This window comes from Arachis ipaensis, chromosome B7 (genome assembly GCF_059453495.1).
Source record: "Arachis ipaensis isolate K30076 ecotype BB chromosome B7, ASM5945349v1, whole genome shotgun sequence".
Classification (NCBI taxonomy): domain Eukaryota; kingdom Viridiplantae; phylum Streptophyta; class Magnoliopsida; order Fabales; family Fabaceae; genus Arachis; species Arachis ipaensis.
Window position 1 is genome coordinate 92,768,490 of NC_142442.1, and position 144,179 is coordinate 92,912,668.

General features: G+C 37.0%; 2 protein-coding genes and 3 pseudogenes across 3 annotated transcripts; 3 read left to right on the plus strand and 2 right to left on the minus strand.

Moving 5' to 3' along the window:
- The first annotated feature begins 22,709 nt into the window (after positions 1–22,709).
- On the plus strand, positions 22,710–40,589 carry LOC148553375 (uncharacterized; annotated as a pseudogene).
- Positions 40,590–53,863: 13,274 nt separating this feature from the next.
- Positions 53,864–95,780, minus strand: LOC148553376 (uncharacterized; annotated as a pseudogene).
- Positions 77,249–79,976, plus strand: LOC148553377 (uncharacterized; annotated as a pseudogene).
- A 4,907-nt stretch (positions 95,781–100,687) lies between the features above and the next one.
- Positions 100,688–101,470, plus strand: LOC148553378 (uncharacterized). The gene is made up of 2 exons (XM_088494815.1): positions 100,688–101,067; positions 101,182–101,470. The coding sequence occupies exons 1-2, from the start codon at positions 100,688–100,690 to the stop codon at positions 101,468–101,470; spliced, it is 669 nt and encodes a 222-aa protein (XP_088350941.1).
- A 25,404-nt stretch (positions 101,471–126,874) lies between these two features.
- LOC107608005 (pathogenic type III effector avirulence factor Avr AvrRpt-cleavage: cleavage site protein) lies at positions 126,875–136,227 on the minus strand. Of its 2 annotated transcripts, XM_088492718.1 has the most exons (4): positions 136,090–136,227; positions 135,752–135,964; positions 131,873–132,037; positions 126,875–127,155 (listed from the first exon to the last, which is right to left on the minus strand). In XM_088492718.1, exons 1-4 carry the CDS (start codon positions 136,093–136,095, stop codon positions 127,102–127,104), a joined length of 438 nt encoding a protein of 145 aa, XP_088348844.1. In that variant the 5' UTR covers positions 136,096–136,227; the 3' UTR covers positions 126,875–127,101. The 2 variants fall into 2 exon arrangements, with proteins under 2 accessions (XP_088348844.1, XP_088348843.1); XM_088492717.1 differs by having other exon boundaries at positions 135,752–136,162.
- Positions 136,228–144,179: the final 7,952 nt, after the last annotated feature.

A 144,179-nucleotide genomic window follows, 5' to 3' on the forward strand; every position in this document is an offset into this window, starting at 1 on the left:
AGATTGGAAAATAAGTTGTTGAAAAAGATATGAATTGAATTAGTTTAACTCTTATTGAAATTAAAATAAGAGAAACTATGATTTGGAGATATGATTGATCACTCCCTTCTGTGCGTTTAACGCCAAGAATGGCCATTGAACGCCCCCTTGGGGACCATAAAATGGTCATAGGCTCCCCCTGTATGGGCATTGAATGCCCAAGGGGCTCCCCTTGTGGTGTTCAATGCCAGCCCTTTACACCCCAATGGGCGTTGGATGCCCAAGCTACCTCCTCTCTGACGTTCAACGCCAGCCTTTCTCTCCTACTTTGGTGTTGAACGCCCAGCTTCCTCTTTGTCTGGCATTCAATGCTAGCAAGAAGTCCTCTCCAGGGTGTTCTGATTTCAATTCTAAACATCTCTATCTGTAATCTAAGTGCTGCGCATGATCACAAATGTTAAAAAGTAAAGGAAACTGTGAAAATTAATAGGAAATGAACTAAAAATGAATTCAAAAGAACTAAAATAATAATATACTACTTATGGTTGGGTTGCCTCCCAACGAGCGCTTCTTTACCGTCATTAGCTTGAACTCACTGCTGTCATGTTAGCAGCAGTGCAAATTTTTCCTTTTAAAGATTATCCCCTAGGTAATACTTTACTCTCTGTCCATTAACTGTGAACCTTTTATCCGAATGCCAGCTTTGGAGCTCTATATGGCCATAAGGTGACACATTGGTGACCAAAAAAGGTCCCGTCCATCTTGACTTGAGCTTCCCAGGGAATAGGTTGAGTTTAGAATTGAAGAGCAGAACTTTCTGGCCAGGCTCGAAGACTCTGGATGATATCTTCTTATCATGCCGTTTTTTGGCCCTTTCCTTGTAGATTTTTGCATTTTCAAATGCAGCATGTCGGAATTTATGCAACTTATTTAACTGGAGTAACCTTTTTTCTCCTGCAGCCCTAGCATCAAAGTTGAGGAATCTGGTTGCCCAGTAGGCTCTGTGCTCCAGTTCCACTGGCAAATGACATGCTTTTCCATAGACCAGTTGGTAAGGTGACATCCCAATAGGGGTCCTGAGAGCTGTTCTATATGCCCATAGAGCGTCATCAAGCTTCCTTGCCCAATCCTTCCTAGAGGTGCTTACTGTCCTCTCCAAGATTCTTTTAAGCTCCCTATTGGAGACCTCGGCTTGTCCATTTGTCTGTGGATGATAGGGAGTTGCCACTTTATGGCGAACACCGTAACATTACAGAATTGAGTCAAGCTGTTTGTTATAGAAGTGACTCCCTCCAAAATTAATTAGTGTCCTTGGAATACCAAATATGCTGAAAATATATTTTTGGAAGAACTTCATCACTACTCGAGTGTCATTAGTGCGTGATGTGATTGCTTCAACCCATTTAGACACGTAATCTACTGCCATAAGGATGTATGTGTTCGAATATGAGGGTGAAAAAGGCCTCATGAAGTCTATGCCCCATACATCACACAGCTTAATTTCCAAGATTCCTTGTTATGGCATCTCGTGCTTATGAGGGAGGTTTCCAGCATGTTGACAACTGTTACAGTTACTGATAAACTTTCGGGAGTTGTTGAAGAGTGTTGGCCAATAGAAACTGCTCTGAAGAACCTTGGTTGTTATTCACTCACCTCCAAAATGACCTCCATAATGTGAGCCGTGGCAGTGCCATAGTATTTGTTGCGTTTTTTCCTAAAACACGAAATGGCAGATTTTACCGTCTAAGCACCTTTTGTAAAGGTATGGTTCGTCCCACAAGTAGTACTTAGCATCATGGATAAGTTTTTGAACTTGCTATCTACTGTACTCCTTGGGAATGAACCTCATAGCTTTGTAATTTGCAATGTCAGCAAACCAAGGTGCTTTGCGTATTGCAAAGAGTTGTTCATCCGGAAAGGTCTCGGATATCGCAGTAGTGGGAAGAGACGTCCCTCTATAGGTTTAATTCAGGACAATTGGTCAGCCACCTGATTTCTTGATCCTTTCCTGTCGTTGATCTATATGTCAAATTCTTGCAAGAGCAATACCCATCTTATGAGTCTTGGTTTAGAGTCTTGCTTGGAAAGAAGGTACTTGAGAGCAGCATGGTCAGTATAGATAACGACCTTAGAGCCTATTAAATAGGATCTAAACTTGTCAACAGCATAAACCAGTGTAAGTAACTCCTTCTCTATGGTAGTGTAGTTTCTTTGTGCGTCATTTAAGATACGACTGGCATAATAGATGATGTGTAAGAGCTTACCATGTTTCTATCTAAGGACAGCACTGACTGCATAATCACTAGCATCACACATCAGTTTGAACAATAGGCCCAGTTGGGTACAGAAATGATAGGTGCAGAGATAAGCTTTGCTTTCAGAGTTTCGAAAGCATGCGTGCACTCCTTGTCAAAGACAAAAGGGTGTCTGTTGCTAAAAGGTTGCACAGGGGCTTTGCAATTTTGGAGAAATCTATTATAAACCTCCTATAAAATCCTGCAAGCTCCAAGAAACTTCTAATCGCCTTAACATTAGTAGGTGGTGGTAATTGTTCGATTACTTCCACCTTAGCTTGATCAACCTCTATTCCTTTGTTTGAAATTCGATGTCCAAGAACAATACCTTCGGTAACTAAGAAATGACATATTTCCAAGTTTAAAACCAGGTTTGTTTCTTGACATCGTTTCAGAACCGAACCTAGATGGTTAAGGCATGAGTCAAATGAATCATCAAAGACAGAGAAGTCATCCATGAGTACCTCAAGGAATTTGTCAACCATATCAGAGAAAATGGAGAGCATGCATCTTTAAAATATAGCAGGCACATTACAGAGGCAGAATGGCATTCTTCTGCAAGCAAACATGTCGTATAGGCATGTGAATGCTGTCTTCTCCTGATCTTGAGGATCTACTACAACTTGATTGTAGCTTGAATAGCCATCCTGGAAGCAGTAGAATGCATGCTCAGCCAGTCTCTCCAGTATATGGTATATGAATGCCAGGGGGAAATGATCCTTGAATCAAGCGAGAAAATAATAAATGAATAAAAGGGATATTTTTAGTTATGAGTTTAGAGCCGTTGACTTAGGTTTTGAAAGGGGATGTGGCAGTCTCCCGCCTATGTTCGGATGTGAGGGCTGTGGTAGTCTCCCGCTCACGTGATACGAATTGCATTGGTAAGTCGCTTTGTGCCTCGGAAAAGGGCTGTGGCAGTCTTCCGCTTGTCGCGATAGCGGGGCTGGTGTAGGGCCCGAGGCAGTCTCTCACCTACATTGAGAAGTGAGGGCTGAGGTTGTATCCGGCTTGCATAACCTTCCCTGTTGTATGAGTGTACAGAGCCTATATCTCTGGCATAGCAGACTCCCTACTGCATGAGTGTGTGGGGCCTATATCCACGGTATGGTAGATTTTTCTACTGCATCAGTGTCCAGAGCCTATATCTCTGGGCGTGGCAGGAAGGCTACATCCGGAAGGATGTGTCGGGTTGGCATTTATAGACCGACAAGTGATATCACGAGCCAATTGGATAGGCATTTATCATATGCATCTTCTATATGCTTGTTTGCTATGCTTAACTTCAGTTATGCCTAAATGAATCACATGTCTACTTGCAATTTGTTTACTTGTTGTATATGTATATTACTTGTGCTTTACTTGTCTGCATTACCTGTGTTTTCTACTGGGATTGTGGAGGCTCGGTAGGCGGTGGCGATGGGATCGTATGGAGGTTAGGTTGGTGAAGGCTGTGGGATACAGCGGTGTGATTAGTACTAGTTAGAAATCCCCTAAATTTAAATAACCATGTTTATTGTTTATGGTTTATGTTATTTATTTATTCTAAGCTTGAATATCTATATAAGTTGTGAAGTTCTAGGATTGCCTTTGGCATCCCAGGACCTTACATCTTATATATTGGGCACTGTTACCATGCTGAGAACCTCTGGTTCTCATACCATATGTTGTTATTATTTTTCAGATGCAGATTGCAACCCACCACGGTGAGTTTGCAGACGTGGTGACAGGGCGGAGTATAATCTTCCTTAAGTTTTATTTCACTTTATTTTTGTTATAATATTCTCTCACCTTTTTTATATTTAACATTGTTGCCTTAGAGACTTTATTTCTAAAATCTTGAGAGATAGGTTGCTGTTTTAAACTTCAAAACTCTGTTGTATTCAGTTTGTTTAGTCGGCCTAAACTCTGCAGGTTGTGACTAGTCCTCTTTTTAGTATTTCACACACACACACACACACACACAGATATCTATATATATATATATATTATGTCTTGTTTAATTCGTACCCATGCGTTTATTTATTGTGTGTTAGCACTTCACATTTCGTAACTTCGCTTTATGCAATTTAAGCTTTTCATCGGTCTTCTAGTATTACTATTTCCTTCTCTATATATATATATACATAATATTATACGAGCCTTAGAACTGTCATGACACTTTGTTATCTTTCACTTTACGGCACGAGGTAAAGCTTAGGGTAACGAGGTGTTTCGATTTACGTGCTGAATGTTATGACTTTGAGACAGGATACCTTATGAGAGGCGCATAAAAGTGGATTCTCTATTCATCTGGGAAGTAATAAGATGTACCATGATCTGAAGGCAATATACTGGTGGACAAGACTGAAAGTTAAAATTGAACGTTAGTTGAGTTTGAGTACTGCGTATCACCCACAGACCGATGGTCAGTCAGAGAGAATGACCCAAACCCTAGAAGATATGTTGAGGACATGTGTTTTGGACAAGCCGGTGAATTGGGATCGGTATATGCCATTAGTGCAGTTTGCGTATAATAACAGCTACCATGCGAGCATCGGAATAGCTCTGTATGAGGCTCTGTATGGGAGAAAGTGTCAATCTTCTCTATGCTGGTATGAAGCTGGGGAGACAAGCTTGTTAGGGCCTGAAATGATAGCTGAAACCGCTAAACAAATAAAGAAAACCCGAAGCTGAATGCTTGTTGCTCAAAGCCATCAAAAAAGCTATGCCAATCAAAGGCAAAAGCCTTTAGAGTTTGAGGAAGGAGAATAGGTGTTCCTAAAGGTTACTACAACAACCGGAGTTGGTAGAGCAACCAAAACAAAGAAAATTAATACCCGTTATATCGGTCTGTTTTGGATTCTAAAAAGGATTAGACTAGTAGCCTACCGGATTGCCTTACCGTCACATCTTTCAAACTTGCACGACGTGTTTCATATGTCGCAGCTTCGGAAGTATACTCCCGATATAAGTCATGTTCTGGAACCTGAATTGGTTCAAGTAAGAGAAGGTTTGACACTTCAAGTAACCCCGTTTAGGATTGACGACACTAGCATCAAACAATTGCTCAGAAAAGAGGTTTTATTAGTGAAAGTCGCCTTGAGTCGAGCTGGAACCGAAGAACACACATGGGAACTTGAATCCGAAATGCGGAAGGACTACCCACACCTCATTTCAAATAACTAAATCTGAATTTTGAGGGAAAAATTCTTAAATTAGGTGCGTAGGATGTAAACCCCGTAAAATTAACGAATAATTATTCAATAAAATAATTTTTAATAAAATAAATTAGAAAAATGAATTTTATAGTTTAATGAGATAGAGCTAATTAAAATAATAATTTTGACACTAATTTTAAAGAATTTGGCCGAACCGGTCAAACTGGGTCCAAACTGGGCCCGTAGGCCCAACCAATTCACTTTACTATATGAGCTTCAGCTCATTCTCTCTCCCTCTTCACAAAAAACACGCTGAAGGTGCAGCAAAAAGAGGAAGAACATGTAAAATACATAAACCCTTAGATTTCATTCAATCCCATATAACTTTTCGCTCCGAGCTCCGATCGCCACACTGTTTGTAACCACACGTCCGCAGCAACAAGCTGTACAAAGCCCGGTACTTAATTTAGTAAGAAAGCCACATTTCCAATTTCAATTACCTCTTCTCCAATTAGAAAATTATATGTTTTGGGTGTTGATGTTTATGGTTAATTTGATATTTTAGGGTCAAATTAACTTGAAGAATTAGCGGGCTTTTGTTTGATTGAGGCACATGCAAGGTAAGGATCCTCAAACCCTAGTGAATCCCTTAATTAATTGTGATTGGGTATTGAGTATGTATGTATGGATATAATGATGTGAAATAGGTAGTGTATATATGTAATATGGAGCAATTGTTGAGTGGAAGCTTGATTGGGTGCTTCGATGCTGAATTTTAGTGGTGGAGCTTGTCAACTTTCTTTGTTTGGTTATCTTTAGGTTATATGAGGAAATCGGCCAAGAAATGTTTTTAGTTTTTCGTATACAATATATAATGTGTCGTGAAAACTTAGGCTTGACGACCTTGGATAAGTTGAATTATGAATTTTTGGAGCTTGATTGGTAGTTTATTTAATAATGAGTGTTTCATTGATGAAGCATGATAGATTAAATGATGTATGATATGAATGTAGTTGATTTGGTAAGAATGATTGATGAATAATGATTTTGATGGTGATAGACAACAATATTGTATTTAGGTATGTGAATGTTGATGATTGTGTTGTATAATTGAGAATTTTGGAATGAAACTACTTAAATTGAGGTATGATTGGTGGTGGTAGAATGTGGGGCTGTGTTGGCTGTGATATGGTATGCTTTGGTGCTGGGCAGGGCTTTGAAACTGTGGTTAATGAGTTATGAATTGGTGAAATAGAGGTTTAATAAATTTTGTGAAATACTTATTTTCGGTTGAACTTCTGCGAGCCGTAACTTGGCCTCCGGACATCAAAATCCTTTCAAACATTTTTCATATGAAAATTGGGTCTGTGATGTTTACACAGTTTGAAGAATGGTTGAAAAATGTTTTAAAACAAAAAAGTTATGCGTGTCAAAATTTTGGTGTGTAAAAGTGAAATTCTGCACGCATGCAGCCATTCCTTTCGGGTTTGGTGTCGCGCGTACGAGAGCTGGTGTATGCGTACGCGAGACGTGGAATTTTGAGGGGTTGCGTACGTAAATGTTGGTACATGATGCAGCCAATGCTTTCAGGTTGAGATCCCCGGGTACGCGAGACATGCCCACGTATGCGGAATCCTTATTTTTAGCGATGTGGATTTTATGTTTAAAACCTAATTTTGAACCTCTAAACCTCTATTTTTACTCTTTTAGTCCCTAAACCTTAGCTGTATGCTTTGTGATGAGGTGAAGTTAGAAAGGGGTGGTAACTTGGAGGAGAAGTAAGCTTGAAATATGATGTATATGTGATGGTATGGCCTTGAAATACAATGAATATGTATGAGAAGTGCAGCGATATGATGTATATATGATGGTATGGCCTTGAAATACGATGAATAATGTATGAGAAGTGAAGAGATATGATGTATATGTGATGTTATGGCTATAATGAATGATTATGAAATAATTATAAACGAATATGAATGACAATGAGGCTTATATGCACTTCTTTTATCTGAGATACAAGTTTTTCTGGGTAAAGAGCAGTGGCTTGCCACCACGTGCTCCAGGTTGAGACTCGATACTCTGTTGACCGTACATCGCAAAGGTGACCGGGCACTTATAAATCCATGGGAAGGTTCCCCCAATGAGCAGAATTTATTTTATGAATGAGAAAAAGCTATGCATAGACTCTTGGGGATGCACATCGAGGGACTGTCTAGGGTTTAGCAGCCGAACATGTAGGGTTGGCTTGATAACCGACAGATGAAACTCATCATCCATAGAATAGGGATACCTGAGCTCTCCAAAGTCGGGTTGGAAGGGATCAAGTAAACAGAAGGAGTAGGGATGAGGTCCTTCTGGGTAGTAGGACCAGAGTCTGTTTTCTTTGGAGAAGGACGGGAAAAAGCACCCCGGCCCCTCGACCATGAAGACTTCGAGCCACAACTGTCTTCTTGGTCTGGCACAGAAATTTCGTAGATGAAATCCTGGAAGCCATAGAATCTACAAAACCAGAATAAAAGATCGTTAGGAAAAACAATACACAACTAACAAAGTTGTGGAAGATAGAGGTCGGGAAACTACCTAGATCGGAGTGAAGTTGACCAGAGTCTGCTAGAAACCTTTTTGTGTCCAAGTGTGGAGCCCAACCCCAGCACTTTTGTAACACGTTCACAAAACTCTTCTCAATCTCATCTAATTTATCTACACCATACTTGGCTATTACGGGTTCCTCTTACCAATATAAAGGAAAGGAGAGCTCATCACTCTCATCCAGAAAGAAAGGCCAGACACCCTCTACGGCTCGGATTTTAAAGAATTAATTCTTAAAATTGTGAAAAAATTCATCAAAGATGGCAAAAACTTTCTTACCCTGGATAGCACACGAAAGGAGAACTAGGAGGCCTTACCTTTTGTCGTTCCAAGTTTGGTCAAAACAAACAAATGAAAAAATACCTTGGTGGAAGGTCAGACTCCCAGCTCCCAACATAGAAGCTAGAAATTTTTTAAGACGGCCCAAGAGTTCGGGTGAAGTTAGGAGTGGGCAACATTGCAAGCCCAAAGAATATTTGTCTCAAAATCGGTGAAAGGGAGTAAAACACCTAATTTGGTGAAAATGCAATCGTAGTCATAAAAGAAAGGCCGGTGCGACTTGTCTAAAAGAGGAAAGCAAATTATTTCTTCGGGATCGGATACTACTAATTCATAGTTCCTCTCATCCTCTCTGTTCTCATAGATCTTATGATGCCTACGGAATGTATCGCAATATTCCATATCAACTACAAGGGAACACAGGAAAGGACAGTGGTATCTACCCAATTTAAAAGGCTAGGGGGAACATTGGTCGTCATGTTCAAAACTACAACACGCGACACATAAGCTATACCTACAGATGCAAAATAAAGAAGTCGTTACTCCAACAACTCAGACATCGTCCACAAGAGGTCGGTCTAAAATAAGTAAAACCAACAAAAGCCATTTTTAACATTTTTCTACAAAAAGCACCAAAACGGTGTCCCTCCTATGGCTATCAGTAACAACATAGTAGCAAGATTATTATTAAGGGCAATATGACAGAAAATGACAAAACGGTTACAGTTACAATAGTTCCACAAAAACTCAGAAAAGCACCCAGATAACCAACAAACGATTTAATCAACAAAAAGCCGTTATGGTCCAATCAACAAGAATGGCTACAAAAGAGGCCTTCAAACTAAACGACGACAATCAACAAAAGTCTGAAAGAAAAATAAAAAAGTAAGACTACTGCCGAAATCCAAGAAGCAACACCCAAAGAAGCACATTGCTAGCATTTCTATTTGAAAGCCATTCAAAACAGCCACGCTATAAATAAAACATAAAGCTACTAATAACATAAACAGAAAGCACTGACCTTGATGAAAATTCAAAGAAGGAGGGGCACGTGAAAACCGCAAGTCACGAACATTCCTCTCCATAAAGCAAAAACTTTAAAAGATCCAAGACGAAGAAATCTTGGAATCAAAAGTGACTATAAGGCAAGAACAGAAGAAGAAAGATTTTTTGTGAAGAGAGAAGAAAATGAAAAAGCTCTCAATAGTTGGGAAAAGCGAAGAAGAAGAGCCAAAAATGCTTTTATAAGGGACAAAGGGGAATAATGACTCTTAATTCCTCTTTAAAACGTGCGCGGATCCGAAGGAAAACTGCCGCGCAATGTTCAGACCTCATTTAAAGAGGGAAATATTCAAATTTTCAAAACACATCGAGTACTTGACGTCTAAGCAAAAGCCACTAAATGCTCGAGCCCGACCTAGCATAAAGCTAAGACTCCAACAGGAGGATTGTTCATACCCTGGCCCAATAAATTAAAGCCAGGTCTGATAAGGATTATCAACCCAATCCAAGAAAGGGATCTCCTCCCTCACCCGACCTCTTTAAAGAGGTCAGACACTACAAAAGAGCCCAACTCTACCTACCCAAATAGGTAACTGCCTTTGAGAATTTCTCTTACAATCTCTATCTCCCCTAAAAGATATATCTCAACAACTCCCAAGATAAAGGGAATGGTCATCCACCAATAAAGGTGGAACTACTCCAGCAAAGGTGGTCAACACTCAACTATAAATACACTGACACCCAGATAGTAAGAATTTATACCGGTTCAGAATTTAGCAAAATAATTTCGTTATGAGCATAACCCAAACCGATAATCGATCCTCAAATAAAATTTTAATATGTTTGGTTGTCACAAGTACAAACCCGAATGAAAAGTAACCGAAGTATTTAAACCTCGGGTCGTCTCACAAGGAATTGCAATGAAGTGATCTATTATTGGCTATGAAGATGCAAGGGGGTTTGATTTGTTAATTGGCAAGAAAAATAAATAACAAGAAAGTAAATGACAAGAACTAATAAAGAAATGGAAAGAAATCTTGGCTAGGCATGGGAATTGAGATCACCATCCTTGTCTATAAACCATGTGTAGACAATTATGAGGGACCAACCCAATTAGTCTACTTTAATCCTTAAAGTACGTACAATATCTACTTCAAGCTTGAAGTACGTCAAAGGGGCTTGATCAACATCAATCCATACATCCTAACCTAGCTACTAATTGACTTAGTAGTAGGCTAGTGTCAATGGTTATCAAATTGACTACTAAGGGTTCTCAAATCACCAATTCAATGAGACCCAATGACTCAAGGTCACTCAATTCCCTTAGCCTAGGCCAAGAGTAAAGAAAACTACTCTAAAACTAGTGGATTTTTCAAACACCTAGTGTGCAATAAAAGTAAATATCACAATATGAAAGAATTAACAAAACCCAAAACTAACAAAAATAAGAAATCAACAATAGCAATGAAAATAAACATAAAAGGCAAGGAAACATAAAATTGCATTAAAAGGAAATTAAATCCAACAAGGGTCATAAACATAAAAGAGAGCAAATGAGAAATTAACAAGTAAAACTAAGAAGATTGAGACAATAGATCAATAAAATTTAAAGAGAATTGAAATCAAAACAAGAATTAAAAGTTGGATCTAAGGAAATTTAACCTAAACTACACTAAATTCTAGAGAGAAAGGGGAGCTTCTCTCTCTAGAATTCTAACCTACCACATGATGAAAAACTATCCTATGATTGCTCCCCCCTCATTCCCTTGCCATCCTTGGGTTCAAAAGCATCAGAAATAAATTGGATTTGGGCCTCATTGAGCTCAGAAATCACCCCAGCATTTTGCCTTTAGTGAAGTCACGTGCATGCAGACGCGTCGTATTACAAAATTCCTCTTCACGCGTGTGCATCGATGATGCGTCCGGGTCGCTGGCGAATCTGCTTCTCACACGTACGCGTGAGAGACACGTGCGTGTGGCCCTGAGTTCAGCAAATCCTCATTTCTTCATGAATTCTCCATTTTTGCATGCTTTTTCTTCATTCCTTCAACCCAATCTTTGCCTTCTAATCCTGAAATCACTTAACAAACATATCAAGGCATCGAATGGAATTAAAGTGAATTAAAATTAGCAATTTAAAGGCCTAAAAAACATTTTTTACTCTTAAGCACAAATTAGGAGAAATTCACAAAACCATGCTATTTCATTGAATAAATGTGAGAAAAGTTGATAAAATTCCCTAAATTCAACACAAGATAAACCACAAAATTGGGGTTTATCAAACCTTCCCAAGATTGTCAAACTCGCGAGTTTAGGTAAACTCGTGGAGCTGACCTAGACTCGAGTCGTAGACTCAACTCGTAGACTTATACGAGTTTACCTGTTAAACATTTTTTATAAAAAATATATATATCATGTATAATATATATATTTACTCAGATATAGGCATTCAAACTTAACAATTTCAACATCAAAACACATAATAAATTAACATAATACTACATTTACAAGTTACAACAAGTACTCTAGATCACACATTTAAATCCTTCACAAGTATGTATCTAGTTTAACATAAAACACACAATCACAAAATCAAAGCTTCATATAACACAACCAAAAAACAAAAGAAAACAACAAAACAACAATTAAATGTTCTAATAAAGTCTAAAACTGAAATCCTCCAATATCTTCATCTTCCATGGCATCAACATCATCATCTTCACCATCTTCATCAGAAATATCATTTCTTTCAGGGTCAGGTTCAACACGGCCAACAAAATCATCATCATCGTTCACATGTTCATCTTTTTCCTCTATTAAATTTTGTTGTGGATCCCCAATAAACTCATTCTCACCCCCCTCACCCATGTTGAATTCATTACTATTCATACTTGGAATAGCAAATTCATTACGATTTGGATCATCATTAGTATTGTCATTCGTTGGCAAGTGAGAATGCTCAACACTTTTAGCATGATTCTCATTAATATCTTCAGTTATCCACTCATCATCAAAATGTATTGTATCAAATTCAAGTTCTGGAGTTTTTCTAATTTGCTTGCCCTTTAACTTTAAATTATACATCACACAATACAATACTAATGGTCTATGGCCACGGTTTTTCCCGGTGACCAAAAAGGGTCTATGGTCACAGTTTTTCAAAAAAGGGTGACCTAAAGAGGTCTATGGTCACGGTTTTGGGGTTGACCTAAAGTGGTCTATGGTCACGATTTTGGTGGATGGCCTAAAAGGGTCTATGGTCATGGTTTTAGAAGTGACCTAAAGGGGTCTATGGTCACGGATTTTTACAGTGACCAAAAAGGGTCTATGGTCACGGTTTTGGAGAAAGACCTAAAGGTATCTATGGTCACGGTTTTGGAAGGTGACCTAAAAGAGTCTATGGTCACGGTTATTAGGGGTGGCCTAAGGTGGTCTATGGTCACGGTTTTTTTTTAAATTCATTTTTTATTTTTTTTAACTATCCCTCCACAAATGCTGTCATTTCCCCCCTCCCTCCTATCCCAAAATTCCCCCTCCCTCCGAGCAAAATCCCCATTCCCTCCTAATTAATGACTTATAACAAAAAAAGAACCCTAGCTCTCACCATTTTCCTTCGAGCCAGCCCCTACCATCACTGAGCTCCTTCCAACCTTCCTCCATCGTCATTTCCCTTCCTCCTAGCCCCTACCATCATCATTTACCTTCCTCCCAGCCCCTACTTTATTACAGCCCCCAAGATCGACGAAGGCAGAAACCCTAGCATCGATGAGCTCCTCTGTCGCACCACGAGCTTCCTGTCACCGCGAGCTTTCTGTCACCGCGAGGAAGAAGATGAGTCGTCGCGCTCCTCTGCTATTTAGCCGCTGTTGGGCTAGGTTCGCCGTCGCGCCTCACTATGCGTCACCATCGAAGTTCGAAGAGAGAGAGAGAGAAAGTGCATGAAAATGAGAGAGAGAGAGAGGATGAACTTGGTATTTTCTTTAAGGTTTGAGTTTGGGAGGATGAACTTTTTCTGCCTAATTGAACTCTCTTGAGCTGACGAAAAAAAAATTTGTTGTTGCCAATTTAGTTGTTGTTGCTGATGTATTTTCCATTTAGTTTGGATTCAGAAATTGGATTGAATTTGTAGTTTTTGTTTGGCCGATGTATATATTATAGGGCTGTTCATATCATAGGCTGACCAAAAGAGAGGACCCTAGTAAGCAGCTGCTACTGCGGTTGGAAGAAGAAGAATTCAAAAGGATAATTCTTTAGACATGCATATGCCATGGCTTCTGTTGACCATTCTAAATTAAATAAAAACAACACACCAACATGACCCATCATTCATCATCTTCATTATCATATATCTCTTTTAATTTATATCCAATTTACTTTTATTTAATTTCTGAACACATGCTTATATATTTGTCTCTAGGTGACTTATTCTAATGAATATCTTATACACACACATATGTTGTACATGTTAATGTTAATCCTTCAAGTTTAATGATTCTATATACTATATTGTCTAATTTGAATTTCGTACTTTTATAAAAATAAATAGGTTTTAATTTAATAATATTTTGGGTGGTATTAATGCTAATTTATGGTCCATTGAAGTGGTATATAGTATATACATCTTCTCCTTAGCCAACGGTGTTGAATTTAAATCTTGGGTAGGGCATTCCCAACTCTCAATCAAGATTACTTCGATAAGGGGATACCTATGGTTCCACTTCTACCAAATAAAGGAAACTCCATTCACTCTCTTGATAAAATATACCACTAACACTTTTCAGCTGGATTTCCATTTCCTCCTTGCTATTTTTTGAGACACAGTTAGTGGATATTTCTGATCATGTTATTTGGTCTTTTGAATAGGCTATGGAGAATATTTCTGGCAGATCTAGTCAATCAAATGCCTGGAGCAGATTATGCTAGACTCGTGCATGCAATTTATGCTTTTGCTCAGGTAATGTACCATTCTATCTTACATGTTAGTGTATTAACTTTGCTATATCCTGGGTTTATCTGCTTCCCCAAATTGATTTGATTTGCTAAATATGTTGTACTTATTTGCTGATTTATTACTTTCCTTTGCAAATTCACATTTCCCTTTGCTAATTTGGTAAATACATTAGAGGACTGATTTTCTATAGTCTGTGTGTGTATTCCATGGAGTCCCCATGCGGAACTGCAGAAGCTGGCTAACCATTTGATTTTCTTCTTGACATATACATAGGACACTACTAACACTTTTCCATGCTCTATCTTTTCATTACCTGATCAGCTGATCTGTTCATAACATGCTCTTTCCAATGTTAAAAAAATAAAATTAAAAAAAATATAGTTTTTCTTTTTCCAAATAAAATTTAGAGGTAGGGAAGGGAGGTTTAATAATTTAATTCTTCATATAGATTTACCTTCTCCTGAATTTTTTTATTTTGTTTTGTATACAGGATATTATTTTTGGACTGGTAAAGACAAAAGGAGTTAAGTATTTATTGTGGCACAGTGTATAACAACTTCAAATGGCATCTCAAAATGAAAGAACTAAGCAGTAAGTTTATATCATACTTGTTATATATTATAATTTGATCTTCTAGTTATTTAGGTAGTATGTATATGGTAGCTAGATTGTCACTATAACTGACCTATTAGACCATGTTTAGTAATTTCAGATATTTGCATTATTAGGTTTAATCATGTTTTACCAAAAGATTGGATGGATTCACCAAGATTTGAGAAGGAGTACATAGTTAGTGTAAATAGTTTTTTAAAGTTTACCTTCGTAAAGGGAAAACCGGTTGGAAAACAAATCCAATATCCGAGTGCAAAGTGTGGAAACACTTATTGGCGTGAACGAGATGCCGTATATGAGCATCTTATTTGCTATGGGTTTGTCGAAGGTTATAAACGATGGACTAATCATGGGGAATCAGTAATTCCAACAGTAGTAGATACTGACATGGATGATCGAGGCGGCCTTGATGATATTGACGGGTTACTGCATGACGCATTCGGAAATATGGCAAATCTTGAAGAGGGGAACAGTGGGTTGAATGAAGATGCAAAGAGATTTTATAAGCTAGTAGACGAAGCAGGTCTGGAATTATATCCGAATTGTATAACTGGATTTTCGAGGTTATCATTCATCATTCGTCTTTACCACTTGAAGTGTCTACATGGGTAGAGTAACACATCTTTTACCTCCCTCTTGGAGTTATTGAAAAAAGCTATACCTGATTTGAACATTCCCACTTCATTTAATAAAGCTAAGAATATGGTTAAAGAGTTGGGTCTTGACTATGAAAAGATTGATGCATGTCCTAATGACTGCATGCTGTATCGGAATGAGTACATAAATGACTCAGTTTGCCGTATATGTGGAGAGTCTCGATATAATCAGACTCCTACTACGGATGTCAACAAAGAGGACTTTCCGCTTCCGAATAAAGTTCATAAGCTACGAAAACCTTAAGATACTTTCCTTTAATACCAAGGCTTAAAAGGCTTTTTATGTGCCTAAACACAGCAGAGGCATTGAGGTGGCATGATGAGCAGCGTTTGAAAGACGGTTGCATAAGGCACGCTGCTGATGGCCAAGCATGGAAGAACTTGGACAGTCGGTACCCAAACTTTTCAAAAGAACTATGCAACTTGAGGCTTGGCAAGTGACAGTTTTAATCATTTTCGAACTATGAACGTGTCGCACAACACATGGCCAGTTGTCTTAATGGTGTACAACTTCCCCCTTGGATGTCCATGAAGTCAGAATATTGTATGCTCTCTTTAATCATACCTGGACCTTGTTCAGCAGGATATAATATTGATATTTTTTTGCAACCATTGATCAAGCTGAAGGAGCTATGGGTGTCAGGGATAGATACATATGATTCTTTTAAGAATGAAACTTTTCAAATGTATGCTGCACTTCTTTGGACAATCAATGATTTTCCAGCGTATGCGATGTTGTCCGGTTAGAGTACGAAAGGAAAGTTAGCTTGCTCTTTTTGTAACCATGATACTTCTTTTTGTTACTTGAAACATAGCCAAAAGACAGTTTACATGGACCATAGGAGATTTTTGCCAGTTGATCATGCATGGAGGTCTAACAAGTGATCTTTTAATGGAAAAACTACCGGAGCAGGGGAGAATGTAGGCCCATCACAACAGGCTCCCAATCCCCCTTAAGGTACAGGGGGGTCATGGTGCCGGTAAATTGGTGTATAGGCCATCTCGGTTCTTTTCAGCGCATTATTCGATTAACCCTTATTTTTTTGTAATATTTCCTTAACTTAAGGCTATGAGCACTTCAACCTAAAGGCTTTCATCAGCTACCAACCTCAAGGTAGCTTTGCTCTCCTCCATCGCTCAACCATTGCACATTTAACATCATTAAGCAGTTCATCCCCCCACACCCGCAATCTGACCTGGCTGAAGCAGCAGCTGTCGTAGGATTTGACTGTGACTTAGGTCCCTTGATCATATGAGCTACATCGAAAGTGGAAGGGGATCCCACCTACTACTAATATAGGTAGGCGTATAAGAAAAGCCCTTGAGCTCTTATCGGAAGAGCAAATGACTAGCACAATAGACCCGACCCCTTAGACTCTTAGGGTGAATAGAATACCTTCATTCTTGAATGGCATTCTGCTTCAATGTCGGCGAAGACGCTCTTTGCATTGAATAGGTTGTTCTGAGCCTTTTTTTTCGGCTCTAGAAAGTCAACTAGCCTATTAATATAATACATAATACAGAAAAAACTGCAAGTCTTAGTGCCACAAAAGGAGCTGCAGGCCAATCCGTGGGAGGGGACCTTAAAAGCAGGGAGCATCCAGCAGCGCCCACATGGATTCCTAAGGTCTTTCTAAAAAAAGCTCTTTGTCACAGGACTCCTATCAGTTAGTCTCTCTCTTAACCCTAAATTAATCAGAATTCAGGGGTCCACCACGAATGTTAACATGTGAAGAGGTTCTATATATGCTAAAGTCAGTAGATAATGCCTCTGGGAAGACGCAAAGCAAAAGTAAAGGCCAATGAAAAAAAATCAATCTTTTCTGAGTTACCATATTGGCAGCACTGTATGATCAAGCGCAACCTTGATGTAATGCATATCGAAAAAAACATAGTTGACAGTATAATTGGTACCTTAAGGAGATGGGCATTCGAAAGAATCTTCACCCAATAAATACTAAGGATGGCAAAAGAACTAAACTTGCTTGAGCATGCTTCTCCATGACCAAAGGTGAGAAATCCCTTTTTTGTGGTGTTTTGAAGAAAACAAAATTGCCTAATGGAAGTGCTTCAAACATTTCTCATTGTGTACAACAAGAAGAGAGAAAGCTTTACGGTTACAAGACTCATGATGCTCACTTTATGTTGCATTACCTGTTGCAAATACCAATCAAGAGCATTCTTCCAGATCACGTTGCTATTCCTCTAGTGCGCCTATGTTCCTTTTTTCATCGGCTATGTCAAAAGGAAATCTCGTTAGAAGAGATTAATGGTTTGGAGTCAGAGATTGTAGAGACTTTGTGCCAGTAGGAGAGAATTTTTCTGCCGACCTTTTTTGATATAATGGTTCATTTGCCTATTCATTTAGCTAATGAACTAAGGTTAAGTGGTCCCGTCCAGTTTCGATGGATGTATCCGATTGAGAGATACACGTGCACACTAAAAGGGTATATACGTAATAGAAGTCATCCAGAAGGATTAATTGCAGAGAGTTATGATGACAAGTCATCTTAGCCTAGTTTTACTAGTCTTTTTCTTTATTTTTTTAGGCTTTATGCACTTTCTTGCATTGTAAGTAAGTAATTTGGAATGGAATTGCATGGTTTCTTTGAATCAATCAACCACCAGTTAATTGATGCCAAATCATGAGGTTCAAGCTAAATTTAATTGATATTTAAATGATTTATAAACTTTGTGAATTTGGTGATACTTTGATTGGTTGTTTTGATTACTTGTAGGTGAAGAAAAGAAGAAAACAAGAAAGCGTGGCCTAAGAAGTGTGGCCCAAGGAAGAGAAGAGTGTGGCAAAGGAAACAATGAAGCATGGCACATGGAAAGAGGAAGCACAGCGCTCTATCCAAGAGCGGAGCACACTCTACGGGAGCACAACAATGAACCAAGGAAGCAAGACTTGGATGCTACGCTCTCCTTGAGAGCGGAGCACAATTTTGAACCAAGAAAGAAAGGGTAAAAGAATGATGCTCCGCTCTTGCCAAGAGCATTATCGGGCTCCATCCAAAATAATTACAAGGGAAAATATTTGCCAATGCTTGCCACAAGGTTCGAACTCTTGAGCAAGGGGGAGTGGGGGAGCGCTACTCACAAAGGAAATAAGCCAAAAATGGCTAAAATACTACCCCCAAGGATCGAACACAGCACCTTAAGGAAGCAAGGAGCAAGGTGCCACTTTGTGCAGAAAAGAAATTGGCCAGTGCATGCCTCCCCAAGGTTTCGAACTTGGGACCTCACCCAAGCAAAAGGAGTGCTACGCTCTTGCTGAGAGCAGAGCGCTACTCTCCTTAGTCCTTGCACGAGCTTGACACGGCCAAGGAGGCTTGACACGCACAACTTGACACGGTTAGGAGGAATTGGAGCACACAAAACACACCAAGGCAAGCCAATACTCCGCTCCCCACAAGAGCAGAGTGCTACCCTGAGGCACCCAACTTGGCACGCAACAAAGAGGCCAAAGACAAGCCTTGATGCTCTGCTCTCACTAGGAGTAGAGCACTCCACTGGGAGCAAACACTCATGGGCTGAAAATTCAATTAAAAATCCAATTAAATTCAATTCTTCACTAAATTAAAAAGCCCACCCAAATTCTAAAATCCAAAAATAGAAAGCGTATAGATAGAAGCTAGTTTGATATAGAGAGGACCTTTTTGCTTCTTTGAATTTTCATTTTTGTAATTTTGGGAGTTTTACTTTGAATTTGGATGTTGGAGAATTTGGAAGGAGAATTGATCTCTCTTCTTCCTTGTTCTTGCTTGAACACTCTTTACTTCTTGCCTTGGATCTTGGGTGAAGAATTGAAGAAATTCTGTTTCAATCTCACCTTGAGATCTCTTGTTAATCTTTCTGCATAATTTTAGAAACTTTGATTTACATTCCAAATTCTGTTTACTACTTTCATTCTTCTCTTTTCTTCTGAAATTTACTTTTCCATTTCTTTTGCAATTGTTCTTATTGGATCAAGGAAGGATTTGAGATCTAGACTTGTTTTCTAGTCTCTTCCACTCCTGAGATCTCCAACTTCATTTCAGTTACTGCAATTGAGTTGCATTTTATTTTCTGTTTGGTTTTCAAAGTAATTTTCCTTTCTTGTTCAGATCTGTTGCATCTCAATTTAATTTCTACTTTTCTGTTAATTGTCATTTACTTCTGCTTGTTTAATTTCTGCAATCCCATCTCCCTGAACCCATTTACAATTCAAGCAATTTATATTTCTTGCACTCTAAGATTCAGTTATTTATATTTCTTGCAATCTAAGTTTCTGCAATTTAATTTACTTGTTCTTTAAGATTCAGCACTTTTACTTTCTGTTCTCTTTAATTTACTGCAATTCTTCCTTCTCCCTTTACATTTCATGTAATTTAGCTTCTGTCAATTACAAACCACTCAAACCAATACTTGATTCGCTTGACTAAATCAACCACAAAACTAAAATTGCTCAATCCTTCAATCCCTGTGGAATCGACCTCACTCATGTGAGTTATTATTACTTGATGCGACCCGGTACACTTGCCGGTTAGATTTGTGTGCTTGGAATTCATTTTCCAAAAATACACATCAAGTTTTTGGCACCGTTGCCGGGGATTGATTAGATTGACAATGACTAAGTGAAGTGGAGGTCTAGATCAAGCACTTTTTCTTTTCTGTTTCTTTAATTCTTAACTAACACACTAATTATTTGAATTTTTGCTTAAGCTAACAAAAATTTCACTCTAGCAATGGATTGAAGTGTTACTGTTTTCCTGGTTTTGTGAGATTTTTATGTTTGGTTTGTATGTCAGGGACAAGGGGAGCTATACCTACCTTTTGTGAACAAGATGAAAGGACCCTCAGGAGATTAAGAAGAGCTGAAAGAGGGAAAGGCATTGTTGGAGAAGAGGATTCAGAAGAAGAGTTCCAAGATATGGAGGAATATTCAACAAACCCAACAAATCCACCAGGAGGAGCAACCAATAACAACAACAATCCACCACAGAGAAGAGTTTTGGCTTCCTACACATTTGCAAATCTTAGACATTATGGGAGTAGCATTCTTACCCCAAATGTTAATGCAAATAACTTTGAACTGAAGCCACAACTCATCACCTTGGTTCAAAATAATTTCTCTTATGGAGAAGGACCACTTGAAGATCCGAACCAACATTTGTCTACTTTCTTGAGGATTTGTGACACTGTCAAAACCAATGGTGAGCATCTTGACAGCTACAAGTTACTGTTATTTCCATTTTCTCTCAGAGATAAAGCTACTCAATGGTTGGAATCCTTTCCAAGAGATAGCATCAACAATTGGGACGATCTAGTGAGCAAGTTCCTTGCCAAATTTTACCCACCTCAAAGGATCATCAGGTTGAAAACTAAAGTACAAACATTCATACAAATGGACACTGAACCCATCTATGAGGCATGGGAGAGATACAAGGCTCTAATCAGGAAGTGCCCTCTTGAAATATTCAATGAATGGGACAGATTGCAGAATTTTTATGAAGGCTTGACATTGAAATCTCAGGAGGCATTGGATCACTCAGCTGGAGGCTCTTTGTAACTCATGAAAACTGCAGAGGAAGCCCAAAATCTCATTGATATGGTGGCTAACAACCAGTATTTCTTTGCTCACCAAAGGCAATGCCAACCATCACAAAGGAAAGGAGTGATGGAGTTGGAAGGAGTGGACTCAATCCTAGCTCAAAACAAAATGATGCAGTAGCAAATTCAACAACAATTTGAGCAAATGGCCAAAAGGATTGATAGCCTCCAAGTTGTAGCAGTCAACACAAGCCAGCCATCAACCACATGGGGGCAAAGTGAAGAAGCTTGTGAAGACCAATAGCAAGAACAAGTTCAGTATATGCACAACCAAAATTCTGGGCCAAATGAGGTTTATGGTGACACTTACAACCCCTCCTAGAAGAACCACCCCAACCTCAGATGGGGGGACAATCACAATCAAACTCAACAGCTATGGCAGAGGACTTTAAATCAAAATAGTTGGAAAAACACAAACCACAACAACCAGCAGAATAATAACCAAAACACATACAGAAAACCACAAAAAACTTACCCTAAATCCTCAACACCCGACAACCAACCAATCTCACAAGACTCTCAGAGAATCACCAACTTGGAGATCTTAATGGAGAAAATGATGAAGCACCAAGAGATGACAACAAAGAACCAGGAAGCTTCCATGAAGAATATGGAAAGGCAGATTGGACAGCTTTCCAAGAAAATTGCTATTAAGAGGCCTTTAAGCTCACTCCCAAGCGACACCATCCCTAATCCAAAGGAGGAATGCAAATCTATACAGCTAAGGAGTGGAAAGATCTTGGTGAAAAATGAAGAAGCAACCAAAAAGCCAAAGAAAAATGACAAGAATCAGGTTGAAAAAGAGGAAGCCAAGGATGCAACAACAAGCAAGCAAACTCAAAATCAAGCTCAAGAAAATGAAGACCAACCACACATTTCAAGAAAAAGGAAGGAAGCAATTGAAGAATCAACCAAGGATCACAGACAGGGGGTGAACTTCACACCTCCATTGCCATATCCCCAAAGGTTCAACAAGGAGACTAAGGACCAACACTTCCCAAAATTTCTTAAAATCTTCAAGAAATTGGATATCAACATACCCCTGGCTGAGGCACTTGAGAAAATGCCCCTATATGCCAAGTTTTTGAAGGAACTTATTAACAAGAAGAGAAGCTGGCAAGAAAAGGAAACCATTATGCTCACTGAAGAATGTAGCGCTGTGATCCAAAGGGATATCCCACCAAAGCTCAAAGATCCAGGGAGTTTTGTGGTTTCATGCACCATAGGCAAGATGACATTGGAAAACGCCCTATGCGATCTAGGTGCCAGCATCAACTTGATGCCCTTCTCAATGATGAGAAAGCTTGCTATAAAAGAAATCAAACCTACTAGGATGTCACTAGTGATGGCTGATAGATCAATCAAGACACCCAATGGAATTGTGGAAAATTTACTAGTGAAGGTTGGAGAGTTTATCTTCCCTACAGACATTGTGATCTTGGATACAGAAGGGGATAGAAACAACTCAATCATCTTGGGAAGACCATTTCTAGCTACAGCAAGAACCACTATTGATGTAGAGAAGGGAGAAATGACCTTCAGGGTGCATAATGAGCAAATGGTAATCAATGTTTTCAAATCAATGCAACACCCCTCTGAGCAAGAAAATTACATGAAGGTGGATGTGATAGAAAGCTTGGTAGAAGAAATGTTTGAAGACAACTATCAAGAGCAACAGGAGGAACAAGGAGAGGAAGTTGTAGAAATATCCATTGAAGACAAGGAAGAGGATAAGCCAAAACAGGAGTTGAAGCCTCTCCCTCCTCACCTTAAATACGTGTTTCTTGGGGAAGCAGAAGCCTTGCCAGTAATCATAAACTCCTCCTTGAACATGGAAGAGGAAACAAAGCTGATTGAAGTATTAAAGGCTCACAAGACAGCCTTGGGTTGGACAATTGAGGATATCAAAGGCATCAGCCCTGCCATCTGTATGCATAAAATCTTATTGGAGGAAGAGTCAAAACCTGTAGTTCAACCTCAGAGGAGACTCAACCCAACCATGAAAGAGGTGGTTCAAAAAGAAGTGATGAAGCTATGGAATGCTGGGATAATCTTTCTAATCTCGGATAGCTCATGGGTGAGTCCGGTTCAAGTTGTACCAAAAAAAGGAGGAATGACAGTCATCACCAATGAGAAGAATGAGTTGATCCCCACCAGGACAGTGACTGGGTGGAGAATGTGCATGGATTACAGGAGACTAAATGATGCTACAAGAAAAGATCACTTCCCTCTGCCCTTCGTTGATAAAATGTTGGAAAGATTGGCAGGCCATGCTTACTACTACTTCCTAGATGGATACTCTGGGTACAATCAAATAGTGGTGGATCCCAAGGATCAAGAGAAGACTTCCTTCACATGCCCATTTGGAGTTTTCGCCTATAGGAGGATGCCCTTTGGGCTATGCAATGCCCCAGCCACCTTTCAAAGGTGTATGCTTTCCATTTTTCTGATATGGTAGAAAAATTTTTAGAAGTCTTCATGGATGATTTTTCTGTCTTTGGCAATTCATTTAACACTTGCTTGCATCACTTAACTCTTGTTTTGAAAAGATGCCAAGAAACTAACCTGGTATTGAACTGGGAGAAATGCCATTTCATGGTTCCGGAAGGAATAGTTCTTGGGCATAAAGTGTCATGTAAAGGTATAGAAGTTGATAAAGCCAAAATAGAAATTATTGAAAAACTCCCTATACCTGTTAATGTGAAAGCAGTGAGGAGTTTTCTTGGGCATGCTGGCTTTTATAGGAGGTTCATCAAAGATTTTTCAAAAATGGCAAAACCAATGAGCAATTTACTAATGATTGATACCCCCTTTATCTTTGATGACAATGTAAACATGCCTTTGAAACTCTAGAGAGAAAACTCATTACAGCACCAATTATCACACCCCCTGATTGGAACTTACCTTTTGAACTTATGTGTGATGCAAGTAACCTTGCTATTGGTGCTGTACTGGGGCAAAAGAAAGACAAGTTGCACCATGTCATATATTATGCCTGCAAGGTGTTAAATGAAACACAGAAAAATTATACCACCACTGAAAAAGAACTTTTAGCAATTGTATATGCATTTGATAAGTTCAGGCAATACTTGATTAGTTCAAAGGTTATAGTGTATACTGACCATGCTGCTCTCAAGTATTTAATGTCTAAACAGGACTCAAAGCCAAGGCTTATTAGGTGGGTGCTGCTGCTACAAGAATTTGATATTGAAGTGAGAGATAGAAAGGGAAGTGAAAATCAAGTAGCAGATCATTTATCAATAGTGCCACAAGAAGCCAAGCAAGATAGACCACAGCAAGTAAATGAGAATTTTCCTGATGAGCACTTTTTCCAAGTTCAACAAACACCTTGGTTTGCTGACATAGCAAATTACAAAGTAGGAAGGAAAATACCTCAAGAATTTTCTAAGAAACAAGTGAAGAAGCTACTCAATGAAGCAAGGAAGTTCTTGTGGGACGAACCTTTTTTATTCAAGAGATGCTCTGATGGAATGATTAGGAGGTGTGTCCCTGAAAATGAAATGAAGGACATATTGTGGCATTATCATGGTTCAACATACGGTGGACACTTTGGACCAGAGAGAACAGCTACAAAGGTACTGCAAAGTGGCTTCTATTGGCCAACTATCTTCAAGGATGCCAGAGAGTTTGTTCACCAATGCAATGAATGCCAAAGAGCTGGAGGATTAACAAAAAGGAATGAGATGCCTCAAAATTTCATCCTGGAAGTGGAGCTATTTGACCTATGGGGCATTGATTTCACGGGACCCTTTTCCCCTTCCGACTCTTTCAGATACATCTTGGTGGCAGCGGAGTATGTCTCAAAGTGGGTGGAAGCCATAGCCACAACCACCTGTGATGTACAGATTGTCCTTCAATTCCTTAAGAAGCATATTTTCACTAGATATAGAGTGCCCAAGGGTCTTTTTAGCGATGGTGGTGGTCATTTCTGCAACAAACAGATGGAGAAATGCCTCCACAAATATGGAGTAATCCATAAAGTAGCCACACCATACCATCCTCAGACTAATGGCCAGGCTGAATTAGCAAATAGGGAATTGAAGAAGATCTTAGAAAAAACAGTGGGCAGCACTAGAAAAGATTGGGCTAGGAAGCTAGAAGATGCGCTCTGGGCATACAAGACAGCTTTCAAAACTCCCATTGGAAAGTCCCCCTTTCAGCTATTGTATGGAAAATCCTGCCACCTCCCTGTAGAGCTTGAACACAGAGCTTTTTGGGCTACTAAACTCCTCAACCTTGATTCTCAGGCAGCAGGGGAGAAAAGGTTACTACAACTAAATGAGTTGGATGAATTTAGGCTAGAAGCCTATGAAAATGCTAAGATATACAAAGAAAGAGCCAAGAGGTGGCATGACAGGAAGATTTTAAAGAAAGAGTTCAAACCAGGATAGCAAGTACTCCTGTACAATTCATGGCTCAAGATTTTCCCAGGCAAGCTCAAGTACAAATGGACTGGCCCATATTTAGTGACAAAGGTTTTTCCTTACGAAAATCTTAAGTTGCTAGATGAAGCTATACAGAGTCATTTCGCAGCAAATGGACACAGAGCAAAGCCTTACTTAGGAGGGCAATAGGACAAGGAAAAAGAGGTTCAGAACCTATGCTAAGCAAGAATGCAGGATGTTAAGCTAATGACAATAAAGAAGCGCTTGTTGGGAGGCAACCCAACCTGAGGTAGTTTTCTTTTCATAGCTATTTCAATAAAAAGGTCAAGTGGTTTTGTCTGTATTGCAAGGATCTAAGTTTGGTGTTGCACACCAAAACAATTTAAGGGAGAATGAAGGATTCTAAAGTTTGGTGTTTCACCAACATTTTATCTAAAAACCACACTCTCACCTCCTGCATAATGCTAGCTCCAAGAAATCAGACAAATCATGTAACTATTTAGTTGCTTTCAGATTTTAGCTCCATAACCTTTAGCAAGGCCAAGAGAATTCATAATTGGTTAACTAGTTGCATCAGAGGCAGTGGTGAGGAATTAAGTTTGGTGTTCCCACACCAAGATAAATCTAAAAGACACACTCAATTTATGCATACTGACCATTCACCTAAGGGCTTGAGAAGCAAGCAACTTTTGAGAATTATGCAGGAAACTAGCCAACATTTGAAGATAATCTACATTATGACTCAAAAGGGATACAACAGAAGGAAGAATGAAAAGCGGCAACCCAAAAGGTTATATCTACACTTAATCCTAGTTGTTGAAAAAGTACTTTAAATTGGGAATTCTTATATGTCTTACTAAAATATTCATTTAGTTACAAGTAGAAGTACATGCTAAAGAAAGCTATCTGCATACTTTTTGCTAGAAAAAGTTATCTGCATAATAATTGTCCTCCTTCATTAGCTTGAATATTTTGTTTTGTTCCCCTTGTTGTTTGAATAAAAGAGAGATGTTTGATTTAGAAAAGTAATTGTTCAATGTTGCAAAAGTTAGGATGAAAGTTAGTGGTGGTATGTGTTTGATTCAATTGTTAGCTCACAAAATAAATGCTACATAATGACATGTTACTTGAATCTTAAGCTAGTTGCTGCTATGATCCTTCAATTAATAAAAATCCCTTGAAAATGAATCAAAACAGAAAGAAAAAGAAATAGAAAAGCTAAAAAGTGGCAAAGAAACAAATAATAAGGCTAGACACTAATAGCTTGAACCCTAGGACACATGCCTGTGGTGTTTTTGTACTAGGATATGCTTAGACAAGTAAGTTCTAAGGAGATTTTCAAAACTTGGCCACTTAGATCAACTGATTTGGGATTGCCAACTGAAAGTCCACAATAAAGAGCAACCTAGCTACAAAACACTTAGTTATCCAAAGAGATGCTGGGCCATGTGTCTGTGGTGAAGAAATGTTGAGTATAATTAAGCCAAAGGCTGCTGCAACATTTGCCACCAAGCCTTCAATAAGTAATAAGCTCTCTAAGCAAAAGAAAGAAGGAAAAAGCTAACAAGGGAAGTAAGCAGAAAGCAAGGCATTGTAGCAGCAACCTTAGTGAACCCTTGAGGAAACATTGTTTATTTAACAGCAAGTAATAAATGAGCTACTATTGATCTGCATAAAACCCCATGAACCAAGTTCAAGTATCTGCTTAATAAGGACATGCACACTTCTCTATTTCATTCTATCTTCTCTTATCTTTAATGCTTGCTTGGGGAAAAGCAAGTTTTAAGTTTGGTGTTTGGTATGCGAAATTGTTACTCAGGTTGTGAATTATTGTTCGAAATTGATTCCCTGGCGATGGCACCAAAAACGGATGCACAGAACCATGGTCTAAACATATCTTCACAACTTCGCATAACTAACCAGCAAGTGCACTGGGTCGTCCAAGTAATACCTTACGTGAGTAAGGGTCAAATCCCACGGAGATTGTTGGTATGAAGCAAGCTATGGTCACCTTGTAAATCTCAGTCAGGCGGATATAAAATAGTTATGTAGTTTTCGAAATTTAGTAATAAAAGAAGGATAGAAATACTTATGTAAATCATTGGTGAGAATTTCAGATAAGCGTATGGAGATGCATTCGTTCCTCTGAACCTCCGCTTTCCTGCTGTCTTCATCCAATCAGTCTTACTCCTTTCTATGGCTGGCTTTGTGTAAGGATGTCACCGGTGCCAATGGCTACTTTCAATCCTCTCGGGAAAATTGTCCAAATGCTCTGTCACAGCACGGCTAATCGTCTGGAGGCATCACCCTTGTCGTTGGTTGCATCCTATTCCTCTCTGTGAAAATGGTCTGATGCGCTGTCACTGCATGGCTAATCATCTTGGAGGTTCTCGATCATACTGGAATAGAATTTACTATCCTTTTGCGTCTGTCACTACGCCGAGCACTCGCGAGTTTGGAGTTCGTCACAGTCATTCAATCCCAGAGTCCTACTCGGAATACCACGGACAAGGTTTAGACTTTCCGGACTCTCATGAATGCCGCCATCAATCTAGCTTATACCACGAAGATTCTGATTAAGAGATCTAAGAGATACTCATTCAATCTAATGTAGAACGGAAGTGGTTGTCAGGCACGCGTTCATAGGGAATGATGATGATTGTCACGTTCATCACATTCAGGTTGAAGTGCGGATGAATATCTTAGAAGCGAAATAAGATGAATTGAATAGAAAACAGTAGTACTTTGCATTAATCTTTGAGGAACAGCAGAGCTCCACACCTTAATCTATGGAGTGTAGAAACTCTACCGTTGAAAATACATAAGTGATAATGGAGTTCATTGGTCTCGGCCCCAGAGGGGAACCGGAGTAACCAAGACTACGAATAAAATGATAAAAAGTTCTATTTATAATAAACTAGTCACTAGGATTTACAGAAGTAAGTAATTGATGCATAAATCCACTTCCGGGGCCCACTTGGTATGTGCTTGGGCTGAGCTTGAAGTCTACAAGTGGAGAGGTCATTCTTGGAGTTGAACGCCAGCTTTTGTGCCAGTTTGGGCGTTGAACTCCACTTTGCAACCTGTTTCTGGCGCAGGACGCCAGAATTGGGCAGAGAGCTGGCGTTGAACGCCAGTTTGCGTCGTCTAAACTTCGGCAAAGTATGGACTATTATATATTGCTGGAAAGCCCTGGATGTCTACTTTCCAACGCAATTGAAAGCGCGCCATTTTTAATTCTGTAGCTCAAGAAAATCCACTTTGAGTATAGGGAGGTCAGAATCCAACAGCATCAGCAGTCCTTCTTCAACCTCTGAATTTGATTTTTGCTCAAGTCCCTCAATTTCAGCCAGAAAATACCTGAAATCACAGAAAAACACACAAACTCATAGTAAAGTCCAGAAATGTGAATTTAACATAAAAACTAATGAAAACATCCCTAAAAGTAACTAGATTCTACTAAAAACATACTAAAAACAATGCCAAAAAGCGTATAAATTATCCGCTCATCACAACACCAAACTTAAATTGTTGCTTGTCCCCAAGCAACTGAAAATCAAATAGGATAAAAAGAAGAGAATATACTATAAATTCCAAACTATCAATGAAACATAGCTCCAATTAAATGAGCGGGACTTATAGCTTTTTGCCTCTTGAATAGTTTTGGCATCTCACTTTATCCATTGAGGTTCAGAATGATTGGCATCTATAGGAGCTCAGAGTTCAGATAGTGTTATTGATTCTCCTAGTTCAGTATGATGATTCTTGAACACAGCTATTTTATGAGTCTTGGTCGTGGCCCTAAGCACTTTGTTTTCCAGTATTACCACCGGATACATAAATGCCACAGACACATAATTGGGTGAACCTTTTCAGATTGTGACTCAGCTTTGCTAAAGTCCCCAATTAGAGGTGTCCAGGGTTCTTAAGCACACTCTTTTTTTGCTTTAGACCTTGACTTTAACCACACAGTCTCAAGTTTTCACTTGACACCTTCACGCCACAAGCACATGGTTAGGGACAGCTTGGTTTAGCCGCTTAGACCAGGATTTTATTCCTTTAGGCCCTCCTATCCACTGATGCTCAAAGCCTTGGGATCCTTTTTATTTGCCCTTGCCTTTTGGTTTTAAGGGTTATTGGCCTTTTGCTCTTGCCTCTTGGTTTTAAGAGCTTTTGGCTTTTTCTGCTTGCTTTTTTTTTTCTTTCTATTTTTTTTCTCTTTTTTTTCGCCTTTTTTTTTTTTTGAATAAGCTTTGTTCTTTGCTGCTTTTTCTTGCTTCAAGAATCATTTTTATGATTTTTCAGATTATCAAATAACATGTTTCCTAGTCATCATTCTTTCAAGAGCCAACATATTTAACATTCTTAAACAACAACTTCAAAAGACATATGCACTGTTCAAGCATACATTCAGAAAACAAGAAGCATTGTCACCACATCAATGTAATTAAACTAAGTTCAAGGATAAATTCAAAACTCATGTACTTCTTGTTCTTTTGAATTAAAACATTTTTCATTTAAGAGAGGTGATGGATTCATAGGACATTCATAACTTTAAGACAAAGTTACTAACTACTAATGATCATGTAATGAAGACACAAACATAGATAAGCACTTAACATAGAGAAAATGAAAAACAGAGAAAGTAAGAACAAGGAATGAGTCCACCTTAGTGATGGTGGCGTTTCCTTCTTGAGGAACCAATGATGTCCTTGAGCTCTTCTATGTCTCTTCCTTGTCTTTGTTGCTCCTCCCTCATTGCTTTTTGATCTTCTCTTATTTCATGAAGGATGATGGAGTGCTCTTGATGTTCCACCCTTAGTTGTCCCATGTTGGAACTTAATTCTCCTAGGGAGGTATTGATTTGCTCCCAAAAGTTTGTGGAGGAAGGTGCATCCCTTGAGGTATCTCAGGGATTTCTTGATGATGAGCTTCTTCATGTGCCTGTTGAGATCCATGAAAGTGCTCTCTTGTTTGCTCCATCCTTTTCTTAGTGATGGGCTTGTGAGATGAATCTTTCCATCTCCCATGGCTTAGAGGTGGAAGCTTTTGTCTTCCCTTTCCTCTTTCTTGAGGTTTCTCTGGCCTTAGGTGCTATTAATGGTTATGGAAAAACAAAAAAGCTATGCTTTTACCACACCAAACTTAGAATGTTACTCGCCCTCGAGCAAGAAAATAAAGAATTAGATGAAGAAGAAGAAGAAAAGATGGAGAAGTGGGGGGAGGTGTGTTTTGGCCAAGAAGAGAAGACAGGGTTGTGTTGTGTGAAAATGAGGAAGAATGGAAGGCTTTATATAGGGAAGGGAGGGGGGGTTAAGGTTCGGCCATATGGGTGGGTTTGGGTGGGAAATTGAGTTGAATTTTGAAGGTAGGTGGAGTTTATTGGGTAGGTTTATGGGGAAGAGTGGGTGGATGTGAGTGGTGAAGGGTTAGTAGGGAAGAGAGATGGAGGTGATAGGTGAAGGGTTTTGGGGAAGAGTGTTTATTGGGAACAGAGGATGATTGAGAAGAGAGAAGAGAGTGAGTGGAGGTAGGTTGGGATCCTGTGGGGTCCACAGATCTTGAGATGATCCTGTGGGGTCCACAGATCCTGAGGTGTTTAAGGATTTACACCCTTGCACCAAATTAGGCATGTAAAATGCCCTTGCACACAACTCTGGGCGTTCAGCGCCAGGTTGGTGCCCATTTTGGGCGTTCAACGCCCATTTGTTGCCCATTTTTGGCGTTGAACGCCAGAACCATGCTTGTTCTGGGCGTTCAGCGCCAGCTCCTCTCCAGGGTGCAATTCTGGCGTTCACCGCCCAGATACTGCCCATTTTGGGCGTTCAGCGCCAGAACCAAGCTCTGTTCTGGCGTTGAATGCCAGACAGGTGCTTCCTCCAGGGTGTGATTTTTCTTCCGCTGTTTTTGATTCTGTTTCTAAATTTTTCGTTTATTTTGTGACTCCATATGATCATGAACCTAAGGAAACATGAAAAACAAAAATAAAATTAGATAAATAAACATTGGGTTGCCTCCCAACAAGCGCTTCTTTAATGTCAATAGCTTGACAATGGGCTCTCATGGAGCCTCACAGATGTGCAGAGCTTTGTTGAAACCTCCCAACACCAAACTTAGAGTTTGGATATGGGGGTTTGACACCAAACTTAGAGTTTGACTGTGGGGGCTTTGGTTGACTCTGCTTTGAGAGAAGCTTTTTCTGCTTCCTCTCCATGGATGCAGAGAGAGATCCTTGAATTGTAAACACAAGGTTGTCCTTATTTAATTGAAGGATCAATTCTCCTCTGTCCACATCAATCACAGCTCTTGCTGTGGCTAGGAAAGATCTTCCTAGGATGATGGATTCATCCTCTTCCTTTCCAGTATCCAGGACTATGAAATCAGCAGGGATGTAAAGGCCTTCAACCTTTACTAACACGTCCTCTACTTGTCCATAAGCCTGTTTTCTTGAATTGTCTGCCATCTCTAATGAGATTTTAGCAGCTTGCACCCCATAGATTCCCAGTTTTTCTATTACAGAGAGGGGCATGAGGTTTATTCCTGAACCAAGGTCACACAGAGCTTTAAAGATCATGGTGCCTATGGTACAAGGTATTATAAACTTTCTAGGATCCTGTCTCTTCTGAGGCAATCTCAGTTGATCCAGATCACTTAGTTCATTGGTGAACAAGGGAGGTTCATCTTCCCAAGTCTCAATGCCAAATAATTTGGCATTCAGCTTCATGATTGCACCAAAAACCTTGGCAGCTTGCTCTTCAGTAACATCCTCATTCTCTTCAGAAGAGGAATACTCATCAGAGCTCATGAATGGCATAAGGAGGTTCAATGGAATCTCTATGGTCTCTAAGTGAGCCTCAGATTCCTTTGGTTCCTCAAAGGGAAGCTCCTTATTGATCACTGGACATCCCAGGAGGTCTTCCCCCTTGGGATTCATGTCCTCTCTTTCCCTTACAGGTTCGGTCATTGTGATCAATTCAATAGCCTTGCACTCTCCTTTTGGATTCTCTTCTGTATTGCTTGGGAGAGTACTAGGAGGGATTTCAGTGATCCTTTTACTCAGCTGGCCCACTTGTGCTTCCAAATTTCTAATGGAAGACCTTGTTTCATTCATGAAACTTATAGTGGCCTTGGACAGATCAGAGACTAAGTTTGCTAAATTAGAGGTATTTTGTTCAGGGTTCTCTGTCTGTTGCTGAGTGGATGATGGAAAAGGCTTGCTGTTGCTAAACCTGTATCTTCTACCATTATTAAAGCCTTGTTGAGGCTTTTGCTGATCCTTCCATGAGAGATTTGGATGATTTCTCCATGATGGATTATAGGTGTTTCCATAAGGTTCACCTAAGTAATTTACCTCTGCTATTGCAGGGTTCTCAGGATCATAAGCTTCTTCTTCAGAAGATGCCTCTTGAGTACTGTTGGATACAGCTTGCATTCCATTCAGACTCTGAAAGATCATATTGACTTGCTGAGTCAATATTTTATTCTGAGCCAATATGGCATTCAGAGTATCAATTTCAAGAACTTCCTTCTTCATAGGCGTCCCATTACTCATAGGATTCCTCTCAGAAGTGTACATAAACTGGTTATTAACAACCATGTCAATGAGTTCTTGAGCTTCTGCAGGTGTTTCCTTTAGATGAATAGATCCACCTGCAGAAGTATCCAATGACATCTTTGATAGCTCAAATAAACCATCATAGAATATATCCAGGATGGTCCATTCTGAAAGCATGTCAGAAGGATACTTTTTGGTCAGCTGCTTGTATCTTTCCCAAGCTTCATAGAGGGATTCACCTTCTTTCTGTCTGAAGGTTTGAACATCAGCTCTAAGCTTGCTCAGCTTTTGAGGAGGAAAGAACTTGGCTAAGAAAGCCGTGACCAGCTTATCCCAAGAGTTCAGGCTGTCTTTGGGTTGAGAGTCCAACCATATTCTAGCTCTGTCTCTTACAGCAAAAGGGAAAAGCATGAGCCTGTAGACTTCAGGATCTACTCCATTAGTCTTAACAGTATCACAGATCTGCAAGAATTCAGTTAAGAACTGAAAAAGATCTTCAGATGGAAGTCCATGAAACTTGCAGTTCAGCTGCATCAGAGAAACTAGCTGAGGTTTCAGCTCAAAATTGTTTGCTCCATTGGTAGGAATGGAGATGCTTCTTCCATGTAAATTGGAATTAGGTGCAGTAAAGTCACCAAGCATTCTCCTTGCATTATTGTTGTTGGGTTCGGCTGCCATCTCCTTTACTTGTTCGAAATTTTCAATAAGGTTATCTCTGGATTATTGTAATTTAGCTTCTCTTAGTTTTCTCTTCAGAGTCCTTTCAGGTTCTGGATCAGCTTCAACAAGAATGCTTCTTTCTTTGTCCCTGCTCATAAGAAAGAGGAGAGAACAAGAAAAGAAGAGGAATCCTCTATGTCACAGTAAAGAGGTTCCTTAATGTTAGTAGAAAAAGAAAAGGAATAGGGGTGAAGAAGAATGAAGAATCCAAACACAAGGGTAAGGATAGGAGCAATGAATTGAGATGAGGAGATGTTAGTAGATAAATAAATAAATAGAATAAGATGGGAGAGGGAGAATTTTCGAAAATAATTTTTGAAAAAGAGTTAGTGACTTTCGAAAATAGTTTTTTTTTTTTTGAAAAAGGTTAGTAATTTTCGAAAATTAAAAATAAAAAATAAAATAATTAGTCTAATTAAAAAGAAATTTTGAAAATGAGGGAAGATTTTTTTCGAAGATTAGAGAGAGAGTTAGTTAGGTAGTTTTGAAAAAGGTAGGAAATAAACAAAAATTTAGTTAGTTAGTTGAAACAAACTTTGAAAAGATAAGGAGTTAGGAAGTTAGAAAAGATATTTTGCAATCATTTTTTTGAAAAAGATAAGATAAGAAGATATTTTTGAAAAGATATGATAGAAATTAGTTTTTGAAAAAGATTTGATTTTTAAAATCTCAATTAATGACTTGATTCACAAGAAATCACAAGATATGATTCTAGAACTTAAAGTTTGAATCTTTCTTAACAAGTAAGTAACAAACTTGAAATTTTTGAATCAAAACATTAATTGATGATGTTATTTTCGAAAATATGATGTAAAATTAAGAAAAAGATTTTTGAAAAATATTTTTGAAATTTTCAAAAATAACTAAAAAAAATTGAAAAAAAATTTGATTTTTGAAAAAGATTTTGAAAAGGATAAGATATTTTTTTTTAAATTGAAAATTTGATTTGACTCATAAAAACAACTAGATTTTAAAAATTTTTTAAAAAGTCAAATCTATTTTTCGAAATTTTAAGAGAGAAAAAGGGAAAGATATTTTTTTGATTTTTGAATTTTTATGATGAGAGAGAAAAACAAGAAAAATGATGCAATGCATGAAAGTTATGGATCAAAACAATGAATGCATGCAAGAATGCTATGAATGTCAAGATGAACACCAAGAACACTATGAAGATCATGATGAACATCAAGAACACATTTTTGAAAAATTTTTAATGCAAAGAAAACATGCAAGACACCAAACTTAGAATTCTTTAATGCTTAGACATAAAGAATTCAGGAATGCATATGAAAAACAAGAAAAGACACAAAACATGCAAATGCAAAGATCAAACAAGAAGACTTACCAAGAACAACTTGAAGATCATGAAGAACACTATGAATGCATGAATTTTTTCGAAATATGCTAGATGAATATGCAATTGACACCAAACTTAAAATCTGACTCAAAACTCAAAAAAGAAACACAAAGTATTTTTTTGATTTTTATGATTTTATGATTTTTTTGTATTTTCTTTTAATTTTTTCGAAAATCATTTTAAAAAAGAAAAATAAGGATTCCAAAATTTTTAATATGAATTCCAGGAATCTTGCCATGTTAGTCTAAAGCTCCAATCTGAGGGTTAGACATGGCTTAATAGCCAGTCAAGCTTTAGCAGAACTTTACATTCAGTAGCCAATTTGCTAAGAAAGATAAAGAAGCTCTTCTCTTGAGTCCAAAAGAATTGAGACATGGCTTTACAGCCAGCCAGGCTTCAACATACTTCATGAAACACTAGAATTCATTCTTAAAAATTCTGAAGAAAAATATATTTTTGAAAACATTTTTTTTTGAAAACAAAGGAAAAATTTTTTTTGAAAGATTTTTTTGAAAGATTTTTGAAAACTTTTTGAAAAGAAAACGAAAGAAAGATACCCAATCTGAGCAACAAGATGAACCGTCAGTTGTCCAAACTCGAACAATCCCCGGCAACGGCGCCAAAAATTTGGTATGCGAAATTGTTACTCAGGTTGTGAATTATTGTTCGAAATTGATTCCCTGGCGATGGCACCAAAAACGGATGCACAGAACCATGGTCTAAACATATCTTCACAACTTCGCATAACTAACCAGCAAGTGCTCTGGGTCGTCCAAGTAATACCTTACGTGAGTAAGGGTCGAATCCCACGGAGATTGTTGGTATGAAGCAAGCTATGGTCACCTTGTAAATCTCAGTCAGGCGGATATAAAATAGTTATGTAGTTTTTGAAATTTAGTAATAAAAGAAGGATAGAAATACTTATGTAAAACGTTGGTGAGAATTTCAGATAAGCGTATGGAGATGCATTCGTTCCTCTGAACCTCCGCTTTCCTGCTGTCTTCATCCAATCAGTCTTACTCCTTTCTATGGCTGGCTTTGTGTAAGGATGTCACCGGTGCCAATGGCTACTTTTAATCCTCTCGGGAAAATGGTCCAAATGCTCTGTCACAGCACGGCTAATCGTCTGGAGGCATCACCCTTGTCGTTGGTTGCATCCTATTCCTCTCTGTGAAAATGGTCCGATGCGCTGTCACTGCATGGCTAATCATCTTGGAGGTTCTCGATCATACTGGAATAGAATTTACTATCCTTTTGCGTCTGTCACTATGCCCAGCACTCACGATTTTGGAATTCGTCACAGTCATTCAATCCCAGAGTCCTACTCGGAATACCACGGACAAGGTTTAGACTTTCCGGACTCTCATGAATGCCGCCATCAATCTAGCTTATACCACGAAGATTCTGATTAAGAGATCTAAGAGATACTCATTCAATATAATGTAGAACGGAAGTGGCTGTCAGGCACGCGTTCATAGGGAATGATGATGATTGTCACGTTCATCACATTCAGGTTGAAGTGCGGATGAATATCTTAGAAGCGAAATAAGATGAATTGAATAGAAAATAGTAGTACTTTGCATTAATCTTTGAGGAACAGCAGAGCTCCACACCTTAATCTATGGAGTGTAGAAACTCTACCGTTGAAAATACATAAGTGATAATGGAGTTCATTGGTCTCGGCCCCAGAGGGGAACCAGAGTAACCAAGACTACGAATACAATGATAAAAAGTTCTATTTATAATAAACTAGTCACTAGGGTTTACAGAAGTAAGTAATTGATGCATAAATCCACTTCCGGGCCCCACTTGGTGTGTGCTTGGGCTGAGCTTGAAGTCTACACGTGGAGAGGTCATTCTTGGAGTTGAACGCCAGCTTTTGTGCCAGTTTGGGCGTTGAACTCCACTTTGCAACCTGTTTCTGGCGCTGGACGCCAGAATTGGGCAGAGAGCTGGCGTTGAACGCCAGTTTGCGTCGTCTAAACTTGGGCAAAGTATAGACTATTATATATTGCTGGAAAGCCCTGGATGTCTACTTTCCAACGCAATTGAAATCGCGCCATTTTGAGTTCTGTAGCTCAAGAAAATCTACTTTGAGTGCAGGGAGGTCAGAATCCAACAGCATCAGCAGTCCTTCTTCAACCTCTGAATCTGATTTTTGCTCAAGTCCCTCAATTTCAGCCAGAAAATACCTGAAATCACAGAAAAACACACAAACTCATAGTAAAGTCCAGAAATGTGAATTTAACATAAAAACTAATGAAAACATCCCTTAAAGTAACTAGATACTACTAAAAACATACTAAAAACAATGCCAAAAAGCGTATAAATTATCCGCTCATCAGTGTTGTCATGACAAGTCATCTAAGCCTAGTTTTACTAGTCTTTTTCTTTGTTTTTATTAGTCTTTATGCATTTTCTTGCATTGTAAGTAAGTAATTTGGAATGGAATTGCATGGTTTCTTTGAATCAATCAACCACCAGTTAATTGATGCCAAATCATGAGGTTCAAGCTAAATTTAATTGATATTTAAATGATTTATAAACCTTGTGAATTTGGTGATACTTTAATTGGTTGTTTTGATTACTTGTAGGTGAAGAAAACAAGAAAACAAGAAAGCGTGGCCTAAGAAGTGTGGCCCAAGGAAGAGAAGAATGTGGCAAAGGAAACAAGGAAGCATGGCACATGGAAGGAGGAAGCACAGCGTTCTATCCAAGAGCGGAGCACTCTCTAAGGGAGCACAACAATGAACCAAGGAAGCAAGACTTGGATGCTACACTCTCCTTGAGAGCGGAGCACAATTTTGAACCAAGAAAGAAAGGGGAAAAGAATGATGCTCCGCTCTTGCCAAGAGCATTATCGGGCTCCATCCAAAATAATTACAAGGGAAAATATTTGCCAATGCTTGCCACAAAGTTCGAACTCATGAGCAAGAGGGAGTGGGGGAGCGCTACTCACAAAGGAAATAAGCCAAAAATGGCTAAAATGCTACCCCCAAGGATCGAACACAGCACCTTAAGGAAGCAAGGAGCAAGGTGCCACTTTGTGCACAAAAGAAACTGGCCAGCGCATGCCTCCCCAAGGTTTCAAACTTGGGACCTCACCCAAGCAAAAGGAGTGCTACGCTCTTGCTGAGAGCAGAGCGCTACTCTCCTTAGTCCTTGCACGAGCTTGACACGGCCAAGGAGGCTTGACACGCACAACTTAACACGGCCAGGAGGAATTGGAGCACACAAAACACACCAAGGCAAGCCAATGCTCCGCTCCCCACAAGAGCAGAGTGCTACCCTGGGCACCCAACTTGGCACGCAACAAAGAGGCCAAAGACAAGCCTTGATGCTCCGCTCTCACTAGGAGTAGAGCACTCCACTGGGAGCAAACACTCATGGGCTGAAAATTCAATTAAAAATCCAATTAAATTCAATTCTTCACCAAATTAAAAAACCCACCCAAATTCTAAAATTCAAAAATAGAAAGTGTATAAATAGAAGCTAGTTTGATTTAGAGAGGACCTTTTTGCTTCTTTGAATTTTCATTTTTGTAATTTTGGGAGTTTTACTTTGAATTTGGATCTTGGAGAATTTGGAAGGAGAATTGATCTTTCTTCTTCCTTGTTCTTGCTTGAACACTCTTTACTTCTTGCCTTGGATCTTGGGTGAAGAATTGAAGAAATTCTGTTTCAATCTTACCTTGAGATCTCTTGTTAATCTTTCTGCATAATTTTAGAAACCTTGATTTACATTACAAATTCTATTTACTACTTTCATTCTTCTCTTTTCTTCTGAAATTCACTTTTCCATTTCTTTTGCAATTGTTCTTGTTGGATCAAGGAAGGATTTGAGATCTAGACTTGTTTTCTAGTCTCTTCCACTCCTGAGATCTCCAACTTCAATTCAGTTACTGCAATTGAGTTGCATTTTATTTTCTGTTTGGTTTTCAAAGTAATTTTCCTTTCTTGTTCAGATCTGTTGCATCTCAATTTAATTTCTACTTCTCTGTTAATTGTCATTTACTTCTGCTTGTTTAATTTCTGCAATCCCAGCTCCCTGAACCCGTTTACAATTCAAGCAATTTATATTTCTTGCACTCTAAGATTCAGTTATTTACATTTCTTGCAATCTAAGTTTCTGCAATTTAATTTACTTGTTCTTTAAGATTCAGCACTTTTACTTTCTGTTCTCTTTAATTTACTATAATTTTTCCCTCTCCCTTTATATTTCATGCAATTTAGCTTCTGTCAATTACAAACCACTGAAACCAACACTTGATTCACTTGACTAAATCAACCACTAAACTAAAATTGCTCAATCCTTCAATCCCTGTGGGATCGACCTCACTCATGTGAGTTATTATTACTTGAGGCGATCCGGTACACTTGCCGGTTAGATTTGTGTGCTTGGAATTTGTTTTCCAAAAATACCCATCAAGTTATTTGGCTGAATAGTGTTTAACTTTTTGTTCAAGATATTTGCATGAGGGAGTGAAAACAAGATTCAACAGAGTATCTCAGAATAATGATGCAGGCACTTCAACCAAAGATCCTGATTCAAATTTGTTCACAAACAAGGGAAGTCCATTGGGTGGAGAAAAAGGGCAACTAATTATTTTGAGGAGAAGTCACTCCTTCAAGCTAATGCATATGTATTGAACAAATGCGATAACGTGGAGCCTTACATGAGGTAAATTGGCACTTTTCTTTAGTTCTTAGACTAATTTTGGTATTATTACATAATAATATACATTCCTTGTAGAGAATGTTGTGAGCAACAAAAGCAAGACAAGCAGAAGCGGAAGTTGAACATCGTTAAAGATCAGAATGAAGACTTTATGAGTGGTTTACGAGACGTGCCATGAAGGATGATGTTCTCGGTTGGATACGACAGCTGTCTAAGGGTCCAAATAAAGTTGCAAAATCTTTTTATGCTTATGTTGTCAACGGGTACAGATTTCATACTAAGCGGCGAGAAGTGATGCGGAAAACACAAAATAGTGGTGTCACTATGGTGGCTGAAACAACAAGCTTCGCGAGTGTTAAAGACAAAAAACCAATCAAGGCCAATATAAGATATTATGGTAGAATCATGGATATTATCGGGTTAGACTATTATAGCCAATTTAAATTTGTGTTATTTAAGTGTGAGTGGTTTATGGCTGAGGAAGATGATTATGGTTTGACATATGTTCATTTCAATAAAAGATGTTACCAAGACGAACCATTTATGTTGGCAAGCCAAGCACACCAGTGCTTTTATGTGAAACATCCATATATTCTCCAAAAGCATTATGTGATGAAAACGGTTCCCAAAGACTTGTTTAACATTGATGTCCAATTATAGTTTGACCCTAACATAAGAGAGCCACATGAATGGGTGAATAGTCCGATACCCTTAAGTGATATTAGTGAGGTAGACTTTGTTAGACAGGGAATGCGACCTACTATTGTTAATGTGTGATAAACCCCATTTTTAGGGTTTACCTTGTGCTTAATTTAGGTGGATTTCATCCACTTTTCTTACATTTATTCAATGAAATAGCATGGTTTCATGATTATCTCCTAATTTGTGCTTAATTGTGAAAATATGCTTTTTAAGCCATAATTAGCTAAATATAATTCACCTTTGATTCCACTAGATGCCTTGATGTGTTTGTTGAGTGATTTCAGGTTGAAAAGACTAGGAATGGGTCAAAGGAATGAAGAGAAAAGCATGAAAGAGGAGAAATCATGAAGAAACAAGGATTTGGGATGCTGATACCCACGCACAAGTCCATCAGACATGCACGCGTGGATTGTGGAGTCGCATGTCGATGCGAACGCGTACATGGCACATACGGGTGAATGGAAAACTGTAAACCAACGCGTACGCGTCGATGTTCGCACGTGACCCACTTAAAGTGAATCTGCTGGGGGCAAATTATGGGCTTCCCAGGCCCAAATCCAACTCACTTCTGATGCTATTTAACCTAAGGAATGAAGAGGAATCAATCATCTAGTCTTAGTTAAGCTTAGTTTTAAGTTTTGGAGGAAAAATTAGTTTCTAGAGAGAGAAGCTCTCACTTCTCTCTAGAATTAGGATTAGGATTAGATTTTAGTTCTCTTCTTCTAGATCTAGATCTTCTTCTCTTGCTTCAATTTTCCTTTAGTTTTATAAATTCTTATGTAGATCTCTATTTCTCTTTCAATGCAATTTATGATTTCCATGCTTTTTCATGTTTGCTTTGATTTTCTATTATGGATCTATTGCCTTTGTAGTTAGATCTCTCTTTAATTCTTGCAATTCATGTTGTTTACTTTCATTGCCTTTTATGTGTTTGATGAAATGCTTCTTTTAGCTATGAATTATATTTTGCTCCTCTTGGCCTAGATAGAGTAATTGGTGACTCTTGAGTTATCTAATTTCTTTGATTGATTGATAATTAGAAGTTGCTAATTGACTTGAATGCCACTAAAGCTAGTCTTTCCCTTAGGATTTGGCTAGGATTTGTGGAATCATGTTAATCCATCCACTTGACTTTTCTCCATGGTTAGAGGTTAATTAAGTGGAAGCAATGGACAATTGTGGTCACAATTGAGGAGGATAACTAGGATAGGACTTATAGTTCTCATACCTTGCCAAGAGCTTTGTTAACTGTTAGTTTATTTCTTTTGCCATTTATATTCCTTGTCTATTATCTCAAAAAACCCCAAAACATACTTCATAGCCAATGACAAGAACACTGTATTGCAATTCCTAGAGAGAACGACCCGAGGTTTGAATACTTCGGTTATTAATTTTAGGGGTTTGTTACTTGTGACAAACAAATTTTTTTTTTGAAGGGATTATTGTTGGTTTAGAAACTATACTTGCAACAAGATTTCATTTATGAAATTCTAGACCACAAAAATTCATTCATCAAAATGGCGCCGTTGCCGAGGAATTGCAATGGTGTTATGTTATTGGTTATTGTATATATGTGAATATTGTGAATAGCTTGATTTTTGGATTGCCTGTTAGTTTTTGCTTGCTTTAGGACATTGTTTCATTATTTCTTGTTAGCTTTTGTTTCTATTTTCTCTTGCTACTATGAATTCTCACTTTGCCTATGAGCTTGGTTCTAACTATGTTGTAGGAAATGAAAGCTTCAATGAGGATGTGTATCAAGGTTGGGACAATCAAAGGTGGGAGGAGCCATATGCATATGATCAATCCTATTGGCAACAACCCTCACCAATGCACTATGAGCAAGAGCCATTCTATGATGCATATCAATCTAATGGTTATGGTGAGTCTCCTTGTGACTTTCAAAAACCACCACCATGTGCCTATGAGCCAAATCCTCAATATAGCCATCCATCATACTCACAAACCCCTTTCCACCAAACACCTTCATATGATCCCAACCCATATCTACTATCCCAACAAACATATGAGCGATATGAACCACATATAGAGCCACCACCATCTCAACATCACCACTTCCAAGAACCACCTCTCCCATACTATTACCAAGATGAACTACCCCAATGTATGAAAATTTCCAACCACAAGACGAATTCTACTTTCCACCATAACCTCCCATGGAAGAATATTCATACCCATCGATCCAAGAGCCATATGATCTAATCATGATATCCAAGCAGAACAAGAGTCAAGGGATCGTCTTAAGGAAGCATTGGATCAACTTCAAGCAACCATGGAGTGTGTTGTGCAACAAGTGGAAAAAGTGGGAAGTATTGAACCACCACACCCCTACCAAGAAGAACCGCCTTCCTACTATGAGTCATCCCTCCAAAATGATGAACCCCTTCATCCACCCCAATCTCCAATAGATGACATCCTCGATGTTCTTATTCAAGGACAAGAGGAGATGAAAAGGGATGTGTAACAATTCACGGCTACCTTGGATGAGGTGGTAAACCGGTTAGCATCCCAATGCTTGAATACTCAAGGAACTCCCATGGCTACATGTGGAGAATCAATTGAAGAGCATAGCATGAAGGATAGATTGGAAACTCTGGTGGCAAATGATGGGAAACATTGCTTTGTGTTAGAACAATGGGAGAAAGCTAGGATTGTTGAAAAAAAGGAAGAAGTGGTTGAAGACTTAGGAGATGCGGAGCCTCCATGGGAACATAGAGTTAAAGAAAACCCCTCCAAGAAGATTGAATTTGATGCTAAGGAGGGATGTGCACAACCTCCAAAGCATATTCCATATGAAGACTTGGATGGGATTGAGCGAGAATTGAGTTCCCTTGGTGATGAAGATCAAACATCAAGTCTTAGTGGTGAAGAATCCTTTGAGCATGAAGAACCTTTCCCCGGTGGATTTGAAAGCGTTGTAGAGGTAAATTTTTCTCACCCTCCCAATTATGATTTGAGTAAGGGAAAAGGCTTAGATAAAATTATTGAACAAAGGATTACATTTGAGAAAACTTGTGAAGAGGTGAGAGTCCTTAGGAAGAGAAGGACGGGAGTTGGATACGATTTGTCACGACCCTTAGAAGCGTCTTTGCCTAGGTTACCATCTACTCCTTCATTTGAGTGGTTGAAATTCATTTCTATTGGCTTTATTATCCCACCTGAATATGGCTTGCTTGAAACAGATGGCCAACTTAGGGAACTTTGTGGGGGTGAAGCGTAAGTGAAAAATGTTTTGTGGTTGGTGTTGCAAATCAAGGCTCATTAGAGTTGACACATCAAACATGAAATATAAAGGTTGGAGTAGTGCTCAACTAGATGGGTCTAGGAGGATTGTTGGTCACTTTATTGAGAATTAACCTTACTTGTCGCCCAGATGGACTAATAATGATCAACTTGGTGGGAGTTCTAAGAAGAATTCAAGCACAAGCCACCTTGAGAGGAGCTCCCCATAAGTCCAACTTAAGGACAATAACAAAATTGCTGGGTGGGAGACACCCCACCATGGTAAAATCTTTTCATTTTCTCTTTTGTAAATATTGGCAAAAGTAGTTTAATTTCATGTTTTTATTGATTTGTTGAGTTTATTTGGTAGTTTGGTATGTTAAATAAGGTTTTATGGTGTTTGGGTAGCTGTTTGCAGGTTTGAAAGGCTTGGTTTGGTGCAAAAACATAGAAAAATTTTTGAAAAATAGAGCACCATCCACGCGTACGCGTGCCCCACGCGTACGCGTGACCCAAGCATTTTCAACCATCTACGCGCACGTGCCACCCACGTGTACGTGTGGATTGTAAATTTTCACCTCCAAGCCAAATTCCAGAGAGTTGTGCCTACACTGCGCTAACATTGTGCCTTTTACGCAAACCAACACACGCGTTCTATAAGGTCCCACATCAGTTGGGAAGGGAAACGAAGCATGCCTTATAAGGGTGTGGATACCTCTCCCTAGCATGACGCGTTTTGACGAGTGAGTATGGGGGGTTTCGACTAGCATCCCTATCGTCAAAGGCAAAACCGTGAGGCCTTGTGTGCTAAAGCGGACAATATCGGGCTAGCTGGTGGTCTGGGCTGTTACAGATGGTATCAGAGCCGGAACCCGGATCGATGTGCCAGCGAGGGCACTGGACTCCCTTAGGGGGGTAGATTGTAAGGTCCCACATCGGTTGGGGAGGGGAACGAAGCATGCCTTATAAGGGTGTGGATACTTCTCCCTAGCATGACGCATTTTGACGATTGAGTGTGGGAGGGCTTCGACTAGCATGCCTATCGTCAAAGGCAAAACCGTGAGGCCTTGTGTACCTAAGCGGACAATATCGTGCTAGCAGGTGGTCTGGGCTGTTACACGTACGCACACATGACGCGTACGCGTCGCTCTCTAAATAACCCATCGACGCGCACGCGTGAGACACGCGTACGCGTCATTTCCATTTCACCACTCCCACACGCATGCGTCGATGCATGCATACGCGTGGATTGCCTTTCTTTCATCCATCTTCTTTTCTCATCTTCTTTCCATTTCTTCTCTTCTCCCTCCTTCTTCCCTTCTCCTATACTTCATCCAACACTACCATACACCATCAACCATTAGTTAGTTTCGTTAGTTAGCTACTTTGTTGTTTAAAAAAGAGTTTTTTTCTCATTTTCTATTTTCTTTTGTTTATTGCATTTGCATACCCTTATTCATTGCATTTTAATTTTGCTTTTATGGCTTATTCTTATTTTCTTTTTTCAATTTCTTATTTTAATAATTGTATTACATTTTCCTACTCAATTGTTGAGAACTTCTTGCATTATTTTGGTGCCTCTTGACTTGTTTGATATTGTTGGGTGATGAAACTTTTAAATCAATGCTTCATTTTGTATGACTCTTGTGTCTTTGTGAATTGATATGACCTCATATTGTCTTTCATGCCCCACCCTTTCTTGTTCAAACTTGATGCTTTTGAGTGCTCCTCATGCATTGATTTTCCTCTTGCATCAAGTATTAGTTGATATTCCTTTTGCCTATGTTACTTTCTCACTTACATGCGTAGCTAACATGTAGTGAGAACCCTACTTTTATTTGGCATTAGCCCCCGCCTATGTTCTATTTACTTTGATATCTTTGTTATAGGCTTAATTTTCTTTCTTTTTCTCTCCTTTTAGGTTGGCCACCAAGAAGGAGAAAAGGAAGAACTTCTAAATGGGGCAACGAACAAGTCATCCGCACAACCTTTCGAAGAAGCTCATCAGTTGTTTTAACCCATCCACCTTGCTCATCTTTGGATGCACCGAGGACGGTGCAATCTTCAAGTGTGAGGAGGTCGTCTGACCGATCTCCATGGGTAACAATTTTCTTTTTCAACATCAATTTTTAATTTTCTTTGTTAGTTAGTGGTTACATTGCATGATAGGTTACATGTTAGTTAGAATTTGTACATATTTTTACCACTTCTTTCTTATTAGGACTACTTGGTTAGGGTGATGATTTCTTTTCCAAGAAACTGTTTTAGGGCACCCTACCAATTTGAAAATTTTGGTTTGAACTTGCTTGAAAGAATTTATTTTGGAACATGGTTTTTGAGCTAAGAACACAAGCTTGTGAGTTTTGAGCGTAATTGTGTGGTTACATCTTATAACCACTTATTTTCCTTGTGTGCATTACTCTCTTTCTATGATTGTAATCTTCGATTTGTTTAATTCTTTATGTCTATTATTTTGTGTAGACATGCATTTGTATGATTGAGGCCATTGTTTCATTAGCTCACTAACCCAAATAGCCTACCTTCTATCTTCCATTGTTAGCCCACTTTGAGCCTACGATTAACCCACTTTGTTCTTAATTTTAGCACATTACAAGCCTTAAAGCGAAAAACAATAAATGTCCTTATTTGGATCTTTGAATAGCTTAGGCTAGTGCGTGTGTGTCATTCAAGTACGGAAAAACTTGGGACATTGGTTGAGTAAAATGGTAGTTTTGTATTTTTGTTGAAAATATTAGGAATTGGATACATACTCATGTATTGATTAAATGTATAGACCTTATGCATTGATGTTCTTGTATATAGTTTGAAAGAAAGAAAAATGAGAAAAATAAAAGTAAAATGAAAAAGAAAAAAAAAGGTATAGAAAAACAAAAGAAAAAGAAAGGATAGAAAGAAAAAAAAAAAGAAGAAAAAGAAAGAATTAAAAAGGGGACAAAATGCCCCAAAGTAAAGTTCAATAAAGATCAATGCATATGTGTTGTGAAGTGAAAAGAAAATGCATGAGTATGTGAAAAAGTGAAGAATGGGTAGTTAGGTTAGAACTTAATTGTATAGGTTTCTAGATATGTTAGATGGGAAGTCTAAGCCTATCAAGGATTCAAATCTCAAGTCCACTTGACCAAATATGCATCCTACCTTGACCCTAGCCCCATTACAACCTATAAAAAGACCTCATGATACTTGTATGCATGCGTGAAAAAAGTGTTGATTGTTAGATGAAAAACAAATCTTGGAAAGCATGATTAGGGGAGAATTGAGTGAATCAACCCTAAACACTTGAGCGACTAGAGTACAAACACATCTGGTGAGGGTTCGATTGCTCAATTACATGTTTTCACCTATGATCATCTCTTCTTGCAAGTTTATAAAAATATTTAATAACTCAATTCACTTGTGGATTAGATTTGCTATTGCCTTAGCCCTTGTACCTATATATGTCTCTTGGGAATTGATTTATTTTGACCAAGCAATTGCATTCAATTAGATAGTTGCATATAGGTAGAATGCATTTAGTTAGTTTTCATTGAATAAATGTTGATACCCTTAGTTTTCTTTTTTATTTTAGCATGAGGACATGCTATGGTTTAAGTGTAGGGAGGTTGATAAACCCCATTTTTAGGGTTTACCTTGGGCTTAATTTAGGTGGATTTCATCCACTTTTCACACATTTATTCAATGAAATAGCATGGTTCATGATTATCTCCTAATTTGTGCTTAAGTGTGAAAACATGCTTTTTAAGCCTTAATTAGCTAAATATAATTCACCTTTGATTCCACTAGATGCCTTGATGTGTTTGTTGAGTAATTTTAGGTTGAAAAGGCTAGGAATGAGTTAAAGGAATGAAGAGAAAAGCATGCAAAGTGGAGAAATCATGAAGAAACAAGGATTTGGGATACTGATACCCATGGGCATGCGCATCAGACGCGCACGCGTGGATTGTGGAGTCGCATTCGACGCGTACGAGTGACGTGCCCGTATGCGTCGATATTCGCACGTGACCTACTTAAAGTGAATCCGTTCGGGGCAAATTCTGGGCTTCCTAGGCCCAAATCCAACTCACCTCTGATACTATTTAACCCAAAGAATGAAGAGGAATCAATCATCTAGTCTTAGTTTAGTTTAGTTTTAAGTTTTGGAGGGAAACTTAGTTTCTAGAGAGAGAAGCTCTCACTTCTCTCTATAATTAGGATTAGGATTAGGTTTTAGTTCTCTTCTTCTAGATCTAGATCTTCTTCTTCTCTTGCTTCAATTTTCCTTTAGTTTTATTAATTCTTTTGTAGATCTTTATTTCTCTTTCAATACAATTCATGATTTCCATGCTTTTTCATGTTTGCTTTGATTTTCTATTATGGATCTATTGCCTTTGTAGTTAGATCTCTCTTTAATTCTTGCAATTCATGTTATTTACTCTCATTACCTTTTATGTGTTTGATGAAATGCTTCTTTTAGCTATGAATTAGATTTTGCTCCTCTTGGCCTAGATAGAGTAATTGGTGACTCTTGAGTTATCTAATTCCTTTGATTGATTGATAATTAGAAGTTGCTAATTGACTTGAATGCCACTAAAGCTAGTCTTTCCCTTAGGATTTGGCTAGGATTTGTGGAATCAAGTTAATCTATCCACTTGACTTTCTTCCATGGCTAGAGGTTAACTAAGTGGGAGCAATGGACAATTGTGGTCACAATTGAGGAGGATAACTAGGATAGGACTTCTAGTTCTCATACCTTGCCAAGAACTTTGTTAATTGTTAGTTTATTTCTTTTTCCATTTATATTTCTTGTCTATTATCTCAAAAAATCCCAAAACATACTTCATAGCCAATGACAAGAACACTTTATTGCAATTCTTAGGGAGAACGATCCGAGGTTTGAATACTTCGGTTATTAATTTTAGGGGTTTGTTACTTGTGACAAACAAATTTTTGTATGAAGGGATTATTGTTGGTTTAGAAACTATACTTGCAACGAGATTTTATTTGTGAAATTCTAGACCACACAAAAATTCATTCATCAATGTGACACCGAACAAGATCAAACCTAAAGACAAAGAAATAGTGTCTGATCCTATTTTTATTTATTCTGAAGCATTTAGGTGCATGCATTTATTTTTATTTATTCTGAAGCATTTGGGTGCATGCATTTATTTTGATCCTATTTTTGTGTAATAGGAACATCTTCAAAATTTGAAAGAAGCAGGATACAATGATGATGAAGCAGTTCAAACAGCTTTCGGAAAGGAGAGACATGGAAGAGTTTGTTTCTATGGTCGATCAGTCACAAAATCCTCTCTTAAAAAGGAGAAGGAAATTCGACAAATGCAACAACAACATAATGAAGTGGTTTCAACTATGGAGAAAACTCAAAATAACTTAACTTCCAAGTTGGATGGTTTAACAAACTTGATTAAAACGTTGTTGTAACAAGTCAATCCTGGTATGAGTGCAGAACAAGTGCAAGTAATGATAGAAGCCACCCAACAATCTCTGCCTGACACGAGTAGTGCACCAAATGATGCGCGGCGAAGCATTCCTCCTTCACTTGGATCGAACCATGTACCAAATGATATGGAAGTAAGTACTGTTCAAAACTTCTAGTTAAATTAATAGTATGCTTTTGGTAAATAATATATCATGAATTTGAGTTAAAGTTAAGGTTTTAGGATCGTGAATCATTTATAATTATGCATGGATATTGGCTGTATATATGTTGCTCTCTATTCTATGTTAATGAAAGAATATGTTAAGAAAAACAAAGTTCATATTATGTTTTATCTTTGCTTTTTACTCATGATGTCTCAGTTGCTTGTCACTTGGTATTTTTTTTAGAACTTAATTGTCGGTTATTATAACAACTGTCTATATATGAATATTTGCCAAGGTTTACTTGCTGGTGATTTGTAACATTATTTAAAAATGAATTCCACCTTTTATGTGCCAACTAATTATTAAATTAATAGTATTTAGTGAATAATGGTTGTGAATAATTCTTGAGTGTTGCTGTGGATGAATGTTTCCCTTCTTTTGCTACATATGTACTGCTAACATGTTTATTTCTTTTGCGTACAGGAAGACATGATGTGATGAAGAAAATATGTTCCATACAAATATCACATGGGATGGGTCTTACAATGACCTTAGTTATGTAAATGTAATATTTTCATGTGTTATGTACTTTTTGAGGTATTACATGTAATTGGAAAAATTACACTATTTTGATTTGTGTTGTTTAGACAAAAAATTAAACATATCTATCTTATAATGAAACTTTTATGATTTAGATTTTTTGAATTTCTTATTTTTAGATTTAATTTGTGATTATTATCATTTTGGGATGTGATTATAATTTAAAAAAATTGAATCTCATAAACAACAATAGGCTATAGTCACCGTTTTAAAAAAGCGTGACCATAGAGGCTATGACCACGGTGAAAAATCGTGACCATAGATGAGGCTATGGTCATGATTTTAAAGAGGGTGACCATAGAAGCTATGGTCACGGTTTTAAGGAGGGGTGACCATAGAGGCTACGGCCATGGTGAAAAATCGTGACCATAAATAAAGCTATGGTCAAGGTTTTAAGGAGGGTGACCATAGAGGCTATGGCCACGGAAAAAACCGTGACCATAGATAGGGCTTTGGTCACGGTTTTAAGGAGGGGTGACCATAGAGGCTATGGCCACGGTGAAAATCGCGACCCTAGATAGGTCTATGGTCACGGTTTTAGGTAGGGTGACCATAGAGTCTATGGTCACGGTGAAAATCGTGACCATAGATAGGGCTATGGTCACGGTTTTAAGAAAGGGTGACTATAGAGGCTATGGCCACGGTGAAAATCGTGACCATAGCCTTATCTATGGTCACAGTTTTAACGAGGGGTTACCATAGAGGCTATGGTCAAGGTGAAAACCGTGACCATAGATTAACCTATGGTCACGGTAAAAAAATGTGGCCTAAAGTGTCAGATTTTGAAAATTGAAACCGTGACCATAGATAAAAAAAACGTGACCATAGACCTATGGCCATAAGAGAATAGGCCACGGTAAAAAACCGTGACCATAGGTCCAAAACCGTGACCATAGATCTATGGTCACCCTTTTTACTAGCTATGGTCACGGTTTTTTACCATGACCATAAGCCTTTTTTTGTAGTGACATACACTAAATCATTCATTTTCTTTTGATGCAACCGATTTCTTCTCTTTGTATTAACCTAGAAACATATAGTACCAATAGTTAATAAATATACAAAAATTAAAATTAAGATAAATAAAGAATAGTTCTAAGGATTAAGGAATCACCATTTCAAATGCACTCCAATTACACTCACAACTAGATGAACCACAAGTTAAGCTTAGAACTCGGATAGTAAACTTCTTTAGTTTTGGACAACTATCTCCATAGAAGTCCCACCACTCAGCAGGTAGCATGGTCTTCCTACTACTCTTTGTAGGTTCATTACCAAAGAGGCATCTAGCATAATGAAAGTCAAGAAGTTGTAGACCAATCTTTTTCCTTTCTTCCTGGTTAGGAACCAGTTTTTCAAAAACTATATAGACCAATCTTAATGTCAGCATCATCAACCATGAAATTAGGTTCATAGTGATAATGAGGATTAAGATAATACGCAGCAGCATGCAATGGTCTATGCAGTTGGCTTTCCCACCTTCCATCAATAATTTCCCATATAAGTTCATAATTAAAAATAACAATGCAAATGAATAAAAATAAGAAAATTAAATAAATAACTGAATATAATAAGAAAACATGGTAACATGATACATTGATAATCAAATATTAAAGCTTTCAATTAGTCAAGACTCAAGATTACCTCTTTTTAACACAACCGTAGTTAGCCTTGATTGTTTCTTTAGCTTTTTTCATGCCTTCAAAGATGAAACCCATGTCTGGTTTTCATCTGAATCTACCAAGCAATGAACTGTAATAAGAAGAGTAGCAGCCTTGAGGAATATGGCAATATTATTCCATAGCCTACTATCCAAGGCCATGTTTTGGACTCTTATTCCTTCAGGCGTTGATGCAACCTTAGTTGTCTTCCAAGCATCAGAAGTAAACATAGTCATCAACAGTCCTTTATTATCATGAAGACAAGTGAGAGTCAAATAGGCAGTGGCAAATCTTGTGACACCTGGCCGAACCAAGTCCTTTCCCTTTGTAAAATTCCTCAACATGCTAATGAATATACTCCGGGAGTAGATAAAAGTGGTGATTTTTTTCCCTTTTTTATGGTTGTTTCATGCACCTTTAACTTCTTTTCAAAATCCTCTAATATCAAATCAATGCAGTGTGTAGCACATGATGTCCATACCAAATTCACTCATGAATCCATACCAAACATTTCTCGACCATATCAACTATTCAATCAACCGATACCATTTAGTACCCACCTCAACTAATGATAAATTCAACCTAATATTCACATCAAAACTTCTAAATTCGATCATTATTTCACTATACCACATCCAACATTTAATATCTCAATTTATCAACTCTTTCAACACTCATCAATCCAAACATCAATTTATCATCATTCTAACTTCATAACCCACATCATTTATGAACAATCTCAACACTCACCTTCGAATTACCAACAACATCAATATTCATCATCAATCATCAATCATATCGACAAACCCTCATCAACAATCATAAATCTCACATTCATCATCAACCTTCATAATTGTAAGAACCGCAATTAATCAACCGATTAATTAAGTAATTAATATTGCCCAAATTAGATTCCAAAAAGTTAGAGAGAGAATTTGAGGATTTAAGGGTGATTTTTGGACTCAATAGGATTTTCTGAGTCAGAAAATGTGCTTTCTGTGAAAAACCATAAAAAACTGTGAATCGATAGTTGAACTGGTTGAACCGGTTCAAGTCTGCCTGGTACAGCACGAGAAAAAGTGAAAACAGTCAAAAACCTTAGAAAAATATTAGAAATAGAAAACCGGGTGTTAATTTTAAAGGTTTGGCCCAAAGTTGGGCCAAACGGGCTAAAAATGCTAACGGGTTGGACCGGACCCAAGTTGGGCCCAAGCCCAACATATAAAAGGCTCTTTAAGTGAACCAAACCAGCCACAACTCCACTAAACACACACACACTTCAGAAATAGAAAGGGGGAGGAGGGGAAGAAGAAACACTATTCACCCTCTTCTTCTCTAGCTCATATCTTGAGCTACGGAGCTCCGATCGCCACACCATTTGCGACTAGGCGTTCCTCGTGAAGAGCTCTACAAAACCCATGTAAGAAAATGGTAAGGAAAGCTCGAAATCCCTTTAGTTCTTCTCCTCTAAATTTTGGGTTTCTAGGGTTTTGGATTAAGTGAGTTTTTGTGATTTTGGATGTTTAGGTTTGCTCTAATCCTTGTTTAGCATTGGATTTTAGCTATCAAATCTATTGGAAAAGGTAAGAGCCATTAAACCCATGTGAATTTATGTTTAATTGGAACCCTAGGTTGATTTGAGGTGATTTATATGCATATAATTTGATTGTTGTGGCTTTGGGAGCTTCTGGAACTTAATTTGGTTGAAAGCTCTTTGGTGCTCAATTTTAAGTTTTAGACATATAGGGGATCAACCAAGGTATGGTTTGGGTTTCTCTATGTAGTATATAATATTCATGGACACTTAGGCTAGTGACCCATAGGATAGGTTTGAATTTAAATGGTTGTTGAGTTCAAGGTTGTAAAACTCGCGAGTCTAGGTAAACTCGTGGAGCTGACCTAGACTCGACTCGTAGACTCGACTCGTAGACTCGACTCGTAGACTCGTACGAGTTTACCTGTTAAACATTTTTTTATAAAAAATATATATCATGTATAATATATATATTTACTCAGATATAGGCATTCAAACTTAACAATTTCAACATCAAAACACATAATAAATTAACATAATACTACAATTACAAGTTACAACATGTACTCTAGATCACACATTTAAATCCTTCACAAGTATGTATCTAGTTCAACATAAAACACACAATCACACAATCAAAGCTTCATATAACACAACCAAAAAATAAAAGAAAACAACAAAGTAACAATTAAATGTTCTAATAAAGTCTAAAACTGAAATCCTCCAATATCTTCATATTCCATGGCATCAACATCATCATCTTCACCATCTTCATCAGAAATATCATTTCTTTCAGGGTCAGGTTCAACACGGCCAACAAAAACATCATCATCATTCACATGTTCATCTTGTTCCTTTATTAAATTTTGTTATGGATCCCCATAAACTCATTCTCACCTCCTTCACCCATGTTGAATTCATTACTATTCATACTTGGAATAGCAAATTCATTAATATTTAGATCATCATTAGTATTGTCATTTGTTGGCAAGTGAGAATGCTAAACACTTTCCGCATGATTCTCATTAACATCTCCAGTTATCCACTCATCATCAGAATGTACTGCATCAAATTCAAGTTCTGGAGTTTTTTTAATTTGCTTGCCCTTTAACTTCAAATTATACATCATACACTACAACATTTTGGGTCTATGGTCATGTTCGTTTTGGTCACGAAAAAAAACTGTGACCATAGACCCTCTATGGTAACCGTTTTTTACCGTAACAAAAAAAAGCTATGGTCACGGTTTTCTAAAAAAGGGTGGCCTAAAAGGGTTTATGGTCACGGTTTTAGGGGGTGACTAAAAGGGGTCTATGGTCACGGTTTTTTACAGTGACCAAAAAGGGTGGTCACAGTTTTTCAAAAAAGGGTGACCTAAAAGGGTCTATGGTCCCGATTTTAGGGGGAGACCTAAAGTGGTCTATGGTCACGGTTTTGGGGGGTGGCCTAAAAAGGTCTATGGTCACAGTTTTAGGGGTGACCTAAAGGGGTCTATAGCCACGGTTATTTACGGTGACCAAAAAGGGCCTATGGTCACGGTTTTTCAAAAAAGGGTGACCTAAAGGGGTCTTTGGTCACGGTTTTAGGAGTGACCTAAAGGGGTCTATGGTCACGGTTTTTTACAGTGACCAAAAAGGGTCTATGGTCACGATTTTTCGAATGGGTGACCTAAAAGGGTCTATGGTCACGGTTTTGGAAAGTGACCTAAAGGTATCTATGGTCACGGTTTTGGGAGGTAACCTAAAAGAGTCTATGGTCACGGTTATCAGGGGTGGCCTAAGGTGGTCTATGGTCACGGTTTTTCTTTTTAAATTCATTTTTTGATTTTTTTAACTATCCCTCCCAAAACGCCGTCATTCCCCCCCTCCCATCCCAAAATTCCCCCCTCCCTCCTAGCAAAATCCCCATTCCCTCCTAATTAATAACTTATAACAAAAAAAGAACCCTAGCTCTCACCGTTTTCCTTCGAGCTAGCCCCCACCATCGCCGAGCTCCTCCTAACCCCCTCCATCGTCGTTTCCCTTTGTCCCAGCCCCTACTTTGTCATAGCCACCAAGATCGACGAAGGCAAAAACCCTAGCATCGCCGAGCTTCTCTATCTCACCGCGAGCTCCCTGTCACCGTGAGCTTTCTGTCACTGCGAGGAAGAAAAGAAGTCGTTGCGCTCCTCTGCTATCCAGCCGCCATCGAGCTAGGTTCGCCATCGCGCCTCACTATGCGTTACCATCGAAGTTCGAAGAGAGAGAGAAAGCGCATGAAGATGAGAGAGAGAGGGGTCTAAAGCTAAGATGGTTTCTGTCACCGCCTCCACTGCCTTCACCGCCGCTGTTGAAGCTCTGATGCGGCTGCTACTGCCATCCGAGCCGCCGCCAGGGGAAGCCGCTGCCGCCGTTACCACGGGTGGAGTTCGCCGTTGAGCTGTGCGCCATTCAGTTTCACCATGAGCTTCCTGTCACCGTGAGCTCACCAGCAGAAGCGTTGTATTCAAAGAGCAAGTTTGATTATGTGAGCAAGTTTTATTCGAAGCAAAATCCTCTGGGTAACATTCAATCACACACACTCCTTGATTGATTCTATCGATCAATTTTATATATACTTGTTTAAAAATTTTCATTCATAATCATAGTATAGTGCCGTTTGATCTTGGACTTTGATGATGCTTCTGCTTGTGCTTTGGAAACTTGGAAAAAATGGAGCTGAAATGGGAAAAAGGGAAAAATGAAGAATGAAGAAAAAGATTTTTTATTTTATTTTTTAAGTTAATTTTTCAAGTCATGAAATTTATTAAAGTTGAGTGATGAAATTAGTTTTTTCTGGGGGTTTAAAAGAAGATATTTTGGTATTTGCTTTAATGTTTGAGTTTGGAAGGATGAACTTTTTCCGCCTAATTGAAACCCTGTTGAGCTGACGAAAAAAATTGTTGTTGCCAATTTAGTTGTTGTTGCTGATGTATTTTCCGTTTAGTTTGGATTCAGAAATTAGATTGAAGAGTGTTGGTTTAGTAATTTGTAATTGAATTGAATTCAATTGCCTCCTGTAATATGTAATATGAATTGCCTTTTGATCTTGGACTTTGATGATGCTTCTGCTTGTGCTGTGGAAACTTGCAAAAAATGGAGTTGATTTGGAAAAAAGGAAAAATAAAGAATGAAAAAAAAGATATTTTTTTAAGTTAATTTTTCAAGTGATGAAATTTATTAAAGTTAAGTGGAATTAGTCTTTTCTGGGGGTTTAAAAGTAGATATTTTGGTATTTGCTTTAAGGTTTGAGTTTGGGAGGATGAACTTTTTCTGCCTAATTGAACTCTCTTGAGCTGACGAAAAAAAAATTGTTGTTTCCAATTTAGTTGTTGTTGCTGATGTATTTTCCATTTAGTTTGGATTCAGAAATTGGATTGAATTTGTAGTTTTAGTTTGGCCGATGTATACCGTTCATATCATAGGCTGACCAAAAGAGAGGACCCTAGTAAGCAGCTGCTGCTGCGGTGAGAAGAAGAAGAATTCAAAAGGATAATTCTTTAGACATACATATGCCATTGCTTCTGTGGACCATTATAAATTAAATAAAAATAACACACCAACATGGCCCATCATTCATCATCTTCATTATCATATTGATGATTTGATTTTTGACGGTTTAGAATTCACAAATGAATTCTCGTTGCAAGTATAGTTTCTATACTAACAATAATCCTTTCATACAAAAATTTGTTTGTCACTAAAACAAACCCCTAAAATTATAAACCGAAGTATTGGAACCTCGGGTCGTTCTCCCTAGGAATTGTGATAAAGTGTCTTGTTATTGGTTATGAGGTATGTTTTGGGATTTTTGGGATAAGAGACATGAAATATAAATGGCAATGAAAATAAACTAACAACTAACAAAGCTCTTCACAAGGTATGAGAACTAGAATTCCTATCCTAGCTATCCTCCTCAATTGTGACCACAATTGTCCCTTGATTCCACTTAGTTAACCTCTAACCATGGAGGAAAGTCAAGTGGATGAATTAACTTGAGTCCACAAGTCCTAGCCTAATCTAGGTGAAAGACTAGCTTTAGTGGCATTCAAATCAATTAGCAACTACTAATTATCAATCAACAAAAGCATTAGATAACTCAAGAGTCACTAATTACTCTACCAAAGCCAAGAGGGGAAAAATCTATACTAAAATCCAACTAAGCATTTTATCAAACACATGGAAGGCATAAAAGAAAAGTAAAATGAATTAAGCAATTCAACAACAAAGGAACATGAATCATAAATTGCTTTAAAATGAAAATAGAAGAAACAAAAGTGCATCAACATAAAAGTAGAGGATTACATGAATCAAATGCAAAACTAGAGAGAGGAAAGGTAGAAGAAGAGGAATTACAAAAGGAAAAGTAAATCAAAGCATGAAATTAACCTAGATCTAAGAAATTCTAATCTAGATCTAACCTAATCCTAATCCTAGAGAGAAGTGAGAGCTTCTCTCTCTAAAACTAACTTTCCCTCCAAAACTAATATAAACTAAACTAATGATCTACAGTATGTTGATTCCTCTTCATTCCTTGGGTTATATAGCATCAGAAGCGAGTTGGATTTGGGCCTAGGAAGCCCAGAATTCACCCCCAGTGGATTCACTTTAAGTGGGTCACGTGCGGACATCGACGCGTTCGCGTACATCACGCGTGTGCGTCGCTTGACAAATTTTCATCCACATGTACGCGTCATGTGCACGTACGCGTCGCCTTGCGACCTTTTCATTTCACGCGTGTGCATCTGCTGCGCGTGCGCGTGGAGTGAATTTCTCCAAATCCTTGATTTTCCATGATTGCTACACTTTGCATGCTTTTCTCTCCATTCCTTTGATCCATTCCTAGCCTTTTCAACCTGAAATCACTTAACAAACAAATCAAGGCATCTAGTGGAATCAAAGGTGAACTAAATTTAGCTAATTAAGGGCCTAAAAAGCATGTTTTTACACTTAAGCACAAATTGGGAGACAATCATGAAACCATGCTATTTCATTAAATAAATGTGGGTAAAAGGTCATAAAATCACCTAAATTAAGCACAAGATAAACCCTATAAATGGGGTTTATCAACCTCCCCACACTTAAACCAAGCATGTCCTCATGCTTAAACCAAGGGAGGACAAAGAGTATCAACATTTATTCAACGTAAACTAACTAAATGCAATCTACCTATATGCAACTATCTACATGAATGCAATTGCTTGGCCAAAATAAATTATTTCCCAAGAAACATATATGCACAAGGGCTAAGGGTATTAACAACCATGCCAAACCACAATTGAATGGAGCTATTAAATATTTTTACAAACTTGCATGAAGAGTGATGATCATAGGTGGAGACATGTAGTTGAGCATCAAACCCTCACCAGAAGTGTTTGCACTCTATTCGCTCAAGTGTTTGGGGTTGATTCACTCAATTCTCTCCTAATCATGCTTTCCAAGATTTGTTTTTCATCTAACAATCAACAAATATTTCATGCATGCATACAAGTATCATGAGGTCTTATTCATAGGTTGTATGGGGCTAGGGTCAAGGTGGGATATATATTTGGTCAAGTGAGCTTGAAATTTGAATCTTTGATAAGTTTAAACTTCCCACCTAACCTGTGACAACCTATATAATTCAAAACTAACCTAACTACCCATTCTTCTCACTTTTTCACATACTCATGCATTTCCTTTTCATTTCAACTCATATGCATTGATCTTTATTGAACTTTACTTTGGGGCATTTTGTCCCCTTTTTATTTCTTTTCTTTTTCTTTTTATTTCTTTTTCTATTTGTTTTTTTTCGATATATATATTTTTCCTTCTTTTTTTTTCTCATTTTTTTTATTTTTTAATAAGGTATCTATAAGAGCATCAATACATAAGGTTTCCCATTCATTACACATGAGCATGTACCCAATTCCCAATATTTACAACAAAAATACAAAACTACCCTTTTATTCAACCAACGTCCCAAGTTTTCCCACACTTGAATGACACACTCACACTAGCCTAAGCTAATCAAATATCTAAATAAAGACATTTATTATTTTTCGCTTCAAGGCTTGTAATGTGCTAAATTAAGAACAAAGTGGGTTAATCGTAGGCTTAAATTAGCTAACAATGGAAGATAAAAGGTAAGGCTATTTGGGTAAGTGAGCTAAATGAAATGATGGCCTCAATCATATAAATGCATGGATACACAAAATAATGGACATAAAGAATCAAACAAATCAAAGATTACAATCATAGAAAGAGAATAATTGCACACAAGAAGGAAAATAAGTGGTTATAAGATGTAACCACACCATTAGACTCAAAACTCACATGCTTGTGTTCTTAGCTCAAAATTCATGTTCCACAAGATATATAATTCAAGCAAGTTCTATGAAAAGTTTTTACTCAAATCAATTGGTGCCCTATAGATAGAAATCTTGAAGAATTTTGTTATTTTGACTAAGCTTATTGTGTATGTATATATATATATACAAAATTAAGAAAATACAAGTAAAAGTCCTGAAAACCTAGAATGAAATGCAAAAGTGTTAAGATTAGAAACTTGTCACCCAAAATTGCCGATTGGTCAGACGACCTCTCCACACTTAAAAGTTTGCACCGTCCTCGGTGCACTCAAAGATGAGCAAGGGGGTACGGCGACTCTCTGGGTTGCTATGTGTTCTTTCTTCTGCTTCCATTTTCGCTTGTGGTGCATCGTTCATGAAAAGTATAAAATAACACCATAAGATGAGAAAACAAGGAAGCATAATTGTTGGAATGAGGAAAATCACTAGGATTTAGTGAGTGAATTAGTGTGATTTTGACGAAAAATAAGTGTGTGAATTCTAAATTAGGCGCCTTTTAGAACACACATTAGCATAAAAGGTGATGTCACAAAAGAAGTATGCACTTCACGTATCCTAGTGTGCTTGAGATGCTTTAAGTAAACTTGTAAGGTAAAACAAGCATTAAAGAAGCATGAGAGCATTCAAGCTAAAAGCATATGGATGCATATGATCATGAAACACAATGCATTAAGATAAATACACAACATCATCCATCAAGAAATTTCCTAATCGAAGCATAGGATTCAAATTACATGTCGGCCAAATCATGCAATTCAAGAAGAGTTACAAGCTCGAAGGCAATTCTCATCACTTGGTATTCTCAAAAGGCAAGCATGAAGATCTTAAAACAAAGTAGCAAAATATAGCCTCAACAATAGAATCCAACAAAGATTATAAACATAATGATGTTGAGATAACATCTCGTTTAGTACTCAGCAACAATTAATGGTAAACAAGATTAACAATCCAACACTTACAATGAGAAATAGAAATTTAAATGAAAATTAAACTAACTATCTAACTACCTAGGTTGTTATAGATGGTGTTTGGAAGTGTTGGATGAGCGGTAGAAGAAGGAAGAAGAAAGGAGAAGGAAAGAAATGGAAAGAGGAAGAGAAAAGAAGTGTAGTGAAGGAAGGGCATCCACGTGTACGCGTGCATGGCGCGCGCGCGTGGATAAAGGTACAATGGACACGACGCGTACGCGCAGGTCACGCCTACACGTGCATGGTAAACCAGAGAAGGGATGCGTACGCGTCCATCACGTGTATGCGTGGATTGAGGTTTGTGCCCCAGGCTCAATGTTCGCATAGTGCACGCGCAACTCTCGGGTTTTTGGTTTGGTGGTGGAATTTTTCAATCCACGCGTATGTGTGCATGGCGCGTGCGCGTGGTTAGGCGAAAATGCTTGATGCACGCGTACACGTGAGGTGCGCGTACGCGTGGATGGTGCTCCGTTTTTCAAAATTTTCTATGTTTTTGCACCAAACCAAGCATTCCCAACCTCCAAGCAGCTACCAAAACACCATAAAACCTTATTCAATCATGCTAGACTACCAATTAAACTCAACTATCTAAACAAAACATGAGTTAAAACTAATTTTATCAATATGTACAAAAGAGAAAAATGAAAAGATTTTACCATGGTGGGGTGTCTCCCACCTAGCACTTTTGTTTATTGTCCTTAAGTTGGACTTATGGGGAGCTCCTCTTAAGGTGGCTTGTGCTTAAATTCTTCTTGGAACTCCCGCCAATGCTTGGTCCTCCATTGTGCCCCAGGATTCCTTATTTGTTGCACCAAGTATTGATGGAGTTCTTCACAAGCTTGGGGCTCCCAAATTTGATCCTCTTTTCGTAATCTGGGATCCCATACTTTGTTTTCACACCCATCTTGAAGTTGACTATCATTGATCCATGTGGGTGGCATGACTTTAGAATTCTCATGTAAGCGACCAAACATCCCCCTATACCCAAGCAATCTAGCGCTATACCAACCCTTACAATGCCAACCACTAACCATCTCCCTCTTGCTCTAAAAGCCACATATATTTTTAAGTTGACCATCCGTCTTAAGCAAACCATATTCAAGAGGAATAATAAATCTTAAGTAGAAGGAATTTACCCACTCGAATGAAGGAATGGATGGTGTTGGCTTGGGGAGAGGTATCTCCAATATCCTTACAAGCTCTACTCTCTCATGGTCTTCCTTGTCAACCTCCACCTCTTCATGAACTACTTCCATTTCAATCTTTTGTTCAACAATTTCGTCTGATTCATCTCCATCACTCAAATCATAAATGGGAGGTTGAGAGAAATCTACCTCCACATTGCTTTTCATCTCATTGGGAGAAGGTTCTTCAAATTCAAAAGATTCACCACCAAGAAATTTGGATGCATGATCTTCATCTCCAAGGGAACTCAATTTTTGCTCCATTCCTTCCAAGTCTTCATTCAAAAATTGTTTTGGAGGTTGTGCACTCTCCTCCTCAACATCCAATTCAATCGCCTTCGAGAGGTTCTCTTCGACTATAGGTTCCCAAGGAGGTTCCGCATCTCCTAAGTCTTCAACCACTTCTTCCTCTTCTTCAATAATCATAGGCTCCTCCAATTGCTCTAATACAAAATAACATCCCTCATTTTCCACCGGAGTTTCCAATCTCTCCTTACGCTTTTCAATTAATTTTCCACATGTGACCATGGGAGTGCTTTGAGTACTCAAGTATTGGGAGGCTAAAGTGCTTACCACCTTGGTCAAGGTAGCCACAAATTCTAGTGTCTCCCTTTGTATTTCTTCTTGCCGTTGAGGTATAAGGCCAAGGATTTCATCCATTGGGGATTGGAGTGGATAAGAGGGTTCATTGTCTTGGAGGAAGGGTTTATAATTGGAAGGTGGTTCTTCCTGGTAAGGGTATGGTGGTGTGTATTGAGGTGGTTCTTGGGAGTATTGATATTGGAATGATGGTTCCATCTATGGCTCATATGGTTCAAAAGGTGGTTGGTAGGATGGATATGGATTAGGGTCATATGGAGGTGCTTGGTGGTCGGGGGCTTGTGAGAATGGTTGAGGTTCATGTTGAGGATATGGCTCGTAGGCATATGGTGGTGGTTCTTGAAAGTCACAAGGAGATTCACCATAGCCATTGGATTGATATGCATCAAAGAATGGCTCTTATTCATAGTCTATTGGTGGAGGTTGTTGCCATGAAGATTGATCATATGCATATGGCTCCTCCCACCTTTGATTGTTCCATCCTTGATACACATCCTCATTGTATCTCTTATTTCCTACAACATAGTTAGAACCAAACTCATAGCCAAAGTGAGAATTCATTGTAGAAAGAGAAAAGGAAAATAAAATCAAATAAGAAGCAAAGAAAACCAAATCCTAAAACTAGCAAGAGCTAACAAAAGCAAACATATTCACACTATTCACATATATACAATAACCAATAACACAACACCATTGCAATCCCCGGCAACGGCGCCATTTTGATGATTGGATTTTTGACGGTTTAGAATTCACAAATGAATTCTCATTGCAAGTATAGTTTCTAAACCAACAATAATCCTTTCATACAAAAATTTGTTTGTCACTAAAACAAACCCCTAAAATTATAAACCGAAGTATTGGAACCTCGGATCGTTCTCCCTAGGAATTATGATAAAGTGTTTTGTTATTGGTTATGAGGTATGTTTTCAGATTTTTGGGATAAGAGACATGAAATATAAATGGCAATGAAAATAAACTAACAACTAACAAAGCTCTTGACAAGGTATGAGAACTAGAAGTCTGGTGCACGAAATTGTGATCTCAACGGCGCCAAAAACTTGGTACGCACGTTTATAATCTCAACTCCTTTTCACAACTCCCTACAACTAACCAGCAAGTGCACTGGGTCGTCCAAGTAATAAACCTTACGTGAGTAAGGGTCGATCCCACGAAGATTGTCGGCTTGAAGCAAGCTATGGTCATCCTTGTAAATCTCAGTCAGGCAGATTCAAATGGTTATGAGGTTTTGATAATTAAAATATAAATAAAATATAAAATAAGATAGAAATACTTTTGTAATACATTGGTGAGAATTTCAGATAAGCGTATGGAGGTGCTTTGCTCCTTCTGAATCTCTGCTTTCCTACTGTCTTCATTCAACCATTCATACTCTTTTCCATGGCAATCTTTATGTTGGGGGATCACCGTTGTCAATGGCTACCGTCCGTCCTCTCAGTGAAAATGGTAAAAATGCGCTATCACCGCACAGCTAATCATCTGTCGGTTCTCAATCATGTTGGAATAGGATCTATTGATCCTTTTGCGTCTGTCACTATGCCCAATACTCGCGAGTTTAAAGCTCGTCACAATCATCCCATCCCAGATCCTACTCGGAATACCACAGACAAGGTTTAGACTTTCCGGATCTCAGGAATGGCCGCCAATAATTCTAGCCTATACCACGAAGACTCTAATCGTGAACCAGGAGGCTAAGAGATACACACTCAAGCTATTGCAGATAGAACGGAAGTGGTTGTCAGGCACGCGTTCATAGGTGAGAATGATGATGAGTGTCACGGATAATCACATTCATCAAGTTGAAGTGCGAGTGAATATCTTAGAATAAGAATAAGCTTGAATCGAATAGAAAAACAATAGTACTTTGCATTAATTCATGAGGAACAGCAGAGCTCCACACCTTAATCTATGGGGTGTAGAAACTCCACCGTTGAAAATACATAAGTGATGAAGGTCCAGGCATGGCCGTGAGGCCAGCTCTAAAATGTGTACAATGGTCTCAGTTTCAAAATATGAAAACTGGATACAAAATAAATCTCTAAAAGTAGTTTTTATACTAAACAAGTAACTAGGGTTTACAGAAAATGAGCAACTAAGTGCAGATAGTGCAGAAATCTATTTCCGAGGCCCACTTGGTGTGTGTTTGGGCTGAGTATTGAAGCTTTCATGTGTAGAGACTCTTCTTGGAGTTAAACGCCAGGTTATAGCTTGTTTGTGGCGTTTAACTCTGGTTTGTAACCTGTTTCTGGCGTTTAACTTCAGAATGGGGCAGGAAGTTGGCGTTTGAACGCTAGTTTGCATCGTCAAAACTTGGGCAAAGTATGGACTATTATATATTTCTAGAAAGCCCAGGATGTCTACTTTCCAACGAAATTGAGAGCGCACCAATTAGGTTTCTGTAGCTCCAGAAAATCCATTTCGAGTTCAGGGAGGTCAGAATCCAACAGCATCTGCAGTCCTTTTTCAGCCTCTGAATCAGATTTTTGCTCAGGTCCCTCAATTTCAGCCAAAAAATACCTGAAATCACAGAAAAACACACAAACTCATAGTAAAGTCCAGAAATTTGAATTTTGCATAAAAACTAATAAAAACATAGTAAAAACTAACTAAATTATACTAAAAACTACCTAAAAACAATGCCAAAAAGCGTATAAATTATCCGCTCATCACAACACCAAACTTAAATTGTTGCTTGTCCCCAAGAAAATGAAAATCAAATAGGATAAAAAGAAGAGAATATACTATAAATTCCAAAATATCAATAAAACTTAGCTCCAATTAAATGCGCGGGACTAGTAGCTTTTTGCGTCTGAACAGTTTTAGCATCTCACTTTATCCTTTGATGTTCAGAATGATTGGCATCTATAGGAACTCAGAATTTAGATAGTGTTATTGATTTTCCTAGTTCAGTATGTTGATTCTTGAACACAGCTACTTTATGAGTCTTGGCCGTGGCCCTAAGCACTTTGTTTTCCGGTATTACCACCGGATACATAAATGCCACAAACACATAACTGGGTGAATCTTTTCAGATTGTGACTCCGCTTTGCTAGAGTCCCCAATTAGAGGTGTCCATGGTTCTTAAGCACACTCTTTTTGCTTTGGATCACGACTTTAACCGCTCAGTCTCAAGCTTTTGGCTTGACACCTTCACGCCACAAGCACATGGTTAGGGACAGCTTGGTTTAGCCGCTTAGGCCAGGATTTTATTCCTTTGAGCCCTCCTATCCATTAATGCTCAAAGCCTTGGATCCTTTTTATTTTACCCTTGCCTTTTGGTTTAAAGGGTTACTGGCTTTTTGCTCTTGCCTTTTGGTTTTAAGAGCTCTTGGCTTTTTCTGCTTGTTTTTTCTTTTTCCCCCTTTTTTTCTTTTATTTCATTTTTTTTTTGCAAGCCTTATTTTTCACTGCTTTTTCTTGATTCAAGAATCAATTTTATGATTTTTCAGATTATCAATAACATTTTTCCTTTTTCATTATTCTTTCAAGAGCCAACTATTTTAATATTCATAAACAAAAAATTCAAAAGACATATGCACTGTTCAAGCATTCATTCAGAAAACAAAAAGTATTGTCACCACATCAAAATAATTAAACTAATTTCAAGGATGAATTCGAAATCATGTACTTCTTGTTCTTTTGTGGTTAAAACATTTTTTATTTAAGAAAGGTGATGGATTTATAGGACATTCATAGCTTTAAAGAATAGACACTAGACACTAATGATCATGTAATAAAGACACAAACATAAATAAACATAAAGCATAGAGAATGAAAACAGAAAAATATATATATATATATAAATAGACAAGGAGATTAAGGAATGGGTCCACCTTGGTAAGGGAGGTGTCTTCCTCCTCTTGAAGAACCAATGGTGCTCTTGAGCTCCTCTATGTCTCTTCCTTGCCTTTGTTGCTCCTCTCTCATAGCTCTTTGATATTTTCTAATCTCATGGAGAATGATGGAGTGCTCTTGGTGCTCCACCCTTAGTTTTCCCATGTTGGAACTTAATTCTCCTAGTGAGGTGTTAATTTGCTCCCAATAGTTTTGTAGAGGAAACTGCATCCCTTGAGGCATCTCAGGAATTTCATGATGAGGAATTTCCTCATGCTCTTGTTGAGGTCCATGAGTGGGCTCTCTTATTTGCTCCATCTTCTTTTTAGTGATGGGCTTGTCCTCTTCAATGAAGATGTCTCCCTCTATGACAATCCCAGCCGAATTGCAGAGGTGACAAATGAGGTGAGGAAAGTCTAACCTTGCCAAAGTGGAGGACTTGTCAGCCATCTTGTAGAGTTCTTGAGGTATAATCTCATGAACTTCTACTTCCTCCCCAATCATGATACTATGGATCATGATGGCCCGATCCACAGTTACTTCGGATCGGTTGCTAGTAGGAATGATAGAGCGTTGGATGAACTCCAACCATCCTCTAGCTACAGACTTAAGGTCATGCCTTCTCAATTGAACCGGCTTGCCTCTTGAGTCAATTTTCCATTGAGCTCCTTTCACACATATGTCCATGAGGACTTGGTCCAACCTTTGATCAAAGTTGACCCTTCTAGTGTAAAGGCGTGCATTTTCTTGCATCATTGGCAAGTTGAACGTCAACCTTACATTTTTCAGAATGAAATCTAAGTATTTCTCCCAAACTATTGTAAGCCAATTCTTTGGGTTTGGGTTTGGGTTCATACTTTGATTATGGTTCCTAGTGATCCATGCGTTTGCATAGAACTCTTGAACCATTAAGATTCTGACTTGTTGAATAGGATTGGATAGAACTTCCTATCCTCTTCTTCTAATCTCTTGTCGGATCTCCGGATATTCACCCTTTTTGAGCTTAAAAAGGACCTCAGGGATCACCTTCTTCTTGGCCACAACTTCATAGAAGTGGTCTTGATGGACCTTTAAGATGAATCTTTCTATCTCCCATGACTCAGAGGTGGAAGCAATTGCCTTCCCTTTCCTCTTTCTTGAGGTTTCTCTGGCCTTAGGTGCCATTAATGGTTATGAAAAAACAAAAAGCAATACTTTTACCACACCAAACTTAAAAGGTTTACTCGTCCTCAAGCAAAAGAAGAAAGAAAGTAGTAGAAGAAGAAGAAAATGGAGGAGATGGAGGGAGATATGTGGTTCGGCCAAGGGGTAGAAGTAGTGGTTTTAATGTGTGAAAATGAAGGAGTGGTGACGGATTTATATAGGGGTGGGGGGAGGGTTAGGCTTCGTGTATTAGGGTTGGGTTTGGGAGGGAAAGGATTTTGAATTTGGAGGTAGGTGGGATTTTTGGGAAAGAGTGGATGGATGTGATTGCTGAAGAGGTGATGGGTAAGGGTGATGGAGGTGATTGGTGAAGGGTATTTGGGAAAGAGTGTTATGAAAAGGTGGAAGAGAGAGAGAGAAAGAGAGAGAGAGAGAGAGAGGTGGGGTAGGTGGGGATCCTGTGGGGTCCACAGATCCTGAGGGGTCAAGGACTTATCATCTCTGCTCCATTTAGGCGTGTAAATGCCCTTAGAGTGCAATCCTGGCGTTTAACGCAAGACTGCTGCTTATTTCTGGCGTTAAACGCCAAGCTGTAGCCTGTTTCTGGCGTTTAACACCAGACTGTAGCCTGTTTCTAGCGTTTAACGCCAGCTTGATGCTTCTTTCTGGCGTTAAATGCTAGTCTGATGCTTCTTATTGGCGTTTAAACGACAGTAAGCTCTTCCTCCAGAGTGAGCTATTTTTAATGCTGTTTTTCATTCTGTTTTTGATTTTTCAGTTGTTTTTGTGACTTCACATGATCATCAACCTACAGAAAACATAAAATAACAATGGAAAATAAATAGATATAATTAAATAACATTGGGTTGCCTCCCAATAAATGATTCTTTAATGTCAATAGCTTGACAGTGAGCTCTCATGGAGCCTCACAGATAATCAGAGCAGGGTTGGGGGCATCTCAACACCAAACTTAGAGTTTGAATGTGGGGGTTTTGTTTGACTCTGTATTGAGAGAAGCTTTTCATGCTTCCTCTCCATGATTACAGAAGGAGAACCTTGAGTCTTGAATACAAGATAGTCCTCATTCAACTTAAGGACCAACTCTCCTCTGTTAACATCAGTCACAGCTTTTGCTGTGGCTAGGAAGGGTCTGCAAAGGATGATGGATTCATCCTCATCCTTCCCAGTGTCTAGGATTATAAAATCAGCAGGGATGTAAAGGCCTTCAACCTTAACTAGCACATCCTCTACTAGTCCATAAGCCTTTTTCATTGATTTGTCTGCCATCTCTAGTGAGATTCTTGCAGCTTGTACCTCAAAGATTTCCAGTTTTTCCATTACAAAAAGTGGCATGAGGTTTATCTCTGACCTCAGGTCACACAGAGCCTTCTCAAAGGTCATGGTGCCTCTGGTGCAAGCTATGAAGAATTTTTTGGGATCCAGTTTCTTTTGAGGTAATGTCTGCCTCATTAATGCATTCAGTTCATTGGTGAACAAGGGGGTTCATCCTCCCAAGTCTCATTACCAAACAACTTAGAATTCAGCTTCATGATTGCTCCTAGATATTTAGCAACTTGCTCTTCAGTGATGTCTTCATCCTCTTCAGAGGAAGAATATTCATCAGAGCTCATGAATGGTAGAAGAAAGTTCAATGGAACCTCTATGGTCTCTGTATGAGCCTCAGATTCCTTTGGTTCCTCAAAGGAAAACTCCTTTCTGTCCAGAGGACGTCCCATTAGGCTTTTCTCACTGGGACTCACGTCCTCCTCACTCTCTCCAGGTTCGGCCATGTTGGTCATGGTTATGGCCTTGCACTCTATCTTGGAATTTTCTTCTGTATTACTTGGGAGAGTACTGGGAGGAGTTTCAATAATCTTCTTACTCAGCTGACCCACCTGTGCCTCCAAATTTCTAATGGAAGACCTTGTTTCATTAATGAAACTTAGTGTGGTCTTGGATAGATCAGAGACTATGGTTGCCAGGCCAGAATGTCTTTGTTCAGAATTCTCTATCTGTTGCTGAGAAGATGATGGAAAAGGCTTGCTATTGCTAAACCTATTTCTTCCACTATTATTATTGAAGCCTTGTTGAGGCTTCTGTTGGGCCTTCCATGAGAAATTTAGATGATTTCTCCATGAAGCATTATAGGTGTTTTCATAGGGTTCTCCCATGTAATTCACCTCTGCCATTGCAGGATTCTCAGGATCATAAGTTTCTTCTTTAGAAGATGCTTCTTTAGTACTGTTGGATGCAGCTTGCAATCCATTCAAACTCTGAGAAATCATATTGACTTACTGAGTCAATATTTTGTTCTGAGCCAATATGGCATTCAGAGTATCAATTTCAAGAACTCCCTTCTTCTGAGGCATCCCATTGTTCACAGGATTCCTCTCAGAGGTGTATATGAACTGGTTATTTGCAACCATTTCAATAAGTTCCTGAGCTTCTGCAGGGGTTTTCAGATGAAGAGATCCTCCTGCAGAATGGTCCAATGACATTTTTGACGACTCAGACAGACCATCATAGAATATACATATGATGCTCCATTCTGGAAGCATGTTAGTAGGACACCTTTTGATCAATTGCTTACATCTTTCCTAAGCTTCATAGAGGGACACACCTTCCTTCTGTCTGAAGGTTTGGATTTCCACTCTAAACTTGCTCATCTTTTGAGGTGGAAAGAATTTGGCCAGGAAAGCACTGATCAGCTTTTCCCAAGAGTTAATGCTTTTCTTAGGTTGTGAATCCAACCATGTTCTAGCTCTATCTCTTACAGCAAAAGGGAAAAGCATAAGCCTGTAGACCTCGGGATCAACTCCATTGGTCTTGACAGTGTCACAGATTTGTAAGAATTTAGCTAAGAACTAATGAGGATCTTCCAATGGAAGTCCATAAAACTTACAATTCTGTTGCATTAGAGAAACTAATTGAGGCTTAAACTCAAAGTTATTTCCTCCAATGGCAGGAATTGAGATGCTTCTTCCCTAGAAGTCAGAAGAGGGTGCAATGAAGTCACCAAGCATCTTCCTTGCATTGTTGGCATTGTTATTGGGTTTGGCCATGTCTCCTTCTTTTTTGAAAATTTTTGTCAGGTCCTCTCCAGAGGGTTGTGCTTTAGCTTCTCTTAGTTTCCCCTTAAGAGTCCTTTCAGGTTCAGGATCAGCTTCAATAAGAATGTCTTTATCTTTGCTCCTGCTCATATGAAAAAGAAGAGAATAGAAAAGAATAGGAATCCTCTATGTCACAGTATAGAGATTCCTTTATGTGAGTAGAAAAAGAGAAGAATAGAAGAAGGAGAAGAGAAAAATTTGAATACAGAGAAGAAGAGGGGGTTCGAATTATAAGAAGAGAAGAGTGTTAGTAAATAAATAAATAAATAGAAAGAGATGAGAGAGAGAAAAGAATTTGAATTTAAATTAAAATAAGAGGAAAAATATTTTTATTTTTATTTTAATTAATAGTTAGTATTCGAAAATTAAAAAGAGAAATAAAAATAAATTAAAATTTAAAATAATTAGTTAATTAAAAGAAATTTTGAAAAAGTGGGTAGGAGTTTTCGAAAATTAGAGAGAGAAAATTAGTTAGGTGGTTTTGAAAAAGATATGATTGAAATAGAAAACTTTTAAAATCAAACTGAAAAGTTAAGTAGTTAATTGAAAAAGATTTGAAAATCAAATTTTGAAAAGATGAGAAGTTAGAAAAGATTTTGAAAAATATATGATTGAAATTTATTTTGAAAAAGATTTGAAAAAAAAATTTAAAAAGATTTGTTTTTGAAATTAAAGTTGATTACTTGACTAACAAGAAACTAAAAGATATGATTTTAAAATTTAAAGATTGATCCTTTCTTAATAGGCAAGTAACAACTTGAAATTTTTTTGAATTAAAATATTAAATTTTAGTGAGATTTTCGAAAAATATGAAGTAAGAATAAGAAAAAGATTTTGAAAATCAATTTAAAAAAATTTCGAAAATATGTAAAAATAAATGAAAAATATTTGATTTTTGAAAAAGTTTTGAAAAGATAAGATTTTTAAATTGAAAATTTGACTTGACTTATAAGAAATAACTAGATTTTTAAAAATGTTTGACTAAGTCAATCCAAATTTTCGAATTTTATGAGAAGAATAAGGGAAAGATATTTTTTTATTTTTGAATTTTTAATGAAGAGAGAGAAAAATACTAAAATGATGCAAAACATGAAAATTCAAGATCAAAACTAATAATGCTTGCAAGAATACTTTGAATGTTAAGATGAACACCAAGAACACTTTGAAGATCATGATGAACAACAAGAACATAATTTTGAAAAATTTTTAAGAAAAGAAAGACATGCAAGACAACAAACTTAAAAGTTTTCAAACTTAAAAATTTTCAAACTTTAGACACTAACAAATTGAAAAAACATATGAAAAACAAGAAAAGACACAAAACATGAAAATCACAAGATTAAACAAAGATAATCATCAAGAATAACTTGAAGATCATGAAGAACAGTTTCATGCATGAGTTTTCAAAAATTTTAATGAAAATTAAAAATATGCAATTGACATCAAACTTAAAACTTGACACAAGACTCAAACAAGAAACACAAAATATTTGGTTTTATGATTTTATTAATTTTTTTGTATTTTTTGAGATTATTTGAAAAAATAAAAATAAGGATTTCAAAATTTTTAATAAGAATTCCAGGAATCATGCAATGTTAGTCTAAAACTCCGGTCCAGGAATTAGACATGACTTACTAGTCAGCCAAGCTTTATGTGAAAGCTTCGGTCCAAAATACTAGACATGGCCAATAGCCAGCCAAGCTTTAGCAGAACATTACATTCAGCCAATGGCCATTGCAATCCCCAGTAACGGCGCTATTTTGATGATTGGATTTTTTACGGTTTAGAATTCACAAATGAATTCTCATTGCAAGTATAGTTTCTAAACCAACAATAATCCTTTCATACAAAATTTGTTTGTCACTAAAACAAACCCCTAAAATTATAAACCGAAGTATTGGAACCTCGGGTCGTTCTCCCTAGGAATTGCGATAAAGTGTTTTGTTATTGGTTATGAGGTATGTTTTCAGATTTTTGGGATAAGAGACATAAAATATAAATGGCAATGAAAATAAAGTAACAACTAACAAAGCGCTTGACAAGGTATGAGAACTAGAAGTCTGGTGCACGAAATTGTGATATCAACGGCGCCAAAAACTTGGTATGCACGTTTATAATCTCAACTCCTTTTCACAACTCCGCACAACTAACCAGCAAGTGCACTGGGTCGTGCAAGTAATAAACCTTACGTGAGTAAGGGTCGATCCCACGGAGATTGTCGGCTTGAAGCAAGCTATGGTCATCCTTGTAAATCTCAGTTAGGCAGTTTCAAATGGTTATGAGGTTTTGATAATTAAAATATAAATAAAATATAAAATAAGATAGAAATACTTATGTAATTCATTGGTGAGAATTTCAGATAAGCGTATGGAGGTGCTTTGCTCCTTCTGAATCTCTGCTTTCCTACTGTCTTTATTCAATCATTCATACTCCTTTCCATGGCAAGCTTTATGTTGGGGGATCACCGTTGTCAATGGCTACCATCCGTCCTCTTAATGAAAATGGTCCAAATACGCTGTCACCGCATGGCTAATCATCTGTCGGTTCTCGATCATGTTGGAATAGGATCCATTGATCCTTTTGTGTCTGTCACTACGCCCAACACTCGCGAGTTTGAAGCTCGTCACAGTCATCCCTTCCGAGATCCTACTCGAAACACCACAGACAAGGTTTAGACTTTCCGGATCTCAGGAATGGCCGCCAATAATTCTAGCCTATACCACAAAGACTCTGATCGTGAACCAGGAGGCTAAGAGATACACACTCGAGCTATTGCAGATAGAACGGAAGTGGTTGTCAGGCACGCGTTCATAAGTGAGAATGATGATGAGTGTCACGGATCATTACATTCATCAGGTTGAAGTGCGAGTGAATATCTTAGAATAAGAATAAGCTTGAATTGAATAGAAAAACAATAGTACTTTGCATTATTTCACGAGAAAAAGCAGAGCTCCACACCTTAATCTATAGGATGTAGAAACACCACCGTTGAAAATACATAAGTGATGAAGGTCCAGGCATGGCCGTGAGGCCAGCCTCTAAAACGTGTTCAATGGTCTTAGTTTTGAAATATGAAAACTGGATACAAAATAAATCTCTAAAAGTAGTTTTTATACTAAACTAGTAACTAAGGTTTACAAAAAATGAGTAACTAAGTGCAGATAGTGCAGAAATCTATTTCCGGAGCCCACTTGGTGTGTGTTTGGGCTAAGCATTGAAGCTTTAACGTGTAGAGACTCTTCTTGGAGTTAAACGCCAGGTTGCATCTTATTTGTGGCATTTAACTCTGGTTTGTAACCTGTTTCTGGCATTTAACTTCAGAATAAGCAGGAAGTTGGCGTTTGAACGCCGTTTTGTGTTGTCAAAACTCGGGCAAAGTATGGACTATTATATATTGCTGGAAAGCCCAGGATTTCTACTAAATTAAAGAAAAATAACACAACAACATGACCCATCATTCATCATCTTCATTATCATATTGATGATTTGATTTTTGACGGTTTAGAAGTCACAAATGAATTCTCGTTGCAAGTATAGTTTCTATACCAACAATAATCCTTTCATACAAAAATTTGTTTGTCACTAAAACAAACCCCTAAAATTATAAACCGAAGTATTGGAACCTCGGGTCGTTCTACCTAGGAATTGCGATAAAGTGTCTTGTTATTGGTTATGAGGTATGTTTTGGGGTTTTTGGGATAAGAGACATGAAATATAAATGGCAATGAAAATAAACTAACAACTAACAAAGCTTTTGACAAGGTATGAGAACTAGAATTCCTATCCTAGCTATCCTCCTCAATTGTCACCACAATTGTCCCTTGATCCCGCTTAGTTAATCTCTAACCATGGAGGAAAGTCAAGTGGATGAATTAACTTGACTCCACAAGTCCTAGCCTAATCTAGATGAAAGACTAGCTTTAGTGGCATTTAAATCAATTAGCAACTTCTAATTATCAATCAACAAAAGCATTAGATAACTCAAGAGTCACTAATTACTCTACCAAAGCCAAGAGGGGAAAATCTACACTAAAATCCAACCAAGCATTTTATCAAACACATGGAAGGCATAAAAGGAAAGTAAAATGAATTAAGCAATTCAACAACAAAGGAACATGAATCATAAATTGCATTAAAATGAAAATGGAAGAAACAAAAGTGCATCAACATAAAAGTAGAGGATTACATGAATCAAATGCAAAACTAGAGAGAGGAAAGGTAGAAGAAGAGGAATTACAAAAGGAAAACTAAATCAAAGCATGAAATTAACCTAGATCTAAGAAATTCTAATCTAGATCTAACCTAATCCTAATCCTAGAGAGAAGTGAGAGCTTCTCTCTCTAAAACTAACTTTCCCTCCAAAACTAATCTAAACTAAACTAATGATCTAAAGTATGTTGATTCCTCTTTATTCCTTGGGTTAAATAGCATCAGAAGTGAGTTAGATTTGGGCCTGGGAAGCCCAGAATTCGCCCCCAGCGGATTCACTTTAAGTGGGTCACGTGCAGACATCGACGCGTACGCGTAGATCACGCGTGCGCTTCGCTTGACAATTTTCCACCACACGTACGCGTCATGTGCGCGTACGCGTCGCCTTGCGACCTTGTCGTTTCACGCGTGCGCGTCTGCTATGCGTGCGCGTGGAGTGAATTTCTCCCAATCCTTGATTTTCCATGATTGCTCCACTTTGCATGCTTTCCTCCCCATTCCTTTTATCCATTCCTAGCCTTTTCAACCTGAAATCACCTAACAAACAAATCAAGGCATCTATTGGAATCAAAGGTGAATTAAATTTAGCTAATTAAGGGCCTAGAAAGCATGTTTTCACACTTAAGCAATAATTGGGAGACAATCATGAAATCATGCTTTTTCATTGAATAAATGTGGGTAAAAGGTCATAAAATCACCTAAATTAAGCACAAGATAAACCCTACAAATGGGGTTTATCACATATATCTCTTTTAATTTATATCCAATTTACTTTTATTTAATTTCAGAACACATGCTTATATATTTGTCTCCAGGTGACTTTTTCTAATGAATATATTATACACACACATATGCTGTACATGTTAATGTTAATCCTTCATGTTTAATAATTCTATATACTATATTGTCTAATTAGAATTTCGTACTTTTATAAAAATAAATAGATTTTAATTTAATAATATTTTAGGTGGTATTAATGCTAATTTATGGTCCATTGAAGTGGTATATAGTGTATACATCTTCTCCTTAGCCAACGGTGTTAAATTCAAATCTTGGGTAGGGCATTCCCAACTCTCAATCAAGATTACTTCGATAAGGGGAAACCTATGGTTCCACTTCTACCAAATAAAGGAAACGCCATTCACTCTCTTGATAAAATATACCACTAACACTTTTCAGCTGGATTTCCATTTCCTCCTTGCTATTTTTTGAGACACAGTTAGTGGATATTTCTGATCATGTTATTTGGTCTTTTGAATAGGCTCTGAAGAATATTTCTGGCAGATCTAGTCATTCAAATGCCTGGAGCAGATTATGCTAGACTCGTGCATGCAATTTATGCTTTCGCTCAGGTAATGTACCATTCTGTCTTACACGTTAGTGTATTAACTTTGCTATATCCTGGGTTTATCTGCTTGCCCAAATTGATTTGATTTGCTAAATATGTTGTGCTTATTTGCTGATTTATTACTTCCCTTTGCAAATTCACATTTCCCTTTGCTGATTTGGTAAATACATTAGAGGACTGATTTTCTGTAGTCTGTGTGTGTATTCTATGGAGTCCCCATGCAGAACTGCAGAAGCTGGCTAACCATTTGATTTTCTTCTTAAAATATACATAGGACAATACTAACACTTTTCCATGATCTATCTTTTCATTACCTGATCAGCTAATCTGTTCATAACATGCTCTTCCCAATGTTAAAAAAATAAAATTAAAAAAATATAGTTTTTCTTTTTTCAAATAAAATTTAGAGGCAGGGAAGGGAGGTTTAATAATTTAATTCTTCATATAGATTTACCTTCTCCTGAATTTTTTTGTTTTATTTTGTATACAGGATATTGTTTTTGGACTGGTAAAGACAAAAGGAGTTGAGTAGTTGTTGTGGCATGTATAGCAACTTCAAATGGCATCTCAAAATGAAGGAACTAAGGAGTAAGTTTATATCATACTTGATATATATTATAATTTGATCTTCTAGTTATTTAGGTAGTGTGTATATGGTAGCTAGATTGTCACTATAATTGACCTATTAGACCATGTTTAGTAATTTCATATATTTGCATTATTAGGATTAGTCATGTTTTGTCAAAAGATTGGATGGATTCACCAAGATTTGAGAAGGAGTACATAGTTGGTGTAAATAGTTTTTTAGAGTTTGCCTTCGTAAAGGGAAAACCAGTTGGAAAAGAAATCCAATGTCCGAGTGCAAGGTGTGGAAACATTTACTGGCGTGAACGAGATGCCGTATATGAGCATCTTATTTGATTTAGGTTTGTCGAAGGTTATAAACGATGGAATAATCATGGGGAATCAGTAATCCCAATAGTAGTAGATACTGACATTGATGATCGAGGCGGCCTTGATGATATTGACGGGTTGCTGCATGACACATTCGAAAATATGGAAAATTTTGAAGAGGGGAACAGTGGGTTGAATGAAGATGCGAAGAGATTTTATAAGCTAGTAGACGAAGTAGGTCTGGAATTATATCCGAATTGTATAACTGGATTTTCGAGGTTATCGTTCATCATTCGTCTTTACCACTTGAAGTATCTACATGGGTGGAGTAACACATCTTTTACCTCCCTCTTGGAGTTAGTCAAAGAATCTATACCTGATTTGAACATCCCCACTTCTTTTAATAAAGCTAAGAATATGGTTAAAGAGTTGAGTCTTGACTATGAAAAGATTGATGCATGTCCTAATGACTGCTTGCTATATCAGAATGAGTACATAAATGACTCAGTTTGCCGTATCTGTGGAGAGTCTCGATATAATCAGACTCCTACTATGGATGGCAACGAAGAGGACTTTGCACTTCCAAATAAAGTTCATAAGGTTGTTGCGAAAACCTTAAGATACTTTCCTTTAATACCAAGGCTTAAAAGGCTTTTTATGTGCCCAAACACAGTAGAGGCGTTGAGGTGGCATGATGAGCAGCGTTTGAAAGACGGTTGCATAAGGCACCCTGCTGATTGCCAAGCATGGAAGAACTTAGACAGTCGGTACCCGAACTTTTCAAAAGAACTGTGCAACTTGAGGCTTGGTTTGGCAAGTGACGGTTTTAATCCTTTTTGAACTATGAACGTGTCACATAGCACATGGCCAGTTGTCTTAATGGTGTGCAACTTTCCCCCTTGGATGTACATGAAGTCAGAATATTGCATGCTCTCTTTAATCATACCTGGACCTTATTCACCAGGAAATAATATTGATATTTTTTTTCAACCATTGATCGAAGAGCTGAAAGAGCTATGGGTGTCAGGGATAGATACATATGATTCTTTTAAGAATGAAACTTTTCAATTGCATACTGCACTTCTTTGGACAATCAATGATTTTCCAGCGTATGTGATGTTGTCCGGTTGGAGTATGAAAGGAAAGTTAGTTTGCCCTTGTTGTAACCATGATACTGCTTTTTGTTACTTGAAACATAGCCAAAAGACAGTTTACATGGACCATAGGAGATTTTTTCCAGTTGATCATGCATGGAGGTCTAACAAGAGATTTTAATGGAAAAATAGAATTCAGGGGTCCACCACGAATGTTAACAAGTGAAGAGGTTCTAGATATGCTAAAGTCAGTAGATAATGCCTCTGGGAAGACGCAAAGCAAAAGTAAAGGCCAATGGAAAAAAGGATCAATCTTTTTTGAGTTACCATATTGGCAGCATTGTATGATCAAGCACAACCTTGATGTAATGCATATCGAAAAAAACATAGTTGACAGTATAATTGGTACCTTATTGGATATTCTTGGAAAGACAAAGGATCATGCAAAAGCTTGTTATGATCTTAAGGAGATAGGCATTCGAAAGAATCTTCACCCAATAAATACTAAGGATGGCAAAAGAACTAAACTTGCTAGAGCATGCTTCTCCATGACCAAAGGGGAGAGATCCCTTTTTTGTGGTGTTTTAATGAAAACAAAATTGCCTGATGGAAGTGCTTCAAACATTTCTCATTGTGTACAACAAGAAGAGAGAAAGCTTTACAGTTATAAGACTCACGATGCTCACTTCATGTTGCATTACCTGTTGCAAATACCAATCAAGAGCATTCTTCCAGATCATATTGCTATTCCTCTAGTGCGCCTGTGTTCCTTTTTTCGTCGGCTATGTCAGAAGGAAATCTCATTAGAAGAGATTAATGGTTTAGAGTCAGAGATTGTAGAGACTTTGTGCCAGTAGGAGAGGATTTTTCTGCCGACCTTTTTTGATATAATGGTTCAATTGCCTATTCATTTAGCTAATGAACTAAGGTTAGGTGGTCCCGTCCAGTTTCGATGGATGTATCTGATTGAGAGATACACGTGCACAGTAAAAGGGTATGTACGTAATAAAAGTCGTCCAGAAGGATCAATTGTGAAGAGTTATTTGGCTGAAGAGTGTTTAACTTTTTATTCAAAATATTTGCATGAGGGAGTGAAAATAAGATTCAACATAGTATCTCGGAATAATGATGCAGGCACTTCAACCAAAGATCCTAATTCAAATTTGTTCACAAACAAGAGAAGTCCAATGGGTGGAAAAAAAGGGCAACTAATTATTTTGGACGAGAAGTCACTCCTTCAAGCTAATGCATATGTATTGAACAATTGCGATAACGTAGAGCCTTACATGAGGTAAATTTGCACTTCTCATTAGTTCTATTCCTTAGACTAATTTTGGTAGTATTACATAATAATATACATTTCTTGTAGAGAATGTTGTGAGCAACAAAAGCAAGACAAGCGAAAGCGGAAGTGGAACATCGTTAAAGATCAGAATAAAGACTTTATCAAGTGGTTTACGAGACGTGCCATGAAGGATGATGTTCCTGGTTGGATACGACAGCTGTCTAAGGGTCTAAATAAAGTTACAAAATCATTTTCTGCCTATGTTGTCAATGGGTACAGATTTCATACTAAGTGGCGAGAAGTGATACGGAAAATGCAAAATAATGGTGTCACTGTGGTGGCTGAAACTACAAGCTTTGCGAGTGTTAAGGACAAAAAACCAATCAAGGCCAATATAAGATATTATGGTAGATTCATGGATATTATCGAGTTAGACTATTATAGCCAATTTAAAGTTGTGTTATTTAAGTGTGAGTGGTTTATGGCTGAGGAAGATGATTATGGTTTGAAATACGTCCATTTCAATAAAAGATGTTACCAAGACGAACCATTTGTGTTGGCAGGCCAAGCACACCAGTGCTTTTATGTGAAAGATCCATATATTCCCCAAAAGCATTATGTGATGAAAACGGTTCCCAGAAACTTGTTTAACATTGGTGTCCAATTACAGTTTGACCCTAACATAAGAGAGCCACATGAATCGGCGAATAGTCCGATACCCTTAAGTGATATTGGTGAGGTAGACTTGGATAGTCAGGGTGTGTGACCTACTATTGTTGATCTGTGATAAACCCCATTTTTAGGGTTTACCTTGTGCTTAATTTAGATGGATTTTATCCACTTTTCCCACATTTATTCAATGAAATAGCATGGTTTCATGATTATCTCCTACATTGTGCTTAAGTGTGAAAATATGCTTTTTAAGTCTTAATTAGATAAATATAATTCTCCTTTGATTCCACTAGATGCCTTGATATGTTTGTTGAGTGATTTCAGGTTGAAAAGGCAAGGAATGGGTCAAAGGAATGAAGGGAAAATCATGCAAACTGGAGAAATCATGAAGAAACAAGGATTTGGGATGCTGATACCCATGCGCACGCGTGGATTGTGGAGTCGCATGTCAACGCATACGCGTGGATGGAAAACTATCAAGCGATGCGTACGAGTGACGTGCGCGTACACGTTGATGTTCGCACGTGACCCACTTAAAGTGAATCCGTTGGGGGCGAATTCTGGGCTTCCCAGGCCCAAATCCAACTCACCTCTGATGCTATTTAACCCAAGGAATGAAGAGGAATCAATCATCTAGTCTTAGTTTAGTTTAGTTTTAAGTTTTGGAGAGAAAATTAGTTTCTAGAGAGAGAAGCTCTTACTTCTCTCTAGAATTAGGATTAGGATTAGGTTTTAGTTCTCTTCTTCTAGATCTAGATCTTCTTCTTCTCTTGCTTCAATTTTTCTTTAGTTTTATGAATTCTTATGTAGATCTCTATTTCTCTTTCAATGTAATTTATGATTTCCATGCTTTTTCATGTTTGCTTTGATTTTCTATTATGGATCTATTGCCTTTGTAGTTAGATCTCTCTTTAATTATTGCAATTCATATTGTTTACTTTCGTTGCCTTTTATGTGTTTGATGAAATACTTCTTTTAGCTATGAATTAGATTTTGCTCCTCTTGGCCTAGATAGAGTAATTGGTGACTCTTGAGTTATCTAATTCCTTTGATTGATTGATAATTAGAAGTTGCTAATTGACTTGAATGCCACTAAAGCTAGTCTTTCCCTTAGGATTTGGCTAGGATTTGTGGAATCAAGTTAATCCATCCACTTGACTTTCTTCCATGGTTAAAGGTTAACTAAGTGAGAGCAATGGACAATTGTGGTCACAATTGAGGAGGATAACTAAGATAGGATTTCTAGTTCTCATACCTTGCCAAGAGCTTTGTTAATTGTTAGTTTATTTCTTTTGCCATTTATATTTCTTGTCTATTATCTCAAAAAATCCCAAAACATACTTCATAGCCAATGACAAGAACACTTTATTGCAATTCCTAAGGAGAACGACTCGAGGTTTGAATACTTCGGTTATTAATTTTAGGGGTTTGTTACTTGTGATAAACAAATTTTTGTATGAAGGGATTATTGTTGGTTTATAAACTATACTTGCAACGAGATTTCATTTGTGAAATTCTAGACCACACAAAAATTCATTCATCAATGTGACACCGAACAAGATCAAACCTAAAGACAAAGAAACAGTGTCTGATCCTATTTTTATTTGTTCTGAAGCATTTGGGTGCATATATTTATTTTTATTTATTCTGAAGCATTTGGGTGCATGCATTTATTTTGATCCTATTTGTGTGTAATAGGAACATCTTCAAAATTTGAAAGAAGCAAGATACAATGATGATGAAGCAGTTCAAACAGTTTTCGGAAAAGAGAGACATGAAAGAGTTTATTTCTATGGTCACGGTTTTAAGGAGGGGTGACCATAGAGGCTATGGCCACAGTGAAAAATCGTGACCATAGATGAGGCTATGGTTACGGTTTTAAAGAGGGTAACCATAGAGGTTATGGTCACGGTTTTAAGGTGGGGTGACCATAGAGGCTATGGCCACGGTGAAAAACTGATGAGCGGATATTTTATACGCTTTTTGGGGATAATTTCATATAGTTTTGAGTATGTTTTAGTTAGTTTTTAGTCTATTTTTATTAGTTTTTAGGAAAAATTCATATTTCTAGACTTTACTATGAGTTGTGTGTTTTTCTGTAATTTCAGGTATTTTTCTGGCTGAAATTGAAGGAGCTGAGCAAAAATCTGATTCAGGCTGAAAAAGGACTGCTGATGCTGTTGGATTCTGACCTCCCTGCACTCAAAGTGGATTTTTTGGAGCTACAGAACTCGAAATGGCGTGCTTTCAATTGAGTTGGAAAGTAGACATCCAGGGCTTTCCAGCAATATATAATAGTCCATACTTTGCACAAGAATAGACGACATAAACTGGCGTTCAACGCCAGTCCTCTGCCCAAGTCTGGCGTCCAGCGCCAGAAAAGGATCAAAAACTGGAGTTGAACGCCCAAACTGGCACAAAAACTGGCGTTCAACTCCACAAATGGCCTATGCACGTGAATTGCTTAAGTCTCAGCCCCAGCACACACCAAGTGGGCCCTAGCACACAGAAGTGGGCCCCAGAAGTGAATTTCTGCATCATCCATCATAGGTTATCCAATTTTTGTAAACCTAGGCTACTAGTTTAGTATTTAAACAACTTTTAGAGACTTATTTTGTATCTCATGACATTTCGGATCTGAACTTGGTATTCTCTGACGGCATGAGTCTCTAAACCCCATTGTTGGGGGTGAGGAGCTCTGCTGTGTCTCGATGAATTAATGCAAGTATTTCTGTTTTCTATTCAAACACGCTTGTTCCTATCTAAGATGTTCATTCGCGCTTAACTGTGATGAAGGTGATGATCAGTGACATTCATCACCTTCCTCAAACCATGAACGTGTGCCTGACAACCACCTCCGTTCTATATCTGATTGAATGAGTATCTCTGAGATCTCTTAATCAGAATCTCCGTGGTATAAGCTAGAACTGATGGCGGCATTCATGAGAATCCGGAAAGTCTAAACCTTGTCTGTGGTATTCCGAGTAGGATTCAAGGATTGAATGACTGTGACGAGCTTCAAACTCCTGAAGGCTGGGCGTTAGTGACAGACGCAAAAGGATAGTAATTCCTATTCCAACCGGATCGAGAACCAACCGGTGATTAGCCGTGCTGTGACAGAGCGCGTGAGCGTAGTTTTCACTGGAAGGATGGAAGGTAGCCATTGACAACGGTGATCCACCAACACATAGCTTGCCATAGGAGGACATGCATGCGTGAACAAGAAGACAGAGGAAAGCAAAGATTCAGAAGACAAAGCATCTCCAAAAACTCCAACATATTCTCCATTACTGCATAACAAGTAACCTTTAATCCATGCTCTATTGTTTATTCGCAATTCAACTGATAAACATAATTGACTTCCTGACTAAGATCTACAAGATAACCATAGATTGCTTCAAACCAACAATCTCCGTGGGATTCGACCCTTACTCACGTGAGGTATTACTTGGACGACCCAGTGCACTTGCTGGTTAGTGGTACGCGTTGTGAAAAGTGTGATTCACAATTCGTGCACCAAGTTTTTGGCGCCGTTGCCGGGGATTGTTCGTGTTTGAACAACTGACGGCTTATTTTGTTGCTTAGATTAGGAAAAAATCTTTCTTTTTGGTTTAGAGTCTTTTATTATTTACCCCTTGTTAAAACACTTTAAATTTATAACTCAGTTAATTAGAATGTGGTGTTTATGTTCATGGTAATTGGCTATCATAATTTTTTCAAAACCTTCCTTTTCATAAATAATATTTTCTCTATTAAATTGTGTGCCAAACTTTAAGTTTGGTGTTTTCTTGTTGAATTCCCTTTGGTTTTCGAAAATTTTGGTGGTTTTCTAAAAATTTTAAGTTTGGTGTTCTTTCTTCATGTTCTTGTGTTCTTGTGAGTCTTCAAAGTGTTCTTGAGTTTTCCTTGTGTCTTGATCTTAAAATTTTTAAGTTTGGTGTTCCTTGGTGTTTTCCCTCCAAAATTTTCAAAAACAAGGAGCATTAGATCTAAAAATTTTAAATCTTGTGCTATCTCATTGTTTTTCTCTTTCCTCACTAAATTCAAAAATATCTTTTCTCTCTTTTTTTTTAAAAAACAAATTTTCGAAAATTATAAAAAAAAAAATTTCGAAAATTTCTTTTGGTTTTCTAAAATTTTTAAGTTTGGTATTCCTTGGTGTTTTCCCTCCAAAAATTTTCGAAAAATAAGGAGCATTAGATCTAAAAATTTTAAATCCTGTGCTATCTTTTTGTTTCTCCCTTTTCCCTTAAACATCCAAAAATATCTTTTCCCTCTATTTTTAAAGCATCTTTTTCGAAAATCAATTTTAAAAAAAATCATATCTTTTTCAAAACTTCCTAACCACTTTCTCTCTCCTCAATTTTTCGAAAATCTTCACCCACTTTTATTTATTTTTATTTTATTTTCGAAATAAATAAATACATAAATAAAAAAAAAAACATAAATAATATTTTCTCTATTTTACATCATCTCCCTTTCTCCATTATGGACCTAAGCGGAAATGAACAGTCCAGGAGGACTCTGGGGTCATATTCTAACCCCTCTACTGCTTCATATGGGAGTAGTATCTGCATACCCTCCATTGGAGTCAGTAGTTTTGAGTTGAATCCTCAGCTCATTATCATGGTGCAGCAAAATTGCCAGTATTCCGGTCTTCCACAGGAAGAACCTACAGAGTTTCTGGCACAGTTTCTACAGATTGCTGACACAGTACATGATACAGAAATAGATCAGGATGTCTACAGACTGTTACTGTTTCCATTTGCTGTAAAAGATCAAGCTAAGAGGTGGTTGAATAACCAACCTAAGGCCAGCATAAGGACATGGAAGCAGCTAACAGAAAAATTCCTGAATCAATACTTTCCCCCAAAGCGGATGACACAGCTAAGGCTGGACATCCAAGGCTTTAAACAAGGAGATAATGAATCTCTTTATGATGCCTGGGAGAGATACAGAGAGATGCTACGAAAATGCCCCTCTGAAATGTTTTCAGAGTGGGTTCAGTTAGACATCTTCTACTATGGGCTTGCAGAAGGAGCTCAGATATCTCTAGATTACTCAGCTGGTGGATCTATCCACATGAGAAAGACAATTGAAGAGGCTCAAGAGCTCATTGATACAGTTGCCAGGAATCAGCATCTGTACCTAAGCAGCAACCCTTCCATGAATGAAGAGGTTAAAACAGTAACTGCTGAATTCAGTCCTGTAGAACAAGCTGCTGAATTCAATCAGCAATTGGACTTCCTAACAAGGCAGTTAGCCGAATTCAAAGATAGATTACAAGAGACAAGGATGGCTAATATACATATGGAAGAACAGTTTAAGCAAACAAAGCAGCAGCTGTCAAGGCAAATAACAGAAGAATGCCAAGCAGTTCAATTAAGAAGTGGGAAAATATTAAATACCCCACCTCAAGGAATCAAAAAGTCAAGAAATGAGCAACCCACCAAAGATTCACCTGAGGACAGTAAGAGCCCAGGGAAAAATAAGTCTGGCGCTAAAACGACAGAGAATTGGTGGAAGGTTGGCGCTGAACGCCCAGACCATGCCCAAAACTGGCGTTCAACGCCAGAAACAAAGCAGGATTGGCGTTCAACGCCAGAAATGGGCAAGAATCTGGCGTTGAACGCCCAAATAGGGCAGAATCCAGCGTTGAACGCCGAAAATGGGCACAGTTCTGGCGTTCAGACGCCAGAAGCAGACAAGGAGCTGGCGTCCAGTTTCACTCCAGCTTCTGACTCTGGCACTCAATTGCCAGTGAGGGATCAGACACACACAAGTGCTGATAACAACCCCTCTAAAAAGGCTTCTTTAACCACTAAGGTTGAAGAATATAAAGCCAAGATACCTTATCCTCAAAAACTCCGGAAAGAGGAGCAGGATAAGCAATTTGCTCGCTTTGCAGATTACCTCAGGACTCTTGAAATAAAGATTCCATTTGCAGAGGCACTTGAGCAAATACCTTCTTATGCCAAGTTCATGAAAGAGATCTTGAGTCATAAAAAGGATTAGAGAGAAACAGAAAGAGTTCTCCTCACTGAAGAATGCAGTGCAGTCATTCTAGAGAGCTTTCCTGAAAAGCTTAAAGACCCTGGGAGTTTTCTGATACCATGCATATTAGAAGGTAATTGCACCAAGACAGCTTTATGCGATCTTGGGGCAAGCATCAACCTAATACCTGCATCCACTATCAGGAAGCTTGGCTTAACTGAAGAAGTTAAACCAACCCGGATATGTCTCCAACTTGCTGATGGTTCCACTAAATACCCATCAGGCGTGATTGAGGACATGATTGTCAGAGTTGGGCCATTCGCCTTTCCCACTGACTTTGTTGTGCTAGAGATGGAGGAGCACAAGAGTGCTACTCTCATCCTAGGAAGACCCTTCCTAGCAACTGGACGATCCCTCATTGACGTCCAACAGGGGGAAATAACCCTGAGAGTCAACGATGATGAATTCAAGTTGAACGCTGTCAAAGCCATGCAGCATCCAGACACATCAACAGACTGCATGAAAGTTGATCTCATTGACTCTTTGGTAGAAGAGATCAACATGGCCGAGAGTCTCGAATCAGAGTTGGAAGACATCTTTAAAGATGTTCAGCCTGATTTGGAGGATTCAGGGGACATGAAAGAGCCTCTGAACTTTCTTCTGAAAGAGGAAAAACCCCCTAAACCCGAGCTCAAGCCACTACCACCATCCTTGAAATATGCATTTCTGGGAGAAGGTGACACTTTTCCAGTGATCATAAGCTCTGCTTTAAATTCACAGGAAGAGGAAGCACTTATTCAAGTGCTAAGGACACACAAGACAGCTCTTGGGTGGTCCATAGGTGACCTTAAGGGCATAAGCCCAGTTAGTTACATGCACAAAATCCTATTGGAGGACAATGCCAAACCAGTGGTTCAACCACAGAGGCGGCTAAATCCAGCCATGAAGGAAGTGGTGCAGAAAGAGGTCACCAAGTTACTAGAGGCTGGGATTATTTATCCTATTTCTCATAGCCCCTGGGTGAGCCCTGTCCAAGTCGTCCCAAAAAAGGGAGGCATGACAGTGATTCATAATGAAAAAAATGAACTGGTTCCTACAAGAACAATTACAGGGTGGCGCATGTGTATTGACTACAGAAGGCTCAATACAGCCACCAGAAAGGATCATTTTCCTTTACCATTCATAGACCAGATGCTAGAAAGACTAGCAGGTCATGATTATTACTGCTTTCTGGATGGCTACTCAGGCTACAACCAGATTGCAGTGGATCCCCAGGATCAAGAGAAAACAGCATTCACATGTCCATCTGGAGTGTTTGCTTATAGAAGGATGCCATTTGGGCTATGTAATGCGCCTGCAACCTTCCAGAGATGCATGCTCTCTATTTTCTCTGACATGGTGGAAAAATTTCTGGAAGTCTTCATGGATGACTTCTCAGTATATGGAGACTCATTCAGCTCCTGTCTTGATCACCTGAAACTTGTTCTGAAAAGATGCCAAGAGACCAACCTAGTTTTAAACTGGGAAAAGTGTCACTTCATGGTGACTGAAGGAATTGTTCTTGGGCATAAAATCTCAAACAAGGGAATAGAGGTGGATCAAGCAAAAATAGAGGTAATAGAAAAATTACCACCACCTGCCAATGTTAAGGCAATCAGAAGCTTTCTGGGGCATGCAGGATTCTATAGGAGGTTTATAAAGGATTTTTCAAAAATCGCAAAACCTCTAAGCAATCTGCTAGCTGCTGACACGCCATTTTTGTTTGACACAAAGTGCCTGCAGGCGTTTGAAACGCTGAAAGCTAAGCTGGTCACAGCACCAGTCATTTCTGCACCAGACTGGACATTACCATTTGAGCTAATGTGTGATGCCAGTGATCATGCCATTGGTGCAGTATTGGGACAGAGGCATGACAAGCTTCTGCATGTCATTTATTATGCCAGTCGCGTTCTAAATGATGCCCAGAAAAATTACACAACCACAGAAAAAGAACTACTTGCAGTGGTTTACGCCATTGACAAGTTCAGATCATACTTAGTAGGATCAAAAGTGATTGTGTATACTGACCATGCTGCTCTTAAATATCTACTCACAAAGCAGGATTCAAAACCCAGGCTCATCAGATGGGTATTGCTTCTGCAAGAGTTTGATATAGAAATAAGAGACAGAAAAGGGACAGAGAACCAAGTGGCTGATCATCTGTCCCGGATAGAGCCAGTGGAAGGGACGCCTCTCCCTTCTCTTGAGATCTCTGAAACGTTTCCTGATGAGCATTTATTCGCCATTCAGGAAGCACCATGGTTTGCCGATATTGCAAACTATAAAGCTGCAAGGTTCATACCCAAGGAGTACAACAGGACACAAAAGAAGAAATTAATTACTGATGCAAAGTACTACTTGTGGGATGAACCTTATCTCTTTAAGAGATGTGCAGACGGAATTATCCGTAGGTGTGTTCCTAGAGAAGAAGCACAGAGGATCCTATGGCATTGCCACGGATCTCAATATGGAGGCCATTTCGGAGGTGAGCGAACAGCCACCAAGGTCCTCCAATGTGGCTTCTATTGGCCCACACTCTATAAAGATTCCCGAGAGTTTGTACGTAATTGTGACAGTTGCCAAAGAGCTGGTAATCTGCCTCATGGTTACGCCATGCCTCAACAAGAAATCTTGGAAATTGAGTTGTTTGACGTATGGGGAATTGACTTCATGGGACCTTTCCCACCATCATACTCAAACACTTATATTCTGGTGGCAGTTGACTATGTATCAAAATCGGTTGAGGCTATTGCCACACCCACCAATGATACTAAAACAGTGCTGAAGTTCCTCCAGAAACATATTTTTAGCAGGTTTGGTGTCCCTAGAGTACTAATCAGTGATGGGGGCACTCACTTCTACAATAAACAGCTTTACTCTGCCATGGTTCGGTATGGAATTCGCCACAAGGTGGCCACTCCATATCATCCACAAACCAATGGGCAGGCTGAAGTCTCTAACAGAGAATTAAAGAGAATCCTGGAACGGACAGTAAATACCCGTAGGAAGGATTGGGCAAGGAGCTTGGATGATGCTCTGTGGGCCTACAGAACAGCATTCAAGACCCCTATAGGGACCTCTCCATACCAACTGGTGTATGGTAAGGCATGTCACCTGCCCGTGGAACTGGAACATAAGGCCTACTGGGCAACCAGATTCCTAAACTTTGATGCCAAATTAGCAGGAGAAAAAAGATTGCTCCAGCTAAATGAGCTAGAGGAGTTCAGATTCACAGCTTTCGAAAATGCCAAGCTATATAAAGAAAAATAAAAAAAGTGGCATGACAAAAAGCTGTCATCTAGAATCTTTGAACCAGGACAGAAGGTTCTGTTGTTTAACTCTAGACTCAGGCTATTCCCCGGGAAACTGAAATCCCGGTGGAGGGGACCATACGTGATTACAAGTGTATCACCATATGGTTATGTGGAGCTTCAAGATATTGATTCTGATAAGAAGTTCATTGTCAATGGACAGAGAATCAAGCATTATCTAGAAGGAAACATTGAGCAAGAATGCTCAAGGCTGAAGCTGGATTAAAAGCTCAGCAAGGTCCAGCTAAGGACATTAAAGAAGCGCTTGTTGGGAGGCAACCCAATTTTTATTTACTTTCATGGTTTTTCATGTTTTATTAGGTTCATGATCATGTGGAGTCACAAAATAAATATAAAAAATTGAAAACGGAATCAAAAGCAGCAGAAGAAAAATCACACCCTGGAGGAAGCACCTGTCTGGCGTTCAACGCCAGAACAGAGCATGGTTCTGGCGCTGAACGCCCAAAATGGGCAACATCCTGGCGCTGAACGCCCAAAATGGGCACCAACCTGGCGCTGAACGCCCAGAGTTGTGTGCAAGGGCATTTTGCATGCCCAAATTGGTGCAGGGATGTAAATGCCTTGACACCTCAAGGTCTGTGGACCTCACAGGATCATTTCAAGATCTGTGGACCCCACAGGATCCCCACCTTCCCTCCTCATAATCCTAGTTTTTTTCTTTCCACATCTTCTTTTTCATCTATTCCCTCTTCTTTTGCTCGAGGGCGAGCAACATTCTAAGTTTGGTGTGGTAAAACAATTATGTAAAGGATCTATAGCTCAGTGGTAGAACATGTGGCTGCAAATCAAGAGATACCTCAGAGGATGCACTTCCCTCCACATAATTATTGGAAGCAACTGAGGATAGAAATACCAAAAATCACTAGGAATCAAGCCACAAAGGCAAGGAAGAGACATAAAAGAGCTCAAGAACATCATTGGTGCCTCAAGAAGGAAATGCCATCATCACTAAGGTGGACTCGTTCCTTGTTCTTACTTTCTCTGTTTTTCGTTTTCTCTATGTTAAGTGCTTATCTATGTTTGTGTCTTCATTACATGATCATTAGTAGTAATTAGTGTCTAGTTTGATTTTATCCCCAATTAAGTTATAGTCTATTTTTCTCATCATCAGCAAACATGAATAAAATAGTAGATCTTTTGAATAAGAGGCAAAAAAATTTCGAGTTTTTAATAAGAAAAATTCTAATTAGTAACATGTGGTGGCAAAGTTTTCTGTCTTCTGAATGAATGCTTGAATAGTGCATATGTCTTTTGAATTTGTTGTTTAAGACTGTTAAATATGTTGGCTCTTGAAAGAATGATGAACATGAGACATGTTATTGATAATCTGAAAAATCATAAAAATGATTCTTGAAGCAAGAAAAAGCAGCAAAGAACAAAGCTTGCAGAAGAAAAAAAAATAGAAAGAAAAAGAAAAAGCAAGCAGAAAAAGCCAAAAGCTCTTAAAACCAAGAGGCAAGAGCAAACAGCCAATAACCCTTAAAACCAAAAGGCAAGGGCAAATAAAAAGGATCCCAAGGCTTTGAGCATCAGTGGATAGGAGGGCCTAAAGGAATAAAATCCTGGTCTAAGCGGCTAAACCAAGCTGTCCCTAACCATGTGCTTGTGGCGTGAAGGTGTCAAGTGAAAACTTGAGACTGAGCGGTTAAAGTCAAGGTCCAAAGCAAAAAGAAGAGTGTGCTTAAGAACTCTGGACACCTCTAATTGGGGACTTTAGCAAAGCTGAGTCACAATCTGAAAAGGTTCACCCAGTTATGTGTCTGTGGCATTTATGTATCCGGTGGTAATACTGGAAAACAAAGTGCTTAGGGCCACAGCCAAGACTCATAAAGAAGCTGTGTTCAAGAATCATCACACTGAACTAGGAGAATCAATAGCACTATCTGAATTCTGAGTTCCTATAGATGCCAATCACTCTGAGTTTCAATGGATAAAGTGAGATGCCAAAACTGTTCGGAAGCAAAAAGCTACTAGCCCCGCTCATCTAATTAGAATCTGAGCTTCATGCAAAAAAAAAACTCTGAGATATTATTGCTTCTCAACCTGTTAGTCTTCTATTTTATTTGTCTAGTTGCTTGAGGACAAGCAACAGTTTAAGTTTGGTGTTGTGATGAGCGGATATTTTATACGCTTTTTGGGGATAATTTCATATAGTTTTGAGTATGTTTTAGTTAGTTTTTAGTCTATTTTTATTAGTTTTTAGGAAAAATTCATATTTCTGGACTTTACTATGAGTTGTGGGTTTTTCTGTAATTTCAGGTATTTTTCTGGCTAAAATTGAAGGCGCTGAGCAAAAATCTGATTCAGGCTGAAAAAGGACTGCTGATGCTGTTGGATTCTGACCTCCCTGCACTCAAAGTGGATTTTCTGGAGATACAGAACTCGAAATGGCGTGCTTCCAATTGCGTTGGAAATTAGACATCCAGGGCTTTCCATCAATATATAATAGTCTATACTTTGCACAAGAATAAACGACGTAAACTGGCGTTCAACGCCAGTGCTCTGCCCAAGTCTGGCGTCCAGCGCCAGAAAAGGATCAAAAACTAGAGTTGAACGCCCAAACTGGCACAAAAACTGGCGTTCAACTCCACAAATGGCCTCTGCACGTGAATTGCTTAAGTCTCAGCCCCAGCACACACCAAGTGGGCCCCAGCACACAGAAGTGGGCCCCAGAAGTGAATTTCTGCATCATCCATCATAGGTTATCCAATTTTTGTAAACCTAGGCTACTAGTTTAGTATTTAAACAACTTTTAGAGACTTATTTTGTATCTCATGACATTTCAGATCTGAACTTGGTATTCTCTGACGGCATGAGTCTCTAAACCCCATTGTTGGGGGTGAGGAGCTCTACTGTGTCTCGATGAATTAATGCAAGTATTTCTGTTTTCTATTCAAACACGCTTGTTCCTATCTAAGATGTTCATTCACGCTTAACTGTGATGAAGGTGATGATCAGTGACATTCATCACCTTCCTCAAACCATGAACGTGTGCCTGACAACCACCTCCATTCTATATCTGATTGAATGAGTATCTCTGAGATCTCTTAATCAGAATCTCCGTGGTATAAGCTAGAACTGATGGCGGCATTCATGAGAATCCGGAAAGTCTAAACCTTGTCTGTGGTATTCTGAGTAGGATTCAAGGATTGAATGACTATGACGAGCTTCAAACTCCTGAAGGCTGGGCGTTAGTGACAGACGCAAAAGGATAGTAATTCCTATTCCAACCGGATCGAGAACCAACCGGTGATTAGCCGTGCTGTGACAGAGCGCGTGAGCGTAGTTTTCACTGGAAGGATGGAAGGTAGCCATTGACAACGGTGATCCACCAACACATAGCTTGCCATAGGAGGACGTGCGTGCGTGAACAAGAAGACAGAGGAAAGCAGAGATTCAGAAGACAAAGCATCTCCAAAAACTCCAACATATTCTCCATTACTGCATAACAAGTAACCTTTAATCCATGCTCTATTGTTTATTCGCAATTCAACTGATAAACATAATTGACTTCCTGACTAAGATCTACAAGATAACCATAGATTGCTTCAAACCAACAATCTCTGTGGGATTCGACCCTTACTCACGTGAGGTATTCCTTGGACGACCCAGTGCACTTGCTGGTTAGTGGTACGCGTTGTGAAAAGTGTGATTCACAATTCGTGCACCAGTGACCATAGAGGCTATGGCCACGGCAAAAACCGTGACCATAGATAGGGCTTTGGTCATGGTTTTAAGGAGGGGTAACCATAGAGGCTATGGCCACGGTGACAACTGTGACCATAGATAGGGCTATGGTCATGGTTTTAGGAAGGGTGACCATAGAGTCTATGGTCATGGTGAAAACCATGACCATAGATAGGGCTATGGTCACGGTTTTAAGAAAGGGTGACCATAGAAGCTATGGCCACGGTAAAAACCGTGACCATAGCCTTATCTATGGTCACGGTTTTAACGAGGGGTGACCATAGATAAGGCTATGGTCATGGTAAAAAAACGTGGTCTAAAGTGTCAGGTTTTTTAAATTGAAACCGTGACCATGGAAATCGTAACCATAGATAAAAAAATCGTGACCATAGACCTATGGCCACGAGAGAATAGGCCACGGTAAAAAACCGTGACCATAGGTCCAAAACCGTGACCATTAATCTATGGTCACCCTTTTTACTAGCTATGGTCACGGTTTTTTACTGTGACCATAAGCCTTTTTTTATAGTTACATACACTAAATCATTCATTTTCTTTTGATGCAACCGATTTCTTCTCTTTGTATTAACCTACAAACATATAGTACCAATAGTTAATAAATATACAAAAATTAAAATTAAGATAAATAAAGAATAGTTCTAAGGATTAAGGAATCACCATTTCAAATGCACTCCAATTACACTCACAACCAAATGAACCACAAGTTAAGCTTAGAACTCGGATAGCAAACTTCTTTAGTTCTGGACAACTATCTCCATAGAAGTCCCACCACTTAGCAGGTAGCATGGTCTTCCTACTACTCTTTGCAGTTTCATTACCAAAGAGGCCTCTTTGTAGACCAATCTCTTTTCTTTCTTCCTGGTTAGGAACCAGTTTTTTCAAAAAACTATATAGACCAATCTTAATGTCAGCATCATCAACCATGAAATTAGGTTCATAGAGATAATGAGGATTAAGATAATACGCAGTAGCATGCAATGGTCTATGCAGTTGGCTTTCCTACCTTCCATCAATAATTTCCCATATAGGTTCATAACTAAAAATAACAATGCAAATCAATAAAAATAAGAAAATTAAATAAATAACTGAATATAATAAGAAAACATGGTAACATGATACCAAGGTTGCGAGAACCGAACCGGTCAACGAACCGGTGAAGTAACTGGTTCAATGGTTCAGAGGTTCAACCGGGGTTCAACCGGGGTTCAACCGGTTTAATTATATATACAATAAAAATATTAACAAATTTAAATACCTCAGTCAGATTTCAATATAAACAATATTTTCCCTCAAATCCAGCAACCCATAATCAACAAAACACCATCAATAACTCAAACCCAGCAACCAGAATCAACAAAGCAGACAAATCAGCAGAATCAACTCAGAATAAAAATCATTGCACAACTCAAAATAAAAAAATTTCAGCATTAATAATAAACAATGCAGTGAAGCACTGCCTATACCACCATCAACAACTGAATAAGAAAAATCAAAATCATAGCATAACTTAGAATAAAAAAATTCCAGCATAAACAATGACCAATATAGTAAAGCACTGCCCATAACACCATCAACAACTGAATCACAAAAATCAAAATCATAGCATAACTCAGAATCAGAAAAATTCCAGCATAAATAACCAACAATGTAGTGAAGCATTGCCCAACTGAATCAGAAAAATCAGCAACCAGCAACTCATAAATCAAAATAAACAAAATTAACAAAATAACCGATGCAAAGTGACAAAGCGGCTAATACTCCGTAGCCGGGCAGAGAGAGACGTCGCCGTGTGAGAGACAGAGAGAAAGGACGTTGAGCTCCGACCCTCAGACATAGAGAAAACTTGAAGAGAGAGACGGACACTAACAAATCGAGCAGCGACGACGACAGAGCAGTCCTTCGCGGCGGCGATTCCAACAGCTCAGACTCGACGTCGAGGGGAGGTGACTATAATAGGTGCTGTTGACCTTGAAGAGAGCGACAGAGAGAGATCGCCGAAGAGACGACGACCGGCTGACGGAGATAAGAAGAGTAACGATCCGAAGAGACGGCGACAAGGAGAAGAACGATGAGAAGAGTGCGACGGTGGGATAGTGATGGTGCTGGGTTTAGGGTTTCTCAGAGACGGAGAGAAAGGAAAGGGGAGGGGAGGGGTGGGGTAGGGTGGGGTGAGAAGACTGCGACGGTGGAAAATTGATGGCGGCTAGGTTTAGGGTTCTCAGAGACAGAGAGGGAGAGAAGGGGGAAGGGTGGGGGTGGGGTGGGGTTAGGGGTGGGGTGGGTTAGGTATCTGTTGGGTTGGGTTTGGTTTTTTTTTACATATATATATATATTATAAAAAAACCGGTAACCCTGAAAAAACCCGGCCAGTTCTGACGGTTCACCGGTTAATCACCGGTTCGGCCAGTTCTTAGCCCAGTTTTTTGCTGAACGGTTTTAGAGTACAACCGAACCAACCAGATGACCGGTTCCCGGTTAATCCGGTTGAACCGACCGGTCCGGTTCGGTTTTCAGAACAATGCATGATACATTGATAATCAAATATTAAAGCTTTCAATTAGTCAAGACTCAAGATTACCTCTTTTTAACACAACCGAAGTTAGTCTTGATTGTTTCTTTGGCTTTTCTCATGCCTTCAAAGATGAAACCCATGGCTGGTTTTTCATCTGAATCTACCAAGCAAAGGACTATAATGGAGGAGCAGGAGCCTTGAGGCATATGACAATATTCTTCCATAGCCTACTATCCAAGGCCATGTTTTGGACTCTTATTCCTTCAGGCGTTGATGCAACCTTAGTTGTCTTCCAAGCATCAGAAGTAAACATAGTCATCAACGGTCCTTAATTATCATAAAGACAAGTGACAGTCAAATAGGCAGTGGCGAATCTTGTGGCACCTGGCCGAACCAAGTCCTTTACCTTTGTAAAATTCCTCAACATGCTAATGAGCATACTCCGGGAGTAGTTAAAAGTGGTGATTTTTCTTCCCTTTTTTATGGTTGTTTCATGCAACTTTAACTTCTTTTCAAAATCCTCTAATATCAAATCAATGCAGTGTACAGCACATGGTGTCCATACCAAATTCACTCATGAATCCATACCAAATATTTCTTGACCATATCAACTATTCAATCAACTGATACCATTTAGTACCCACCTCAACTAATGATAAATTCAACCTAATATTCATATCAAAACTTCTAAATTCCATCATTATTCCACTATACCATATCCAACATTTAATATCTCAATTTATCATTTCCTTCAACACTCATCAATCCAAACATCAATTTATCATCATCCTAACTTTATAACCCACATCATTTATGAACAATCTCAACACCCACCTTCGAATTACCAACAACATCAATATTCATCATCAATCATCAACCATATCAACAAACCCTAATCAACAACAATAAATCTCACTTTCATCATCAACCTTCATAATTGTAAGAACCAAAAATAATCAACCGGTTAATTAAGTAATTAATATTGCCCAAATTAGATTTTGAAAAGTTAGAGAGAGAGTTTGAGAATCTGAGTCAGAAAATGTGCTTTTTGCGAAAAACCGTGAAAAATCGTGAACCGGCAGTTGAACCAGTTGAACCGGTTCAAGTCTACCCGGTACCACACGAGAAAAAGTGAAAACAATCAAAAATCTTAGAGAAACATTAGAAATGGAAAACCGAGCGTTAATTTTAAAGGTTTGGCCCAAAGTTGGGCCAAACGGGCTAAAAACGCTAACGGGTTGGACCAGACCCAAGTTGGGCCCAAGCCCAACATATAAGAGGCTCTTTAAGTGAACCAAACCAGCCACAACTCCACTAAACACACACACACTTCAGAAATAGAAAGGGGGAGGAGGGGAAAAAGAAACACTATTCACCTTCTTCTTCTCTAGCTCATATCTTGAGCTACGGAGCTCCGATCGTCGCACCGTTTGCGGCTACGCGTTCCTCGTGAAGAGCTCTACAAAACCTATATAAGAAACTGGTAAGGAAAGCTCGAAATCCCTTCAGTTTATCTCCTCTAAATTTCGAGTTTCTAGGGTTTTGGATTAAGTGAGTTTTTATGATTTTGGATGTTTATGTTTGCTTTAATCCTTGCTTAGCATTGGATTTTAGCTATCAAATCTGTTGGAAAAGGTAAGAGCCATTAAACCCTTATAAATTTATGTTTAATTAGAACCCTAGGTTGATTTGAGGTGATTTATATGCATATAGTTTGATTGTTGTGGCTTTGGCAGCTTTTGGAACTTAATTGTGCTTATTAGAGTGGAAGTGAAAGCTTGGATTCTTTTTTGTTGAAAGCTCTTTGGTGCTCAATTTTGAGTTTTGGACATATAGTGAATCGTCCAAGGTATGATTTCGGTTTCCTCTATGTAGTATATAATATTCATGGACACTTAGGCTAGTGACCCATAGGATAGGTTTGAATTTAAATGGTTGTTGAGTTGTTAAATGATGATATGTGGTGATTTATGATGAATTAATGACTGTTGGGTTTGAGTATGATGAGTGATGGTAATATGATAATGATGATTGATTGTGTAAATTGAAAAGGCATAATGATGATATAAGTGATGTTGGATTTGATGAATTGGCATTGTGGTTGTAAAATTGTGATATATTGGTGTTGATGTTAAAGATGGTGAAATGTGAAGGGAGATGTGGTAATGTTGGTGTATTAGGGCACAACAGGTCAATTTTGATGAAAGATGGAGTTTTTGAATGGTTTGGTATGAGTTGGAATGTGTATGGTAAGAAATTGTGTAAATTGTGAAGTTTGGTAAAATGGGATTTTTGGTGAACTTTGTTTGATCATAACTTTGCCTCGGTTTTCAAAAGTTGATGAAACTTGTCTAGAACTAAAAATCGTTGAAAAACCTATAAATCGATATAAAGTTTGTGAAATTTGGAATTTTGTGGAGGAAGTTATGATCATTCAAAGTTGGTGTTAAAAATCTGAAATTCTGCAAAGTTGTAGAATTTCATGATTTCTGATATGTGTGAGCGCACACCCTTGTGCGGACGCACACCCTCAGAAAAATTTTGACCTGTGCGGACGCACACACCTGTGTGCACGCACAGGCAGGGAAGTGCATTCTATTTGCAGTGCTAGCACAGCTTGTGCACGCACATATCTAGCGAAGAATTTCAACCTGTGCGGACGCACAGGTCTGTGCCGACACACACATTGGAAAGGTCAGTCTGTTAGGGGCGTTGGCATAAGTTGTGCGAGTGAACAAATTTTGTAAGTATTTCCACCTGTGCGTACGCACACCCCTGTGCGTACGCACACATATTAAAATTTCCTGGGCGTGCACATGCACAGACCCCTGTGCGGCCACACACGTCCTGTTTCTCAAATTTTTCTTGTTTTTTAACTATTTTACCTTTCCAAAAAGGTTGTAAGCTTCTATAACACCATTTTAAGACTTTTAGGCCTAGTTTTAAGTATTAGAACATGGGATATAACTTAAGGGTTCTAGTACATGATTTTATGATGAATTAGAAAACGGAAGCCTAAGTTTCTAGCGTGCTGAGAATGGTTTGACGTTAGTGAAGGATGAATGATATATGAGATGAGGAATAATGAACTTTTGATATTTAGAAACTGAGTTATGAATGGACAGTGGTTGAGATGAGTCGAGGACTCGGATTGAGATGATGGATTTCTGCATACTGAAAATGTTTTTTTGGAAACCACTGAAATAATGTTTTTACTGAGATTATGAGATGCTATGCGCCGGGCAGGAACGGTGGTTAATCTCACCTGTCAAGGTAGCAGCGGAGGTGTAAGGTCGATGGTTGATCCCGCTTACGTTGAGATGTGAGGTCTGAGGCAAGAGTCTCCCGCTCGCATCCCTTCGGATCTATAGAGCGTGCAGGCGCCGGTACCTGGACAGTGATCCGAGCACTATATCTCGGGGGTTCCCATATGAGAAATCCAAAGGGCGACGACTCCATGGAGATGTGTCGGGTTGGCAGTTGAACCGACAATGTGATATCACAGCCAGTAGGACAGGCATTCATCATATGCATTTTCTACCTATTTGTTTGCTTTGCCGACTTGTAATTGTATGCCTAAATGCATAATATGCCTATTTGCTTACTTGACCTACTTGCTTTGTATGCTTTTACTTTTGAATTACTTGCATTGTTATTAATTGTGCTTTCTACTGGGATTGAGGAGGTTCAAAAGGCAGTGGCGATGGAATCGCATGAAGGATAGGTTGGTGAAGGCTGTGGGACAGCGGTGTTTGGTTAGAGTAGAAATCCCCTAAGATAGACTACCCGGTTTATTTAAGTTAATGTTGTTATAATTATGCTTATTTGTTTTAGAATGCTTAAGTTTGAATCTTGTGATGGATATGGAGCATAGGATTGCCTTTAGCGTCCCGGGGTCTTATATCCTATATCACTGGGCACTGTTACTATACTGAGAACCCCCGGTTCTCATACCATATCTTTGTTGCATTTTTCAGATGCAGGTCGCAACCCACCTCGGTGAGTTGCTTTGGATGGTGACAGAAGCAGAGGATCTTGGATTCTTTTGGAGTCTTTTTGGGTTTATCTTATTTATACATCTCTCGTTTTGTATTTTGTCTTTGCCTAGAGGCTTGTATTATGAGAGAAAAACTTGTATAAGTTGTTTTTAAACTCTCAGGTTTCTGTATAGTTCTGTATACTTGTATATGGCTAGCCGGCTTAAACTCCGTGAGCCGTGGCTAGATTATTATGATATTACACTACTATCTTTTGATATATCTTATCTATACCTTGTGTTTCAAGCTAGTAGCTTCGTTAGTACATTTTGCGCTTTTCAAATCAAAAATTTGAGCTATATCCTTCATCGGGCTTTTAGATTATACTATTCCTATGAGCTTAGAACTGTCGTAATCTCTTATTAACTTTCGCTTTACGACGTGAGGTAAAGCTTAGGCTAATTAGGGTGTTACATTTAGTGATATCAGAGCAGTTCGTCCTCGTGAGCCTGAGGGATGGACCGATTGTGTTTCATTGCAAACTCTGTGTGTCTTTTCTTTGATGCTATTAGGTTATCTACTTGATATATGCATAGCATGCTTGTTTGTGAGTTCCTGTTTGGGATAATTGAAGCACTAGGCTTTTGATATTGAGACTGATCACCTTGATATCGATTGTTTGGTGTAGACAGGAACCCTAATGGCCACTCGTGAGCAAGGTCGGACACGTACCCGAGAAAGTAGGAATGAGCAACCGGCTGATAACCATGCCAAATTCATGGAGGCCATGGATAACTTAGCGAACACCATGGAAGCAAATGCTTCTGCAACTCTGCAAGTTGTGCAGAGGTTAGGCCAACCAGTGGGGAATGTCAATGGGAACGGAGAAGGAAATGCCACTGATAATGCTGAGGGAAATGGCGATAACACGGGAGGAGTTCCGATGACCTTGGCGATGTTTCTCAAGGTTCATCCACCCATTTTTCAAGGATCCACTAATCCTACTGAAGCGGATCACTGGTTCCAGGCTATGGAGTGTGATTTACAGGCGCAGCATGTTCCCCTCAATTAATATGTCGAGTTTGCCGCTTATCAGCTAGTGGGAGAGGCCCAGCTCTGGTGGCAAGCAGAGTGTCACTTGCTACAACTTCAAAACACCGACATTCCATAGGAGGTATTCCAAGCTGCCTTCTATAAGAAGTATTTCTCTGAGTCTGCAAGGGAAGCAAAGGAGATGGAACTAATGCAGCTGAAGCAGGGTTCCATGTCTGTGGCAGATTACACCAACAAGTTTGAGGAACTCTGTAGGTTTTCTATGGTATGTCAAGGTGCCCCGGAGACCTACGAGAGCTGGAAGTGCATTAAGTATCAGAGGGGTTTAAAGAATAGCGTTATGTCTGCTGTGGCACCTATGGAGATCCGTGTCTTCTCTGACTTGGTAAACAAGGCTAGAGTAATGAAAGAGTATGCCAAGACCGTGGCGGCATCCAAGGAAACTCATGGAGGAAGCTTTAGTCGGGGGCGTGGCAAGTATTTTCATCCTAGAGGGCAAAGCTTCAAGAGAGGAGGATATGTGCCTCAAGGTCAAGGAGGTTTCAGGAAGAACACTCAGACTCAGTTTTAGTATGCTAAGGGGAGAGGAAATTAGAGTAAGAATTCTCCGGATTTGACTTGTGTACGTTGTGGGCGTTTCCATCTTTACAACTCATTTAAAATTGGTTTAGGTGGTTACTTCAGTTGTGGGTTGCCTGGCCACATTGCGAGGGATTTCACTCGTGGGAGGAACCAGAATGTGGGCCAGAGTCAGCATCAAGGTCGAGTCTTTGCTGTGAATGCCAAGGATGCTTCTAAGGCGGATCCGTTGATGAGAGGTATATGTCTAATTGGTGATAATTCCTTAGTTGTATTATATGATACTGGAGCTTCGCATTCGTTTATTTCATTTACTAAAGTTGAGGAACTAGGCTTGAAAGTGTCAGAGTTAGCTTTTATCTGCATGTACATACTCCGCATCAGACAGTTATGACTAGGTCAGGTTGTAGACAAGTAGGTTTCAAGCTTGAGGGTAGAGACTTTGTGCATGATTTGATCTGTTTACCAATGGTGGGGCTAGAGATGATTTTGGGATTTGATTGGTTGTCGAAGAATCGGATTTTGTTGGATTGTTTTGAACGGACAATTCGGTTTATGCCGGACAGAGAAAATGGAGCAGTGGTAGCTACGGGATATTACCTGAACTCCGTAATGGTGTATTGTAGTGGGAAGGAGTGTCAGGGTTATATTCTGTTGGCTGCTAATGCGTTGGATGATGCTCAGAACTTGGGTCAAATACCGGTGGTTAGAGAATTTCTGGAAGTATTCCCGGAAGATATCCTTGAGTTCCCACCGCAAAGGGAAATTGAATTTGCGATTGAATTGGTGCCGGGAGCCGGACCAGTGTCGATTGCGCCTTATAGAATGGCTCTGATAGAGCTAGAAAAGTTAAAGACTCAGTTGGAAGAGCTTCTGAACAAGAGGTTCATTCGGCCGAGTGTATCACCGTGGGAGCGCCAGTTTTATTGGTAAAGAAGAAGAATGGAGGAATGCGATTATGTGTGGATTTCCGACAGCTGAATAAAGTGACCGTGAAGAATAAGTACCCGCTGCCAAGGATAGATGACTTGATGGATCAATTGCAAGGAGCTGGAGTGTTTTCCAAGATCGATTTGAGATCCGGTTACCATCAGATAAGGGTGAAGGAGGATGATATCCCTAAGACTGCGTTTCAAACATGCTATGGACACTACGAGTTTGTGGTAATGTCCTTTGGATTAACGAATGTACCTACTGTTTTCATGGATTACATGAACAGGGTATTTTGTTCCTTTTTGGACAAATTCATGGTGGTTTTCATAGATGACATCTTGGTTTACTCTAAGACGGCAAAGGAGCATGAAGAACACTTGAGGATTGTGTTGCAAATCTTAAAGGAGCAAAAGTTGTACACTAAGTTGTCAAAGTGCGAGTTCTGGAAGGAGGAAGTAAGGTTCTTAGGCCACGTAGTAAGCAAAGGAGGAATAGCTATAGATCCTTCTAAGGTAGAAGCGGTGATGGAGTGGAAAAGACCAACGACTGTGACGGAAGTCAGGAGCTTTTTGGGTTTAGCCGGATATTACCAAAGATTTATCAAAGGATTTTCCCAGATTGCGCTACCAATGACGAAATTAACGAGGAAGGAGGTGCCATTTGTGTGGACGTCGGAGAGTGAAGAGAGTTTCCAGACTTTGAAGCAGAAGTTAACTTCAGCACCTGTTTTAATCTTGCCGGAACTGCATGAACCATTCGAAGTGTATTGTGATACGTCACTGAAGGGTTTGGGTTGCGTGTTGATGCAACACCGGAATGTGGTGGCTTATGCATCGCGTCAGCTGAGACAGCATGAGGTGAATTACCCCACTCATGACTTGGAATTAGCGGCGATTGTGTTTACATTGAAGATTTGGAGACAACACTTGTACGGAGTAAGGTTTAGAGTCTTTTCTTATCATAAGAGTCTCAAGTACATCTTTGATCAGAAAGAGCTTAATATGTGCCAGAGAAGGTGGATGGAGTTGCTTAAAGATTATGATTTCGAGTTGAGTTATCACCCTGGAAAGGCGAATGTGGTAGCGGACGCTTTTAGTCAGAAATCTTTAAGAATAGCTTGGATGAGAATTAAGGAAGAGGAGCTAGTAGATAAGTTTGTGGATCTTAAGCTGGATATTGGTGAAATTTCCGGAATAGCTTGTTTGAATCAGTTGCAGATTTTAAGTATGTTTAAGACAGAGATTCAGAGAGCTCAGCAAGATGAACTGAAGCTTCAGCAATTATTTCAACCAGTTGGTGATAAGAGGCGTGAAGAATTCACTAAGGATGGTGAAGGATTATGGAGATATAAGGAAAGGATTTTCATACCGGATGTAGGAAGTTTGAGACAAGATTTGTTGTCGGAAGCTCACAACAGTGGGTTTCTATTCATCCCAGAAGCACGAAGATGTATTATGACCTAAAGAAGATGTTCTGGTGGCCTAGGATAACGGTGATGTAGCAACAGTGGTATCCAAGTGTCTAACTTGCCAGAAGGTGAAGATAGAGCATCAGAAACCGTCAGGAATGCTACAACCACTTGAGATTCCCCAGTGGAAGTGGGAAGGAATTGCGATGGATATGCTAAGAGCATGTGTATTGGATCAACCCGGGAGTTGGGATCGTTACATGCCGTTGGTGGAGTTTGCCTACAATAACAGCTTTCATGCGAGCATTGGGATGGCTCCGTATGAAGCCTTGTATGGACGGAAGTGCCAATCTCCACTTTGTTGGTATGAATCTAGTGAAGCAAGTGTTTTGGGTCCTGAGGTAATAGCAGAGACTACTGATGACAAGTCATCTTATGCTAGCTTTTCAAGCATTTTTCACTTTTTTTATTAGGTTTTATGCACTTTCTTGCATAATAGTAATTTGGAGTAGATTTGCATGGTTATGTAAATTCAATCAACCATCATTTATTTGGCACAAAATCACATGGTTTAAGCTATAATTAGTTGCTTTTTTGAATGATTTAGAAATTTTGTGAATTTGGTGATGCTTTGATTGGTTGTTTTAATTACTTGTAGGTGAAGAAATGATGAAAAAAAAAGGAAAAAAGGAACCTTAGAGCACGCTTTGGACCTTCGGCCACGCTTTGAAAAGCGTGACCCAAGGCACAAAAGCGTCATGCATCAAACGGGGCAAGGACCAGCGCTCACTAATTGAGTGCTGCGCTCTCTAATTGAGCGCTAGTTAAAGGAGCGCCCAGCACCAAGGCACAAGGCCAAGGGCGCTACGTTATGTGTTCTACCTGAGCGCCACAAGGAACCAAAGAAAGCAATAGCACTCTGTTAGCTTTGTTACCTTTTTTGTGGCTCCCCACAAAGAAAATCAAGGCGCTACACCAAGCAATGGAGCAGCCAAGGTTCGAACCAAGCACATGGAGGAATGAAGAAGCGCTACACCAAGCAAGGAAGCACTCAAATGGGACAGCTATGGTTCGAAATGGGGACCTTGTGCTAGCAAGGAAGGAGCACTACAAGGCTTGGCAAGGAAAATGACCAAAGTGGCTTCACCAAAGCTCGAAGGGGGAGACATAAGGAAAACAAGTAGTGCTGCATTTGAAGTCTTCACTGAACGCTAGTAGGCTTCACAAGGGAATGGGCACAAAATGCAACCAGCAAGGCTCGAAGTGGGAGCCACTCTCCAAAGCAAAGTAGCGCTACGTTTAATGAGTCCACTGAGCGTTATTAGTGTGCAAGGAAATTGGCCAAATTGGGAGAGCCAGGATTCGAAGTGGAGACCAAGGCTTACAAGCAAGGGAGATACGTTAAAATGATTAACTGAGCGCTATGCCTTCAAGCTTGGCACGAGCCCAATAACAAAGCAAAGGGAGCGCTACGTTTAGTTAATTCACTGAGTGCTTCCCTGGAGGTGTCCCTGAGCCCAATTTCAATAAAATGCCACCTTGAATCAAATTCTTCACCAATTTGAAAAAGCCCACTCCAAAGTCTGAAGATAAAAAATAGAAAGTGTATAAATAGGAGTTAGTTTGATTTGTAAAAAAAAAAACCTTTCTTTCAATTTTAGTTTTACCTTTTGCTCAGTTTTACATTTTAGCTTAATTTTAGTTTTCATTTTTAGTTTTCATTTTGAATTTCGAAATTGGGATTGAGATCTGAGTTTCCTTTCTCTTTGTTTTTACTTCTGCATTTCTTACTTTCTGTTTCTGAATTTTGGATTGAGATTGAAGGAATTATGTTTCAATTCTTGATCTGAAATTCCTCTTTGTTCTTCTTCTGCATAATTCAGTGAATTGAGAATTGGATCTGAAGTTCATTTATTGGTTTCATCTTCCTTTCTTCTGCAAATTGTTTTCTGTTTGATCAAGGAAGGAATTGAGATCAAGATCTATTTTCTAGTCTCATTGATCCCCTGAGATCTTCAATTTCTCTTTTAGATTTTGCAATTGAGCTAAGTTTACTTTCTGTTTTGTTCTTCAAGAAATTTTACCTTTCTATTTAGATTTTCTACAACTTATTTCATCTTCTACTTCTCTGATTTACTTCTCTTCACATTCTCTTGTTAAATTCTAAATCCCAACTCCCACATCCCTTTACTATTCAAGCAATTTATATTTCTTGTACTTTAAATTTTAGCTATTTACATTTCTTGCAATCTAAGCTTCAGTCATTTACATTACTTGCACTTTAAGATTCAGCTCTTTTACTTTCTTGCACTTTAAGTTTCATGCAATTTACTCTTCTGCACTTTAAATTTTTGTCAATTTCCCCTCTCCCTTTTATTTTCATGCAATTTATCTTCTGCTATTCAAGTTTCACCCAAATTATCATCTATTTGCTTAACTAAATTCATCACCTAACTAAAATTGCTCAATCTATCAATCCCTGTGGGATCGACTTCACACATGTGAGTAATTACTACTTGATGCGACCCGATACACTTGCCGGTGAATTTTAGTATTGGAATTCAATTTCCAACCTATCAAGTTTTTGGCGCCGTTGCCAGGGATTGATTTAGATTGACAATGATTATGTAAGATGATAATCTAGATTAAGCATTTTTCTTTTGTTTTCTTTTAAGCATATTAAATGTTTAACACATTGTGTCATCTAACCCTCTAACCACATTCTAGCATTAGAATATCCAGTTTTCATTTGGTTTGTTTGTGATTGTGTAAGTCATGGAGGATGAGGCAGAAATAACCAACAATGCTCAACCTGCAAGGAGGGTGTTGGCCTCTTACACTATCCCCAATGCAAGAAACTATGGGAGTAGCATACTCACTCCCAACGTTCATGCAAATAACTTTGAGTTGAAGCCTCAACTTATTACTCTGGTGCAGAATAATTGCTCCTATGGACGAGGTCCACTTGAGGATCCAAACCAACACTTATCCATCTTCCTCAGGATTTGTGAAACTGTCAAAACAAGTGGTGTGCATCCAGACATCTACAAGCTGCTACTATTTCCATTCTCTGAATGATAAGGCCTCTCAATGGCTGGAGACATTTCCTAAAGAAAGCATCAATAATTGGGAAGACTTAGTGAGAAAATTCCTACCCAAATTTTACCCACCTCAGAGGATCATTAGATTGAAGACAGAAGTGCAAACCTTCACACAGATGGATGGAGAGTCCCTCTATGAGGCACGGGAGAGATACAAGGCCTTGATTAGAAAATGTCCCCCTGAAATGTTCAATGAATGGGACCTACTTCAGAATTTCTATGAAGGATTGACTCTGAAAGCTCAGGAAGCACTAGACCATTCAGAAGGAGGTTCTTTGCAATTAATGAAGACAGCAGAGGAAGCCCAAAACCTCATAGACATGGTGGCAAACAATCAATACTTCTTTGCTCATCAAAGGTAATGCCAACCAACTCCCAAGAAAGGTATCTTGGAGCTTGAAGGTGTTGACACTCTCTTGGCACAAAACAAACAGATGCATCAACAACTTCAGCAACAAATGGAAATGACGGTCAAAAAAATTGATGGATTGCAAATTTCTACAGTAAATACACAAGGCCAATCTCAAACCTCACATGGGTGGACGCAATCTGAAGAAGGTTTCGGGACATTCAATTATGAGCAACAAAGCCCTGAGTAGGTGCAACATATGAATAACACCTCAAGTTCGTTCCAACACAACTTCCATGTTGACACACACAACCCATCCTGGAGGAATCATTCTAACTTGAGGTGGGGTGAGCACCAGAATCAAGGACAAAGGGACCTCAACTATAGCAGCCTCAGCAACACAAACAACCAAAGCCATTCATCCAACAATACTAACCAATTCAAAAACCCACAAAACACATACCACCAACTCCATAACAACTCACAAAACCACCAGAATAACTTTTCTACATCCACATTCTACCCACAAAATATCCCTGTAGATAATTCAAACAATCTTCAGCAACAACCATATCATCTCACACAACCACAACCAAATCCAGACTCTCAAAGAATCTCTAGTCTAGAGATATTAATGGAAAAACTCATCAAAACTCAAGAAATGGCCAGACAAGATTAAGAAGCAGCAAGAAAAGATCAAGCCATAACAAGCAAAAACCAAGAAGCTTCAATCAAAAATCTTGAGAGGCATATGGAGCAAATGGCTAAGCAAATTATAGAAATGGATGAGAAGAGAGCAAATACCTTCCTCAACACCCCAGATAAAGAACCACCAAGGCATGAATTATCTTCTGAGAAAGAAAAGAAGAAGAGGGCAAAAGGGTAGATAAACAAGAAAATCCCCACTGAAGGCTTTTCACCAGGGGATAAAGTGATGTTAACCACCCAACCAATGAAGGTGTCTCTACAATTATCTGAGTATTATACTGTGAACCGGATCCTTCACTTGAACACCTAGAGATAATCAAAGAGAAGACTGAAAGGAAGTTCACAATAAGAGGAGAAAAGCTAAGGCACTATGATTTTTGGCCTCCATGATCAAAGAACAAGATGTCAAGCTAGTGACATTAAAAGAGAGCTTGTTGGGAGGCAACCCAACTAGAGGTAGTTTTCTTTTCCAAATTCTTTCAATAAAAAGGTTGAGTAAATTTATCTGTATTGCAAGGAGCTAAGTTTGGTGTTGCACACCAAAACTATCTAAGGGAGAATGAAAGATGCTAAGTTTGGTGTTCCACCAAAAATCTCATTTGAAAACACATTTTCACCTTTTGCATAAATAGTTGCTAGCTCCAAGCAATCAGAAAAACTACTTAACCATTGTCTGTTTTCTAGTTTTTATTCTCTACTTTTTAGTATTGTGACCTTTCAGCAAAGGCACAAGGTTTCATACAAATGGTAGGCTTGTTGCATAAGAGACATTGGCAAGGGACTAAGTTTGGTGTTCACACACCAAAAATAAGTTCAAAAGCCTACAAGCAAATCCTGTATACTAACCAATTGCCTAAGGGCTTGAGAAATAAGCAACTTTTAAGGATTATTGGTGCACGAAATTGTGATCATCAACAATGGCGCCAAAGACTTCGTGCTCTCAAACGTGAATCACACTTTGTCACAATTTCGCACAACTAACCAGCAAGTGCACTGGGTCGTCCAAGTAATAAACCTTACGTGAGTAAGGGTCGATCCCACGGAGATTGTCAGCTTGAAGCAACCTATGGTCAGCTTGTAAATCTCAGTCAGGCGGATTCAAATGGTTATAGAGTTTTGATAATTATAAGATAAATAAACATAAAATAAAGATAGAGATACTTATGTAATTCATTGGTGAGAATTTCAGATAAGCGTATAGAGATGCTTTCGTTCCTCTGAACCTCTGCTTTCCTACTGTCTTCATCCAACCATACCTACTCCTTTCCATGGCAAGCTTTATGTAGGGCATCACCGTTGTCAATGGCTACATCCCATCCTCTCTGTAAAAATGGTCCAATGCGCTGTCACTGCATGGCTAATCATCTGTCGGTTATCGATCATACTGGAATAGGATTCAGTGATCCTTTTGCGTTTGTCACTACTACAAGCACTCGCGAGTTTGAAGCTCGTCACAGCCATCCCTTCCCAGATCCTACTCGGAATACCACAGACAAGGTTTAGACTTTCCGAATCTCAAGAATGGTCGTCCATGGATTCTAACTTATACCACGAAGATTCTAATATCTCGGACTCGGTCCCCTGTATTAGATACCTAAGAGATACTCATTCTATCTCACCTTCATGTAGAACGGAAGTGGTTGTCAGGCACGCGTTCATAGGTGAGAATGGTGATGAGCATCACATAATCATCACATTCATCATGTTCCTGGGTGCAAATGAATATCTTAGAGAAGAAATAGGCTTGAATTGAATAGAAAAACAGTAGTACTTTGCATTAATTCATGAGGAACAGCAGAGCTCCACACCTTAATCTATGGTGTGTAGAAACTCTACCGTTGAAAATACATAAGAACAAGGTCCAGGCATGGCCGAATGGCCAGCCTCCCCAAATGGCATATAACTGATCAAAAAAAGATGATCCAAAGATAATAGTAAAAAGTTCAATGTATACTAAACTAGTTACTAGGGTTTACAAAAATGAGTAAATGATGCAGAAATCCACTTCCGGGGCGCACTTGGTGTGTGCTTGGGCTGAGAATTGAGCTTTACACGTGCAGAGGTCTTTCTTGGAGTTAAAAGCCAGTTTGTAACCTGTTTCTGGCGTTTAACTCTGCTTTGCAACCTGTTTCTGGCGTTTAACTCCAGAATAGGGCAGAAGGCTGGCGTTGAACACCAGTTTGCATCGTCTAAACTCGAGAAAAGTATGAACTATTATATATTGCTGGAAAGCCCTGAATGTCTACTTTTTAACGCAATTGAGAGTGCGCCATTTGGAGTTTTGTAGCTCCAGAAAATCCACTTTGAGTGTAGGGAGGTCAGAATCCAACAGCATCTGCAGTCCTTCTTCAACCTCTGAATCTAATTTTTGCTCAAGTCCCTCAATTTCAGCCAGAAAATACCTAAAATCACAGAAAAATACACAAACTCATAGTAAAGTCTAGAAATGTGATTTTTATTTAAAAACTAATGAAAATATACTAAAAACTAACTAAATCATACTAAAAACTATGTAAAAACAATGCCAACAAGTGTATAAATTATCCGGTCATCAATTATGCAGGAAAATATTCAATCTGTGAAACGATTCTACATCATCATCCAAAGGAAAAATAACATAGAGAAATAATGATGACAGAAGGAAAAGCTGAGAGACATTCCCAACCGGTTGTATTGACACTTAATCTTTGTTGCTTTGAACTATTTTAACTTGGAATTCCTATATGTCTTGCTGAAGTATTCAATTAGGTGCAAGTGTAAATGTTTGCTAATAATGCTAGCCTGCATAGTATGCTCGTCATAACTCATCTGCTTAAATTCTATTCTGTTTTCCTTCTGCATAAATAAAAGAAAAATGTTTGAAACAAGAAAGTGATTGTCCAATGTTGTAGAAATTAGAATGAGAATTCAGTGGTGGTAGTTGTTTGATTTAATGATTAGCTCAAATAACAAAAGCTACATAATAACATGTTCTTTGAAGTGTGAATTAGTTTGCTGCTATAAAGTCTGCTATAAATTTTTATGCCGGTATAGAAATTAGCAATGAATCCAATCGTGAGTATAGTCTAACCGACACGTAAATATCGCATCAAACAATTCTAAAATCTATGATCGAGAGTATTAATCCCGGGTCGTTCTCCCTAGGAATTGCCTTAGTATGCATATTATTGATTAGGAAGTCTTTTGTTGTTTTGAGATTCGGTGCAAAAATTCAAGCTAACATAAGTAAACAACAATTAATTGAGGTGAAAGCCTTGGCTAAGGGTAAGTATTGGAAGTTCCATCATTGTAGTTTTCTTAAATTGTGATAAGAATTGATTATTGCTTCACTTAGTTAACCCCCTAATAATGGAGGAAAGTCAAGTGAAAGTAACTAACTTGAGTCACAAGTCCTAGTCTCACCCTAGGAAAGTCTAGCTTTAGTGCACTCTAAGTCAATTAGCAATTTTTAATTCCTAATCAATAATTGATATCCACTACTTAAGTATCTCCAATAACTCAACCCCTAAGCCAAGTAAGGGAAATCTACTCCATAGCTAGGGTTGTCATTTTCACAAATAATTGGTAGGCAATCATAGAAGACATGATAAAATTGAGAGAAAAGAATTGAATTAAAGCTATCTAATCCAAGCAATCATCAACAATCAAGCAATTGAATAAAATTCCTTCATTCATTAACCAAAATTCAAAATAACAAGGTCACAAATCTAGATCCAAGTGAATGAATCAGAAGAACAATAATTGAGAGTAGAAGAAGAGTAGATCTACAACTTGCATCAAAGTAAAAGTGAATTAGCAATGGATCTCACCAAAAAATCCAAGTAGAATTGCAATGGAGAAGGTGAAATCCTAGAGAGAAGTTGGAGTTTCTCTCTCTAAAAACAAAATATAACTAATTACCCCAAAATATCTAGAATTATGTCTAATTGTCCCAACCCCCTTAATCCTTGGTCTTCTTATGCTTTTCCCTCCAGAAGTCTGCCCCAAAACAGGGCCTGCAACTGCTTGAAATCGCTGGTCACGTTTTCTTCTTAAAAAATCATGTGCGGCCATCGGCGCGTATGCGCACAGTACGTGTACGCATCCATGGGGCTTTTTGCAAGTGTGCGCGCAGGTGCGCAGTACGCCCGCGCGTCAAAGGATTTCTGGCCTAGCCGTAAAAGGGCGCTGGCTTCTTGTTTCGGCTCCATCCAGCTGGCTCTGAGGATGCACATTTACGCCCACGCGTAATGTGCGCATGCACGCCCATGCCCAAATTCCAAAACTCTAATTTATTCCATGCTCCTTCTACTCATGCGTGCTTCCTTCATCCCTCTTAGCCATTTTTGCCCTATAACTTCTGAAACCACTTAACAAATGGATCACGGTATCGAATGGTAATAGAGGGTGATTACAATATATCAATTCTAATGTAAAAGAAGCATGTTTTCATCCATGAGGCAAAATTAGGAAAGAAACACAAAATCATGCATTTTTATATGAATAAGTGTGGAAGATTATTGATAAAACCCTCAAAATTATACATGATAAACCCTAAAAACGGGGTTTATTAATGACGTATTCCACATGTCACAACTCCGTAAGTACACGTCGAATGTGGCTCATGTGTTAGAGCCCGAGTCGGTTGAGTTGAGGGAAAACTTAACCTTCCAAGTGACGCCAGTGAGGATCGATGACACTAGTGTGAAGAAGCTGCGAGAAAAGGACATTTCATTAGTTAAAGTTGCTTGGAAGCAAGCAGTAGTTGAAGAGCACACTTGGGAATTGGAGTCTGAAATGCGAAAAGAATATCCTGAGCTTTTCTCAGGTAATTCAAATTTTGAGGGCAAAATTTCTTATTTGGTGGGAGAATGTAAGAACCACAACTAATCAACCGGTTAATTAAGTAATTAATATTGCCCAAATTAGATTCTGAAAATTTAGAGAGAGAATTTGAGTATTTAAGGGTGATTTTTGGACTCAGTAGGTTTTCTGAGTCAAAAAATGTGCTTTCTGCGAAAAACCGTGAAAAACTGCGAACCGGCAGTTGAACTGGTTGAACTGGTTCAAGTCTGCCCGGTACTACACGAAAAAGTGAAAACAGTCAAAAACCTTATAAAAACATTAGAAATGGAAAACCAGACATTAATTTTAAAGGTTTGGCCCGAAGTTAGGTCAAACGTGCTAAAAACGCTAATGGGTTGGACTGGACCCAAGTTGGGCCCAAGCCCAACATATAAAAGGCTCTTTAAGTGAACCAAACCAGCCACAACTCCACTAAACACACACACACTTCAGAAATAGAAAAGGGGAGGAGAGGAAGAAGAAATAGTATTCACCCTCTTCTTCTCTAGCTCATATCTTGAGCTAGCTCCGATCACCGCACTGTTTGCAGCTACGCGTTCCTCGTGAAGAGCTCTAGAAAACCCATGTAAGAAACTGGTAAGGAAAGCTCAAAATTCCTTCAGTTCTTCTCCTCTAAATTTCGGGTTTTTAGGGTTTTGGATTAAGTGAGTTTTTGTGATTTTAGATGTTTAGGTTTGCTCTAATCCTTACTTAGCATTGGATTTTAGCTATCAAATCTATTGGAAAAGGTAAGAGCCATTAAACCCTTGTGAATTTATGTTTAATTGGAACCCTAGGTTGATTTGAGGTGATTTATATGCATAGAGTTTGATTGTTGTGGCTTTGGGAGCTTTTGGAACTTAATTGTGCTTATCGGAGTAGAAGTGAAAACTTGGATTTTTTTTTTTTGTTGAAAGCTCTTTGGTGCTCAATTTTGAGTTTTGGACATATAGGGGATCGGCCATGGTATGGTTTCAGTTTCCTCTATGTAGTATATAATATTCATGGACACTTAGGCTAGTGACCCATAAGATAGGTTTGAATTTAAATGGTTGTTGAGTTGTTAAATGATGATATGTGGTGATTTATGATGAATTAATGATTGCTGGGTTTGAGTATGATGAGTGATGGTAATATGATAATGATGATATAAGTGATGTTGGATTTGATGAATTGGCATTATGGTTGTAAAATTGTGATATATTGGTGTTGATGTTGAAGATGATGAAATGTGAAGGGAGATGTGGTAATGTTGGTGTATTAGGGCACAACAGGTCAATTTTGATGAAAGATGGAGTTTTTGAATGGTTTGGTATGAGTTGGAATGTGTATGGTAAGAAACTGTGTAAATTGTGAAGTTTGGTAAAATGGGGTTTTTGGTGAACTTTGTTCGATCATAACTTTTTCCTCGATTTTCAAAAATTGATATAACTTATCTAGAGTTAAAGATCTTTGAAAAGCCTTTAAATCGATATAAAGTTTGTGAAATTTGGAATTTTGTGGAGGAAGTTATGATCATTCAAAGTTGGTGTTAAAAATCTGAAATTTTGCAAAGTTCCAAAATTTCATGATTTCTGATATGCGCGAGCGCACACCCTTGTGCGGACGCACACCCTGTGAAAAATTTTGACCTGTGCGGACGCACACACCTGTGCACACGCACAGGCAGGGAAGTGCGTTCTATTTGCAGCGCTAGCACAGCTTGTGCGCGCACATATCTAGGGAAGAATTTCAACCTGTGCGGACGCACACGTTGGGAAGGTCAGTCTGTTAGTGGCGCTGGCACAGGTTGTAGGACTGAACAGATTTTGTAAGTTTTGCCACATATGCGTACGCACACCCCTGTGCATACACACACATATTAAAATTTTCTGGGCGTGCGCACGCACAGAACCCTGTGCGGCTGCACATGTTCTGTTTCTCAAATTTTTCTTGTGTTTCAACTATTCTACCTTCCCAACATGGTTGTAAGCTCCTATAACACCATTTTAAGACTTTTAGGTCTAGTTTTGAGTATTAGAACATGGGATATAACTTAAGGGTTCTAGTACATAATTTTATGATGAATTAGAAAATGGAGGCCTAAGTTTCTGGCGTGCTGAGAATGGTTTGACGTTAGGTAAAGGATGATTGATATATGAGATGAGAAATAATGAAATTTTGATATTTGGAAACTGAGTTATGAATGGATAGTGGTTGAGATTAGTCGAGGACTCAGATTGAGATGATGGATCTCTGTATACTGAAAATGTTTTTTTGGAAACCACTGAAATAATGTTTTTACTGAGATTATGAGACGCTATGCGCCCGGCAAGGACGGTGGTTAATACCGCCTGTCGAGGTAGCGGCGACGGCGTAAGAACGGTGGTTAATCCCACTTACGTTGAGATGTGAGGTTTGAGGCAAGAGTATCCCGCTCGCATCCCTTCGGATCTATAAAGCATGCAGGCGCCGGTACCTGGACAGTGATCCGAGCACTATATCTTGGGGGTTCCCGTATGAGAAATCCGAAGGGCGACGTCTCCATGGAGATGTGTCGGGTTGGAAGTTGAACCGACAATGTGATCTCACAGCCAATAGGGAAGGCATTCATCGTATGCTTTTTCTATCTGTTTGTTTGCTTTGCTGACTTGTAATTGTATGCCTAAATGCATAACATGCCTATTTGCTTACTTGACCTACTTGCTTTGTATGCTTTTACTTGTGAATTACTTGCATTGTTATTAATTGTGCTTTCTACTGGGATTGAGTAGGTTCGGAAGGCGGTGGCGATGGGATCGCATGGAGGATAGGTTGATGAAGGCTGTAGGACAGCGGTGTTTGGTTAGAGTAGAATCCCCTAAGATAGACTACCCGGTTTATTTAAGTTAATGTTGTTATAATTATGCTTATTTCTTTTAGAATGCTTAAGTTTGAATCTTGTGATGGATATGGAGCTTAGGATTGCCTTTGTCGTCCCGGGGTCTTATATCCTACATCATTGGGCACTATTACCTTACTGAGAACCCCTGGTTCTCATACCATATCTTTGTTGTGTTTTTCAGATGCAGGTCACAACCCACCTCGGTGAGTTGCTTTGGATGGTGACAGAAGCGGAGGATCTTGGATTCCTTTGGAGTCTTTTTGAGTTTATCTTGTTTATACATCTCTCCTTTTGTATTTTATCTTTGCCTAGAGGCTTGTATTATGAGAGAAAAACTTGTATAAGCTATTTTTAAACTGTCAGATTTCTGTATGGTTCTGTATACTTGTATATGGCTAGTCGGCTTAAACTCTGCGAGCCGTGGCTAGATTCTTATGATATTACACTACTATCTTTTGATATATCTTATCCATACCTTGTGTTTTAAGCTAGTAGCTTCGTTAGTACGTTTTACACTTTTCAAATCCAAATTTTGAGCTATATCCTTCATCGGGCTTCTAGATTATATTATTCCTTCTATATATATTATGTATGAGCTTAGAACTATCGTAATCTCTGATTAACCTTTGCTTTACGACGTGAGGTAAAGCTTAGGCTAATTAGGGTGTTTCAATAATCATTAAAATACCAATAATCATCATCAATTTCACATATTCCTCATTCCAAAACTCCATATCATCATCACCATCATACAAGTTATCCTCAAACATCAAAATCACATACAATTAAACATACAGCCAAAACATTCAATCCTATCTTAAAGTCAACTAGTCTAAGGTTCATGAAACATTACATATTACATAAAGGAAACCGAAATCATACTTTGTCCGATTCCCAATATGCGCAAAACACCAAAAGCTTGATTCCAACACGATCAACAAGCCTCAAGCACCAACACCACCTCCAAGACTCACCAACTATCAAGCCATACACATATAACATACTAACATCAAGCTTAGGGTTCACAAAAATAACTAAACACAAGGGTTTATTAAAACCTTACCTTACCCAACGAGATTAGGGATAAAATCCAACAATACTCCAATGCTAGATCACCCCTAAATAAACAAAATCACAAAATTTACTCAAAAACCAAACCTAAAAATGCACAGAAACTAGGGCAAAAAACTGGAGCATGGGCTTTGAGTTCTTACCAAATTTTCTTAGATAGAAATGAAGAGCTCGACAAGAGCTTCACATGGCCGCAAACAACTCGTCAACCGGAAAGTGATGATGAATAGTGACAATGGGGTTTCACCCCCCACCATCACCATATCTGAGCTCTCTCTCTCTCTCTCTCTCTCTCTCTCTCTCTCTCTCTCTCTCTCTCTCTCTCTCTCTCTCTCTCTCTCTGTGCTAAAATTGGCTCTTTTTGCCACTTAAGTAGAGTATATATTTGTTGGAATTGGGCCCACTTGAGCCTGGTCTAACCCGCTAAGTGATTTTGGTCCATTTGGCCCACTTTGGGCCAAAACCTTTAAGATTAGCGTCCGGTTTTCGATTCTAAATTATTTTTATTCTTTCAAAATAATAAGTCAACTTTTAAAATCTTATTTTCCAAAATACGCGGTACTGGACAGACTAGAGCCAGTACTGCCAGCTTAAGCGCCAGTACACATTTTTTACAAAAACTTTTCAAAAAGATACATTTTCTAACTCAGAAAAATTCATTGAAATCAAATTTCACCTTTATATTTTTAAATTAAAACTTCTAAATTTTGAATTTACTCCGCACACTTAAAAATTATTTTTTTTAGTAAAGCGATTAGGCCGGTTCTTACGACAGCAACGACGGCTTCCCCCTTAGCCATCACTACCTTCTTCTTCTTTCCCTTCTCCTTATCTCTTTCGAGTTTTTCTTTTCTGCTTCCTCTCCTCTCTCGATCCCTCTCTGTCTCTTTGTGTAATGTGTTTTGTGCAAGAGTGAGTGGTGGAGAGATAGTGACTGTGTAACGTTGAGGGAGTGATAAGTTTGAGGGTACGTGTGTGGTGAGGAAAGAAAAATAGTGTGTATAAAATAAGAAACTTAGGGTTAGGGTTAGAGTAAAATATATAGGAGTAATATAATAATTTTTATGAAATTTTTGGGATAAAAGAATAATTTAGGATTAAGATTTAATATTATAAAATTTTATTTATCAATATACTAATGAGTTCAAATAATTATTTTTTATTTATATTTTAAAGTGAATATATTATTTGTATTTTAGAAAATACAATTTAAATCTAAAATATCAATTATTCAATTAAATTGTGTAACTCTTCATTAGTTTTCAATCACTAAAATTTTAATTTTAATTACGCAAAGTATTCAATTACAACAAAATATTATAAAAATAATGATTAACTTAAGTTGAAAGTATCGTGAAATCAATTTAATTACTTTTAATAAAATAATTTCTATGAATAAAAAATTCAAACTGATAAAATATATCATAATTTATTCATATTTAGATTTTTAAAAATATAGAATGTTACACTTGTCTTGTGGACACAAGATCTTACAAAGAGTGTATATTTTTGAATCATTTGCTCCACTCGCTCCTAACGTTCATGGTTGCATGTAGGCCTATAAATAGAGGTATTGTTCCTTTCTTTAAGTACACAATTTTCTTTCATGCTATAAACTTTCATTGTAATCAAAATTTATAAGTTTTTAAAGTGTTTTTCACAAACATTTGATAGATATTTTGAGATTATTCATAGTGATTCATTTGTAATCATATACTCTTTTGAGAGCTTATTATTTCTAAAATTCACTATCACATATTGTAAAAGAAGAGTTTGTAGCTCTTCTTGTGTGTTGAGAGACTTAGATGTTGTTTTCTCTAAGTGATGAGGCTTGCTAAATATTATAGTCGATGAGGATACCTAAGATCGTTAAGCACTCAAGAGAAAACACTTGAAGTTGGTATTACTTCGAGTTCTTAGAGAATGAGTCTCTAAGTGGAGTGGCATAATCAAAGTGGTGATCATATAAAGTGAGGTGTTCATCAAGTGCTCTATCTTGTAGTAGTTTGCCAAGCACCCGATAAATTTGGTGATATAGTAAAAATTTCTGCACCTTAGTGGGAGAACTGGATGTAGGTAAAAAAGTTACACCAAACTAAAATATATCGTGATTGGACGTAGGTAAAAAAGTTACATTAAATTAGAATATACCGTGCTTATACATCTTTCTGACCCTTAAATTCTTTACATTTCTTGCTATTTATTTTTTTAAAGTGGTGTAAAAAATTTGCTCCTTCTAAGTGCTTGGAAACTTGTTCAGGCCATGGATAAAGTTCTAGTATAGAACCACTCACATTTAAGCTTTCCTTTATTTTATATAAGTGATACGAAAAATATTAAGTAGGTGGTTTAAATGCTTAAAGTATAAATTCACTAAAAATAGAAGTAAGTCACCCTTGTTCGCAAGTTATATTTCCACAATTTGAGCTTCCATCTATTTTTCCAAAGTTTTAAATGTCATTAATTCTCAATGCAACCTCCCCTTTTAAATATATTTAGGTGGAAACTCAGGTGCGGTTAACTTCACGTGAAGTTGATAACTGAGAGCCGTTTGATGATTTGACTGATTTGACTAAATTTTTATCTAACGGTTTTCATCTATCAACTTCACATGAAGTCGACTGCACCTAAGTTTTTACCATATATTTATCTTGTGCTTATCGATTAATAGTGGTTATGGTGAGATGGCAAGGACATGGAGGTGGGAGGTGGGAGGTGGTGGAGATGATAGAAGGATAAAATAATAAAGAAGATTAGGATGACCATGAAAAAAAAGGGAGGGATATTCATATCAAAATTTTACAAAATATTTAAAATACCACATAATTATTATGTACTAATCAACGTGCCATCCAAACTTTTCATTAGTCGGTTCAACATTTTCTATTAATGAAAACGGATTTAGTTAATGTTTAATCATTTTTATCAAATTTAATAATTTTTTTAAAATTTAATTTGTCTTTTGCATTGTTTAATATTATTTTTTCAGTGTCAAAATTTTTTGAATAAAATTTTAATAATTTATTGAGTAAATTACGAATTACGCCCCAGATTTTGTAAAATGCTGACTAATGAACGGAAAATTGACGGTTTAGAATTTCACTAATGAAATTCCGTTGTAAAGTATAGTTTATAAACTAACAGTAATCCTTCCATACAAAAATTTGTTTGTCACAAGTACAAACCCCTAATAATACTAATAACCGAAGTATTTAAACCTCGGGTCGTCTCTCAAAGGAATTGCAGGGTAGTGTCCTTGTTATTGGTTATGAGTTGCATATTTTTGGGGTTTTGATAAGAGACAAAGATAAATGGCAAGGAAGTAAACTAATAGCTACAAAGGTCTTGGCAAGGGTTGGTGGTCAAGGATCTCTATCCCTATCACTAACCACAACATGAGAATTGGCAAGGATCAATCCCACTAAATCATCCCCTAACTAGTAGTAAAGGAAAGTCAAGTGAGTTATATCAATCCAAGTCCATAAGTCCTAGATCTCCACCAATTCAATTAGTGAGACCTAGAGTTAATGGCTCACAATCATCAACTACTTGGACATTAGTAACTCAAGAGTTCCTAAGTTACCTTCCCAAGCTAAGAGCATAAAATTCTACTCTAAAATCTAACCAAGCATTTTATCAAACACTTGGAAGGCATAAAAGGAAAGCATAGTAAAATTGCAAGAAAAGTAAATCTACTCTACTCAATTGTAAGGAATTAAACAACAATAATTAAAGAAAACAAGATCTACATGAATTATCTCAAATTGCATTAAAAGAAAATAGAAGAAGAAAGAGTGCATCAACAACAAAGTAAGCAATTACAAGAATGAAATACAAAATTAGAGAGAGGAAGAGTAGAGGAATAAGAAATTGTAAAGGAAAAATAAATCAAAGCATGAATTAAACCAAGATCTAAGAAGAGATTAACCTAAACCTAAACCTAATCCTAATTCTAGAGAGAAGAGAGAGCTTCTCTCTCTAGAAACTAACTAAAAGCTTGATAAAACTAAACTAAAACTAACTGAGTGTCTAAGTGTGTCATCCCTCTTCAATCCTTGGGTTAAATAGCATCAGAAATGAGTTGGATTGGGCCCAAAATGCTTCAGAAATTGCTGGCCACGAGTTGCAATTAAGTGGGTCATGTGCAACATCGATGTGTACACGTACAGTGCACGTGGGCATCCTTAAACACGATGCAACTATGACAAATTTTATATCATTTTGAAGCCCCAGATGTTAGCTTTTCAACGCAACTGAAACCGCATCATTTGGACTTTTGTAGCTCAAGTTATGGTCGATTAAGTGCGAAGAGGTCAGGCTTGACAGCTTTACGATTCCTTCATTTCTTCATGAGTTCTCCATTTCTACATGCTTTTTCTTCATTCCCTCAATCCAATATTTGCCTCCTAAACCTGAAATTACTTAAGAAACATACCAAGGCATCTAATGGAATTAAGGTAAATTAAATTTAGCTATTTTAAGACCTAAAAAGCATGTTTTCACTCTTAAGCACAATTAAAGGAGAATTTACAAAACCATGCTATTTCATTGAATAAATGTGGGAAAAGATGATAAAACCCTCTAAATTCAACACAAGATAAACCCTAAAAATGAGGTTTATCACTGACAATAATAACCCTAATATTTGTTAACGACAATTATACCCTCAAAAATTTTAAAAACGCAACAAATCTGCCAAACCGCGAAGAGAGCCCTTCTCCGTTAAACGGAGGTTGGTGATGTGGCAGACGGAATTCCAACGTGGCATCCGTTAAGGGCTTCAGTCCCATTTCTCCTTTATCCCTAATTCATGAAACCCTAATTGCCCAATTCGAAGTAAATGACCAGGCTAACCTTAAATGAAACACTCCATTTAACTATGACCATTTAGGACGCAGGAAACTGAAGAGTTTCTTAGTGTTGGTCTCTGTTTCTCTTTGTCTCGTGTGTTTCTACATACGCCTCTTGGAATTGTTAACATCACATGCAATCTCACATTTGGCATTGATACTCGGTTAAGAAATCTCCATTGAACAATAAAGGTTTCGGTAAGCATCATATATTTCTGTTCTTCTTGTTATCAGTTCGTTGGGGTTTGCATATTGTTGGTGATGAAGTGAAAAATTTTTTTTGAAATGGGGGTTCGATGATGGGTGTCTTGATGTGTTGATTTATCTGATTTTGACTTATTTGATTATTTTTGTTAGATGGCAACTCATATCACGTTTGTATATCACCATCGGGGTTGGCTAAAGAAGGATGCAGATGGTGTGGTGAGGTATAACGGTGGTTTAGTGAGTATGATCGACAGGGTGCATGTTGATACATGTAATTTGTTCCTTGTTGAGGGTTTGTTTCTGGATTTAGGTTATACTAGGTATAATGAAGTGTATTGGTTGGAGCCAGGGATGGATTTAGCTAACGGGTTACGGATGCTGAGAAGGGATGCCGATGTGGTTAAGTTATGTGATGCTGCACTGAAGAATAAAAACATGGTCCACTTGTATTTTGAGCATCCTGTTGACGCCGATCCAGAATTAGTTGATGAAGTTGAGGGACCTCCTTCAGAAGATCAGCAAAATCATGACGAGAATCTCCCACAGCATGAAGAACATGGAGGACCAGATGATATAGAAGTAGATAGAGCTTCTTCAGAAAATCAGGAAAATCATCAAGATGATCCCCCATAGTATAAGGAGCAACAGCAACAGGAGGGTGAATCAATGTTGAGTAAAGGGGGGAATGATCAATCGGAGAAAGATGACGTAGCTACTGTTAACGTACCCATTCAAACTCAAGCTACAATAGTTGAAAATGAGGAACCCAATTTAGGAGACAACCATGAGACACAGTTGAAAGCGAAGAGGGCAATCTCATCCTGAAGAAGCTAATGGTCGGGGAAGAAAACGCAGGAAGAAATATGGAAGGCCCCAACTATCTGGTAGAGCGCAACCTGCCCCACAGAACAATGGTGACGAACATGCAGGTTATTATATTTATTGTATATTTTTGTTGGTTAAAACATGCAATTATTCATAATTATCATGTTACTGAATTATAGATCCTAGGATGAATATTGTTTACTGCTGAGATTCTATTTTAATTGCCAAAAGTTGTCTGTTAATTACTTACCTAATCATATGAATGTGTCATATTGTTGAGTTAGATGAGGATGCCTCGTGTGGCATACAAGGTCGGAGGCATCATCCAAGACCCCCTCCATCAGGTCAGAGGATTCTACCACCCAGGGAGGAGAATCAGGCTCCAAGGGTGGTTGTTCCTAACCAAAATGACCATGATGCTGGGCCAACTGAATATCAATACCACTCTGAGGAGTTGCACACCCCTCCTGGTTCTGATTTTGAGGATGAAAACCCAGTATTCCCTCAGCACAACCCTGATACATAGTTTGGCAAAATTAGACTGGAATTAGGTATGAAATTTGGCACGATGCAGCAGTTTAAGGATGCAGTCCGGAAGTACAGTATTCAAATGGTTAGAGAGGCATTTTTTCTCAAGGTTGAACCACATAGGTTCAGGATCATCTGTTACAATGAAATGTGTCCATGGGAGGTTTACTATGCAAGGAGAAACCAGCCACCTAGTTACCAAATAAAAACATTGGTTGATGAGCATACGTTTCCTAGGAGTAATAGAAGTAGGTCAGTCACTTGTAAATGGGTTTAGAAGACATGTCAGACTCAGAGCAGGAGAGGTTTTGGGAGGAGACCATGGATGCAGTAGAAGAGGAGCTCACACAAGGCCACCCACACTCTGAAGCTGATGAAAAGGTAGTACATATATCCATCAATACTGGTTACAGTAAGGTGACATGTGGTACTTAGAGTTAATTTTTTGTTGGCCAATCTCAACATATCCGGTTCAACAAGTCAGTGTGCAGGAAGGAGAGCTCCTAGAACCGACCTTGCAAGGAGAGCAACCAGATCTAGCAAAGGTGCTACATCAACTCCTAAAACTCCCTCCAATACTGCTGCTGCCGCTGCTGCATCTACTAGCAGGGAAGGAATCAGGGTAAAGATGCCTATTATGAGGCCCCCATCAGCCTGATCCTATGTGAGGCCCACAGCTACAGCTCCAGCAACATAGCTCCAGGTCCAGCAGCCACTCCAAGGCCCAACCCACCATTTAGGCCTTCACAAATACGGCCCATTGGACCTACTTCAATTGTTGTCCCTGATTTAGGAGTTTCAAACACCACAAGGGCTCCAGTGGTGTCAAATGAAATCATGAATGGAGCTAGTAAAGCAATGACTTCTAGGTTCTCTAAGTTCATACCAAATCAGTCTGGTTGAAGGAGACTTGGATCTCTAATTAGTTCTTCTTTTGGGTTATAAGTTGAAATTCAGTTGCAATACTTTTTTCTACTTTTTGGGTTATATGTTAATATTAGTATTGATGGTTATTGGCCTTTGTTGCACAATTTAAGTATTTTTGGTGTCTGATATTAAGACTAATTAGCGAGTATTCAGTATTTTGGTTGGAACAATTTATGTTAATGCTAAATGTTATGCAGACCAAATATTTTGGTATTATTCTTGTTCCTTTGGCAGTGTTTGATTTCTTAAACCCATCTCAATTTAGTTGATATATCTGAGTTTTCCTTTTTACTTATTTGTATTCACTCGATTCATGCTTTTGTCAGTATTCAATTGACTGTAAGACACAGATCCACTTTATTAACAAGCAAGAAAAATAGCTACAACAATGTCAACATAACTTCCATAAAATAATAACACATAACATCCATTAATAAAAACTGTCCTGCATACATCCCTTCTTCTATCTAACCAAACAAATCACACTCATAATCAAACTCAGTACAGTTTCACATAGAATGATGCATAGAAACAATTCAACTCTCTTCATGTGCTCCGTCATCATCTTTCCATCTCTGTATATGGTTGGTGCAGAATTTATAACCACAAACTAACCGGCAAGTACACCGGGTCGTACCAATCAAGACCTCAGGTGAGTGAGGGTCGATCCCACGAGGATTGATGGATCAAGCAACAATAATTGAGTGATTGGCTTAGTCAGACAAACAGAAAATGGTGTTTGGGAGTTCAAAAGCATTAAACAGTAGATTCAGAATATCAGAAGGCAGGCAGTAAATAAGTTGAGAATAATATATAGAGAAACAGTTAAGGCTTCAGAGTTATCTATTTTTCGGATTGACTTTTTTTACTAACTATTTTAATCATGCAAGATTCAATTCATGGCAAACTATATATGACTAAGCCCTAATTCTTTAGACCTTCTTAGTCTACTCTAACTTTCATCAACCGCCAATTCCTTGGTCACTTAATTCCAATTAGAGGGTGAAGTTTAATTCTAGTTATTATACCACAAAAATCCTAATTATCCAAATATAAGAGGATTATATGTCACGTATCCTGTTAAATGCAGATAATTAGAAATTTAGGAGAATATGTTTTCAAGCTGTTGTTCAAGTAAAGAGCTTTTCCAAGTTATACAAGAACTTAATTAGAAAGAGGGTCATACTTCCGTTTCACCCAAAATAAAGAACGAAAATAATTCTTGAATTATATGAATCAATACATGAATTAAAATAGAAAAATAATAGAATCAATCCATACAATAAACAGAGCTCCTAACCTTAACAGTGGAGGTTTAGTTGCTCATGGTTCAGAGTGGAAACCAGGATTCTCTTAAACTGTGAATTGTGAATAATGTGGAATGATCCCCCAGAAGAGAAGTTTCTTTTCTCTTTTATATCTAATCCTAATTAATTTAAAATCTATTTTCTAAAACTAAAATAATATTTTTTCCTATTTTAAAATAAAAATAAAATTTAAATTAGAATTAATTAAATCTTCGAGCACTCCTAATTCGGATGCTAGGACCACCAATCATGCGCCTTACTTGGAAGGGGCTGTGCCTTACTTGGAGTGGCCAGTGAGAGTTGGGCGTGTCGAGGTCCTATGCTGTGCCTTACTTGAGGAGTCATGCGCCTTACTTGATCACGGCAGCATGGATTGGAGCCTAGATAAGTGATCATGCGCCTTACTTAGTGAAATTCTACGCCTAACTTGAGTTGTTGTGCATTGCGCGTGCTTGTTGGTGTCTTGCGCCTAACTTGAGAATTCTCAAGTTAGGCGCAGCCTTGGCTACATTGGATTGAGGTGAGTGGCAGTCTATCTCAAGTTAGGCGCCACCCTTACTGGTTTGGTGGAGAAGAAGTATAAACTATTATACATCGTTGGAAATCTCTGGAAGTTAGCTTTCCAACGCCACTTGAATCACGTCAATTGGACCTCTGTAGCTCGAGATATTCAGGTTTGAGTGCAGAGAGGTCAGGGTTGACAGCATCATTTGCCTTCTTCTTTTTTTCTACGGAAACTCCATCAAATCCAGATACTACCTAAAATAAACAAAATTGTACACGACTCAAAGTAGCATCCATAGTGGCTAAAAGATAATTAATTCTTGATTAAACTCAACAAATTGAATACAAATTCACTAGAAAAAGATAGGAAAGATGCTCACACATCAATGGTCTCAGTCTCAACACTGGTAAATCTCCCTTTCAAGACTCCACATTCATTGCATACTAGTGTTCCATTCTTGGATGATTCCTCCAGCCCAACAGATTCCTCGTAGGTTTTGTCCATCCACTGAAAATAACGGCACCTAGTGTTCTTCGTCTGCCGCGACAAAAGCCATTCCTCAAGCTCAATTCTCAATAGGGAAGGGGGACATATTCACTAGAAAATTCATATATACCTTCCACAGAGGACACCTGAAAAACCATCTCCCTGGGTTTCTCCTCATCTTCAACTTCAACACCACCATCTGAAGACGGCAGAAGCATGTCCCGTCATAGGACTTGCTCCCGTGTTCTTCGAACCCTTCAGACCTACTATTTTTCATTGACTGTGTCCTTCGATTGTTATTGGACATGCCTCTGCTTCTGGTGAATTGGGAAAAACGTTAAGGTTTATCTTTCTAATAAATTGGGGAAAACGTTCTCTCTCATCTCCATATAAAGGAGAGACGGGACTGAAGCCCTTAACAAATGCCACGTTAGAATTCCGTCTGCCTCATCACCAATCTCCGTTTAACGGATAAGGGTTCTCTTTACAGTTGGACAGATTTATTGTGTTTTTAAAATTTTCGAAGGTATAATTGTCGTTAACAAATATTAAGATTATTATTGTCAGCGTCTTATAAAATTGGGACATAATTGATAATTTACTCTAATTTATTCTATCGAGTTATAACCAATTGAAAGTGTTATTCTCTAAACCACTAGCTAAACACCTGCCTAACACATTCCATCCTTCTCATTTCTTGGGGAGCAATCATTAAGGCCAATAAGAATTATTTTCCCGGTAACTCTTCCTGTCTTTCATTTCATTTTTTAGTAGTTAACGTCAGTCAACAACATAGAATAATTTAACTGTTATTCATGAATATTCGTATATTTTAATAAGAATTGAGCTTTTTTGGCAAACCTTTTCCCCCTTTGATTTTCCTTTACTCAGCTTTTCAAACAAAAGTTCGAGTCCCAACAAAGACTACATCAACTTCAAATTCAAAGACAAAAGCATAAGTGATCCAAGGAAAAAAAAAAAAAAAAAAAAAAGAAAAAGCCCTTCAATTGGCGGGACCATTTCCACAACAATCATGAGTAATATGGGGATTTTACATTAATATCCTTCCATTGAGTATCTATTATCACGTATATGTACATTGGCTTCTCGATCACTTCTTCCGCGGCTTTCATTCAAGCAATGCAAGTTGGCAACAAGCAGCAAGAAAAGAAACACAAACCTCTCTTCTGCGCTCAATAAAATGAAAACAAAACTCCAATAAGAAAAAGAAATCGCCAAATATAAAACGTTAATTTTCTCAATATATGCAAAATAGATATCAAATCTGTACGCAGAGTTGAGAATTAAGATAACATAAGCAACGAAAATAAAGTACCGAATTATTCACAAAAGATTATGTCTATGACAGAGAATTAAGATAACACAAGCTACGAAAATAAAGTACCGAATTATTCACAAAAGATTATGTCTATGACAATTTCATCCATTAACAAAACACAATTTCAAAACTATATGTTGTATTTAGAGTCTGTTCTATTATATAAAAATTGAGTTTTTGCATTGACATAGAATATTTTTGAAAATATTTTTCAATTTATTTTTTTTAATTTATTGAATATAATTTTTTACGGTAAATTAATTATATCAACTAACTGATTTGATTATATATTTAAATATTACACAATTTATTATAATTTATATTAATTAATTAATTATAATTTATTATATCAATTATTTTGATTCATTAATTTATAAAGTATATAATAAAATAAATGATTTGTTACTTATTCTAATTGAATATAATAAATAAATAAATAATTTGGTTAAGAAAATAATTGTCTCTTAAGGTATTTTTTATATTTTTTTAAAATATTATTTTTTATAATAAATATGTTATAAACTATGTTGGATTATGTTCAATTGATTATTTTATGATTATTATATTATGTATTTTTTTTTCAAAAATTTTTAAAAAATATCGATATATATTTGCAGGTATCTGCATTTTCTGAGGAGATAATTAAATAAAAATTTGCGACAAAAATGGAGAGTACAAGAGACATTATTTTTTAAACGGAAGTGAAAGTGAAAAAGAGACCTATTATGCCCTCACAAGATCCCATTAACATCCCTAATTAGGACCGAAAATTTAATATGATCCAATTTGAGAGGATATAAGGGACTCACTACGTCAGATTTGTGATCTTAACAATGAGTTTAGGCTTATCTTACTTGTTTGGAGTCTTACTAGACTCAAGTATATCTTGAATTAATATTTTGAGTCATTATTATAATAAAAACTATACTATTAAATATTATAACATTTAATATATATAAAAGTTGGATATACTTACAAACAATTTTTTGTAATTCAAATAAAAAAAAATTTTAATTATTTTTTTCTCCTTTAGTTTTAAATATTATTTATTAATATAATAAAAAATAAAAAAAATAATAATCACTGACATAATTAAAAAATCATCCTAATATATACATGACATTGCATATATCAATGATTATTATATATGATAAATAATTTTTTTATTTTTCGTAAAGATCATATAGTAAATTTATCTATAAATCATTTAATCTTTATAACATATGATTTATTGCATAAATTTTCTCTTCTTAATGGATAAATTAACAAATTTAAGATACAAGATGTTATTATATTTTTTAACATATGAAATAAACAACTTAAGTTATCGTTTAGGATAATAAACATAATAGTACAAATATCTATTTACTTATTTGTATTGAAAAAATATATAAGTAATATAAACTAATATTTTGTTGGTTAAAAATAATAATAAAAATTTTAAATTAAGTTAATTACATATGGGATTATGTGATACGTGTTTAAAATAATTATATTTATATATAAAATATATTTAAAAAATAAAAAATATTGTATAAGTTAATAATTTTATATGTATTATTTTTTACTATGTGATTGATTTATGTCTCAATTATTTAGCTTACTAATATTTTTTATTTAACTAAATTAATATCATACCCTTAAATCTTTGTACCTTTTAAATTAGATTTTATATAATCATCTCTATATCCATTTTAAAGAAAATTCATTTGTTTTTTAATATTAATATATATAATATTTATATTATTATATAAAGGATAAAGTATATTTTTTATCCCTAAAGTTTGGCAAAAGTTTTAAAAATACTCCTAGGTTTTATTTTGTTTCAATTTTGTCCTAAAATTTTTTATTTGCATCAAATATACCATCGAAGCTAAATTTTTAAAAAATTTAAGACCAACCTAACAATAATGTATAAAAATTATGTTTGATTTGCTTGTGTTGAGGATTGTTCTTATGAAATTGTTGTTGAATTGGTCTTAAATTTTTTAAAGAATTAGCCGCCAGGAGTATATTTGACGCATATCGAAAACTTTTGGGTCAAAATTGAAACAAAATAAAACTTAGAGATATTTTAAAAACTTTTGTCAAACATCAAGGACAAAAAATATATTTTACCCTTATATAAAATATTAATAATGACTTACGTAGTTATGTCTTATGTATTTACATTGTGTACTTTAGATTTTTTTTCTTATAAATAATACTCATTTTTTTTGTGAATTTACGTTGTTAAAAGAAAAATTTTATAAAGATATTCTATAAGGGTACTGTGTCTTTTATATAATTAATAGTTTATAATTTGTTTTTGAATTTTTCAAAATTTTTAAAAGAATTAATTTTAATTAATAAGATATGTTATAATTTTTTAACTAAATACACTATAAATTATCGATATTTTATAATTTCATAATGTATTATTGATATTGTTATGTTTCTTTTATATAGTTGTCAAGTTAAAAATAAATTTGTGAAAAAGAATTTATAACTTTTTTAATATATATATATATATATATATATATAAACCTTTTGAAAAACCAACTCAATAATTATAAATTATGTCTAAATTAGTTTTATGAAATGAAAAAATATAATAAAAAATAATTAAATATTCATCTAAAATTCGACCCATTCATATCAAAATTTATGGAGCTGGCCCTGATTACATGTTAAAAATTTATAGATAATTTATTAAATAATAAAAAATAAAGTCACTATATCCATATATTACAAAGTTTATAAGAAAAAAGTTTTAGATAATAAATCAACCCTCAAAATATTATACAATAATTCTATCAAAAAAATAAATAAATTAGATATTATTATTTACGTACTAATATATATATATATATATATATATATATATTATCGATGATTTAGTTATAATTAATTTTTAATCTAATTTTTGGTAATTGAAATTTAAATGATTAAAGCCATTAAATACTGAATATTTTGCATCTAATTAATTTTGGTTTTACTATTAAAATTAAAAAAAATGAGTTAATCAATTTGAACTCAAATTTAAATTTGAGTGAAAAATAAAAAAAAATTAAATTTTATATCACTAACTAGAGTTAATATCAAAATAAAAAATATTTTGTCCATCATATTATAAAATAGTATGGTCATTTGTTTTTTAATGACAATTATTGCTAAATAAAATGGTGTAAGAAATCGAAAAATAAATAATTGCCAATTTAGGTGATAATAATTATTTTTTTTTCAATAAAATAAATTATTCAATAATAAAATTGTTATGATTTCTCTTTACACAAACTAATACTTAATGATAGTGCTCGAGTTATGTTAATAAAGAATATTAACTAATCTAATAGCTTTTGTAATGACATAAATTTATAAATTTAGAGGCTTAAAAATCATGTTACAAAATGTGAAATTTTAACAGATAAAAATGTTGATCATATTACTTTAATTTCACAAATAAATATAATATCAACAATTGAAATTGTCTTAAGTATTGCTATTGATGAGTAATTGTATGTTTTAAAGACAAATACTATTCTTTTCATGGTATTTTCTAATTCAATAGATCGTAAAGATAAATACTATTTTTTTTATGATATTTTTCAACTCAATAAAATGGAACTAATCTACCGCAGATTGAAGCTCTATTTAAGAGTCTGCCGCTAACTAATAGATTACTACATATAAAATAGAATTCGAATATCTAATACTTATTCAAACAAACGAGTAAAATAATCACTCAACTAACTCAAATTAATTAAAGAAAATATTAATTACTTTTAATGTTTTTAACATTAAAAATCGTTAAATTTTAGTTTTAATTATAATTTTATAAAATATTTATAATAATAATTTATATATATTTTTTATTTAATTTTTTAATAAAAAATTTCATATATTTTTATGTATTATCCTGTATAAGACATAGAAACATATACTAATAATCATAAAAATAAGGAATTGCATTGTTTTTGAAGTTAAGAGGTGGCCAGTTTTACAAATATTAGATGACTAATATTTTTTCTTTGTATTTGTCTTTTATTTAAATTAAATCAACATTAGTTAAAATTCTATTTTTTTCACAAAAATATTGACTCCTAACGTTTTTTCATATTTATTTTGCAAGGATATTACTTAAATCAATTCTCATTTTTGTTAATTCCTAATTAATTTGAAAATTAAATTAAATTAATTTTAATTTTAAAAATTTCCAAAGATACCCTGAAAATCATTTCACTTATAAAACATCCCAGTCTAATATTGACTATGCTATAGGTTATTTTTTAATCAACTATGTTAGTATATATTAAAATTAATTACTAAAATTAGTTATTAATATAAAATATGTGTTAGATTATAAAATATATATTAAAAATAAATTAAAAAATATATATTTATATGTATTTATTTATAAATATGTAATGACTAATTTTAGTATATAAATAATATTTTTATTTTTTAATAACACGGTCTTTATAAACTTCACTTGAAAGTAATTAAAGATAGATCATCGAAAATTTTGAATTTTTTTTTTTATGGTGAAATTAGAAAAGTAAAAAGATATGTGGTGGGGGGCCAACCTTTTTAGTTTTCTCATAGAGAAGGCCAGGTGATATCTTATACAAATCCTCATCAACAGGTTTGGGCGTAGGTCTCTGCAGTGGAGTTGGGCTTAGTTGTTCATTATCAATACTCCCCCAATTCTTCTTTCTTGTTTCTTTTTCATGTTGGTCACACACCTTTGCCTGCAATGACAGCAACGCATTTATAATAAGAAATATTCTCTAACAATTATGAATGCTTTACATAAAGTCATATTTGAAGCCCACACATGGCTCTCTACACATGTGAATCTATAAATAAAGCTGTTTCTGTAAACATAAATTTAAATACTTTTTGTGATTTATTGATTTCTTTTATTTGGCTAAAGTATTTGGTTGCTATTAAATCGATAAAAAAATATTTTTTTTTAATAAATTTTTTTTATTTTTTAGTGTATTTCGCAAATTTTTAATAATAAAAGTAAAAGTATTAGAAAAAAAAACATCTTTTGTAAAAAGGTACAATTTATATCTTTTTTTAAAAGATTTTTTTCTTTAAAAAATCTTTTTTACATAATAAATAAAAAAATACTTTTATCTTATTTTATCCAAACATAATTAATATATAAAAAGATTTTTTTACATAAAATATTAAACATAAAATTACTTTTACTTTTATAAAAAATCTTCTAAAAAAATATCATTTAAAAAAAATCTTTTTTAAAAATGGATCCAAACAAACTCTTAGTTAATTTGTACTCTAAAAGTACATGTTAATATAACAAATTAAAATTATTTAATTAAAAATATAAAAAGTTTAATATTTTAATGTATTATTTTACATTCGTTAAAAAAATTTAAAAACATTCATTAATGATTATTTTATTATATATTCTTAGGATACATGTTAATTAAATCCATAATTTAAATATGATTTAAAAGAATGTGCTTTATGAGTATAATAATAAGTATTTTATAAATTTTAATTTAATCTACTGAAAATATAAAAAAAAATTAAAAGTTTTTATTCAAAAATTATGAAAAAATGATAAATTACTAAAATTATATCCAAAACTTTATATCGCTCATAAAAATAACTCTAAAAAATATGAATGACAAATAAATTTCAAAAAATATGGGTACCAAAAAAAAATATGATTACTAAAATCACTTTCAATTTTTGAACACATGCCAAAAATATGTTTCATTTTTTTAATGACAAAATGTCTTCAAATCATTTTAAAGCGCGATAAAAATATCAAAGTTAAATATATATTCATAAAAGATGTTTTAAAGACAGAATTTTAATCCGATTTTTTATAAGCATAATTAGTAAAATAAAATATTTTTATCTTTAAAATTTAATAATTTTATTTTATGCTGAATGAATTTTTTGTTGCAATTTTTTTTGTTAATAACCAAATAAACAGAAAAAAAAAAAAGAATTCTAGAGATCAACTATTTTAGGTATTTTTAAATATTTATACAAATATTCGTATAAAATATTTTAGTTATTTTTGTTTTAATTTATAATATTTTAAAGATATTTTTATCGTTATGAAAATTAAAAAATATTTTTGTGAAGGTATTCAAAAATGGGAGACAATTTTAGTAGTTTTAAAAAAATTATATACATATACTAAAACAATTTTGGAAATCTGATATTGATGCAATTTTTATAAATATAATTAGAAGAATCAAACTTTTTATCTTTAAAATCTGTGATTTTACGCCAAGTGAATTTAATTTTAAACATTTATTTATTTTTCTTATGTTTTAAAATTGTTTTTGACAATTATATAAATTTTTTTTTAAAGTTTTATAATTTGTCTGCAAAATAAAAGTAAAAAGGTCAATTTCATTCCTGAAAAATCACAGGTTCTTCAAAGTTTAAATTGGTTACATTAGCCTTTACTTCATTTTCGTTGCTCATAGCATCAAAATTTGTTGATATATACTTATCAAAAAAAATAGTTTGCTGATATGATATAATAAATAACACTATAATACATAGTTAATATTTTTAATTGGTGGTTGACATAATAAATTTATAAAATTATATAAAATTAATTCTAAATTTAAGAATTTTAATGTCTCATAATCTTCTCCAATTTAAAGTTTATTTGATTTAATTGTATAAATTTATCTTGTAGACAACCAATTTAAACTAATAAATGTGTACTGTGGTTAGTATTACTATTATGTCATTAAATTATTATGTGACTTATCGTATTATATTAATAAATTTTAGAAAAAAGAGATAAATAAATTTTTGATCTTTTGATTTGCAGATATTTAAATTTTTAAAAATTTAAAAATATATTTAAATTTTTGGCTTTTTTAAAATTTGAATATATCGATCCCTCATGTTCACTTGGTTCTTCAAATTCAATGAAAAAAATCAAACGTGATTCCCATTGTGCTAATTTGGTTGATACGGTTGCACACATGAGAGAATTATTAAAATGGGACAAATTAGACCCAAAGATCAATATGTCCAAATTTTAAAGAAATTAGAGACTTATTTATTACATGTCTGCTGACCAAAAAATCAGGTATCAATTTGCCTTTTTCTCTAAATTTTAACATGGTTGATAATAAAAATAACAGAAAATTAATATAATTAACTTAAAATTTTAAAAAATATAAATTTAAATAAAAAAATTTAAAAAATTAATTTAAAAAATAATAATTTTTTAAAGATAAATTTTACCATTTCCTCAGCAAAATAAATTTGTAAACCAACAGCTTTGGACATTATCATTAATTCACCACTAGCAACCACCTGCTACGCCTCGTGAACATGATACTGTTTGTTATAATTTCTAGTTACGCGTGAATCATGGATGTCTAGCGGGGTCCTCTTTGAAACAAAAGGACCCCGTGAAGATACCAAAAAGCCGAAGTTACTTTCTTTCTTAATCTTCACGGTCTACTCTAACCCAACCAGTTTATTCCTGTATTGAAAGATAATTGGAGCTTCTTTAGGCGAGACACTTAATTTATAGTTATTGCTCAGCACCTTGTTTCACATGGACAAAGTCTTCGTGAGTGGTGACCAAAGAAAAATTGCATTCTATGATTAGTTACTGGTTTTCTTATATTAATTATATATTAAAATAAAAAATTATTTTCCTTTTTACTTTGTTTCTTCATTTAATTCTTTTTCTCACATTTTTCTTTTCCCTTTTTTCTTACAGAATCTTTTTTATTATTATTGTATTTTTTAGTATTTTGTTATATAATTATCAATTATTAAAATTTTACAATCATTTTTTTAAGTTATCATGGTGCTACATCTTTTTAAGAGGTGAAAATCATATATAAAGAAATCCATACGTATAGCTTTGCTTTGATTTTATCGGTTTAGATAGCCACTCTTTTAGTAAATTAAAAATGAAATAAAAAAATTGGAAATTTCAATGATTATTGTCCTATGCATACATTTTTGGAGGGGAATAATAATAATAATAACATTAATTCTAATCCATTATCAGTATAAAATTGTTTTATACATGTATCTAATCAGGCTACCACATATTAACAATAATAATTATTTTTATATAAAAAAAATTGTATCAATATATCAAAATTAAATTTATAATAATAATAGTAAAATATATTTTTTTATATCTAATATTTATAATTTTTTAAAAAATATTGTTAATATTTAAATTTATTTAATTCTATTACTAACATTTTTTATTCATGTCAAAGTCTTTTTTTATTTTTTTAAATTTTATTTTTAACATTTTAGATGAAATTAAAGTTTAAAAATAATTTTAATATAAATAAAAATTATTAAAATAAAATTAAATATTAAAAAATATTTTTAAAAAATTTACAAATGTTAAGCACGAAAGTTAACAAATATAATAACAGGCAGAGAGGAAAAGAGAGAGGGGAACTGATGTGTACCCGTGTGCGAGGAACAACGATCATGGCGGGTGTGACAACATCGTTAGCATACAAGTCCCCTGTAACGTAAAGGTCGCCGACCTCAGACTGGTCAGAGTAACTGTATGGAAGCCAACCAGCTTCCCTCGCTGTCTCGAAGCACTCTGTGAATGGAAGGTTGTCATTCCAATCCCAGCTCCCAAATGCTGGTACATGGCTCCTCTTGTAGTAGTACTCCAATATATATATTATCACACATACATCGATAAATAAGACAAAACAACAATAATGCATACTCTAGGAAGAAAAATAATGGAACTTGAACCAGCAGTAAATTAAAACTTAAAAGGATAACTCACTTCCATTGTAGCTCAAAACGGGAGTAACTGGTGAAGAGAAAGAGAGAACGAATACAAAAGAGTGAATGTGTTTGAGAGTAGATGGCCTTAGCTGATCCGGGTGTGTGTGTGGGAGAGCGCTTAATAAAGTGTGGGGTAATGGGTATAGGATGTAAAACCAAAGGAAAAATAACCGGTAATGGTAAGAGTCCGAGTAATAGAAAAAGTAAAAGCGGATGATGAAATTTCACAGCATGTGACAGAGGGACAAAGAGGTAAGGTAAAAAAGGATTGGATCAGAGAGAGCGCGAAAAAGAACGGGGTGAAAAGGAAAGCGCAAGGGTTGCTTTATTATCATGGGTACTGTATTACACGCGCTGGACAATCTTTGGGTAACCGCTCATTTATTATCTATCTATACCTATATAAATATAAAAAAGAATAGAAAAATTTGGTATCCAATTTTGATTTATCTATTTAAATTTTATTAATAAAAAATAATTAATATATTTTTTTATCTATAATATAAATATATAAAGGGAATAGAAAAGTTTAGTATCTAATTTTTGTTTGTTTATTTTAATCCTATTAATAAAGAGTAATTGATGTATTTTTTTATTTATAATCTATAATAATATATAAAAAAAATAGGAGAGTTTGGTCTCTAATTTTTGCTTGCTATCTTAATCTTATTAATAAAGAGTAATTGATGTATCTTTTTATTTTAAAAAAGTCAAAAAAGTAAATTATTAATTAAATTTTTTTCATTTATATTACGGTTATTTTTTTATTCCACGTATAACTTCCAATCACTCCTCTTCTTTTTTATTTTATTCTATTCTTTCATATCTTTGTATTAACTTTTTTTATCTTTCTGTATCTATTTTCATTTATTAAACTAATTATGTATTTGTTAGGTCACATTCTATTTTATATGATTCTTAATTCTATCATTTGACCACAAATTAGCCATTTTTTAGTTTTGTTTTAAATCTTAGTTTATAATTTTAATTCTGTTTTAATTTGTAATTTTTGTTTAGTTTATTTTTAATCAAATTTAATTTATTTATTTATTCTAAAGTATTATTATTATATTTTTAAAAATTTTATACATTCGATTTTTGTGGTAACTAAGATTATGGCACTAATATTTGAAAATAAAAATGCAGCAAAGAGAATGAGAAAAGGAGTTGTAGTAAAAAATTTAATATTAAGGATTAAGTTGTAATTTCAATCAAAGTTTTATTTTTTTAATATGTCTTTTTTTCTTGCATAAATAATAGTTAAAAATAGTGAAAATGTAATTTAAACTTTTTAAATGAGTAATTAAGTCTAATATTTCAACTGAGAGATTAGTTCTCCTCGTTTTTTCTTTGTAACCTAGTTTTACATTTTTTTTAAATACAACCAAATCACAACATTTATAAGGTGAAACTATACAGATATATTTATATTTATTTTAAAAAAAATAATTGTTGATTAGTTTTATACAGGTTGTAAATCAAGACATTGTAACATTTGATTGTTTACTAGAATTATTTTGAGATTTTTCTATCAATAATTAATTTATTATTTTTTAAATTTAAAAAAACAAATCATATTACTTCTTTATTCATGTGCACAATTATTTTTATTTTAGATTCTTTACATATTCAAATTACAACTTTATTATTATGTCTATACTTCAGCATATGTTTGAGGGTGATAATCTATTTCTTCTCGGTGACATAACATACTTATGAATAAATAACTTCAATTTTAAAAAGTGATTTTTGATTACTTATTTGTATTTCATCTCTTTAATTTTTATTTAATTATTTTAATATTATTTATTTATTTATTTATTCGAGGATTCTCTTCAAAAACTATCAATCTAGTATTCAAATTATGTTCTAATTTTGTCTTTACATGTATTTTTAAATTACAACTCCTGTATTTTTTTTCAATTCTATCCTATTCAAGAGGAATAACCCAATAAATATCTAACTTTTTTCTCTTCATTCTTTTTACTATTTCAACTCTTAAAATTTATAATTATTTTTTAATATTTTTTATTCTTCCGTAATTACTTATTGACTATTCTGATGTTTATACTTATCTTTACATAATATTTTATGTATATGTTGATTCACAAAAGATTTTTGAATTTTTTTTAGTTATTTTTAGGTTTAATTACTCTGTTGGTCCATATAGTTTGGCCGAATTTTTAATTAGGTCCCTATAGTTTTTTTCCTTTCAATTGAGTCCCTATACCAATTTTTTTTGTTTTAATTGGGTCCCTAGTCGCAGTGGACGTTAAATAAAACGTTTACATGTGTTTAATTTACCAAAATACCCATGTCTATAACCTTACATAATCGTTGTCCTCATCCTAAACCTCCAGAACCCTATTCTGTTTATCGTTCTTCTCTTCTCCCTTTCTTCTTATTTGTTGCTGAAATTATCTCTTCTTGCATGGATTCCATCCAACATTCTTCGAGAATTTTGAGTTCAAGAAATCTTAACAAGAAAAAATGTTTGTGTTATTGTGGGGAGGCAGTTGTTGTTCTGTCTTCTTCTGAAGTGCCAAGCCATGAAAGGAGGTATGTACCTTGTGGATGAGTGCCAAGGTGCATATTTTTTGAGTGGATTAATAATGAAAATGATATGAAATGTGAGTGGTTGAAGTAGAAGGAGAGGAGGATTCGTTACTTCTGTGAAGACTCTCTGATTCTGAAAAGTTCTAATACACCCAAGAACCCAAATAGAAGGTTCATGTCTTGCCCAAGTAGGAGATGCAAATTTTTTGAGTGGGTTGATGAAGAAAAGAAGGTTGGCGATGTCTGCTTGTTTGCTTCACAGTATCACTCTGGTCGGGTAGAGGGTGAAATTAGGGATGAAAATGCACAAGAAAGGAGGATTGATAGACTGAGTGTTGACACAAAGAGGTTAAAGGTGGAGATTGGAGACGTTAATAACTGTGTAGAAAGAATCTGTGTAGAGTTGAATTCGGTCCAAGAGCAATTTCAAAAATTGAAAGAAAACATGAAGAAGCAGACTAAGATGCAGATGATGTTTTTCCTTTATTGTGTAATCCTAATAGTTGCAGTGCTATGTGAAAAAGTTTGTTGATGAAGTGGTCACTGTTGGCTTTAAACAGAGCAATTATAAAAATTGTATGTTATGTTATTTAGATTGAATGGATGAAGTTTATTTTTTGTTTTCTACTATAAATACAATGTTGTGATATTGAATGAAAATGTATACAACTAAAAACAACTACTACCACAGATTCATCATTAGAATAATATAATTCATAAAAGTGGTCCTTAACATGTTCCACACATTAGATAAGTTAAGTGGATCCAACTTGCACTAGTTAGAAAATAAATACTCCACCTAAAATGTACCATCAAAAAGTGGTCCACCACAAAGCAAAATAAACTAAAAAGTGATCTTCCCAATACCAAAATACTTCCACAGTAGACTATAATACACACAAAAAAACCTACATAAATTCACAGTAGGAGGAGCTACTTAACCCTAAAAGTTTCAATCATCTGTGAGGTCTATGTATTCAGCAGGTTTCGTTGCTCCCTTTCTTATCCCCATCTTCAATCTTTCACTTCTTCTCATTCCAAAAGTCTTAGTCATAGGCAAAGGCTGTATAACTGGTGCTCTTTGGGGAGTTGGCTGACTGAGTGGTTCAATGAAGGGAGTTGGTTGAGTTGCTGGTGTATGAGGAGGATTTGCAGCAGCTCCAGTAGCAGGTGCACCAGATCCAGCAAGGAGTGAGTCGTTTGCAGCACCAGATCCAGTAAGGGGTGACACGTTTGTAGAACCAAATTCAGCAGCAAGAATAGTTGGTGCAGGGGCTGATACAACAACATCCAAATGTTTAAATCATTCCATCAACGAATAGTTTTAATTATGTAGTATGAAATAACAAAATATAGTTGTACCTATGACAATAGCTGCTCTTCCTCTACTAAGTCCCACACCCCTTCCTCTGCCTCTCCCCCTTGCAGCAGATCCAGTAGCATGTGCACCAGATTCAGCAGCGATAGTAGGTAAGCCATTTGCAACACCAGATTCAGCAGTAGGTAAGCCATTCGTAGCACCAGATTCACTAGCAGCATTAGTTGGAGCAGAGGCTGATGGAACAAAAGTTAAATGGTTAAATCATTTCATAAAAGCACAATTTCAATCGTCTAGTATGCAGCAACAAAATATAGAAATACATGTGACAATAGTTCTTCTTCCTCTGCCCCTTCCTCTACCCAGTCCCGTACCTCTTCCTCTGGCTCTCCCCCTTCCAGCAGCTCCACCAGCATGTGCACCAGATCCAGATTCAGCTGAGTCAGTTGCAACATCAGATTCAGTAGCAGCGGGTTCAGGAGTTGATGCAAGTTCAATCGAAACCCAACAATATTTCAGAAAAGAACTGGTGCAATCAACAATTATAAAACAACAAAATATAAGATATAACTGAGACAATAGGATTTGGGCAGTGCTTCCTATTGTGTCCATACTGGCCACAGTTGCTGCAAGTCATAGAGGTACCCGTCCTTCTGTACTTTGATTGAGATATATTTTCATCAGGTTCTCTAATCCGCACTATTCTTAGTCAACCAAGTTTAACCCTGAATATTGGGGGTATGATGGTATCACAGTTCACCTTCGGCCACCTGTTCTCTCCATTAATTGGAGCAATTGATTTTTCATATGTTGCAAGGTATGCTGCTGGACTATAGTAGTTGCTGCAATACTCTTTAAGATTATCTCCCTTTTCAAAGATGGCACTGCATGCATGTGGGCATGACATACCACTCAAACCCCAAAATCGACAGCTGCAAGTACCAGCTAATAGATCCACCACAAACCTTTTCATGATCATCCTATTTTTGTGATGCACCTCAAATTTCATCTCACCTGCCCATCTAGCTTGCCATTCCATACTTCTTGTTGCAATAACATCCAACCTTTTCTTTGGTTTGGGCAGAATGGATCTTTCATACTTCTCAGCCTTCTTCTTCTTTTCTGTAAATCTTGACATCCAGTAGCATCTGATCCACTCAAACATCGTCAGAATGGGCTTGTCTCTTGCCTCAAGAATCCTGCCATTGAAAGGCTTTGATATGTTATTCATTAACATATCACTCTTTGCCATAAACGTGAAATGGCTCTTTGTCCACAACTTTGGGTCCACTCCCATCAGTTTATCATAACAGTCTCTATTTTTCTCCTTGAGCAGATTCATTATTCTCTCCCACTTTTTCACATAGGTAGCTTTAGCAATGGATAGGATTAGATCCCTTGATGAGTGGATAATTTATACGCTTTTTGGCACTGTTTTTAGTATGTTTTTAGTAGAATCTGGTTACTTTTAGGGATGTTTTCATTAGTTTTTATGTTAAATTTACCTTTCTGGACTTTACTATGAGTTTGTGTGTTTTTCTGAGAATTCAGGTATTTTCTGGCTGAAATTGAGGGACTTAAGCAAAAATCAGATTCAGAGGTTGAAGAAGGACTGCTGATGCTGTTGGATTCTGACCTCCTTGCACTCAAAGTGGATTTTCTGGAGCTACAGAACTCAAAATGACGCGCTTCTAATTGCATTGGAAAGTAGACATCCAGGGATTTCCAGCAATATATAATAGTCCATATTTTGGTCGAGTTTAGACGACTTAAAAGGGCGTTGAACGCCAGTTCTACGCTGCTGTCTGGAGTTAAACGCCAGAAACACGTCACAAGCCAGAGTTGAATGCCAAAAATACGTTACAAACTGGCGTTCAACTCCAAGATTGACCTCTACACGTGTAACATTCAAGCTCAGCCCAAGCACACACCAAGTGGGCCCTGGAAGTGGATTTATGCATCAATTACTTACTTCTGTAAACCCTAGTAACTAGTTTAGTATAAATAGGACTTTTTACTATTGTATTAGACATCTTTGATCAGTTTTATGCTATCTTAGACTTTCATGGGGGCTGGCCATTCGGCCATGCCTAAACCATTATCACTTATGTATTTTCATACGGTAGAGTTTCTGCACTCCATAGATTAAGGTGTGGAGCTCTGCTGTTCCTCAAAGATTAATGCAAAGTACTACTGTTTTTCTATTCAATTCAACTTATTCCGCTTCTAAGATATTCATTCGCACTTCAACCTGAATGTGATGAACGTGACAATCATCATCATTCCCCACGAACGCGTGCCTGACAACCACTTCCGTTCCACCTTAGATTGAATGAGTATCTCTTGGATCTCTTAATCAGAATCTTCGTGGTATAAGCTAGATTGATGGCGGCATTCATGAGAGTCCGAAAAGTCTAAACCTTGTCTGTGGTATTCCGAGTAGGACTCTGGAATTGAATGACTGTGACGACACTACAAGAAAACACGTTTTTTGCCACGCTTTTAAAGCGTGGCGAAAAGCTCAAAAAAGCGTGGCGATAGCTTTTCGCCACGCTTTTTGAGCTACCGCCACGCTTTTGAAAGGGTGACCTATCAAAGGGTGGCGGTTGCTCTATCGCCACGCTTTTTGCAGCCTATTGCCACGCTTTTTGTTTGCCACGCTTTTTTACAAACTGCCACTTGTAAAAGCGTGGCTATAGGTGGGAAATACGGCCACGCTTTTAAAGCGTGGCGATAGGCAGAGATATGGCCACGCTGTAAAAGCGTGGCGATAGGGTAGATCTGGCCACACTTTTCAAGCGTGACAGTAGACCAAATACGGCCACGCTGTAAAAGCGTGGCGATAGGGTAGATCTGGCCACGCTTTTTAAGCGTGACAGTAGACCAAATATGGCCACGCTTTTAAAGCGTGGCGAAAGCATGGTAGTAGAGGAGATTTGGCCACGCTTGAAAAACGTGGCGAAAAAGCTTAGATACAGCCACGCTTCCTAAGCGTGGCAATAGACAGAGATATGGCCGTATGGCCACGTTTTTAAAGCGTGGCGAAAAAGATGGTCAGTAACCTAATTCCCTTTTTAATCTTCATAAATATATAAAACCTAATATGAATTCATAGATAATTTTATAATTTAGTCAATAACCAATTATCAAGTAATCCAACTTTCATAAAATTGTCACCAAAATAAGTGTGTGATCACATAACAACATACACTAACAAAATACCAAAAGTGAAAATCATAACTACTCATGAATTCCTAATACATGAATTAGAATTCCTAATCAAAGTCATCTTCAAAATACCAAAAGTGTGAAATTCCTAATACATGAATTAGAATTCCTAATCAAAGTCTTCTTGTACTTCATGCATCATCATTGCAAGGTAAATTGTTTTGACCTGTGCCCTGCAAAATAAAAAACACAAATGAACAACTACAAATTGATTTGGCTTTCCTGGCCAGAGCACCCCAAAATCCATTCTCGGACTCATTCAGGTTCTTCATGGAAGTATATTCATAGGCTCTTGAATCCTATATTTACAAGTAATACCATTTTGAATAATCAGAATGGTGCACTAAAAAGAATGCGAGTTTAAGAGAAGCAAAGAGAATGTAGGCATATGCTAAACAAGCATCTTCAATCTTCAATGCATTTATATAACATATTCAAAAAAACAGAAAATGCATAATATTTTCAGTAGATGTACGTTATTTTCATCTGCTTTTTGAGCATGACAAGCTTGGAACTATAATTATGCGGACATCATCAAAGCAACTAAACAGCAGGCAGAAGCTTTAACATGTAGACTAATATCTAAATGGAAGAAGTCATCAAATGTATTACAGACATAAACAATCATAGTAGAAAAATACAGACATACACAAAAATATTACACTCTAAAAGACTAGAGACATTACTGGTAACAACAAATTTAAAAAGAAATTTGTGACGAATTAGTTCTTACCCTTATAAATTGAAAGATGCTATGAAAAATAAAAAACTATATAATTTTATAAAAAAATAGAATGACATTATAATTATAAATATAAATAAATGATATAAAGGGAAAAGGAAGAACAGTGGAATGTGGATGTATGTGCTCCAATTTATGTGGCGTGGAAAAAAAAAGGAAACAAGAAAAAAAGAAAAAAGAATAATGAAAGTTTTATGTTCAGTGTGGATGAAGCTACTACTTTGGTCCAGGCTCCACACCTTAA

Excerpts from the sequence above, each read along its gene's own strand:
- LOC148553378 (XM_088494815.1), top strand. The coding sequence starts at position 100,688 with ATGCAGCTGAAGCAGGGTTCCATGTCTGTGGCAGATTACACCAACAAG. Across the intron at positions 101,068-101,181 it reads AACACTCAGACTCAGTTTTA|TTGTGGGTTGCCTGGCCACA; the intron begins GTATGCTAAGGG and ends TGGTTACTTCAG.
- LOC107608005 (XM_088492717.1), bottom strand. The coding sequence starts at position 136,024 with ATGCATTATTGTTGTTTTGTCTTATTTATCGATGTATGTGTGATAATA. Across the intron at positions 132,038-135,751 it reads TCGTTGTTCCTCGCACACGG|GCAAAGGTGTGTGACCAACA; the intron begins GTACACATCAGT and ends CTGTCATTGCAG. Across the intron at positions 127,156-131,872 it reads TCTATGAGAAAACTAAAAAG|AAGAGAGGTTTGTGTTTCTT; the intron begins GTTGGCCCCCCA and ends TATTGAGCGCAG.